This window comes from Glycine soja, chromosome 7, assembly GCF_004193775.1.
Source record: "Glycine soja cultivar W05 chromosome 7, ASM419377v2, whole genome shotgun sequence".
NCBI classification, from domain to species: Eukaryota; Viridiplantae; Streptophyta; class Magnoliopsida; order Fabales; family Fabaceae; genus Glycine; species Glycine soja.
Window position 1 is genome coordinate 1,241,763 of NC_041008.1, and position 138,265 is coordinate 1,380,027.

The following is a 138,265-nucleotide window of genomic DNA, read 5'->3' on the forward strand; positions in this document are numbered from 1 at the left end:
CCAAAAAACTTAAGAGTGGATAAAGAAGGAGGGAGAAAGAGATTGTTGACTTGAATCTCTCCAACTAACATTTTTAAAAAAACTAACAAACTAACATTAACTAATAAAAAAAATTATATATTGATACCTATATAAAAATAATTCCTTAAACTTTTTTAATCTTCGTAACTTAAAATTTTTACTAAAAAAAGTAAGCTCCTTACTACATAAATCAACAAGCATGATGATTAAACCTTTATTAGTTTGAATGTGTTGAGTGTATATGCATAATACATTTGGCTATGAAAGGTTGTTTATCCTTTAAGTGAGGTAATGTAAGGTACTTGTTATTTAGTGAGTTATTTGATAATTGTTATACATATTTAGATTGTGCACTTAATTTACATAACAATTATCTAATTTTTCTTCTTTTGATACTTCTTTTGACTTAAAAAATAAGAATTTATATTCTTTTGAGTATTTATCTTAAAAATGCTAAAGTTAATGATTTGATCATATTTTGTTCTATTTGTAGAGTTTTTGGATACATCAACAAAAGAATTAATGAAAGATGTATGAAGAATTGGAGTAGTGCGCTTAGTGCATCAATGCATGCTCAGTGTGAAAAGCCAGGCTAGTAGCCAGTTGTATCATGCATGTATGCTAAGCATGCATTTGAAGGCTTAACGCGCAGTCACTTAAGCCAAATGTATTATGCATGTACACTCAACACACATGGTGATTTTTTAAGAAAAAAAAACATAATAGTGCAACGGTTGAAGGATATAAAAGAGGCACTAGGCTTTTGGAAGGAGTTCGTTCAAGGCATGCTCTGAAGTAAAAACATCCACTTTGGGAGCTCTTCTTCCATTTTTCTTGTTTCATCTTTTGTTTTTGAGCCTCTCATGACTATGAAAGACTAAATTATCTATTGTTGGGGGCTTGGATACAAAATACTCTTTGATGTAATGATTTTAATTATCCATTTAATGTTATTTCAATATTATTGCTTCCTTTCTAAGTTTATTGTCTTGTTCATGGTTTGATCATCCATTCACATGTATGTTTTATGGTTTTAATCATTGGAAAATGTTTTTACCCTAAGAGCTTGAAGGATATTCTAGGTAATTCATGTCTAGGGATATAATGATGTTATTTAGTCTTATTTATGCATCTTTTTTGTTAAAGCAAATTATTTGGTTTAGCTCTTAAGGGATTAGGAGTGAAATTAAGTGATTTAGTCTCTTTCGCACGAAGAATCATGATTAGAGTAGTTTAGTTGATAAAGATAATAGTTGAAATAACTTTAAATGGTGAAAAATCTTTAACATTGCATAAAAAGTAATTTTGGTAGGGCAAATACTTAACATTTCCACAAAAGCCTAGACTAAATATCATCTTTCACACTCGAGTGTTTGTTTTTATTGTCTGTACTATTTTTATGTCATTTATCATTGTTGTAGTTTACATTTCTGCACTTTAATTATGAAATATATATGCTTTTAGTCATTCCGCTGCTTAAAATTCGGTATATACAAACTCTGAGCATAATCAAAACCCATGTAGACTCACATTCTACCTTATCATTTAATATTACTTTAACAAATTGATACACTTGTCAAGAAATTAAGATTATCTCTAAATCAAAACTTAGGAATGACTGTAGATACGGATCTACATCATGAGAGTAGGGGCAATTGCCCCCACTAAAATTTTATCTTTTCTTATTATCAGTATATTGTTATATTTTAATTAATGAGTAAAAATTATAATTACATTTTAATTGCTATTGTTATATCTAATGTTATTATATATTGGTATTTGTATTCATACTCGTTTTATTTTAGTGGACAGTTTACTTTTTGAAAAATCACCTTTAAATCTTTCTATTATAATAATCTACTGCATTTTTTTTTACTGAAAATTACTTCTATACTTATTAAAGATATTTTACTTTAGTTTGTTTAAAAGCATTTATTTAGTTTTTTGTGTTTTTATTTTAGTTTTGATTTCTTTTAATCTTGTATGTTAGGGTATTTGTATGTCTATTATGTTCAATTTATTGTGAATCCAACCCTTTTATTCCTTTTACATTTTCTATTGAAATATGGAAAAGGTCCATTCAACGCCAGTAAAATGAATTTCCAAATACAACCATAATTGTTCATGCATTTGTTTTCATAATTATTTTATATTTTAGTTACAAAATTGTCAAATTGATACATAACAGTTAACTATTTAAGATATATATTATCTTTATTGGATATATCTTCAAATGTAATAAATATAATAATTAGACAAAAAATAATAATTAAAACATTAAAAAAATATTATTACGAAACTGCATGACCTATGTTTCACTTTTGTTGCCCAATATCTTTTTGATTTTATGCCATGAATACCATCAAGAATTTGATGTGGAACCGTGGTGAAAATATTAAATTTGCAAAGAATAATTGTAATATATGTTTGTACTTGTAATGCTATTATATGATATTATTAACCTTATACCAATTCATGTGTATATATTTTCACTCGCACAAAAATTTCTGAATCTCACTGGATGACTAAGTCAACTTTAATTAGAAGATAAAAGTCTCAAAGGTTTACTTTTTATATAATCTCTGTAAAATATTTGATTTTCTTAGTTAGTGAACAATCATAGTAGGTATGATTATTGATAATAAAAAAGTAAATACAAATTTTAATATAATTATTATAAAATTCTATTAACTTATTATATATGTTAAATAAGGATTAAATAATAATATAAAACTTTTCTCAAGGCTGAAATGCCAAATTATACTTAAAAATACTGAATTTAATATTTCTCAAATCAACAACTTGTTGATAATACAAAAATCTTTACATACAAAAATCTTTACATTGTTAGTGTACTATAGATTATTTTACTCATAGTCTTAAATATTTGTTCTTATTTTTTTAGGCAAAATAATTTATTAATTCAATCTAAAATACAAGGTGCGTACAAAATATTTATTCTTGTAAAAATAAAATAATCACATATTCTACTAAAATATTTAAAATAAAAGAGTAAGATACTTATCTTAACAAATCTTTTACCAACTTTAAGATAAACTCATTTGTGGAACACTTATTATTGAGTGATTATATACCAAATAAAAATGTTGATGCGACTAATTCAAGTTTTACATCCATACAAAAAAAATTCTTAAATAATTTTTTTCTCGTAAAAGTTAAAAGACAGAAGAATCAGATACTCTATCAAAATATTTAAAATACAAGAGTAATGATACTTATTTTTACAGACTTTAAGATAGATTCATTAGAACATTAAAAAAGCTATGGCGAGACTAGAATATTATTATTTTTTATAATGACGTGGATGAGAGTTTATAAAATATTTATTTGTACAAGATCGTTTTTCTAAATTATAAATCTCTGTCAGGACATTAATATGAAAAAAGTTTTTAAATAATAAGGTGCACAGAAAATATCAAACTAAATTTCTCTAATTTTTCAAGAAGTTTAGAGATTAAAGTTGACTTTAAAAGAAATTAATGCACGTGTTTGAATGAATTTATTTTAAAAATTAATAATTTATCAATATCAATTTAAAAATTAAAAAAAAATTATGACTTAGAAATATTTTCCAAAAGATGGAACTGGGGATGTTTCAATTGTTTTTTTACTTACAACCACAAAAAGCAGTGGGTGTACGGAACGGTGGGGGCCATAATTGAGCATCGCATTAACGTTATTATGTTGATAGAGAACATTACTACAGAAAATTGAAATGACGTGATATACGTGGACGCATTTTCAGCCCAAATCCATTGAATCCTAGCTGTTTAATTCTTTTTTCCTTTTTCTTTTAAATGTTATCTGATATATTATATATAATTATTATTCTAACTTAATTAATAGTTTTGTATAAAAAAAATTAGATGAGTTAAGTTTCTAAGAGTTCATTATGAACAAGATAAACCTCAATCCTCAAAAAATGCTTTAAAGATATTTACATAATATACATTAATAAATTCTTCATCTCAATAGCAAGAATTGAACTCACATGTGAAATATGAATTTGTTAAGTTTGTTGATAGCTTAATTAATAGTTGAGTTATCCTAGTGTATAATTATTTTAAATAGTTAAGGAAAGAATTTTATCTAGATAATAATTTTATTTGACTTGAATATGTTTATTTTTTTCTTAAAAGGTATTTGTAACCTCTATAATATATAATGCAAAATTTTCTATTTTATAAAATTAGAGGAGAAAGGTTTATACATTGATTTATTTTCTCAATTTTCATGAAAAAATATTATTAAAATTTATATTTAAAGGACAATTATTATTGTAGAATTTTTTAATATAATTTTTTTATGTGTGAATTTTCAAGTTTATTACAAATTTATAGTATCCAGAATATATAGCATTCAGATTTTTCAGATATTTTACAAATATCTTATATAAGTTAAAATTTAAAAGTGTTTAAGAGTTTATACTTTCTTTTCTTAAAAAAAAAAAAGAGTTTATACTTTATAGCCTTGCAGTATAACCGAAACCAAACAACAGAATCTTGAATTTCTTCTGTCAAAAAAAAATCTTGAATTTCTAACACGTATACCGGCAATTGAAAAAAAAAAGGCAAGAGGATCACATCTCAAGAAAATAAACACACGGCCTGCTATTTTAAAGGATAAAAGTAAGAGATGAATATTAAACCTTTCATAGCTATATTTAGCATAGGATTATGTATGATAATTGAACATGGATATAATGACTACGTACAGTAATAGAATGAGTAGGGTTTGCCCTAAATATGATTTTTATTTTCAAAATATAATTTGATAATAATTACGCTTTTGTTATATTTTATAACTAAGATTTAATAGTTTTCAGATTTTTTTAAATGAATTGGTTTTGCATTTTTATTTTATTATTTTCCATGGTTAGTTTTAATTTTAAAACAATTCATTATTTTATTAGTTTGATATAAACACATTTGTAAAAAGACAGTAAATAATTGATGTAGGTATGAATATATACAGTTACTCATTAAACTTAAAAGTGGACACCAAAATTATTATTTATATTTAAAGGTATAATTTTTTGGTTAAAATTTATATTTGAAGATGAGTTTGAGTGTAGATTTATTTATTTATAGCAGAGTCACGAACATAAATGCTTTAATATCTCATCCCCATTCATATCTCTACTTAGCACTGTCTCGTGTCATCTTCATGTCGAACCACGTCAATGCAAACTGCTCAAAAATCAGAAGGAGAGAGTAGGCTATGAACATTGGACGTGAAAGGAAGAAAGAATAATTAGAACCTCTTCGTCCCCCTCTCCCTTTTTAATATCAGACACATACCAAATTAGCATATACCATGTGCTCTCGACTAGGTCACGTCTGGATAATTTTATTTATTTTTTCACTACAAACAACTTTTGAAGGCAGATACATTAAATTTAATTTACTAAAATCATTTTTTTTTGCATAAAGAATAGTTCTTTATGAACAAAATTTACAGTTTAATAGTCAAAATTATGCTGAAATTTTTCAAACATATTTTTTTATTAAATTTATATTGTAAATTCCTTATTATAATCTAAATATAGTAAGTTTCTTTCATTCCATATCTGTTAATTTGTGGAAGGACAAAAACAGACAAACAAGGATTGGTTGGAAGCAAAAGGAAATTTAATTAAGAAATTTGATTATACCCCTAAAATAATGGGTATCGCATGAGACAAAGAATTTATCCTAAATTAGCCCAGTATTTATGATTCAGGAAAAAAAAAAATTCGGCTTTGTTATTTGTACTACCATGCTTTCATAATTATAGTACTACACATATTAATAAGATTTCTAGAAGGAATAACTTGCGATAAAGAAAAGTGAAGCAAACCGTTGATTCTATGAAAAGACATTGCTAATATTTAAACCCGGTTCTTGTCTGACAGTGACATATTATCCCATTCCTGGACGAAAATATGTATTTCACATCAGATGTGATACAAATCTGGTTAAGAAAGAGAGTAGAAATGTATAGATGTTATAAGTATGGAATGATGAAAAGAGATCATTTCATTTCAAATTTATCAAATATTAATATTCAATTAAGAGCAAATGGTAAGAATTTTTACGACTTCTAATTATCAAGTGGTAAAAATTTAATAATTTTGATTTTTTAATTGAAATCATAAAATTTAAATGATTATTTTTTTTGTTTTTTTAATTGAATTCCTAAAATTGAATAACTTTATTTTTTTTATTTTTTATGAGATTGTAACATGTTTAATGACTTCAAAGTCGTTCTAATTTTTTTAATTATTTATTTAAAGTCCTAAAATATTTAACTATTTCAAAGTCGTGCTAATTTTTTTTAAAAAAATTAAATTAGTTTTGAATGCACTCTAAATTAGTTTTAATTTATATTTATGTATATTATTTTATTTAACATATTTTTTTTATATTTTTGTTATTATGCTTAAGGATTATTATTTGTTTTATAAATTAAAAAAATAATGTAAACATAAAACTTTGTTGACCTTGTATACAAGTTGAAAAATATTTACAAAATTTATTAATATCAGATTCATTTTCTTGGAATAAAAAATAAATGATCTCAATGTTTAAATTCATATTGTATGTGTGATTCTTCAAAGCAATTAGACAAACAAGAATGTCAGCCACTAGTCCCAATTTCAATTAGGCTTAAAAATTGTTCATTTTGTATAATTAAATGATATAATCTTAATAATTGTCCATACAAATAAGTTGACAGTTAATATTGTTTCTACTTTTTAATTTTATGTTTGTATTTAATTTGCATTTTTCATTTTATATTAATATATTATGTTATTTTTATTTTAACAACTACTTTTATTACTAAATTATTTTTTTTAATATTAAAACAATTTCATCAAATAAAATTAATTAATAATACTATATAAAATTATTAGTTTACTTAATGATTAACGTAAAAACTAATTAAAAAATATTTAAAATAATTTAATATTATTTGATAAATTTTAAGTTAATATAATAAAAAATATTTTTTTAAAAATTAACATTATTTGATAAATTTTAAGTTAATATTATTTGTTAATATTAGTAAAAAAATATTAAAAATATTGAAACTAAAACACGTAGAAATTAAAATGACTTTAAAATTGTCAAAAATTATTTTAAAAATAAAAAATTAGAACAACTTTGAAGTCGTTAAACATGTTAGAACTTCATGTTAATTTTTTTTAAAAAAAAAACTAAAGTCATTTAGTTTTTATGACTTCAGTAATAAAAGAAATAGAGTTGTCAATTTTTTACAACTTCACAATGAGACGTCTAAAAATTCCTACAACTTATCGTATTTGAGTATTAATTCAAAATTTGTCCTCATTTGATAAATTCTGATAAATTCTAGATAGGATTATCCCTTTTGGTCATTCGTTGGAAAAATGGCATTATTCATCAAATGAAAATAATGTCATAATAATTTTTTTTATGGTTTTACTATTTTTTATCTTCTAAACTTAAATCTATGCTTTTAGTCTTTAATATAAATTTTGATTGGTCAAATTTTTTTGTTATCATTTTTAGTTTTTACTATTAAATAATAACAACAATAGCATATGATTGACTTGTTATGTTATCAAGAAGTTCGATGAGATAATTATATGTAATTTTATTTTTGTATAAATTGTTTTTTTAATCCCTCATTTATTTATAATAGTTAATAACATCTAACTAGTTGATAAAAGATTAAAAATATATTTTAAAAAAAAATTACACACAATTATTTCATCAAATTTTTTTTATGACATGACAAGTCATTAAACTATCAACATTACAATTATATTATCGGTTAATACTATCACTTGATAATAGAGACTAAAAATAATAATTGAAAAAATGTTCAAGAAACTTTGATTAGTAAAAATTTATGGGAGACTAAAAAAGAAATCCAAAACAATTAGGAATAAAATAGATAGTAAAGACATTTTCTTTTTATCTTGCATTCTTTGCAAATTACTATAATAAGAAAAATGTATATTAGGGTTGGTTTTGGCTGATGCTAATAATGAGAAATTAACACTAATTTTTATTTTAGTACAAGTGAAGTGACAATTTTAAAGTTGTTATTAATGTAATTGATACTAATTTGTTTGTGACGGCGGAAGAAATCAACTATTGTTACAAAAGAGTCAAGGTTAATCTTTTTTGTGTGTGTGCGTGTTTGGTTAGAACCTTAAAAAATCACAAAATCAAACCATTCTAATTCATAAGCTCTACTTAACACATTTAAACTAGCAACTAGAGCCTCACCACCATGCCCTAGTCCACACATCCTCTACCCTTGAGTTGCCCCCTTGTGTCAAGAAACACTACCATTTAAGAATCCACATTATAAACAGTCATTAACAACATATTTTTTTTTTATATCAAAAATGAAAAAAACAAAACAGAAGTGTCGTGTTACCTTTATTTTCATGTGGCATCACACCATCGCCTCTCTAACCGCCACCATCGTAGAAACATTAACAAAAATTATTTTAGCATTGGCGTAGTGTTGATTGATCAATGCTAATTACGTTGTTGTAATAACTAATGGTAAATAAAGAAAATAACGTTAGTTAAACCTATTCTAAATCGATGCTATTAGTGACAATCTTGAGGCCAACACCAGTTTTCCAAAATTAAATAATTGTTTTTTTAGTGTATCATTAAGAATGTGTTTAGTGGAAAAAATGAAAATAGAGAAGATAAAAATAGAAATAAAATATTTAAATTAAAATAAGATGTAAAAAATGTATAACACACCTGAAATTCATCTTATTTCTTCTCTATTTCTCTCTATCCTCCCTTTATCAAACACAAGTTAAGTAATAATTATAATAAAAATCTGAAGAAAATGTATAAATAATACTTTTATAACTTTTCATGCCTTAATTTACTATCATAAGAACATTAATTAACATTCTCATTCTCTTTAAAGAAATTTAAAGCATTTAATAATATACATGTTATGTTTTTATATCATGTGATTGTGGACACATGATTTTTAAAAATTTTTTTTATACTGAAATCATACTCATACCATTTCACTTATAAGCAAAACATTGATACATTCTGGAGGATAATCAAAAGACTATATAAATAAAAACTACAATGATGACATGTGGGAAATATAACCTGTTTATATGTAATTTTAATAACTTCATACTTAATCTTAATCTTTATTTTTATATAAAAGAATCAACATTAATATATAAAATAGTAATTTCTAAAATAGTTTCGGTATTGATCTAGAAAATTAGGTTGCACTAATTGATGGAGATACTTGTCCTGGTATAGAAAGTGACTTTTTAATTAATTATAATTATAATCAATGTAAAAAATATTTTTTTAATTATACCACCACAAACAACTTCCCTAATACATAACATATACCTATCAACCCAATTCAAATATAATTATCATATCACAAAATTATAATTTGACAGACCAATTCGCATGATGAAAACCTTTTTTTTTTATACATTTGCAGTACAGACTTTGTCATTTACACACGTTCTCATGGTGGCCATGGATTGTTACATCTCCTCTGACATCTCCCCCTTCGCCTTCTTGCACTAGAAAATGCTTATACATACATCATCCCCTTCACCTTCTATATATTGACATAGTTAAGTCGTAAAAATTCTCTCATATTAATTTTTTTAAAATTTATTTTTAACTCATGCACAAACTAATTTAATCTTATTGAAAAATTTATTTCATTTTTTATCTTACAAATGCTTATGAAAAAATTTAAGTCCTAAAAAGATGTCAATATATATTTCAGATTGGTTGCTAAAGAACCAATCTTTATCACTATCTCATATACTATGTCATTTCCTCAAATAGTAGAACTAATACAGAGAGTTTATATAAAAAACCCTTTTTATAAGTGTATGATCGTATCTACCTTTATACAGACACTCGTATATACAACAATTTGTAAATTTCTGTAAAAAGAAAAAGTAAAGGGATTTCACTCTTCATTATGAGCAAAGTCAACTCCTTTCACTCTACAGGGGATTTTTATAGGACACGTGCCACATTGTTGATTATTTCCAGTGGAATATTGAAACAAGTTGAATGTGATGGCAGCAGTGGCAGGCAACCCCAAATTTAATTAACAGCGTTCATTTCAACTATTTTTTGTTTTTTGTTGCTTCTGTGCTTCCGTAATCTTTATTTTCTTGCCTTGTTGTCCATGTAATGCAATTAGTGCTTCTTTGTTGAGATCTAATGATCATGGACAATTGCTACATAAAGGTAAGTGATGAAGCATTGTAGAGGCAACCCTCAAGGGCTACATATATATTACATAAAGTACTCCACTTGCTCGATCTCTTGTGCAATATTTTGCCTTTGTGTTTATACATGTAAAATTAGCATGACTTGGACAGAACAAAACCATGTTACTGTGGCAAGGCATGGTGCACAGAGAATAATGAAGAGGGGAATCAGCAAGTGACCAAAAGAGAAGGAAACAAATTAAGAGAGAAAAATTCCCAATGATTGACATGAGAGAATTTTGGCATGCACCTTAGTGGTCCATCATGTCCCTCTCAACAATTTCAGGAAAGCGAAGCGTTTAAAAGGAGAAATAAGTGTTAGAGAAGAGATACTGTCTCTATTCTTTCTTTATTCCTCCGCCACACTGAATTGAAAGGACTAATTCAACCCTCTTCCCCTTCAATAGCATACATGTGTGTGGTCACATCTGTTTCTTTGTAATAAGTTAAAAAGCTTAATGTTTTGAGTGGTGGAAGGAAGGGGATCAGAATCTGGTTTCTCTGTCATTTTCAAGTTTGGCAGATTGTGGCTTATTTTTTCCTTTCTCTCATTACTATCTCCTATCTTGATAAGGATCCCACCGTGGACAATGATCATTCCTACCTATGCTTGCATGAGCAAGATAATAGGAACTAGCAGTGAGGTATTAATCTTTTTTCTTGTTCTGCCAATAATTGGCTCCAATTGTAGAAATACACGTCTAAACTATTTAAAGCCATTCGACTGGGGTACCATGAGAGAAGAAAATATATGCTGATGTTTCTACTACGACCATGCAGAATCATTATTACCAACATAACCTAAAGAATTGAGAAAACATCATATGCAATGCCAATTTTTTCATGTCTTTTAAATCAGGAGATTTATTTATTTTTAAATGGTGTAAGCTAAACTAGAAAGTAGGCGCCAAATGAAAGAATCTTTAATTAATAACCTACCAAGCAAACAAATTAACATGTCGACGTGCCTTCATGTCCATCTTTATACCAGAAAGCATTGATTGCATCTACTACATGCTTCTGACTAGAGAAACATATATATGGTCCTTACCTGACATGCATTTAAGTTTTTTCTAATTTACTAAAAGTAAAATAGTAACGCTTAATAATAATCTTAGACCACCCAATAATTTCTTATAAAACGATAAAGATCCCATAGAAAAAGGGACATATATGTTAATTGGACGATGTTGAAAGCTTATTTTCGTTAACATCGGTTTTAGCTATAACCGATGTTAATTGGGCGATGTTGAAAGTTTTTTTTTTAGTAGTGATATGGTCGAATTGCATTCTACCACATATGAGATGCCACGTCAAAGAATTAGCTTGTGATATGGGTTGCCACGTTGAAGCATCAGCAGCTGAAGGACCTGAAAAAAGGCAATACCTATTCTTTCCTTTCCTCATCAAGAATGTTGTGACACGTCTTAGGGGTATGGAGAGAGGTTAGCAGAAGTTGCTTTCTATGTGACTGTATTGTATTGTATTCGATCTCCTCTGGCAGCATAAATTCTGCTCATCTTCTTCACAACAGAATCCATTGGTAGGAAGACAGACATATTGTTGAAAGCAGCTAGCATGCCCACTAAAGACAACTTTTGATCTGTTCTCCAAGATTTTATCCAACAAAAGATAAGATGAACCAGACATGATCCTCGTAGTAACCTTGAAAAAGGAGGGACCAACACACAACAACATCAAATGCCAACAAAGGACGATAGATAGATAGATAACTGGCCAAATCAATGAAAAGAAGAAACACTGCCTCAAGTGTAATCAGGTACTCTTACTATCACTCAATATGCAGTTGTCAGCATGTCCTACAGACACGAGAGATGTCAATACAAATATCATGGCTTCATATGCTACTATGTTGTCATAAAGTTCATATTCTTATGCAGAAAGAAAATACAACAATGCTAGGTAAAATTCGAGATTCAGAAACCAGAATGAAGCACACTCCAGCCAATCAAGCTTGGGAAACAAGGCTCAATAATTGATTATACTCTATACAGAATCCTCTAAATTATAATCTGCAAGAATACCATATCACCAAGTGTAAAATAGCAAAGAACTTGTATATCATTCAGGCCCCACGAGACTAATGATTGCTGATTGACCCTTTGGATATTTTTTAAACTCAGGTTTAAATTATTCATTTAGTCTTTACCATTGCCCCTTTTAAAGTTTTAGGCTCTACATGAAAAAAATTGTTCAGAGTTTGTAAGAGCTAAGATACGATTTATCCATCGAATCTCTTCTCTTATGACACTGTTATTTATCTATGGTGATAGATTGGCAGATGATTGAGATAGATAAATATAAAGACATTGTGGAACCCCAAGAGGTAAAAGTCCTACCATAATTTCAAGGTAAAAGTATGCATTGTGAAATGGAGCAACCAACATAATTAAGGTTAATAGCACATGCAAGAGGGTAAGGGCAGGCCGCAGTCTCTCCTCTCCTTTTTTTTATATTAAATTTATATGTATAGACTTTAAATTTTCATAAAAAAGATAGTAATCTTACAATATTATTATTTAGTTGAAACTTTTTTGTCACATTTTTTTTTCCATCAGAAATAATCTTATTTCAAAACGGATAGAACTAATATAGACTACAATTTTTTTTTTCGAGTATTTAATATAACTATATATTTAAAATTAAAATTTGAAATTATTAATTATATTAAAATAATCCCTCACCAATTAATCTATACTCTCTAATATTAAAAATAGCTGGCATGTGTTTAACAGAGAATATGATCGAAATGAAAACCAAGAAGGAAAAACTGTAAAAGGCCCCTATATGATGAGGGAACTTTTTTAGTTTTAAATAGTAACTAGTGTCGTCATGTTGATAAGTTGTTCATACTCAACTCTTCCACAGTAAAATCCATAATTTTAAATTTATTAATTTAATGATTAATCTTTCTATATATTAAATTTGAAACTTCATATTAAACATAAAGACTTCTATCAATAGATATTTACTCAATGTACCATGTGACTCATCCTATATTAAACACATTATAATTATTTTTTCAAATATTATTATTTAAATTTTATCAATCTTATCTTAATGTTAATACCAAAATATTTTACATCTATAAATTTGACGTTCATAAATTTTATACTGAGTTATTCTCCCTCTACCTTCCTCTCAAGTCTCTGCCAAAAATATCCTTAAGGTTTCAAGCTGATATAGAAAGGAACATAAATTGTATAGGGAGATTCAATTCAATATTTATGTAAATGAATGAAATATATTTTTGGTCTTTCAAATTTTTGAAATTTGATTTTAATCCCTCTATTTTTTTATTCTATTTTAGTCTCTCTAATTTTTAAATGCACAACTTTTAATCTTCAAGATAACATTTAATAGTCCTTATGCAATATCTTATTTCCATTTTTACTTTCTTCTGTGATGGGATTTTTATTCGTTTAACTTTTGGTCATGTGATTGAGATGGATTGTTCAAAGAATTGGACATAAGAGTTAAAGCCCATGTAATTAGGACAAACTATATGATTGCTCAGAATATATATAAAAAAAACTAAACTGATTACTGGCCTTCTTCGGCCCAACTTCAAGGAGAATTATTTTTTACAATCTAAAATATACTTAATTTTACTATTTTTTTCATAATTATTAATTGAGCTAAGGCAAACCTATTCTCATTAACTGATCCTGCACTCCCGAATGTTTGCAAGTTACTCTCCCCTTATAACCAAAAAAATCCTTAAGATGAGAGATTATGAAAGTTTCTTTTTGATGAAAAAGATTATGAAAGTTGTTTAACAAACTTCATTTTTCTAAGGCACATATATTTAACTGAATTGCTAACTATTAAAATCCTTAATATACTATTTTTTTTAATTTTCTCTTAATTATGTAGTAAAAATACCGAAAAATAATAATTAAAATAAATATTTTTTTCCTTCTAAAATGACATAAAATAATAATAGATATAGATTTATAAAACAAATCTGAAGTGCTCGGATTTAGATGACTCGTCTGTTTTTATTCAAAGATTCCTATGCTCATTCGTACATGTACACTCAGGAGAGTGTGCTCTTGGTAGGAGTACAAGTTTTCTTCAACACTCAACAAGTTACATTTGGTGATACTTTCTTCTGGAGCGTGTAGCACTCAAGCAGCGCAGAATCTAAATGGTTATAATGAATAATTGAAAGGAAAAGAGGCATGCATAATAGTAAACATTTTCTTTTTGGATCCACATTAATCTATCTTATTGTATTTATGCTTGTGGATGCTTACAAATGCTTCATTTACTTATTTAAATTATTGTCACATGAAATTTATATTCAAATACAAAATATTTCAAGCTATACTTGAGTCCATCTACCTATATTAACAACCACCTAAACTTCTATTCCACCAAATACAATAACTTAAAAGAGTAGAAAAGTAAGAAAAAAGCATTTTATAATAAAAAAACCCAAAAATTGAAAAATGGACTATTGTCACTTCACCGGTAGCCTCTATAGACTGGTGAATACACAGAGCTCTCAGCAAATTTCACCAAATCTTTTGGTTGAGGAAGGCGAGTGGCCAAGCCTGAGCAAGAATGTGAACTCAATTTCATTATTGTTATAAAGTTATTTATAATATTTCAAGGAGAAATAGTATTAAAAACATGAAACATAAAAGCCTTTCGATACTGAAAAGGATAAAAGATCTTCAAAACCAAATCATTTGCAACTGTCAAACCAAACCAAAAACCACCAAAACCAAAAACCATTAAAACAAAAAATTTAAAAAATCACATACTTTTAAGGGTTTGATTTCATGTTTGGATCTTGTTATAAAAAATTGAATGAAACCAAATAAATCACATATTATAATTATATTATTTTTTATTATGATAATAAGTAATAAGTATTAAATAATTTATTAATTTTCCTTTATTTTATAATTAAGATGCATATTTTACTTTTATATATTTAAAAAAATATATTAATAGTGTTAAATATCAAGTGATGCACAAGTTACTATTATGTTAAAAAAGAGTTAGTAATATCATTTTATATTAATACTAAATAGAAATAAAAATAATAATTTTCAACTAAAATATTTTAAACAAACATTTAATAAAAAAATAAATTCATTTTTAAAATAATATAGAATATTGTTTATATAAGTTTAGTTGATAGATTTTAAATTATAATAATAGATTAAAAAAATGTTAAACTGAATCAAACCAAATTGTAAAAGATTGATTTGGTGTGGTTTGAATTTGGTGTTATATTAAAATTGAACCAAACCGAATCACATCTTTATTTAAAAATCAAATGAAATCGAATAGCAAATAATCTTACTGTTGAAGGAAAACTCAGGCTCACCAAGTTCATAGGCCTTAGCAGCGACATTGGCAGCAATGTGTGCTGAAATCTTCTTTCTGATGTTGCTGAATGGTGGGTATATGAGCCCCTTGTCATAGTCCTCTTGTGTCACCTGTGAAGCCAAAGCCTCAGCTGTTCCAAGAAATAAGATTTATCATTTAAATTATTAAAAAAAGTATGTTCCAAGTTTAGTATTTGAGTAAATCTTTCAATTTCTAATGCACTTACAAGCTGCCAGAAGCAGGTCATCGTGCACTCGAATGGTCCCAGACATTATTAAACCAAGACCAAATCCAGGAAAAATGTATGCATTAATGCCTGATTAACAAAGAACACATTCAAATTAAATTTCATTTTCATATGATATAACAAATTCTTAACATTTATAAGAACTACATTAAGATCTGGCCAGGCACAAACACTTTTCCATCATATTCAACTGGGGCAAATGGGCTCCCACTAGCAAAAATGGCACGTCCCAGATAGAAATGCAAGTGGATAAGAAACGAGAAAAGAAGAAATGATAATAGTCATTACTCATCCATTCCAACCAAATAATAGCAATCTAATTATATAAACAAACTAGGTAATATTGTAATTATTATATTAGGAAGATAGTAGCTTTGTCTTCATATTACCTGGCTCCAAGTTTAAGCCTCTTCAGCAGTGCATTCCGACTGTGATGTCGGGTTGGAAAGAGAAAGAATAATAGGTTTCTACAAGCATTACAAATGATGGATAGATTAGCTTCTGTGGACATCAAAATGCATAGTAGGTAGGAAATTGTAGATTGACGTATTACCTCATTAATGGAAGCCATAGCTTCAACCACATCTTTAGTAAAAGTTCTCCCTTGTCCTGATGTTCCAATTAACACCGTCGGCTTAATTTGCTGAGAAGAAAACAGTGAAATGTAAGACATTTGAAACTACTGTTCTCTCTGGGTGGGAGTGCGAGAGAGAGACATAGATCATACCTTAACAACATTTACAAGTTCCTTAACAGGTTCATGTTCATGAGCCCATGGCTTCTTAAAATGTTGAAGTGATTCCTTACGGGAACTCACAATCAAACCCTGCCAAAGTATGAACAAAAGATTAATAGAATGGAAAACAAGCAATTACTTTCTATAGGAAGGAAATAAATTGGATTTCAGTACTACCTTTGAGTCCACCAACCAAATGTTCTTGCGCACTTCATCTAGTGGGACATTTGTCTGTAAAGACAATAGTTAGTTTCTGGATAAATCTAAACCATTCATGCAATGCCTCACATCATAAATCTAACCCGTTTTGATGTTTCAAGTGCTATGAGTTCTGCTATTCCAGTGCCAGCCTGCAACCACAAACCATACAATTCATCCACAAGGACATGGATGATATAATAGTTAGTTGTAAGGAAATGTAAGTGAACAATTCAAAGTGATCTGAATATCTGATGATGTTCAATACTCTCTTTTTATTCAACACCTTTTTACTGACAGGAAATGATTGAACTTTCCTATCTCCAAGAAACAATGAAGAAGGACACATGGTATTAACTTACCTCTCCAGCACCAAGGAATAAGAACCTGTGATCAGTCAAGTCTCCCCCAACCAATTTCAGAGCTGCAACTAGTCCTGCAAGGACCACTTGTGCTGTTCCCTGAAACAAAGTGGATAGGATATAAGGGATAATTATCGGTTACCAAATTGAAAACAGGCATTACTTTACTTAACCTGAATATCATCATTAAAGACAAGATGTGTTGACCTATATCTTTCAAGTAGATCAAAAGCATTGTGGTTTGCAAAGTCTTCAAACTAAAATATGGCAAACAGATTCAGAGAACAGGAAAATTTAAATTAGCAAGTGTTGCACTTTCCGTCCAATAAAGCAAGAAATGATAATGTCTTTGCATACTGCTTAGTACCTGAACGAGGATTCTTTCACCATAATTTTGCTTGACTGCATTCATAAATTCATGCAGAAGTTCAGCGTATTCCTGGAAACGGAAAAGGTAGAAGGAAATTTATTATGGTATATAAGATGACAGGATGCCTAAAGCTGAAAATGAGACCAAGTAAATAAAACAAATTATGAACCAACCTGTCCAGTTGCTCGTTTATGCCTGAGCCCAAAATATAATTCATCATTCAACAACTTCTCATTGTTTGTACCAACATCGATGGTAATAAGCAAGCACTGCAACAGTTTGATAATATATAATACAATTGTAATAAGAAGTGGAAGCCACATAGGAGCCACTCTTCATAAACTTCCAAAATTGAATGCTACTCATCAAGCTAACTTTGAATTAGAACATTTCTTTTCTGTATAAAAATCATAACAATCATTGCAAATTGTAATTTTACCCATTGTTGAAATCAAGATTTATTTATTTATTTATTTTTCCAAAGAGGTAAGGATCTAACTAAGGACCAAATGTAGGAATCTCTCAAATAACTTCCTTTTCTTTTTTGTTTTTTTTTTTTCCTTCCATTACTTTAACTTATGCAATATGTTGGGGGCTAGATCCCCAAGACCCAGAATTCGCTCTCCGTCAGTTACAACAATGACTTGAATGTTCATCTCAGGCCAATTCCTTAGTACTTCAAGAATCCTCCCTCTTTAAACTACATCCTAGAGAAAATGAAATAATTGATTTAAGACAAATAATAGACACTGTACATTCAACTAAAAGGTTAAAAGGACAAAGAACTCAAACTTACTTCTCGTTCAAACTTAAATAAAGATCCTGAGGATGCACGAAGATGCTCCCATATTTCTGGCAAGCTTCGCCAGCAGTTGGAGTATACACAACTGGGAGTAACTCCTCAGCATGATCAAGTAGAAGCTTGTAAAACAGCCTTTCATTTCTCTCCTGCAACCTAGCAAATAACGAATGGAAAACATTAAAATCCACTCCCTAAATTTGCAAATCAAATTGCAAATAAAATTCTCCGAAGACATGATTTTATGGTAAAGATGAGATTCCAAGTTCAAGAGAAAATTTATGGAAGCAAACAATTCTTCTGAGATGTCTATGAAAAATGTTTTGGAGTCATTATTCAAGCTTATATCTTATGCACTTGCAATTTTGTCATACTGCATTCTACAAATATTTCAGTTCTATACTATAGCAAAAGGGTCTGGCCAACAACTAATGGCGTGTTTGGAATTGCCTTCGAATGCCAATCCAATAAAAGAAGGATTGGTGTTCAACATGCATTGGAATGGAAGAATGCTCCAGAGCAAACCCACACTAAGGAGTGACATAAGGACGATGGTTAAAGAACATGTAATGCACCTTATTAAATGTTTCTAGTAATTTATAAAAGCTTGTATTGAATTTTTCTTATAAATATTTTCTTTTTCGATAAAAATTTTCTACTTTTTGTCTGCCAAAGTAAAACTAAAATGGAGAAACAGACTGAAAACGGTATTCATTATATAACTCTCTTAAAGAGTAACAAAAGGGATTGTTCACAAGGCCACCTGAAGTATATGGAACTTGATACTGGCGTATATGTCGGATCATTTTCTTCACCTGAACAAATGAAGCATCAATAACTATTGGTCAATGTAGAGTAGCCTCACAGTCATACACAATTTCAGCATTTTTTTTTTAATTAAGGTCAAACTATTCACTTATTCGCTATGTTCTCTTCATTTTAAATTTTAATTCCCACACAAGGTTGTCCTGTTCAAGCCGCCTAGGATCAATATGGACAATAAAGCTCTCTTTCTAAATATTTAACATAACTAAGTAGTCATGATTCAAACAGGACACTTTTATTTAAGTTAGAATAATCTCATCTTAATTGATTCATATGCTCAGTGGTTACATATATAAAGACTAAAACTAACATTTTTTTAAAGGGACTAAAACTTAAAATAAAAACAATTATAGAGATTGGATGAATAATTTAACCTTTTTTAAGGCTTAATTGCAAATTTCATCATCAAATTTTTATTATTTTGTAAATTTTATCACTCAAGTTTTATTTTAATAAATTTTACTATTCAACTTTCATAATTTTACAGATTTTACCCTTCATTTTTTTTTAACAAATTATTTCATCCAATTTTTAACATTTCACAAATTTTGTCATTCAAATTTTTTAATTTTGTGCATTTTATCATCATGTTAATAACAAAACAATATTCTTTTATTTTATCTTTAATTATTTTTCTTTTACACATCTGCATTAGTAAAATGCATAAAAGTTAAAAATTTAGGTGATAAAATTTATAAAAATAAAATTTAAGTATTAAAATTTACAAAATAAAAAAATAAATGATAAAATTTACAATTAAGTCTTTTATTAAAAAAAAGAGGAAATTATCAGGAATTGGGTTTCATGAGAAATAACTGTTGGGGGAAGAAGGCCACGTAAGTAGTGAGCGTCCCTCTCTTTTTTCAGTGAAGGCGAGTCCTTTGTTGTAGTGTGATCTCTCAACAAAGTATATCCACTCACAAATGTCCCATTCATCACACACACAAATAACAAAATCAAAGATCATCGCAACAGAGATACTCCAAGGAGTCACAAACTGATCCTCAGCGCCGCCGTGACTTTTGGTATTGCTTGGAGCACAACACGTCACTCTCGAAGAAGAACCTCTACGCTTCCAATGTGAAGCAGAGAAGTTGCTGCACGAAGATCACCCACCTATGCCTGACTTCCACTGTGCACAAAATAGACACAAAAACGGGAAAATGAGATGATTCTATGAATTCCCAGATGAACAAAAGAACTGATAGCAACAAAATTAGAAGAGAAGTGGAATTTTTCTTGTTGGAATAATACCGAATTGGCAGCAAAAAAAAAACAGCAAGAGTGGAGTTGGTTTTGGTGAATGTGGAATGAGAAGTGTTATAATTTAGCATGACGGAGCATGCATTGAAGGAAAACATGATGACGAAACAAGTGTGTGACAGAGAGAGAGTTGCGGTTGGTTGCACTGGAAACAAGTGTGTGGATCACTGGAAGAGGGAAATTATCACAAAGAGTCTTCAGGGGACCTTTCTTTTCTCTCTCTCTCCTTCTCTTCCTCTTCCTATGAGAACATATGTTATACACTATGTTTAATGCTATTATTACATTTAAATGTGAATTTTCTTTTCTGTGACAACTATTAAATATTTTTATGATATTATTAAATAAGTTTTAATTTAGATAAGTTTATTAAATTTTATAATAAATATTTTAAAAATTATAAAATAGTCATTTTCAATTGATTATGTAAAAGTATTTTCTTACATTAATTGTAAAAATAATTTTTATAGTGTCATTCAATTACTTACGTACCTATCGAGTTTGTTAATTTTCATCACAATCATTTTAAATATCATACCATCTATGGTTTCTAATTACTTACATGGTGTAATTTAATATTGATGGTGCATTAAAAATTAAACTGAACAATATTATATTATTAATTATTAAAATATAAAATCATTAATTTTTATTTAATTACTTTAACCGCAAATTTTAGGCTTTGGAATAGACCATTTTAATTTAAAAGGAGAAAAAACTTAATGTTTTATTAAAAAAATTAATAACAATTTTACTTATTGTTTTTCAGGACAACGATTAAGAAATTAAAAATATTTTTGTTGTTGTTAAAAAGTAGTACTACAAGTGAAGAATCACGATGATGTCTTTGAGATTTACATAGAATAGTGTCTTTTTAGCAGAACCGCGCGAAGACTCAATTCAAGAGATTCTGTAACTGTCATGAGGTTGGGTGTGAGTCAGAACAAAAAATTGCCCTGAATTTTTGGGAGTCTCTTGCATCTGAATATTGTCGTGTATCTCCCTTGTTACATATAAGGAGAGAGTGGAGATACAATAGCAGCACCTTCCAAATAAGGATTAGCCATTAGGGGAACTTTCAAGGATGATGCTATTGCTGTCTTGGCTTCTAACAAAGGTACAAAACCTCTACCTGTTGTCTTGCCCACTTGTTTTTTTTATACACAAAATGACATATTTTTATACCTTAACCACTGTCTTTGGAACATGCTTGTGAATATGGTGCTTGATTGTTTGCCAAGTTGACCTTCAATTTATAAAATATTTTTTCTCAAGTTTAAATTTTTTATTCGACGTTTTGAAAGAAAAAAAATGTGGCAAACCTTAAAATTTATAAGGATTGGTAGTTTGCAAGAAAAGACTAATTTGATGGAGGCTTTGTATTTTAAAAATTTTCATTTTAATAATAAAATATTTAACTAATATAATGACACTAAATTTTGAATTAATATTTTTTTTAAAAAAAGCGTTTAATATTACATATACACGTGCAAATGCACACACTTAGAATTATATTAAAATTTATTACAAAAAATGAAATAACTAAAAATTGAATAACCAAAAAATTTCTACGTCGATGAAAACATTTGAAAAGTTATATTTATTAGTAATGGTGTACGATTTTTTATAGAATAAAATAATTGATAAGACATGGAGAGTATGACAGTAAAACATTAAATAAATAATATAATTATAAAATATTTTAGTAATCTCCGTATTTAATATATTGCAATTAAGTGGTGCTAAGGAGTTGTGTCCCCATGGGAGGTTGATCGTCATAATATTGGTCGTTGAAATAAGGTCACCATGATTGACCCAAAAAATAAAGTTATCGTGTTTATATCGAACAAAAAGGATCAGACTGTGATTTAGGAAATAAAAAATAATGCATCTATCATGGATAAATATTCTAAATTAATGTAAAAGAATAAACTGCTACTTATAAGAAATAATATTGTTGCAAGAATAAGCACCTAACTTCTTCTAAGTAGCAAACCAAACTAATAATAGAACGATTGATGTGGATTTACACTTGCTGAAGAACACTCCGCCAGCAAAACTATCGTGGCCATCTATTAAGCTTATAATGTTGCATAAATCTTGAGCATTGACTCCAGCCTCAGTTATTTACATACACAGGTCATTTAGACCGTTACAACATGCCATAGCATAACTTGTACTTTAACATTGAAGTTCTTTTATCTTGTTTGGAAGTTCAGTGCCCTGATGCAGAAGGAAAATACAAAGGCAAAGAAGACAGTGAAAGCTACCAAAACTGCAGCAACTGGACCCATGAAGTCGGATTTAAACCCGTAGTGGTCTTCAATATATCCTTTGACAGTGAAATTTTGAGTAGTACTCCCAGGCACAAAAAGATGGTCCTCTATATCTCTATATTGAGAGACAATTAATCCATACACTGTCCATGCCACTGGACAAATCCAGTAATACCACACCCACCATTTAGGAATTTTCTGAAAAGCCAAAGTTGGTAGAAGAGTTATGTTAGTAAAGATTATGTAAGATATGTTTGTTTCAATATAATAACGAAATTAGAATGGTACTCACCGGTCTTGGGATAAAGAAACCAGAGAAGAGATTAAAGAGTCCATAGAATGCTGCTGCAAAGATTGATGCCACTTGGTGGTTTGGTGTGATGGACACAGTCATCATTCCATAATATGTGAAGTACAAGAAAGAGAAGAAGCTGACAAAGAAGAACCAAAAGAACTTCTCCACTTTCCATTCAAAGCTCACCATAGCATACACTATGAGTGAGTAATAAACAGTTTGGAAAAACACATATGGTACTTCACAAAAGACCTGCAATTGAAAATGCATTGGCATAAGGATAACGTAACAAGGCAATGACATCATAACAAGCAATGAACACTAGAAAATAAAATTATTCTTTGAAGTAAATCAATCTGCTTACCTGTGCTAAGGCATAAGGCAAAGGAGCATACATTCCGGCAGCTCTTTCTCGATAGAACACTGTTCTTTCAACGGCTACAATTGGTTGAACAGTTTGGCAATTGTTAATTCCAACAAAAATAACAGCAGCATACATGGCTCCTATAATCATTGTCAGGTCAGCTGAGCTCTCCCTAAACAAGAATAACAAGAGAGAAATTAGCTAAAATTTAAAACTGATGATTGAGTAGAGTTAGATTTAATCACAGGAAGCAACTCTCACCTGTTTTTGCCAATTCTCCAAAATACTGTCCCTATCATGAGGGCACAAGCCAATGTGAAAAAATATCTGACAAGATTATAATCTGGACTCCTCCAGTATGTCAGCCATTGCTTCCAAAAACAGGATTTAAATTGCCCCAATGTGGATTGAGAATACTTAGTGGGGAAATACAAATCAGTAGCTCCAGGCGGGGGTGTGCTTAACTCCTTTACAAGAGCTTTGTTTCGCCTGTTTGATAAGCATACGTGTTAGCTCAAACCAACAAAATCATGCAAACCCATTTAACAATGTAGGCATTCTAATTGTTACTTGACTTACTGGAACAAAGATGATGTTTTGTAGTATTCAGCAAAGTCCATTCCAAGACGAACTTCAGCTGCTACAGAACTCACTTCTAGCATCCATGTTGCTGGGTTGTACATCTCTTTAATTTTTGGAACCCCTGGAATTGCCTGTGACCAAGGACATGGGATGAAACTTGATACTAAACCTTATGTTAAAGTACATGATCAAATAAATGTAATCAGTTTGTTTTTAATACCTCAAAGTATTCTACAATCTTGTGGGAATTTCGGCCTAATGGTCCTGAGTAGATCACTTGCCCTCCTCTTTTCATCAACAAAAGCTGCCGGAAAAAGAACATTTCATTAAGCATCAAAGAGGATAGGAGATACAAAGAAAAGAAATACACAACAAACGGTTTGTAGGTTGGTTGGTACCTCATCAAAGGCTTCAAAGATATCAATGCTAGGCTGGTGAATTGTGCAGACAACTGTTCTTCCTGTGTCCACAGTGTTTCTCACAGTCCTCATAACAATAGCTGCTGCTCTTGCATCAAGACCTGAAGTGGGTTCATCCATGAAAATGATTGAAGGATTAGCAACAAGCTCAACAGCGATGGTCAGCCTCTTTCTTTGTTCGGTTGACAACCCTGTAACTCCTGGAAGCCCCACTATAGCATCCTTGAGATTATCTAACTCTACCAAATCCATCACTTGGTCCACAAATTGCTGAAAAGATAAAAAATAATTGAAATTTTAAGTTCACCTTTCTATGAATCCTTATTAAGAGAAGAATCAAAAGATACACTAGTGCTGAGTACTTACTATTTTTTCATCCTTGCTAACTTCTTTTGGTAACCGGAGGTAGGCAGAGTAAAGCAAAGATTCTCTAATAGTAACTTGGGGTGAATGAATATCAGTTTGTTCACAGTAACCAGAGACTCTTGCAAAGGTTTCTTGGTTCTTGGGGAACCCAGAGATTCTAATATCTCCTTCAATGTAGCCACCAGTCTTTCTTCCTGCTAAAACATCCATTAAAGTTGTCTTCCCAGCTCCACTAACTCCCATTAGTGCAGTTAGGACTCCAGGCCTAAAGGAACTAGTTACTCCCCTAAGCAGTTGTAGCCTATCTTCTGTCACTCCTTGATCTCTCATTTCCTGTAAAAGTTATCAGAGTCAGAATTTCCTTTGTAGGTACACCGTGGATTGTTAATGATATAGATTATGAAGTTATACTAAACAAGAAATTGGATTGGATCCTTACTGCAGGCATGTCGACGTAGTAATTAACAGTGTCAAAAGACATTGCAAGTGGTTGGAAAGGTAGAATCATTCCTTTTTTGGGGGTAACTCCAGTAGCTGAATCATTTGCCGAGTCAACTTTTCTTAATCCACTGGTAGCTTGGCTACCCATTCGCTGCATTGCTACTTCTCCTGAAATGATTCACGTATTACATCAATAAGAACATATTTTTAGCCAAACCATCAATGGTTATTAATGTTGTGTTGTATGCTTTAACACTTACTTGAATTATTTCCATCAGCAGTAGATAATGATCGAAGCATTGATTCTCTGTTGGATGGGGGCCTTACTAGTCTGGGTTCTTCGTTGGCATCTCCTCCAGCCTCCATTTCACTCGCATCTTCCTCAGAAATAATTGCTTGTTTCTTTCCAAGAGCTAATGCACCAAACAAGAATAGATAAAAGCTTTAGTAAGATAGAAAATGAAAGTAAGTCACTTGAAAGATTGATCAAGATGTGAGCTCTTACGGTTAAGGTACATAAGCGCAAGGGTGAAGAGAACATTGTACAGAACTGTGAAACCAAGAAGAGCAGCAGCTCCAATCCAGTACCAGTCTTTTTTAGCATAAACATCAAAGTTCCTTAGTATTGATAGACCCAGTGTGGTAGTTTTATCAGAAGAAGTCTGCAGTCAAAGGCATGTTCAAGTTAGAAACTAACAAGTTTTTTCTTAGTGAATTATAGTCATCTTCATTTTTCCAATGAAAAGCTTCTGCTATTTACCTGTGGATGCATCCACCTTGGAGCTAACATTTCATTCACAGCCAAGGCATTGAAGCCGTATGTCAATGGTGACACCCAATAAGCCCACACCCACCAATCAGGAATTTCACCTGTAACCATTGAGCATCTATCTATGTGAGCACATTCTTTGAACAAATTTAAGTTTGAAGTCAGTTTCCAAATGCTTTTGCTTAAAAAGTTTGGATTGTCACTCACGTTTTGGAAGGATGAAGCCTCCAAGTAGAAAAACAAGAAGGAGCATGAGGGCTCCACCAGTGTTAGCTATAATCATTGTCCTGCACACTCCAGAAATTACCCTAAACATCCCAGCTGCCATTTGTTGGATCAGAAACACCAACAACAATTGCTTGAAGAACCTAAAAATTGGAATAGGCAAGAAAGTAATCATAAATACTTCTCATCATAACTTGATACTATCGTTATTATATATCTCAATGATATTATATAAGCCATCTCAATTTAATGAACTACAATTGTTAGGTTGGTAGATAGATGTGAAACACATGCAAATTGTGAAAAAGGAAAAGAAAAAAGTATTCGAGTATACCTGCTGGCATCAGGAGCAAATCCTATGATGTAGTAGGTGACACCAACCCAAACAAGAGACTCAAACACAGAAATGGGAATACGCAACAAGAAATTGGGGAGGGTGTAAGTCCAAGCAGGGTGGAAAAGGTGGTCTCTGTGCTTGTAAAACACGGGAAGCCTTCCAATTGTGAGTGCTAGCTCAGCAAAACCATTAAACATGTTCATGATCATAGTGAACAAAATTGCACCAATGTAAAGTGCAGCATCATCTTCGTTATTCCGGTGCATTTCAGTCCTCAAGAACAGCGTCGCGGCTATGAAGGCAATGAAGATTATTTGAGCTGTCTTGAATATGTAGACGAAGGAGTTCCTCTTGATCAGCAGCCACTCCTTGTCCCAACATGCTTTAAAAAGGTCCATTGTTGGCACAGAGTTTTTACTGTATACAAGAGCTGCTTTGTGTGCACTTGACTTGTCAAATGGCACAGACAACTCGCTCTCAAGCCTTATTCCAACATGGAATCTCTTGAACTTGTTTGCAAATTCTGTCACTGTAACATAACGGTATGGCATGTTTTTGTCTGCCCAGTATTGCTCCTGATCCTTCCTTGAGGTAACCTGTTCAAAATTTCCAAGTAGCATTGTAATTCTAATTCCCCTTACTCCTTTCTTTTATATATAATTAAGACCAACTTATTCCAAAAAGTTACAGTATGAGAAAATAGTTTATAAATTGATATTATACTACTTCATCAACTCCTATATATAAAAAATAACTAATTTTACCCTAATTAAAAAAGTTGATAGACATCATTAAATTTTTTTAATTTCAAAACAAAAAATAAGATTATTTCTAAAAAAAATGATCTTTATTGAAACTTGTTATCATCAATAAAAAAATTATTAAAAATAGAATTGGAATTAAATAAAAAATATTTTAAAAATGATATCATTAAATAGAATAAAATTAATTAAATTTATTTATATTTAAGTTGAACAAATAAAACTATTTTTTATTCATATATGAATCTAGAGAAATTATCATGCTTTAAAAAAAATATTAGAATGTGGCCTTAAGTTAAGAGTGCATAAGTTATGTGGTCTTTAGTAAGGTAGAAACATAAGTTATGTGAAGTTTGATAAGGTATGTGAAGGTGCATGATAAATAAGGTGGTGCTATGATGATCACACACCTCTTGCAAGAAATCAGCGGTTCCCTTTCTTTCGGGACAGCGGAACCCACAGGATTCAAAGAATTCCACAATGTGGTCACGTGGGCCTTGGTACACAATCTGGCCCTCTGATATGAGGATGATGTCATCAAAGAGATTGAAAGTCTCAGGAGCAGGTTGGAGAAGGGACATTAAGATAGTTCCTTCATTAAGGTGCACAATCTGCTGCAAGCACTTCACAATCTGATATGTTGTGGAACTATCAAGACCCGTTGATATTTCATCCATGAATAGTGTTTTTGTGGGCCCAACAATCATCTCTCCTGTATAAAATCAAAAACCATTTCATGTGAGAAATCATTATAATTTGGATAATTATGCATTTCATCCTTGGATTGCCACAATCTAAATTGGGTACACGTAGCTCTAGATATGTGCAACGAATAATACGAATGACAAAAAAGGAGTTTAACTTTAGTATATTCTAAATAATTAATTATTATTAAAAATAAATATTTTTTTATTACATAATAATACGGGATTAAATAAAAGTATTGAGTATAAAAAAAGATAAAATTAATATAAAAAAATATCTCATTTAACAATTTTCTTGGACAAACTAGGTCGCAGATGAAGGAAAACGAATAAGTCAAACAAAAGAGTGTGGTTGGCAAAAGTTCAAGTGGCCACGTTCTCTTAATCTTAAAAAATTGTCGGGTTGAGAATATCTATATGTGCAACTTGTAGCCGCCTTCCAATGCATGATTAAATTGAGCTTCTTCAGACAATGTTGGACTTAAAAATATTAGAGCAGGTACAGATAACCTCAAGATTTTTTTAATAATTTGGAGCCAAGTAATCGATGATATTTTTTTTGGACATTTTGGTCCTTCTAACCTGTAGTGACACGCTTCTTTTGGCCACCGGATACCCCTCTGTGCATTTCATCACCCACTATGGTATCCTTACAAATATCAAGCCCCAATATCTGTATCACATAACAAGGAACAAGAACGATTGATTAGGATATTAAACAAACCGTTAAGCACAGTGACTAGCAATAATTATGTTGATTATAAATTGTAAAATTTCTAAAGTATGGGGGCAGTTATGGTAGTCCACATGGCCACTAGGGATTCTCCAATAGGGTCATACTTGGCAAAAAAAAAAAAAAAAAAAGTTCGTTGACATCAGTCAACATTGCAGGGTAGGTGAGTAGAAATTTTTGACAAGGATTTTTATTTTGTGGGGTAAATACGTGGAAATGTTTAGGGAACATATCTTACTAACCCTGTCTCTATTTTCTACGCGAAACAGAAATTGTTGAAAGAAGAAATGACTTACTTTTAGCGTGTAGTCGGTAATGAGACTGCTTTCTGTCCCTTCCATTGCAGTTGCCTAAAATGCAAGAATTCCATTGATTAAAAAATTGACATAATTATTTACTATTACTCTATTAGTTAGTCCATTAAGTGTTATTTACATAATAGTTATTACTTAAATGGGAAATTAATGAAAATATACCTTCATGAAAAGGTCAACATCTGCCTCTGGGAATATGCCGGCTTCCTTTTCCCTTCTAGCAAGCTCGGTTAATAGGTCTATAATGACATTATTTTAAGACCAAAATTAAACTGTTAATAAACTATTTAAATGGGGGGGAAATGGGTTAAAGAGAAAATGTTGATTAAATTACCATATCGAGTCCCAACTCCCTGGCATCTAGCTGAGAAATCCAGTGTTTCTTTTACAGTCATTTCTCCAACATGAACATCATTTTGGCTAATGTATGCTGAAGTCTTTCTTGGCACAAACTCATTAAGTTTATGCCCATTGTATGTGATTTCTCCTTTTACCTGTTTCATCAAAACCAATTATTTATTTTAATTAACTCTTGTTCATCATCATTTTTCATTATTCTTCATCATCATCATTATTAATTTCTTATGTATGAAGAATAATTTTCTCAGTAAAATGATGGGGTTGGAGCATACCCTCAATTCGGGGTCCAATTTTCCGGCCAATGCTAACAAAAGGGTCGTTTTCCCTGAAGATGGGGGACCTAGTAGAAGGGCCATCCTGTGCAGAACCATAAAACAAAAATCCATATAAAGATCAAGTAGACTACAACTTTTTCTTGTTTTCAAGATTATCCCAATCACACTATATATTTAACAACTTGGTTGTGGTACCTTGCTGGTTTAACAATGCCAGAGGCATTCTTAAGAATTGTGAGCTTTGTTCTCTTAGCTGTACTAATGCCAAAAATGCCAAGAGCTGATTCAAGAAGGTTTAATGCAACATTTGGTAAGGTTGGTAGAGCTCTGCTGCCGACATAGGAATCTGCTTCAACAGTCAAATTTTGGAACCTCACTTCTACTGTTGGAAGTCGGATTCCAACCCTGGAATTGGTAAAACAAAAAAGAAATAAATACCATTCTTCCAATTGGTTAACAACTTGAACAAAATCCTTGTCTACAGAATACGTTAGTTCTAAAATCTGATTTCACCTTCATCAGCGGCAATTTCATCCACTCAAGTATTAGGTATTGACACAAAAAAACACGTATTAGGCGTGCTTTTAATTCGATGTCTATTTTGTTTTGACAATGTCAAGTTTGAAAAATGACGATTGATTTTCAAAGGTTAAGGAAAAAATAGCTTTGACAAAAATCCTAATAAATTAAGGACTGAAGTTTAAACTAAATTTGCAATAATATTCATATGTAGATCTGCCCCCCTCTACTGCGTAGAAGCAACATGAAATTGGTCTTTAACTTGATTTTGTCTTAATCAAATGACAAAAACATATTCAACATGATAATATGGTGGGATAAAATGCAAGAAGGCACAAAGTATAATCATAAGAGTAAGGTTTTCTAAATAGATGAATAGATAAAACCTTTCCTATTCTATTTGAAGAAATTTTTTGTATGTGTGAACGTGTGGGGTAGGTTGGTGAGGAAGGGAGAACACTACATGTGAAAGATCAAAAGACTAGACTCACTTGTCAATTCTGTTTCTGAACTTTTTGAGGAACTTTTCATTATCTTCTTCAGCAACCCTGAAAATTTTGTCAATGATTTGTTGCCTATCATTCACATCTAGCTTCCGAACATCAATTTCCTTGTGCACCCCGGTTTGATCACCCTCGGCAAAGGTTTGGATTATACTTGTCCTTAGCCTATCATAAGTGGGAAGTTTCTCTATGGCAGCCCATTTGAGAGCTTCCTCATCCTCTTCAACATGTGAAGTCCTGCGAGAATACCTTCCACTCGCAAACACTTCCTCCATTTTCCAACTTGATCTGCTTATGCTCCTGCTTATGCTTCTGCTGATATTATTCCCATCCATTTTGCCTCCCCTTGTGCTGAAATAGAATCAAAGTTTAAACATGATATTACTCTTTTCAGAACCAAACCAAAAATGGGTGCTTTACTTATTCAAAATCAAGCCTTGAAGGAAACCAAAAACCGTTTCTTTTAAGAGATTTACATGAACAAAAAAAAAAAAAAAACACCCTCTTGTTCTTTTTTCTTCTATATCTCTAACAAACCAAAGAGAGAAAACATGAAAGAGCATAAACGCTTACATGGCAAAACAAGGAGTAAGAGAATCCTCTACTCAACTGAAGGAAGTTTCACTCTTCTTTTACGTGTATGATTCTTCTCCCTCTTTGTTTGTTTTCTTCTTAATTTGTTATTGCTACTTCATGAGAGTGATTCCGAGATATTGGCCAGCTGACCTGAACTGAGTCTCAGTTCTAGATGGATGATGAAACGAATATATAGGTGTAAGGGTACTCTGTTAACAACTATATATATATATTCTTCACTTGATATATAGTATCTGTAAGTGGGACAGTGTGGCTCTCCAAGTAGTGGAGGAATTGTCGTATTTGATAATCCTATCTTTCCTAAGAAAAATAATGAGTACTCTTTTCTTATTTATTCTTATATAATAATAAAAAGCACGTTCCTTGTATTGAATGCAACCATAGAACAAAAAGTCCATTCAAACATGACCTGCGTTTCGGCTTTCGCACCTGCTTCCTACATATGTGTTGTTTTGAACAGAAAGCGTATATTATTAGCCCCTCTTTTTCTTCTTTTTTTCTTATTGAAAAATATAACAAAATACATCGATCACCCCCTTAAATTTTGTGTAATTACGCTTAATCTTACTCTTTTTTTTTATTTTGTTACGCTAATTTTTTTCAAGCTTAAAAATATTATAATAATATTCCTTATATATTTAAAAATATTATATTAACATCTCCTCAAATCTTATACCAACAATATAAGAGGTGTTCTTATACTTACACGAAAATAAAAATAACGATTAAAAAAATATGAAATATTTGTGTAATTACACTAAATCTTAAAAAGTATTATTATAATTTATCAAAAAAATTATATATATATATATATATATATATATATATATATGAGATTTATTAGTGTATATACTTTTTTACTTTAATATGAATAAGTTAACAAGTTATACTATTAGTATATTTAAAATATTTTTTAGTTATAACTTATTAATGCATTGTTTGTTAATATTTTTCAGTATGTGTGTAAGTAAACTACATCATTATATTTTAAGACAATTGATGGTTATAACTTACTAGCATTCATAAAAAAAAAATGTAAGTTAATATATATATATATATATATATATATATATATATATATATATGGCTTTTTCTTCTCTCTTTTAAAATCTTGCTTCAATGTATCAATGAACAATTATGCCAAGTGACTCAATTGGGAATCCGGGAAAGCGTTACTAGTAGATGGTAATTTGATATTTAATTTGACAGAGACAAATATTAAAAAATAGTTTCCAGCAGCCTGATAACAAAAAAAAAAAAAACATGCCTAGTGGAAACAATATGATTAGAATATATTTATCATTTATTATTAGTTTAATGTTTATGTTAATAATATAAAATAGTTTAGTGTTATAATTTAATCATAAATTATCATTTAAATTATTTTAAGATAATTAGTTTAAAGATTAAAAAATTATCGTGGATGATATGTTATAATTAAATAATTATGTAAAAAAAGTTATACTATTACCATCACTGCATAATAATTTTTCTATTATTATTATTATATGACGATAGTTTCTTATTTTAGAAGAAAAAAGATAGAATTAACACTTAACATCATCATTAGGCTTGAGATTCAAATGGAATTTTTGTCACGTTTTTTTTCTCATCTTTTATTTTTTAAAAGAAACTGTTGAGGATTCAGTGAATCTGTTAGTATGAATAGCATATGTGTGTAGAGGCGGACGGACGTTAATAGTTGAATTGAAGAAATAGAGTCATTAACATGTAAAATATGTTTAAGAGGAAATTATATGTCTTAATTTTCAGGGATTTGACTGAGTTATGCGTATAATACAATTTGCAATAATCGGTGAAAGAGAACAAAAAGTCTTCTCTGGCAGCCGTCCTCTTTTCCACCCACCATTTACCCCACTCTCTCTATATTTTGGAGTAAATCAGTGGTTTAAAAAATTATACATATTTCTTCTTTTAAAAGTATACTTATGTTTTTCTTAAAATTTAAGAAAATTATTTTTAAAAAAAAATTAAAGAAATTATACACATCCTTTTATTTTTAAAATCTATGTAAATTTTTTAAATATCATCTAAGCAATTGATAATAATAAGTCATATACATCAACAATTTTAATTATAAAAAAATAATGTAAAAAAATGAAAAATCTAATACTTTCTACAATAATAAAAACATATAGTTTGGGTGTATCTGAATTTAACCTCACATAAAAAATAACATATTTAAATTTTGTAATTACAAAAAATAGATAATTTTTTTTACAAATTGTAAATATTTTTATATTTATGAGAATGAAAAATATATTTTAATCTTTTTTAATCAAAATTATTAATGCACGTAACTTATTATTATTAAACGTTTACACGATATTTAAAAGATATGCGTAACTTTTAAAAGAGAATGGATGCATATGTAATTTATTCTATATTTTTTTTCTCCTCTTCTCTTATTTCTCAAATATCAAACATTACAGTTTAAAAGAAATTAAAAAAAGAACGACCCCAACTCTTCTTTCACATAAATCATACAATTTCTCTTTTGTTGAATACTTTGTACTGTTGTATATTTAAAGTTTGTTTGTTGTTTTAGAAATGGAGAATGACTAGTTCCACCAGGAATGGAACTTCGTGGGCTTGGAATAGATGGTAGACTCGCTGACAGCATTTAGCGCCCAATATCCTTCGCAAAGACGCCTCAGGAATGCTTCTCTTCCTGATTTCACAAAAAGGAGCTCTACCTTAATTAACATTCTTAAGCTGTTGAGACTTCTCCAAACTTTTACATTTTATAGGATCTGTAGAGTAAAAAAAAATGTTAAAAAAACTATATTAAAATGAAAATTTTGAATTAAAATAGAATGTCAAAATATGGATTTTATATTTTTTTTTTCATTCTCTTTCTCTTCAAATGAATATACCTCCAATTTATTTGTAACATAACAAGTTCGAAATTTAATTAAAATTTTAGTTGAAAAGGAAAATTTCTAATATTTCTGTGTTTATGAAATATCTAAGATAATGTTTTTATAGGTTTAAGTTAACATGTTAGAGTAATAAATATGTATATTAGTGCTTAATTTAGTTTAGGAATGATAGGGATGAAAATGAATAGTGTATATTATTCATTTTCAAGCCCATATTTTAAAAATATATGTATATTGCTTTATATTTATGCAAATAGTAATTTTAATTCTGATATATATATATATATATATATAAAAGATTTATATTCAGTACTCTCACCATCCCTAAAAGTGCAAAGTTGTGACAAAAGAAATATGATTTATATTCAATATTTAATTTAATATAATTTATTAAATCTCATTTTATTTTATTTATTACTTGTGAATTATTGATCAAAGTTTTATAATTAAATATTTCTAACTTTCCATTATCAATATATGAAAAAACAAACTCATTCATTAACTAGTTCAACAAAAAGAATAATTACAAATATTTTTAATAATATTTTAAAAGTGATACATGTATTTGAAAAATAATGTAATATTTTTTTTATATAATTTAGTATATTATGAATTATTTTTTAAATTTAATATATATAAAATTTCAATGAAAAACCTTTTTAACACATGTCTAATAAAATTTGATAGTTTAATTACATTATACTACTCAGTGATATGGTAATTTCATATTGGATATATATGTACAAAAAAGGTTTTAGACTAACAACGGATATAAAATAAACTCTTATGTTTTGTTTGTACTTCTTGCATATATTTTAATTGTATACGTGTGTGTGCATGCGAGGGTTCTATATTATCCCCTTCATTTAAAAAAAATTGACTTTTTAAAAAATTAAGATGACTTGGGTAAAGGAGTGAGACTTAAGTACGCACGTTAAATAACACCTTATTAGTATTTTTTTTAAACAAATAATTTTATTGATCAAATTACCAATATTAATCGAAATGTGTTTATGTCAATTCTTCTGCATTGGAAGAAAAGCACATAAATTTGGGTAAAATGTGTCCCTTCCAAATAAAAATAAAAAGTCTCGTGGCTCCGTCGCTTTTTCATTTGTTTACAGCAAGTCAATCACTAAAAAAATGCCCTACCAAGAAAACTGAACTCCAATAAGAGTGCAATGGATCCAATAACTAGCTAGTTACCTTACGACGAATTCCATCAATGGCATTTTCCGTTTAGCTAACAATAAAATTCTATTAGATAGTCAATTCTTCGCACTTAACCTCTATTTCTCTATTGGAAAAATTGGGAATGATTTAAAGGAGAAAAAGGGTGCAAACTTAGTGTATCTTTTACAATATGTATTCATATATGTATCATTAGAGCAAGAATGATAAGGACATGACTTGGAATTTTGTTTTCCATCATTAGACGATATGTTCTGTAATACTTCTAGTTCGCACATTTTTTGTCACAGAATTGCACACACTTACTATTGGATCTAAAGAAAATCTCAAGTCAACTTTACCAAAACAAAATATCCTTATTCTATCAAAGAAAGAAAGGCAATTCACGTTACTTATGTTTACTAGATCTGATTGACCCTATAAAATTGACAATTAAAATCAAATCAATTGATTTAGTTAGTTTATTCCTTTCACTCCAGATCTGAACCAAATCAATTATAAACCAAATTTGAAAATATAATAAGTTACTTTTTATCATAATTCGATGACCGAAAACAAACCTACTCAATTTTAATTGGATTGTTTGGTTTGAATTGGCTGTAAAATATTTCAAAACCTGAATCAAACTAACCTATTTAAGTTATGGTTTGATCTTCCTTAGATTCGAACTAAAAAGCCTATAAACCCCATTACATGCATAACGTGATATTATTAACGACGCTGATTATGTATAACAATAATTTTATAACAAGCATAAAAGACCAAAAATTGTAGATATATATTGAACTTTCACCGAAAAGTTAAAAATTCAAATTATGATGGCTAAAAGAAATGAAATGTAACATTATGGAATGGTATTCTAGGAGAACGAGCTTTTAGAAGTTTTTTTTTTCTTTTTTTATCCACAAATTAAATGTTAGTTGCTAGTGTAAAATTTGAAATCAAAACTTTTTTTTATTTTTTTTCCTTTATTAAATTTATGGATTATTTTTCTTCCAAGTTAACCTTATATATAATCCTTCTAGAAGAATTTTCGTTACCTTTAAGACGGCCATATGTCATGGATAATTTGCTCAACGTTTTTGTTTTTTGAACCGCGTCAGCCCTGCAACCAAGATAATTAAATTAAAAACCTCAACAAAAAAGAGTACACATAGCATCTCGCAAAATGGGAATCAAAATAATATAGTATAATTGATGTAAAAAAACTAGTGTCTCTATAGTTGAATCTATGCTTTCTTTAAGAATATATATATATGAATGGAAAAGTATTCTGACAACTTAAATGAGTTTGTTGAACAGTTGAGTCCAAGAAACTAAATGGTTAATGTGAAAGTCGTGGGCAAATTCGCAGACGTGGTATCTCTTGTCACACGTAATAAATGTATTTACCTAGTACTGTATAGTAGTTTGTTGACTTCTTTACCTTCCTCATTCAAAAATCATTATTACTATTATGGTTTAGGGCACGTAGCGTTTCACCCACGCCAGTTGTGGTTCCTCCCTTCTAGAACTGGAATAAGAAGCGTATAGAGAAGACTTATCAAGTCAATCTCATGCTTCTCTCGCTAGCTAGAATCACTTTATTTGGATCCCCCCACTGAACACATATTTAATTGCAATTTGCAACAGTATAAGAACTTGGAATTCAAGCTCAACGCTTCCCTTGACTTTGGAATAGTATACATGACGGTGGACCAAGTTAACTAACGTATATTTTGATGATACTAGGAATAACATCTTATTTAATTTATATATGCATGTTAGAGACACTGCACGCAGTGCGCCCTACATGTCTTCAATTCCATGAGGGTGTGTTACAACAAACATGTTGGAGGTGCTTGAAATTCGAGGGAAAAGCAATTTATGGGTTGTATACTGTTATTTAACATATACCTTCAACGATTGACTAGATCAGAGTAACCTTGAGCTACTGATAATTATTCTCAAACCATCCTCCCAAAAGCGAATTAGGATAAGTTCAGTACGCAATATACATTATTTTTTACAAGGCTAGGCAACAAACGGAGGATTTTGAATTTTTACCTTTCTCTGTCTCTCTCAACCAAATAACGAACCGTTGTTGACTATATATTTAACAGTTCACTAACTCTTAAACCACCTTATATATATTAGTACTGAACGAAGTACGTAATCTTATTTTATATATTTTATTTGGTTATGAAAGAACTAGGTGATTGTTGGTAACAACTCAAAAAATTGTACTATCGCCGACTATTACTGCATACGAAGCTGATCCCTTGATCTGTCTTTTTTTATTTAGGTTGACTCGGAGATATGCAAAGTTGAACGAAAATGTTGAAATAAGAAGCAGAATTAATTATCTCATCAATCGTCAATGTATCTATCTTTGTGACATCAACACATACCAAATTACCAACCCACTGTGGACTTATTGTGAGGCAAAGATCATCTCGAGCTTGATGTAGGTAAGGATGATCTGAAAGGAATATTCTTGTGTCCACACTCTAGTATATATATAACATTTTCCAATTTCACACGTAGATTTTCTAACTCCTTTTGCGTTTGTCTGCCCGGAGTGTGGAAATGTGCAATATTTGTTTAGACTTAGTAGAAGAAAGGAAGATTATGGAGTACTCGTAAAATAATATATACTATATATTATACATAGAGTTATAGAACAATAATAGTACAAAATTTTTAATTTCAAGTATGACATGATCAAAATATACGGTCCTTTCGAGTTACGAACTTCTGATAGCCAAGTCCATGTCCTACATATGAAAATCAACACGAATATAAATTCAAGTTTGGCATTGTGGGAAAGGTTCCTTTTTCACGTATATATATCACTATCTCAACATTTATTGTGGCAGGGGATTGGCTTGTTTTTTGTTCAAACGCACAGTAGACACAGGTTTCCAATTGAAGTATATATACAGCATTAAAAAACAATAATATACCAGCAAGACGGCTAATTGTTACGCGCAAGGAAAGTAAAACATACAGAGGCCTAATATTTTTGGCATCATCGAGCTAGGTGGTTCAATTTATATATATATAAACTGTATTTTCAGTTGCTATAAAAATTAAGCTGGCGTGCAGGCAAATGTATTACGAAAAATTATCAATTAATACGTTAAAATCGTATATGTTGCGATCGTCAACATCATAGCCAAAAGCCACTCTCTCTTCATTCCCTTTGTCTCTGTCCTTTAGTCTCTTCTTTTCTCTCTCTCTTTTTTTTATATAATTGAATATCCTTAGGTTCGATTCACTTCATCTAACACAGGGAAAATGACAAAAATCCAATGAAAAATAGAAAATATAGGTATGGAAATTGGTTTGTTGTTCTTGTTAGAGAAGTGCCTTGAATTTTAAAGTTTTGTTTTAGTTCCTAGGGGTGAAAATAGTAATCGTGAGTAATGTTTTAGTTCCTTGAATTATAAAGCCCTAATCCTTATTGACTATGACATAAAAATTATTCTACCAGTGTGCAACAAAGGCACTTAAGATGTATTAATCTATTACTTATATATGGATTTACTATTAAAAAAGACTGATTTTACGACAAATTTTTTATATCTTTGAAGACGGTTTTCAACCATTATTATTGTCAATGTCATCGAATGTCTTTAAACTTATGATGATGGTTTATCAACTGGCTTAAAAGTGTTTCCCTCTAGGATAGTTATAACGTCGAAATCATCTTTAAATAGCAGTTATTTTAAGATGTTTATAACATTGAAACCGTCTTTGAATAGGGCTTATTCTAAGATGATTTTGGCGTTATAACCATCTTAAAAAATTTCACATTCTAAAATGATTTTTCCGATATAATTATCTTAAAATATAAACTTTTCAACTTCGATTTTTTGGGATAACTGATGTGGTTCTTTAATTTTTTTTTCTTTTTCATCTCAAATATTTTGCAAGCCCACTTCAAAAGAACCTCTATATACACAAGGAAGATGTTTTGTATATTGAACTACAATTGCAAACACACCCAATGGTAGGTCCATTTCCAATCATTATCTTTTGACATGTTGGTTATATATTATCTTTTGCTGGAAAAAAACACTATGTTAAAGAGAACATTTACAAGTTAATGCTTGACTAACTAGCTAATGTATATTATAAAATCAGATTTAGAGACTTTTTTAAATTTTATTAAATTTAAGGACTAATATGACAAACGTCAAACTCATACACTAATATGACTAAATAGAGTTTACAATATTTCATATATATAGCCTAAAACTCTATAAAATAATATACTATTTCACATGTGAACTATATAAATAAGAGTTGGATGAACCAACATTAATCCCTCTATTCTCTTTCCACACGCGAAGAACCAAGAAATGGACTTGGAAGTCTTCGTTAATTTTGTTGTGCTTCAAACTTCAAAGCCCATAACTTGTTCAGTTTTTCCCCCACATTGTTGATGTCATTTGTTTTCGTATGCCTTTATATATATATATCAAATTGAGACATAATACTTTTGGCACTTTCTAACCAACATGTAAAATTACAGTTATTTATGATGCTATCTAATATCTTATATTGGTGACAAGAACAAAAAGACTTTACTAGGGTCCCCCTCTCCTTATCCCACTTAGTTAATGTTTTAGGAGATGTTGGACGTTGGTGCCAGAGAGAGATGCTAACAACTCTATAGTTGATACGCTAACTCGCTAAGAGTAAAAGGACATATAAAGATACAACACCTTAAATAATATTCTTTCCATCTTAATCTTTTAAGATAGAATGTTCATTTCTTAAAAATTATTGTAAAGATATAGTTTTTTAATACAAAATTAACTTTAGTAAAAAAAAGGTTAAAATATTATTGAAAATAAATATAATATATATTTTCTTGATTCTTCAGAAGTATATTATATTAAATATTTTAAAGATAAATTAAAGCACCTAAAATTAAAGTACGTGTAATATAAGACAGGTGGAGTATATATAGAGTTAGGAATGGGTATTCACTATTCAGTATTACACTGTGTATCTTGATTACCTTTCTACGTACCCAAACTGTACGTATTGACCGGTTGGCAAGTTGGCATGCTGCTTGCAACTTGCGAATATAGAAATAGAAAGGCTTGAGATTTAAAATTTGACATATTACAGAAGACATTGCTAGTGATGACATCACTTTTCTTCCCTTCATTTTTTATTTTTCCATTTTATGCGCGCAAAAACTTGGTATCTTTTTCAAGTGGTGCCTTCATATTTTTTTAAAAGATCGCTTTCATTCTTGATGATTCATCTTTGATTGAGAGGTCTCAATTACTAAATTATGTCTATCTTGCGGGTGACTAATAAGGTACTTACACATGATACAAATCTTTCTTTCCATAGGGAAGTTGAAACATTACTATCTATACCGAATGCATGTGGTCTTTTTCTAATATTATTTTTTGGGAATTTCTCCTTTATTTCTTTGAAGTTTAGACTTGTTTTGAAAACGATGTACTGATTGGGTCTCCAAGAAGAAGAAAGACAAAAATCCATACCTACAAGCTACCAAAGAAGACCAAGAGTTTTATTAGTATTATTTTTAACGGCATGTGTTAGTATAATTAAACATGCTTACCGTAAATTAATTCGTGAAGAGCCCAATACATTGAATGACCAGATACCGACAGTTGGTTCTCATTAAAAAAAATACATCTATTTGCAAATAATTCGAGCAAGCTGGAGGACAATGCTACTATTACTATAAACCGTTGGTTATAAACAATTCAATTTTATATTTTACTCATGACAGTGATGATGGGAACCTATTGCTGTGACTGCTGCTCAATATAATACATAAAGGAGTTATAGGAAGTGCAAAATTTTATTGGAGACGCAAGATATGGATAAACGAACAAGCACAAATAACACTGTTAGTTAAAAATGGTTCATGTTTACTTCATTTTAAGAAAGATACAAACCATATGCATAGAAAAGTTATGAACAAGCACAGTACGAAACTTTGTTAATCAGTGAGGGAGACTCATATATATATATGGCTTTTGATTTCTAATCCCATTCAATTCCCTCATAACTGTATTTAGCATAAGGGAAAAAAAAAACAGTAGTGCATAAATTTATTAAATTACATATGCATTGGTGTAAAAATAGTAATGTGACTTTGTACAGATAGATATAAAAAAATTCAATTATAAAAAAAACACTTTGTGTAGCTTTTGATTTTATATTCTAATAAACTATTATTTTAAGAATCTAAAAATTACAATAGTTATCTCTTTGTGCATAAAGAAGATATTACAACTTGAAGTTAAGATATGTTCATAAATTCTCCTTCGAACCAAATGTATGAATAAATTGACAAAAGATTATTTTAATTTAATTATTAGTTTTGAGTTTGAATCTTTAAAGAAACATTCTCACTCACACCAAAAGCCTATGCCTTGATCCCTAGCTAGGCAGCCAAAATCTGATAAATTAATAAGTAGATATTAAAACTCAACAACAATTGAAAAAGAATACATAAAAGTTTCTTGCCTCTCCCGCTAAACGCACTAACTTAGGTATAAGCCCACCAAGGAAGCCCAATCTTTGCTTGGGTATAACTTTAAAAAGTACGCAAATTTTTTTGTGGGGTATCAAATGAGCTCTTGCCAGTAACTTGTAAGTAACACAGGTATTTTAGCCCATTAAATATGGACTAAATTCCGGTTGTTGTCGGCTTGTTGATACCAGAACTCGACTAGTCAGTTGTTTCTATGATTTAATTTTGATTTGGGTTTTGCTTAGATTAGATTGTTGGTGCAACATTACTTTTAGCATTGGATTAAGGAGCTTTTGCTTTTTGTTCAACCTTTTTGGTATTCCTTCATTGTCTATCATTCAATTCTAATTTCGAGATTCGTTTAACAATTGCCCGACTATCAACAATTGAATTAACTTTTTTCTTTCTTTCTAAAGTCGACGGTTAAATCATGAATCAACTTAGCTTAAACACCACGATAACAAGCAAATTAAATCATTCCATTTTTTAGCTAATCTACTTCAAAACAATTCTAAAATTGAAAAAAAAAGCATGAATATATATATATATATATATATATATATATAATGATAATTAAATATAAATCACATAAAATTAATTTAAAAAAATTATATATTTTTTTAAATAATTATATCACATTAAATCTTAATCTTTTATGTATAATTATATGATTTAAATTTAATTTTTTTTATTCTAATATAAAATATTTTCTATCACAAAATATGTCATGACTCTAACTCTCTCTATATATATGTCACATTTAACAAAATCTAGCATGATGTGATAAGTTTCCATGGAGTTACATTTATATGTGAGATAACATGCAACATTATAGTATGACGCAAAATAGCCCCCACAAGAAAAGAAGTAATAATATCTGTTATGTTCTGTGTGAAATGAAATGATGAGGAACACTCTGGTAGCAGGGCTGTAAAGGAAGAAGCAGTGAGCAAAAAGCAAAGCGAAAAAAGTGATGATTCCCGGAACCAATGTTGGCGCTACAACGGACACGATGATCATCGCTTCTTTTTTGTTTTTCCCACTTTACTTTGCCAACAAAACCCTTCCCACTCCTCTCCAACTAATTAATGCAATCGCCATTAACGCCAATGCCGGAAATCACCGTCGATTTCCGCGCTCCGCCGCCCTCTCCGGTGGCCTCTGGCCGGAGATCCACCGTCACCAACGACGACGTTTTGACGGAGTTTTTAGAGGCCTCGCTCCGCGTCCCCGATCTCGTCTTGCCTGACAAGATCTTCCCCAAACAGAAGCAGCTCGAAGCGCCTCCCGAGGTTGACTTCGTCTCCCTCTGCTTCCACTGCGACGACGCTCTTCGTGACGTCGTTTCCGACTCGCTCGCCAGACTCGGATGCTTCCAGCTGCTCAACCACGGGATTCCACTACAGCTCATGGCCGCAGTCGCTGAGGCCGCCGGTGGAATCTTTGAAGTGCCGCCGACGAATAGAGCGTCGGCCACAAGGTCGCCAGAGAAGCCCTGGGGATTCGAGGAGTATCACGCGGGAGAGGAAGTTGGAGATGGGAGTGAAGAATTCGTGTGGTGCAATGACAACGAGTTAAACTCAAAAATGGAGGGAATTTGGCCAATTGGATATCCAAATTTCAGGTTACACTAATACTATAATTTATTAACGCATCCTTAGATTTTATGGATAAGCTACTTACAAGTTGTTGATCTTAGGCTGAATTCTCTTAAATAAAATTTCATCATGTAAAAACGTGATTAAAAGAAAAATAAATTATTAAATGTGATCAATTGGATTTTTTGGCATAAATAAATAAAAAAGATTAATTATTTTTTTTAACTGGCAGTGAGAAGATAGAAAAGCTTAAATCACGCATAGAGATGGTGGGTAGGAAAATGTTGCCTGTGATATTGGAAAAGGGGAGGATAGAATTTGTGGGTGGGCATGATGAGGTTGGGACACTTTGCTGCGTTTACAAGCATCGACGAGATAATAGCGTTAGCAGCTCCCTGAAATATGACGTGATTAGAATGCTGATTAGGGGAACTGATTACTCACATTCATTCTGCTTCCATGTTTGTAATGGATCTTCACACTTTCACCTTTACTCCAAGAAAACTTGGCTCTCTTTCTGCCCTCAGCCAGCTGCCCTTATTGTCACCGCTGGAGATCAAACCCAGGTCAGCTTAATTCATACTTTTGCCTTTTTTTTTTTTTTTTTAACCCTATGCAATGGTTATGATTATACATACAATTAGAAAGTGTTTTTATTCTCATTTTTTTGCCCATTTTAAGATATGAACTATTAGATTATATTTTCATTTTTTTTGTGAAAATGTGAAATTTAACACAAATGGTTTAGATATAGTTATATCTCAACACTCAATGTGACACAATTGATACTTGAAGTCATTGTTATATGGCAATTCACTTTGGTATATATATAACACCCATCCTTTAAAAAGTTAGTTAATACGAGGTCCTTATATTCTGGCGATCGCCAGTTTGGGAATTAATCTATGGTAATTTAATTTTGTGGGATTATACATTTCTTTAATAATGTTTTGTCTATGAATAAGAGGAACTTTTAATATGCATGTTAGATAAAATGAGCGGACGGGAACAGCCTTAATTAGGACTTTCCTGTTAACTACAACGTCAACTAAATCCAAACATGTAAAAAGTAGCATGGATGTTGCTACATGCTAGAACCAACGTGTAGCATATATATTTCTATTTGTTAAGGCCAAGAGAATTTTACAGCTAGTTTGGGAGAGGAAAATGTGTTTCCAATTTCTTAAAGTGATACACCGAATATGTATGACCATTTTTCTAAATTTAAATAGTTTTACCACAATAAAATAAAAAAATTACTATTACTATCTGTATATAAAGGAGTAGACAATTACTATTACTATCTGTATATAAAGGAGTAGACATAAAAAGAATAAAAATAAATAAATTGCTCGTTGGGAGAACAGGAGGGCAACTGTGTATTAATGGGTATGTGAATTTGATTTTGCGACCTGTATGTTTTTCATTTTTGGGCTTAGGCCGTACTCTGTAGCCCAGAAGGCAATTTTTTTTACGATAAAAAATTAATACAAAACAAGAGACAGAGCAAAGCAACAAAAGTTTAGGGGGAACAAAAAGCATTAACAGATTCTTCTTGAATTAGTGTTCATAAACAAAACTAACCTAGTTTTTTTTAACAACAAATTAAGTGGTGCACGTATGGTAATGTATACATATATATATATATATATATATATATATATATATATATATATATATGAAAAACTTTCTCCGATAATAAAAAATAAATAAATGTTTCTAACATTGTATAGTTAATATAAAGTATTTTCTTGCATAGTTAAATTGTGAAAAGTTACACTAGTGTATCTTAATTAACTAACGAGGTTGATATTGCTTGGCTACAGATATTGAGTGGTGGACTGTACAAGCACGTGATTGGAAGGCCAATCTTTAAAGGAGAGAAAGAAGAGAGCATTTCAATGGCTTTCCTCTATTCTACTCAAACAACGAAGAACAATTTTCAAACCAGTAGGGGAAGAACTATTTCACTTTGCCAGCAAGCCATCTTGGCTTTAATTCTTCCCCTTGTGTACCATGTCATGATTTTTTTCTACAATAAACTTAATTAATGAAACGCATAATACACATCCATAGTATACCTTGAGTTCACAAACACTTGTACACTTGCCGCCCATAGGGTCCATAATTACATCCCTTATTACTTGTTCACAAACATGGGACACTTGTACACCTTTACCATGTTTGCCCCTTTCCGAGTGTTAATACTTTTGCTTTAATTTTACAAATCGAGGTTATTGTAACCATTTTCACAAAACTACAGTGGAGGGTTTTAGTTTATCTGGCATTTCATTTTGGTTTGGGCAAATTTAATTTTGTGAGTTTTATATATAATGTTTGGATGCATCTTCTCAAAGTAATTAGTTTGCTGAAATTTTCACATCAAAATAGATATCTCTATGGCTTCTGCCGTAACGTGGATTAAATATTTGTAAACATGCATGCATGTAACTAAACGTGTATTTAGAAAAGTCTTGGAGTTGGTTACTGTTAGATCTTGGAAGTGGCTTAAGGCAAAGGCACATGATTTTTCTGTTTCTCTTTATGACTGGACTATATACCCGAGAGGATGCTTGTAATACTTTTGTTTTGTGCAAGGTATACTGTGCTCACCTTCGTAGATTCAGATCCTATTTTTTGAAGGAGGGTTCTGGTTCTGGTTCCTGCTGCAGAGCAGGGGACTTAATTATATTATTGTGCAGTCCTCGGGTCCTTGTTTATTGCTTATTCGTGCATGTGCTGAGTTCTGAATGTTTCTTATTTAGATGCCTTCACTTGAGATAACTTGAGTACAGTGCTTGTTTATATCTCTGGTACTTCTAGTGCCATTTTAATATATTGTCTCATCTTTTGTCTGATAAAAAAAAAACTAAACCTTTATTTAGTCTATGTTTGGATAACATTTGTATGTTCTTTTACATGTTGAAAATTACTAATGCATGATAACGAATTCCAATGCACTAAATGAAGAAAAAATATTGTTGCTTTAAGAATAAAAGTACTTTTGAGCTTTTACAATTTTAATCCAAATATATACTTAATTTCTTGTAGTTTAAGCGTACTTTTGAAAGAGTGTAATATAAGATGAATTTGTTTAAACTTAAAAAAAATAACTTTAAAATAGTTTTTTTTTCATATAAGTGCTTTTGAAAGAAGTAGATAAAATTTGTTTTTTAAAATAAGAAGAAAATCATTTTACAGTTTAGAAAAACACAATAAAAAAATTACTTATTTTATTAAAATAAACACTTGTTTCAATAAATAAATATAAACAAATTCACTCATGACAATTATTCAAACGTACTCTTATTAGTTTAGTTTTACACAATTGATTTTAGTGAAATTGGACTTGTTTATAGATTAATGTATTAGAATTTTGCCGGTCAATTCAAATTGTTGTTGTTTGTGTTTCAAAAACATATCTTCCAACTAGGAAGGTAACGTTAATTAGTTGTATCTTTTATATTGAGAGCTGTTTCAATTAGGGAGGTGTTACACTAGTTGCTCATACGAAGAAGAATTAACTATCAGTCAAGCAGGTATACGTAAGACCAAAGAATCTCTATATATACTTGAATGGTAAACGTAAAACCAAAGCATGCAGTTGATCGGCAGAACAAAATATATATCTGAACATTGTGCATCTAATTAACATCACGCACCTAAGAAGAAGAAAAAACAGCGCTAATAAAATTCAGGCAACAATATTATTTTTTTAAAATCGGCAAAAGAATATATATAGAATGAATGATAATCGGTACCAGAGATGCCAAATTACATGATGGGCAGTATAGCATTGATTTGAACCAGTTTGCTGAAGAATGAAGCCATGACCAGACCAGAAATTTAACCTCTTGAATCAGAACTGCATCGTCTGGCATTGCTCTTGCTTAAAAATAACAGCATTTGGTCCAAATAGAGAAAATGACTGCGCTCCAAATTAAAAACCTTCCAAGCTTGGGATTCAGACTTTGATCTTCCTAAATCCATATGTTGCCAGCAATGTCCCTTATCAAGTTGTTTGATGCCACTGTCACGAAGTCAGGAGATAGCCACAAGTAGCACGCCGACCATGCTTTCCGAGTCACCTCGCATGATAGGAAAAGATGATCCTGGGTCTCATAGCACTGCCGACAAAAAGGACATAACAAATCATCTTGATTTTCATTGATATTTCTCCTTCCAAGGTTGTCTCTTGTTGCCAATGAATCGTCCACGAAAAAACGCTTGAGCTTATGTAGCAGCTCCAAAGTCTTTGAATGATTCAAAAGCTTTGAAAGACAAGTGTAGACGACTCTGGCCTCCGTGTCGGAAGAAAGACACAGATGTTAGGGTTAGGGTTGTTCATGGATTGAATTTTCATATCCAATCCAAATCCAATTAAATGGATTGGATTTAAAATTCATATCCACTTAATTAAGTGGATAAAAGTGATTTGGATTTTTTTAAATCAGTTTATAGTTCAAAATTATCTTGTTTTTAAATCTAGTTTTAAACCATAAATCAATTTTCAATTTACTTCGGCTAGGATCACTTTTAATTAATTTTGGTCACAAATATTTTTTTGTCTTAAGGTTATTTTTTATTGACATTGACCGATTATTTCGATTGATGTGAAACTATTTTTTGGTTGATGTTGACTGGTTTGTTTAGTCAATGTTTATTGGTAATTTTTTCTTCAAAAATCAACTAGGACCATTTTTGGCCAAGTTAGGTAGGACTATTTTTTTTACATAGGCTAGGATTTTTTTTTATCGACATCAGTTGTGACTATTTTTCATTTGATGTTGGCTTGAGTTTTTAGGTCGATATCGATCGGGTTATTTTTTTACTGACGTCGACTAGGTTTTTTCAATCGACGTCATCCAGTGATGTTATTTTGGCCAAAACTATTTTTGGTTGGCGTTAGCTAGGATATTTTCTGATCAATGTCAGTTGATGATCTTTTTTGGTCGACATCAACTAAAGCTATTTTTACGCCGACGTCAGCTAGGGTTATTGACGCCAGTAAAAAAATAGTCTCGATCAAAGTTGGCCAAAATATCATAGTCGATGCCGACCAAAAAAATAGTCATAGCCAATGTAAAAAAAAACATCATCACCCGACTTTAAAATAGTCTTAGCTGAAAAATAATCTCGATCGATGTCGACCAAAAAATAGTTTTGACTAACGTCGATCACAAAAAATTCTAGTTGACATTGATCAAAAAATAGCCTTAATCGATGGCCGAAAAAATTATCGGTTAACATCAGTCAAAAAAACTCTAGACGACATTGATCAAAAAATAATTCCACCAACCTGGGTTGAAAAAAACAAATTGACATCAACTAAAAAACAACCTCAACTAAGAAACATTATCAATCGACGCTAGCTGAAAATACTCCCGGCTGACATCTATCAAAAAATAACTCGTTTGAATATTCATAGTTCCTAAAGATATGTTTGTTACAACCCGTTTGTCACAACCAAGAGATGATGTGATCTATGTACACATAGTAAAATAAAAGTTTTTACAAAGTTGTTATTCTTGATTACGAGCTTATATACAGTTTTAAAGGTTTTGAAGGGAGTATATAGTTTCTAAAAGTGAGTTGTATTTATTTTTCTTTTATTTAATGTCATTTAAATTTTTTTTGAATGTAAAGACTCTAGTTATTTTTGTGCTCTCTTTCCTTTTATGCTCTCACCAAGTTTTCGTGACTTATCATTTTCTTTCATTTTTTTCCCCTTAGATACGCATACACAAGTGGTTGTTGAGTAGCTACTTCATGGGATTTGTTGATTTACCTAGGAATTTGTTTATTTTTTTTGTAGGTCTCTATTGCGTTTGATGGATAATATTTTTTTTTTACTCTAATATAATACAACTATAGGAATAAAGGTAAGAATAGATATAAATTTTTTTCTTATTTTGAGATGTAAATAATCATATTTTATAGATATGTTTATGATGTAATTATGATGTTTTGAGATATTTTGATGATTAATATGTATTACTAATATTACTACTAGTTCATATTTTGGAAATTATGTCAAGGGTCTATGTTGTGACGTATAACCTTAATATCTAATTGATGGATCTTAATATAGAGAGAGATTTATATGGATATATGATATATTTTCACACATTATCTAATATAGGATTTCTCATGTTTTTTAGGAGAAACTATCTCGAATGTTCGATAACTCCTTTTAATTGATTTTTTAACGATGATTTGGAGTGAGATACTCTTAAGCTTAATCAGACTAAGAAAAATTACAATCTTTAAGCGATCATGATCAAAGAGTGGGTCCCCACAATCTTCTTCCCTATCTTAACTTTTTAGGGAAAGATAATGAAAGATTGTGTTGTGTGTGAGTGAGGGATTGAGTTTTTCTTCTGTTTTTTTTTTTTCTGTCTATGATGCATTTGACTGAACTCTGATTCTTTTTTCTTTTTACATCAACTCTTGGCTTCTTAGTGTGTCACAGTGACTTCAGTCCTTTCTACTAAGGGTGCGTTTGACTTAAGAGCAAGCCTAAATTGGAAAAGGGGATTTTTTTTTTCTTTCATTTTGGCCATTCATCTCTCTCTGGGGACATTTTGTTCTCTCTGCAACTATGGAAAAGCTAGGTTTAACTGAATCTCCATTCCCCAAGCTCTCTTCAGATGAGGTAATAACAATATACTTCATTAGAATAATGTTCTGTGTGTTCCTCTTTATTTGTACGTTGTCATTGCATTATTCAACATTTATTGGCTAATAATCCATGCACTATTCCTCTGCTCCACCCCCATTCCTAGATTCTGGAATTGGAAAGAATATACGAAGACATGGGAGGAAAAGTGCTAAATCGGAAGTCATGCCTGGAGATTGCTAAACGTTTTAGGTGAATTAAGTCTTATCTTTACCGTAATTGGGATTTTGTGTTTTGTTTGTAAAGATATTCCATAATTTGATTTGCTTTAATTTTGTAGTTCCTCATCAAATGGTGCTGGTAAAACTTCCTTATCATGGCAACAGGTTGTTTAAATAAATTTCTTCATCCTTTAGGCACATTTGTTATTTATGCTTAGTGTGTTATAAATTATAATTTTGTCTTGGTTTTACTGGGTTTTAGGTGCGGCTGTGGTTCAAAAATAATCAGAGAATGTTACTGGGTAAAGATATCTCATCTTCTGACCTGCTGAAAATATCTGCTGATCTTGCAGAGTCACCTCTTTTAGGAAATGGAAAAGGTTATGCATCTTTCCCTTGGACTTTATTGTTGCTATGAATTCTGAAAAGTAATGAAAAAAGTCCCTGGATGGAATTGGGTAGTTTTTCCTCTGTTTGAATTTTTGGTTTTCTAGAACTAAACCATTGGAAAATGTTCTTTAAATTCACCATGATCTTAAAGCCATTTGCTTGGAGCCTACAAAGTCTTATCACACTGTCATTTCCTCAGGGGACAAAGTGTTCACCTGATTTGGGTTAAAATGCACATAGCTCCGACAACAGAAGCTTAATTTGTCGGGATAAATGCTGCTATTTCTGATGTGGCATGCTGAGTTATTTATTTAGTTTTCATTTCCAGTCTGTGAATATAGCATTCATACTACGCTGTGTGACAACAGAAGCTTAATTAGTGACGGCATTCAGTTTCAGTTCTATATTACATTGAACATGATATTGTTATGCCCCATATTGACTAGCAACAATAACATGCATGTGTGAATAATTACTTTCATCAATATTCTTCCAGTCAACTCATGATTCTTGATTTCGGTTAATGGAAATAAACTTCACAAGCAAGTGCAATAGTTTATCCTTAACCGGGTTGTTGTATGTGGCTGCAGAAATTGTGAGGCCATGGGTCTGTAGCATTCATGTGTCATGTCAGAGTTGTCGACTGTTGAGACAGAATGAAAGAGAAACCTAAAGAAATAATGATAATGATGAGGATGTTGATCCAAGAATAAAAATATTAAAAATAATGGTAATAGTAATAATAACAGTTGTATAATGGTTTGGATTAGTTTCAGCAAGCAATAGAATGCAGTGATAAGCAATGCAGAACTAATAATTGATGATTAGCAGTCATGTCCTAAGTTCAACTTGGCATTTATAATTCTATAGTTTAAATAGAATTTCTGTTCTTAATTTCAGGTAAACAAGCTGCAGCTCTCGATGACTTGGGATTTGAAGCAAGATCTACAAAAGACATTGCATGGTGAGGAATAATCTAATGAGGCTGCAGCTGTGTTTTCTGAGTTTAGCCATAAAATTCATTATATTTATTATATGAGAATAATAAGGTGTGGTCTGATTTTTGTTTGTTTCTTTCCAATCAGAAAAAGACTACCTCTAGATCCCATGTTTCTTCTGTTGAAAGCCTTTATGGTAGATAGCATTAGTAGTAAGTTAGGGGTCTGTTAGTGTCTTTGTGAGGAGTTAGTTGGGCAGGTTGAGATAGTAGAACAAATAAGGCATATTGCCTATAAATAAAGAGGGGAGTTTGAGAGAGAAATCATCTTAACATTTGAGAAGGAATTAGACTCTTAGAGAACGGGAGAGTCCTCATGTCTTGATTATCCAGGGAAATCATTCATTTTGTATCTTCTACCCTAGCCTAAGAGCTGCTGCTGCATTGACACAGCAATAGGGATTTAGAGTTCAACAATAAAATTCTTTTCTATCATTTTATTGTTAGTTTGTTACATACTCTGTGCCGAAGATCTGATTTTTTTTTTTCCAATTACAGGCATGATGTTTCAATGTTCCTTAACTACAGAGTTCTGAGTACAGGCGAACTTGTATGATTCTTTTTTATTCTAATTTACGTATTTTAGGTTGTGAAGAAACTGAAACATTATCTTTAGAATTTGTAATAGGAGTGATAGTTTCTTTCATGCCTGCCTCATTTTACCTAAAATATTTATCTATAAGTTGCTGCAAAATAATTAATTGTTTGAATATATATATATACCACGCCTCTCTCTCTATATATGTATATGCATGATTACTTTTCTAGGTTTGTACCTGCAACAAAATGGTTGACTATGAAATTTTTTTAACCTTTATCTCTCTATCTCTCTCCTCAACTCTTCTCTGTTTCTCTTTAACCAAGCAGCTTTAGTTTCTACTTTATTTCTTACCTATTTTTGCTCATCCATTTTATTTCCATCTACCCTGCTTCTCTCTTCTCTACCAAACATGGCATAAATCTTGTATATAATTGCATTGTATGTTGTTAGGGATAATTTCCTTTGCTTCATTGGGAAAGACTGGAAAAGTCAGAAAACTGACTATGCAAATTAAATTTTTAATTTTATATACCTGTGAACATTGTATGTTATCTTGACATCTTGAAATAGCTGTACTGGCTTAGTGGATGCATTTTTTGGATATTGTGGACAACCAATTAATGGATCTTGACACATTCAATTTTAGGAAGTCCGCGTACGATATGCTGGATTTGGGAAAGAGCAGGATGAGTGGATGAATGTGAAATTGGGGGTGCGGGAGAGATCTATTCCATTAGAACCTTCAGAGTGTCACAAGGTGAAGGATGGAGATCTTGTACTATGTTTCCTGGTAAGGGAACTCTGGTACCTTTTATTCTGCTTCAATTTATCTTCCCAGTGTGTTTGTCCAGTAGCCACACGGTTAAAATATTAGCATAACCTCATTAAACTTGTGAAGGCAGTGATTTATGGTTCATTGATTTGACAATGATTGAATCAGTGATAATTAAATATGTTTAATTTTAGGCTTAAGTACTACTTTGGTCATTCTATTTTCTCAAATTCGTAATTTTGGTTCTCCTATTTGAAATAGAGACATTTAGTCTCTTATTTTAGAAAATCCATAATTTTGGTTCAATCCTCAATTTTGTCTGCATTTATTTCTTTTATTTATTATATTTTAATTAATTAAATTATTTTTTGATGTTACCTTTAAATGAATATGTTAGTTTCAGGATTTAATTGGAAAAAAAAAGTAAAAGGAATAAAACGTAAGCAAAATTGAGGATTTGATCAAAATTGTGATTTTTTAAAATAAGAGAACCAAAATTGTATTTAAGCCTTATTTTTTATATTATCTAATATATGAAGTAATAAACTAGAGTAAAATTATCAGAAATTATTAGATCATAGATGTCTTGGAAGATAAAATAAAATAAAATAATAAGCTCAATAACAATTTATGGGCACACCTCATATGCGAAAGTTTGTAACTGAATATTTAATCCTTGTTTCATTGTTTGACTAGAAAAGGTTTTTTAGTTGAATAAAAAATAAAAACAAGCAGTTTCCACCCGTTTTTTTGGTCTATTCTCTGCCAATTCTAAGATGCCTTTTTGCCGAATGAACTGAATGGCCGACCAGATTAGTCAGTTTTTTCGCTTGAAATCCATTCTGGTAGTTCTTAATCTTTGCATATGACCAAATGGGCATTGACTTATTTTGACTACTTTCCTTATCAATTGGAACTCATTAGGTCTTTATTGCTTTTTCACAGGAAAGAGAAGATTATGCCCTCTATTGTGATGCTCGAATTGTAAAAATCCATAGGAAGATACATGATCCAACAGAGTGTACGTGCACCTTCATTGTTCGATTCGTCCATGACAACACTGAGGTGATCTTTGATTTCTTTTCTTCCTTATCCCTGAAACGATGACCATGTCGTGACCATTTATGCTATCAATTTTAGCTCCTTTTTTTGGTCTTTTGTTAGGTAAAATCTTCGATATTAACACTATCTGATGTTGTTTCATATGCCCATGCCAGGAAGGAGTTTCTTTTGACAGGATATGCTGTAGGCCTACACAAGAGGAATCTGCTTGCTACCCAGATCTTGCCCTTGATCCCACCTCAAGTCCCTCCTTAAATGTCACCTTAAATACCATAGAGTCCTTGTGGGGATAAATGAGCCAACTTTTTGGTATTCCCCTTTATTACTTCTGGGTTAATGCTTAGTGTTTGTTACAGTGTAAGATAGTAAGATTTTGATCTAAAAACGAGCCAGGGAACTTTGAATGGTTTCTATTTTGGTTTATTTTATTTAATAGAGAAATGTTAACATTTCATACAACAGTTTGTACAACATTTTTGTGTCTCTCTTTTCTACTCATAGGGTACATAGTTATTTTATACAATGTCTATAATTATTTTTAAAAAGTACTTCAAATAAAACTTATTCCTAAAATAAGTAAATCACTTCATTTTCTAACTGTAACATCAAATGAAATGACATTTGTTTTATAATGAATTTATAAAATAAATAAATAAAAGTTATTCTTAGAGTAATTTTTTTATGGAAAAGGAGGGCCAAAGGCCATTCTTAGGCTTTGTTTAGTTTAAAAGAGAGAAATAGAGTAAATTGAAATAAAATTGAGATCATTTGAAAAAAGAGAAATAGTATTATAAGAGTTGTTTGGTTTGAAGGATATAGGGAGGAGAGAATTAAATAGAAACACAAAAATATCATTGTGTGTAAAGAAAATCAATTATAAAACCCAATAATTTTTTTATTAAAAAAATCAATTTTTTTAATTGAAATAATTGATTTTCGTGTATGTAAACGGGATTTGATGGACACTTGTTTCACTTATAGGTGGCAAAAAAATAGGTTACCTGTCCTAACACGGACCAGCCCAATGCAGGTTTGCAGACTATAATGGATCAGACCAAAAAAGCCCCTGATTTAATTTGGACCTAAAAATGAAGCCCAAATCTTGTAAAAGTTTAATTTTTGTGGGGATTTTTGCAAGCCTGACCCGTATTGGACCACAATTAAATCAGACTAAAAAACCTACATTTAATTTGGGCTAAATATTAAACTCAAACTCTACATTTCATTGGACAAGTTTGGACCGATCTGCCCATTTTACCACCTTTTCACTCAACTAAAGAGTAAAGTAGGGGTAAAACAGCCCAAGTTTGGACCTGCGGTGAATAAGAGAGAAATTAGTCGTACGGGCCCCACATTTTTAAAACTAATTTCTCACCAAAATCCCATTTTACCAAACCACCGTCACATATTTCTGTCTCCTAGATATATGCATGCCCCCAGTTATTATCGTATATAATCCGCTCCCTCATGTTAGTCGTCTACCAAACATCGAACGAAATTACGTTGTACCTATTAAAAAATTAAAAAGGAGCCTCGTGCGTCTGCATAACTTTAACTAATCATTGACATAAAACAAATTGCACACGAAGGGCACTTCGGTTATTTTAGTTTGTTTCAGTAAAGACTTTCATTCTGCTACATACAAATAATTAAAACTTTTGTCATCAAAATTTCTTTGGGCCTGGATCGTGCTTCTCAGCAGCGGCAACGTTTGCAGGGTTAAGAAACTGTACGTCCGTAGCAAATGGAAGCAATGTAGAGGTTCTTTGCCCACTTCTCCTGTAAAACAAAGTATGACATATTAGCAGAGACCTAATTAACTGCAACAACCAGAAGCATAAGCAACAAGTAGTGTAGTATTGCCCACCTTGACATGTGTGCTAGGAAAAGCAGAAGTCCTAAGCGTTTCCTGGGTTTCATCCAAAGGCTTCCTTCTTGGCACACTCAGGACAAAAGCAGCTTGGTCCCAAGTTGCAGCAGTAGCTGTGATTCGATACCCACAGTCCCAACGCTTGTGAATCCCCTCACTAGGATACAGAAAATCTAGTTCAACCACCTGAAATTCATAAACATGAATGGAGACTCAATATTCATTCTATGAAGTTGCATTATGAACTAAACTACTAACAGATGAAAGTTCAGTCCAATAATTACCTGGTCTGAGAATCCTGCACCACGAGACATGACGACTCCCCATCTGGACCCTGAGGTGGCCATTGAAGTCACGTAAAAGCCCTCCCTCCACTTTTTGTTAATCCACTTGAAAGGAAATGAGTCACTAACTTTATATGATTGCTGCAAATACTGTGTGCCTGGAGTCCAAGATCATAGTCAGCGGAAAACAAAATTGAAATTTGCCAAATTGACATTGCCAATATATACTTTAGAGGTACTAACCCTTAGACATTACTACTAGCGAGCTCCCGTTTACAGCTCCAGCAATTGCACTGATATAGTAATTTTTTTCCCAGTGCTCCATGATCCATTCCTTCAGGTAAACCAAAACCAAAAATCCCTTAATAAGCATGCCTTGAGATTATATATTAACAGATCTACAGACTACAATCATGTAAGCAGAAAACATGAGAATGCTCACTATATACTTTCTGACACACTTACCTCTTCATTATTGGGTGAATTGTATGTTGGTTGGAAAGTGTGTAGCAAGCATGTCTTCTAAACAATACACAAATAGAAAAATAAAAGCAATGGATTGAAATTTACCTTATGGAGAAAGAAGGGTGAGAGCTCGTAAACTTGGGCAGTGAAACCTGTCCCTGCATCCATGATTAACGCCCATAGGTTCTGACATGAAGCAACACCGCTAATATATAAGCCATCCTCATTTCCTTTCTCGATGTGCTGGGATAGCCTTGTATCTGATACGTTGTAGTGATATCTACAAAATAAAACACAATCATTCCAAATGCACAACAACTCCGTTACATTGATAACTTCAAAAAATGGATAATTCTTAAATCCAAAGTCAAACATACAATATGCAACAAATACACACAAAAGGTTGTAAAACAGATTCCACGAGATGGTATGGGAAGAAGAATCACCCTCTCCACCCTTAATCTCAAGGATGGGGAAATGAGCAATTATCATCCCTATGACCCTATGGATCAATTTAAAATGCCTAAAATAGAATCATATATATGACAAAACAAACTTCATGTAACATGGGTCTATACCTTTGTTTCATTGGTCTCCGAGCATTGTAAACACTTATCCACTGGGATGCTGGCAAACCTATACGAATCTTCTTTTTGGGTTGGTCATCGTCCTCTTCTTCCATCGCCAACCGGCCTCTCTTGTGACCAATGAGCTTCAGACAAAACAAAATTAGCAATGTCAAGAACTTTACTACAATCTTTGAACGTATAAAAAAAACACAAGTATAAAGGGATAGCAAAATTGATACCTTTTGTGCCCCTTCTGTATTAATTGGTCTAATATCTGGGTTAGGGCCAACAATCCCATCAAATAGAGAAATGTATTTTGCATAGTTAGGCTCTTCATCAAACTTTAAGTTTACAACATGTTCAACAAACTGCTTAAAAGGTAGGGGACTAAAGCAGCATAGGGTCTCTGGAGATGTTCCCATTTTCTTCTTACAAACCAGAAATCCTTTGTTTTCCCCCTGAGAAAATAATGTTAGAGACCAACAATTCTGAACATAATAATAAAACTTCAATTATTTTAATATGTCCAACCTGGAAACCCTGCCAAGGAAGGCGACCTCGAAGAAGAAAAATCAGTGTATATGCAAGAGATTCCAAGTCATCCCTCCTGCTTGCAGTTCTCCCTAAATGTGCATGCACACTAGCATAGCGGACTGTACCCCTGAAAATATTTTCCATACAAGTTAATATCAATACAAAAAACTGTATAAATAGACATATAAACATTTTCTACATGATCCAAATTCAATTATAAACACCTGAAAACATCTGGCCTTTGGTCATATTCCACATGCGAGCCCGTTGTACTATCCCTCCACTTAGTAGCTGTAAGCCCAAAATAGCAAAGGAAGTGAGTAAATGAGTACTTCCAAAATACGAAAATATAATAAATAAAAAATTAGTTGACAACTAAATCATACCTAATCCCAGATCTACAAGGAACAATTTTTTCTCATCAGGTGTCCCAGGAGCACCAAGCAGAAAATTTTCAGGCTTCACATCCCCATGCACATACCTGCCATATAATGTAGCCATACATATTGAGGAACATAAATTCAAGCATGATGAAACATCATATGTATGTTACTAATGCAGTGAAAGTAAAAGGTATATGAAAATCATATATAGCTTCACAAGAAGTGTCTGGCAAATATTAAATATTCAATGTTTAAAGGAAATAAATGCAAAACTTTATCAAGAGTTTATGTAATTCATGTATTGAAATTAGTGGGTGGTATGAAAATTACCCTCGAGAGTGCATTTTTTCCAATATAGATATTGCTTCAATGGCAATACAAGCAACCATTTCAGTGGTCATGCTGGAATTCAGAAAAACACATTAGCACAGCAACTGAAAGTCAAAATCAACTACAAAGAATACAATTTTATTCATATCTGACATAATTTCAAGGACTTACTGATGATTGCTATTATTCCAAACGTCCCAGAGGCTAGGTCCCAGCATATCCATAACCTGCACAAAGGAAATAGTGAATCATCATTCAAAATAATAGTAGTAATAATGAACATGCACTCAAGAATAAGACTCAACAACATACCATGACATAATAGTCACCCTGCCTGCCCTTGTAGTGTACTTGAGGTACACCGTGACTGCCACCGAGAGTGCTGTATAAATAAGAGGGAGAAAAGAAAAAGATGAATGGCATAGCCTAAAAATAGAGGAAAGGAAATAATGGGAAACTATAAAAAGAGACAGAATAGCACTCACTTGTACACTTGCCACTCGTAGGGTGGTCCATAGGTACATCCTTTACTAGTTCTATGCTCAAGTTTTAATGCAACCTGATCAAATAGTTAAAAAATGTGAATTTCTGAAATTAAAAACTTAAGTATTTAAACGTAAGAAATATGACTTCTCATTCAATACTGAAAGGATTCACATACCTCTACAGCTCCAGATCCAGTTCTCTCATTCAAATTTCCACCAGTACGTCGCCCTACATATACTTGACCAAATCCACCCTTGCCAAGTTTTCTTTCTACTTTATACCAAGGGGAATTACCCACTTGGATCTGTCAGCATAAGAGAACAAAATTAGGATACAAGTATCAGCAGAACAAGTTACCATGCATATATATGCCTCATAATTACAAGGTTCAATTAGAGCAAAAGAACATCTATTGCAAGGAATTACATTTAGTGATATCCACGACCAAAGAGAAATATGAGAAAACTAATACGACAAAAAAAATTTGTAGAACCCTCTGTAGAGACTGCTAAGTGCCAAACAACTTCATTTTCAATATGCATGCTCTTTTTAATTTGTTAGAGTGACTTTTCAATCTGCTAGTGTTACACTGCAAGCCAAACATGTTTTTTGGTTTGCATCCATAATCTCACTCCAACCTTTACTCTAAAATGGAAATACATGTCATTGGACCAAAAGATCATATAATACTATATCTAGTGCCAAAATCATATCTGTGAGGACATGAAATGTTGACTAATTTTAAGTAGTGCCAGCTAAATTTTAGAGAGATAAGTATTGGTTTGGGACATCATCACAAATATGGAGCATAGACAAACACATAACAATTACCAACACACTAAATATTCAATATTCACTTTATACTTGAAATAGGATTGTTTCATATGTATGAATAAATTGTATTGGCAGTGGATTATTTCATAGAAAGATTAGGTGGACATGACAGCATGTAAAAACAAAGCAGACAAGCAATTGTGCCACTATTAGGGTGTTTGTTACTGTGTCGGACTTGAATGTTACACACATTCTACAGAAGTGATAATATACAGCTTCTGCGTATTTGAAGAAAATCGACATGATTATGTGAGTATTGGACATGTGTCAAAACACAGTGTGTTAAAAGAAAACCAAAAGAGAATGTTCAAAACAACACATAAAACCTGTTTTTCAGAAACCAATAAAAGAATAGCATGATATTTCTCATTCCCTGACCAAATTACAGACTAGAAAAAGCAAGGGAAAATATAAGACCGCTACACTGCACAGAAACCAACATTGTCAAACATGATTTCCACTTCTACATGAACGCTTTTACAAAGCCAGATTACCAAAGTTCAAGTCAATTTTCAAGAAACAACTCATGAAGTAATGATCATATGCTATCTGTAACCAAGCAGTCCAGCTCTCAGAGCCAGTGCTCAACAAGCAAGGCACAATCACAGTCACAATCAAGACTTAACAAGAGGGAGGGAAACCCGACCACTAATAAACCCTAAGCAAAGTTTCAATGATCTAACCCAAAAACTGTCAGTGTCAAAGACAATGATTTCCAGATTTTCAAAAATGTCCGTTATAAACCAAAAGACAAAACTTTCATTATGATATCCATCCAATAGTCGCAAATAATACAAAGTGAGAATAGAATAAAAAGGATCATACCTTCTCAGGAACCTGAGGAGCATTGGCGTCATCTTCCCCAGCGGCATTGGCCTTATCATTGCTCGGTCCCCCACTGTCACAGCCACCCATCTCTTTCTCCGCAACCCCTTCCCTCTCTGCTCCACCACCGCCAACAACACCTTCCTCCGCTACCCGATTATTCTCTTCTTCCCTCACCGCAATAGCTACGTTCTCATTTACCACTGCCACCTGCTCCGGCTGTTGCTGCTGGTTATTGGTATTATTATTGTTGTTGTTATTGTTACTCTCCGGCACTGCCGCTGCTGCTGCCGCCGCCGCACGCCGCCGACGAGTCCTCGTCGCAATAGCCTCTCCCTCCACCACGGGACTATGCTGCTGCTGCTGCTGCTTTTGTTGCTGTTGTTGTTGTTCTTGTTGTTGCTGTTTCGCTGCTGCCCGGCCCTTGCGCGCTCCGCTACGCAGTACCGGCATCGTTCATCCTTCAAATCTCATCCTCCTTCGCAAATTCCGACGAAAGAAAAGATATTTGAAATTCTAGAAACGTTTCAGTCAGAGCAGAACGACGCGCGAAATTGGCCAAAAACCTCGAAGAAGTTCTCGGAAGGAACCGCGCTGATTTCCGCCGAACAACGAAAACAGAAGAAGGAGCAAAATGTGACGAGCTGAAAAGCTTCTACAAACGATTTACACTGTCTAGACTGCTAGAAACTGTGTAAAAAGAGAGATCGTCGCGGCCGAATTAGGGTTCCAAAAAACCATAACGATCACGCAGAGAACGAAGAAACCATGGACAAAGATGAGAGAGAGAAATAAAAAAAGAGATGAAGAAAACTTTTGAGTACTTGCTCCGACACAGTACACGAGGTTTATTATTTATAATAATGGGAATGCTAATTTATTTGATTTTCTGTTTTGGAAAAAAATTGGGTCCGGTTTTCCCAGCCGTCGATTGGGGAAGATTGGACGGTTCGATTTGATTGGAAGAATAATAGATTTTTTTATGGAAATTAAAATGTATTTATATGGTAATTAATTATTTGAGAGGCGGGAAATTACTGAAAAGTGCTCAGAGTTTGCAATTGACCTGTGAAGCAAGTTTTGCCTTCTGTGTTGGTGCACTTGTGAAGGAACGCTGCAATTTACGGTCACCCACCGTTCTTGTGGTGGGGATGCTGACATCTCTACCATTGATTTCTTTGATTGTACGGTCTCATGGGCCCCAAGTCAACTAAACAAGAATCAGATGGCTTTATAGTTTGACCATATCATTGGAATTTTCCTTTTTTAATAAATTAATAAATAAATAATATAATCTAGAAAGGTTTGGAGTTATAATCATAATTTTTTTACTGCTATAATCATAATTCTTTAACATATTTTGGACTAGTTTGAATTAATTTTTAAATAATACGGAAAAATTACTTTAAAAAAATGGGTATTCAAAAAATATATTGCAAACAATGGCGACAAAGTAAATCAAACAATCTCGTATCGGCGGCTTACTAAAAATAGGATGGGACTAACCCACCTACTATGAGTAAGTGAATTGGTAAATTAGCGAACTGATCTTTCAAAATATTAAAAAGAAAATAAACTTAACCCAAATTTAGTTAAAGAATCTAAAATGTTAATATTTTTTACTAAATTAGAATATGAAATTTATCATTCAAAGAATTGAATTTATAAAAAAAAATTGATACTAATAATATATGTTTACTTTGAATAACAATAAAAAATTTGAAATAATAAAGAAAATTAGCTTCAGAAAATGCATATTCAAAAAACATATTACAAACCGTAAAGATGTATTTTTGTTATTGATTGTTTAAGTGATTTAATTAAATTATAATAGAAGTTTAATTTAATTTAAATACTTAACGAATAAATTAAAAAAATTGATGATTTAATTTTATATGTGTATGTGATTAGTGAGTTTTTAGTGTTTTGAATTTAAGAGGATGGACTTTAGTCTATGTTTAAATAGATGGATGTGTATAGTAAGGTTTAGGTGTGAAAAGGAGAAATTACAAAAATCATAAATTTTCCTTCAACTCTCAAAAATATGAAACACAAATACAAAAGCTCTTATTCTACTCTCTTCTTTCTCTCCATGAAAACACATTCCTCGAAGAGTTTGAGAACTTGGTTATTTTGCTCAAAGGAGGTCCTTTTCTCCTTTCTTCAATGGTCATTGGTTGTCCCTTTGTGTGGTAAGCACTTCTCCTTCCTCTTTTATATTCCATTTTTGATCATTTTCACTAGGGCACCGATGGGGGTTCCATGGAAAAAAAAAATATAGTTTTTGGATTTGAATTTGACTTTGGGTTAGTTTTGGGTATGGATAATGCTCTTGTAATTTGAATTGCTATTGAAATTGAAGAAAACTTCCACCTTGGATCAAAAGTTCTCTCATTTCTTCCTTTTCTTCATCTCAAAGCAAGTTCCTTGGGCTTGATAAGTAAGGGAAACTTTGTCTTTTTTCTATGCTTAGGTTATGGTGGATTGGTTTCAAGGTTGCTGGAAAATGAATCATGTTGTTAAAAAGTGAAAGTTTGAGCATTTAAAGTCTTGAGTTTGGAAATTTGGATTGTTGATTATTTGATGAATGTTAATCAAAAGTTCCATTTGTGAAGAGTTTTAATGTTATTTATGTATTTGGAATTAATAGGAAAGAGTTTGGATTTGTTTTATGATGATTTGGAAGTCATGAGAGACAATTCTACAAAAATTTTGAAATTCTACAAAATTCACATCCAGTGACCATTTTTGTTTCTAGTGTCCAATGTTGCGTCCAATGATCATTTTCGTGTCAGTGACCATTTTGAGTCCAATGATCAATTTTAAGTTCGATGACCATTTTGAGTCTGATGACTAGTTTTGAGTCCAATGACCATTTTGAATCCAATAACAAGTTTCACATCTAATGACCATTTTGAGTCCAATGATCAGTCTTAAGTCTAGTGACCAGTTTTGAGTCCAATGACCAATTTGATGTAGATGTGATTAATGTTTTGTTTTTCTTGCATAAATTAATTATTTTGAGATCTTAATAAATTTATAATGATATGAGATACAATTGAGTTTATGTTATTTTATTATTAGAAGTTGACTTTATGTTGAGATTATCAAATTCACATTCATATGAGTTTTTGTTGAGTTTTTGCAAGAATTCAATGTGTTGAAAAGTCTTGGTATGCTTATTGGACTATATGGGTTCATGAGTGTAATGAACATATGAATGGTGAATCTATGATATTATAATATCTTATGATGTTGAGATTGGTGAATGTATTTGGGATGGCGTATGTTATTGATTTAATTAATCATAACATGTAAACATTGATGAATGACATTGCATGTGAGTATACACATAAGTTGGGGGTGCAAATAAGGCCATCAACCTAGTGTTGGAGATTGTCGTGGTGGCTTACGTCAAATGGGCCTATAAAATGGATGAGTGGGCGAATCTCGATATAGGTTAAGGTATTTGCAAGCCTTACCAAGCTAAGTTACTACCCACACTTATCCATTTTTTTTTTTATCAAATCACACTTTCTTCATAGGATTAATTCGAGTCTCCTCAAATTGTAAAATCTGAAAGTGCAACTATGTTAAGGAACGTACTTGGGTTAATCGCTTAAAAAGTAAAATCTTTTAAGAGTAAAGAGTCAGTATGACATAACATGATAGTTGGATGTGCAAATTGATAATTGTGACTTGAGAATTATGTGTTACCTGAGGAGTTATATTAGTACATGGCTATTGAAAAAATGGAGAATTTTTATCTCTATTAACATATTGATCTTATATTTCTTTTATATGTCTTATTTTAAAACGAGCTTACCTTTGTGTGTTTCTGTTGAACTATGATGATCATGTCACTTGATACGGGAGCAAATTATGATGCAACTTCTAGGGAGCATGTCACTTGTGGTTGATATGGACTTAGTGGTGGTCTTATGGGCAAGATTCAACCCTTCGTTATTTATTTATGTCTTGTGTTAATGGATACCAACTTAGGGTTTATATATCTTTATTGATTTTGAGTTTTGTTTATAATGTTTGATGATGTAGTGTCTTAGGGTACACATACCTTTATGTGTTACGACTTGAGGACTTTTTATGGGTGAAGTTTATATGACATGCTTGTATTTATGAAAAAAAATTATGCATATTTTCATTAGCTAAATTAATTAAAGAGTTTTAAAGGGACTAACAATGAATTTTTCTACATTCAAGCCTTAGTGTTTCGTGTAATGGCATTTTGGGTTGTTACACGAACAAGGACCATAAAGTAGATTAGATCATTTCGTTTTAGCGGGCTAAAAATAAGATATGGCAAGGTGGTCCACCTATTATGTGCATGTGAGCTAGCAAGTTAGCAAAATGACCTCTCAAAAATTAAAAAAAGCTTAACCCAAATTTAATTAAAGAATCCAAAAAAGTGATAACTTTGTCTAAATTAGAATGCAATTTTCTTCTTAAAATATGACTTAATAAAATAAATTAATAATAATAACATATGTGTACTTTGAATAACAATAAATTTTTGAAATAATAAAGAAAATTAACTTCAAAAAACATAGGACAACAAGGTAAGTTGGATCATATCGTTGCTAAAATTAAGATGGGACACACTGGCCCACCTAGTGTGAGCATGTGAGTTGACATATAACGAGTTAGCGAATTATTTGTCAAAAATAAAAAGCTTAATTCAAACTTAATTAAAGAATCTAAAATATTAATAACTTTGCCTAAATTGGAATATAATTTATCTTATTGAAAGAATTCACATAATAAAATAAATTAATAATAATAATAATAATAATAATAATAATAATAATACATGTGTACTTTGAATATATAAAAAAGTATAATTAGAATAATATTAAAATATTGAAACAATAAGAACATTAACTTAAAAAATGCGTAATAAAAAAACATACTACAAACAAGGGTGATAAAGTATCTCAAACCACTTTGCTTTAGCTTGCTAAACATAGAATGAGATATGCTCACTCACCAATTGTGAGAAGGTGATCTGACAAGTTAATAGACTAAACTATTAAAGATAAAAATAAAAAATCAAACTTAATCCATATTTAATTTTTTATTTGAAAAAATCTAAATTTAATTAAAGAATCTAAAATATTAATAACTTTGCCTAAATTGGAATATAATTTATCTTATTGAAAGAAATCACATAATAATAATAATAATAATAATAATAATAATAATAATAATAATAATAATAATAATACATGTGTACTTTGAATATATAAAAAGGTATAATTAGAATAATATTAAAATATTGAAACAATAAGAACATTAACTTAAAAAATGCGTAATAAAAAAACATACTACAAACAAGGATGATAAAGTATCTCAAACCACTTCGTTTTAATTTGCTAAACATAGAATGCGATATGCTCACTCACCAATTGTGAGAAGGTGATCTGACAAGTTAATAGACTAAACTATTAAAGATAAAAATAAAAAATCAAACTTAATCCATATTTAATTTTTTATTTGAAAAAATCTAAATTTAATTAAAGAATCTAAAATATTAATAAGTTTGCCTATATTAGAATATAAATATTCTTATTCAAGTAGTTGACTTAATAAAATAAATTAAAAAGTAATAACAATAACATACGTTTATTTTGAATATCTAAAAAAAAATGTGTACTTTGAATAACAATAAGAAAATTGAAACAATAAAAATATTAACTTCAAAAAATATATTGCAAACAAGGGTGATAAAGTAGATTGAATGATCTCATTTTAGTTTGCCATAACTAGGATAGGGCAAGCTGACCGACCTACCATGAACGAGTGAGCTTACAAGTTAGTGGGTTGACCCGTTTTCTTTTAAGGAAAAAAAAAACAAAAATTCTTATTTCATAACATTAACTCAAATTTAATTAAAAGACCTAAAATATTAATAACTTTGCCTAAATTAGAATATAAAATTTCCTATTCGAAGAATTGAATTAAAATAATGATGATAATAATAATAAATATATACTTGGAATAACAATAATAACTTAAATAAATAAATTGATGTAAAAAAATATTGACTCATTATGTTTCTCTCCGAAAATAAACATTTTCCTCCTCAAGAAGTGATCTTTAAGGTGATATTACATTTATTAAGTAAATAAAATTTATAACATTCCATTTTTTTTTAGTTTGCAGTTCGGCTAATCAAGCTTAATGGGTTATATGATCCCTAATTACGAAGAATAGGAAAAATAAATAGTAATAATTTTTATGATTAACCATGAAAATTGCTCACAATATAGGTAGAATAATTATTCAAAAAATTATTTATTTAATGGGTGAAGATACAAGTACGTGTGAATACTCACAATATATATATATATATATATTTATATGGGTGCGCGCGCGTGTAATATTAATTATTTTTGTGAGCAAAGGTACAGAAGTCTTTCCTTCATCTTTCTCCTTGAAACCTTAACCCGATTTTCTCCTTTATCTTTAATTACAGAGGAACGTGAACAAAAGTCATTGTCTTGCTTTGATAGAAAAATATATCACTCAATGCATATCTAATTTTCTATATTTTTATTCTTCATTGGTATTGTATTTTTCTAATTATCTTGTGGTGTTTGAGATTTAATTTATTAGATTTTGATATCATACTAAATTACTAATCACTTTGGTAATGGTATTTTATTGTGTGAAACATTTTTTGACCTTGCTCTTAAAAGATTATCAAGGTAAAATATTAGTGTGCCAAACTCATGGGAAGAGAATAAGAGATCCATGTTTGGAACTCACCTTGGGCATAGAGCTTCTTTCTCACCTTAAAGTACCCACCTTGCTTAGTCTAATGCTGGAAACTAGAGTATCTTTCATGGTCATATGCCCATTACAAGAACAAAATATCAACAAAGGGAGTTCTACCACCTCAACACCTTCGACCTAGTTTCGTTTGTATAGTCCCGAACGCAAAAGTTAAAAGGGGAGGACTTTCTCGATGATACTCAAAGCAACTGAAGAAGCTCGAAGCTATATCTCTGGAAAAACTAAAGGGTAGTTATTATTCTTTCAAACCCGAGCATACCCACCTGCTTTATCCGACATACCCGACGACACCAACGACCGATTTCTGCCTGAACCCGCCTGATGCTCACCCCTGATTATTGGAATAGGAGGTTTCACCGCCATGATTCTGTATCACTAATTATAACTTGTTTTCTGTATATCATTCAAAAGTTATTATTTATTGAATGAGTTGAGAGTGATAGTTAGTTATTTATATGTGTGCATACCTTGTAATTATGTTGATTGTGGTTGGAAGAAGCAAGGAGGATTTATCTAAATAAATAATGTATTTTTTTTATATTAAAAATAAATGAAGGTCACTGAATGGGTATAATAGAAATTGGAAAACTAATTTTAGTGGTCGTTCACAATTTTTCTCGACAATAGAAATGGTTTTTACCAACATTCATTATAATGGCCGATAATGGCTTTACTGACCGTAGAAAAGCTGACCATAATATAATTGTCGATATTTTTTTTTGTGGCTATTTTTATTGCTAGTAAAAAGGTACAATACTTGTCGGCAAAAGTGATTTTTGATGTAGTGAACAAACCCATTTTGCTGCGTTTATCTGCTTTTTTCTCTATTTCTTCATTGGCCATGTCCACAACCATCAAGAATAATTACAACTCTTTTTTCAAAAGAACAAGAACAAGAATTGAATTTGAATATTGGAATTTGAAGGAGGAAGTTGACAATGTCAAATGCAACGAACAATAGTGGTTTAACAAAAAGAGAGGGAAGAGAAAAATGCAAGGAGTGAGATAATTTTTTTTCTTCGTGCTTCATGCTTGGGACAAAAAGTTATCCTATAATTTATCCAGCAATAAAATGCCACACAACTTAAGTGTGATTTAAGTGTTTTCTTTTTTGAAATCACCAAATATCACATTATCCATCACTCCATCCATATCTAAATCATATCATGTTTTTCTTGTACAAATATGTATATATGTTTCGAATAGAAGTGAAATAAAAGGGAAAAATAAAAAAAAATGAAAATATAAGAGGAATATGGTAAAAAATTATTCTTTGAATGGATAGTAATAAGAAGGAAAACAAGTAAGGAAATTTCTTTATACTTGTTTAAATTAATTAATTAAAAAAATTATTATACTAATTAAAATTTCTCCATTTTTCTCAACATAAATTATTAATGATTTTTTTATTTTGTGTTATAAAATTAATTATTTTTTAAAGGCTTAAGAACTTGTGAATGAAAATAGTATCCTTTTAAGTATGATGATGGTTTGGCTTTAGTATACTGAAATTGAAAATATTATTTCATTATAAAGGTAAATTGAAAATTACAAATAAAAGCCCGTCTAGCTCAGTTGGTAGAGCGCAAGGCTCTTAACCTTGTGGTCGTGGGTTCGAGCCCCACGGTGGGCGTAGGCGTAGGTTTTTTCATTGACCTTTTATTATTTTAATATTTTTGCCTATGGTATGGGTCTTAATAAACGAATAAGAAAGGCCCATATACGACGAGTCCACGACAAGCTCATATTTCTGACGATCATTGAGAGCCCAGCAATAATTAAGGACCGTCACTAAGTTAAAAGATATTACTGCCTTCATTCTAAAATGTGTTAGTGTTGTTATCAGTATTTATTGATATTAAATCTTTTTTTATATAAATTAGAATAATTATCATAAATAAAAATTATTTTAGGACCTATTTTTCAATGAGAACATTTTTGTAAGTTTTTCTTTAATAAGATTGTTTTAATTTCTTCTTCTTCTTAACATTTTATATCTCTTTCCATCTATCTTTTTCATCTTTATTCTATATTAAATTTTAATATTTTTAAAATAAATTATCAATAACTAAAAATGACCTTATATCACAATTTAATTTAATTTTTATGATACATGCAAAATGTAATTTACATGTTAAAAATATTTATTGATTATAATTTTTATTATAATATATTCAAAATATTTATTTATTATAAACTTTAGTTATATAAAATAAACATTTATTTTGTGCATTTCACGTACTAATACTAGATAGTTATACAAAAGTCACACATATTGACTTGCTTGTTTAATTTATTTTAAATAAATTCAAGTTAATTCTAGAGGGAACCTGAATTTCATAGGCAAATGGTGCGTGGATATGATAAAGAAGTATTACTATTAGAGAATTCAATAATCTAGAGAAAAAAATATATTTGGAAACGTAAAGGATCACTCATGTTGCCACTAAGAACTTGATCTATCGCCTTTGGAAGTTGAAGAAGGGCTTGATTGAGACAGCAAAAATAAGAAGAAACAACACTACAAACCCAGAAACCATAATTGCACAAACTCCTATGAAGTCATGCTTGAAACCAAAATAACTTCTTATGAACTCTTGCACTGACTCATTTTCTGATTTCATCACATTGGTTATATCTCCAAACTGTGAGGCAACCAACCCGTATATGGTCCAAGCCACGGGACATATCCGATAAAACCACCTCCACCACACAGGAATGCTCTATTATAAAAAAGGTACAAAATGGGAAATAACAGTGAAAATCCACATAAAGACAAACATTGAATCCATTCATAGAAATAATGTATTCAAAGGTTGGCAATACTAACAGGTTGTGCAATGACAAATCCTGAGAAGAGGTTCCCAATTATATAAAATGCATAAGCCACAATTTAAGCAATATGTTGATTTGGTGTAACTGCCACAACCATCATGCCATAGAAGGTGAAGTAGCACAATGAGAAGTACATGAAGAACATGTACCAAAAGAACTTCTCTAAAGTCCATTCAAATCCCACATGGCATAAACTATGACAAAATATGATGTAGCTTGCATAAGAACCTAAGGTAGCTCTATTATAACCTATGACAAAAAAGGAGTGAGATGTGTTAAAATGGGTATGTAGATTGTAGTACAGTTATGTTTCCTTTCCATAAAATGATCTTATTACTTGTGCAATTGCATAAGGCAAGGCAGAATACATTCCAGCAGCTCTTTCTCTATAAAAGACAGTTCTTTCAGTGGCTACTATTGGTTGTATAGAGCCAGAAATTTGGGGTCCAATAAAGACAACAGCAGTATACATTGAACCTATGGCATTAAACAGGTCTTGTCTGCTTGAGCTGGAAGCGATCAAAAGGAATCAAAATTAAAATTTCTTTTGGCTAAATTAAATTTGTTATTTATAAGTTACTGAATTTTGGCTTACTATTTGCCTCCGAGGCCCCAGAACATTGTTCCAAACATCAAGGCTACCACAATAGTTGCAAGAAATCTCACAGCAGTGTATAGCGGATTGCGCCAATAGGACCAATGTTGTTTCCATAAGCAAGCCAAGCATTGGACCAAAAGTGACTGAGCGTATTGAGTAGGAAAATGAAGATCCTTCTGAACCAGGAATGGGGTTTCCCAGTTTTGCTATAAGTAACTTATTTCTCCTGAAGAATAATCATTCGTGTATAATATTCTAAGCCTTTGTGAAATATAAGTAAAAGTTAATATAAATTCATATCCATGCATATTACCTTACCTGCATAGCTCAGAATTTTTGTATATCTCATGAAAATCAACACCTAAGGTAAGTTCTTGGGCTGAAGTTGTGACTTCCAACATCCAAGTTGCCGGGTTGTAACAATCTTTGATTTTACTAACCCCTTCAATGCTCTGGCCAATAGAAAAGAATGAAAAAGAAGTAAATACAAGCAAAAACCATGGCTACCTACTTTAAATAAAATAAATTTCAAGTTGCACCTAACCTCAAAATACTTGACCAATTGACTAGAATGAGGTCCCAATGGCACAACATACATTTCTTGTCCTCCATGCTTCATTAAGAATAACTAGAATCACATGTAGCATATATTAGATTCAAGCGTAATGGACAGAACTATAAAAAACATATTCAAATATATTTTCATGTCATTTCTTACCTCATCAAAAGCTTCAAATATATCAATGCTTGGTTGATGGATGGTGCAAACAACTGTTCTTCCTGTGTCAACTGTGTTCCTAACAGTTCTCATAACAATTGCAGCAGCTCTCGCATCTAACCCAGAAGTAGGCTCATCCATGAAAATTATGGATGGATTAGCCACTAATTCAACTGCTATTGTTAGCCTTTTGCGTTGTTCTGTCAAGAGACCATTCACAGGCAAACCAACCAGTGAGTTCTTCAATGGGTTCTACTCCACGAGTTCCATATGACTTCCTCAATGAACAACTAAAACCATATTTCTTTCAGATCCAAAAGTGATAACAATAACTTTCTGTTTGGTTACATGTTCGTTATGTACACGTTTATGTTAAATTTCAGGTCACAATGCAGAAGCTAAATCCTATTGCATCAAAAGGGATGCATGTCAGTTGGCAATGAGATGGGAAACCAAACAGGATCATTGATCGGTCTCTTAAGTTCAAAAAGCCAATTCAGTTTATTAATGTACTACGGAACATTAACTTTGTAAATTGCTTTGGACCATATAACTTTAAGTAAGAAGAGAAAAACAAAGGGTGTTATGTTTTGGCTCTTAAGTCTTTTAAGCTATAAGTGCTAACTAACCTTTCTAGTGTTGGATTCAACTTGTGCTGGTAAACAAAGCCATGCAGAGTAGACCAGGGACTCATAGACGGTAACATGGGGAGAATGGATATCGTTCTGCTCACAATAACCAGAAATACGAGCAAATGTTTCTTGCCTTTTGGGGTAGCCAGAAACTTTTATGTTTCCCTCAATATTCCCACCAGTTTTCCTTCCAGCTAAAACATCCAACAATGTAGTTTTACCAGCACCACTTACACCCATCAAGGCTGTGAGAACACCAAGGCTAAATGCACCACTAACAATCCCTTTATTATTGACCGTAATCTATTGAAAATACCAAAATTTGGTGGGTCCTATTTCTAAATTAGGAGAGAGAGAGTCATTACATAAGTAGTATGACCCACTAAAATTTATAGTTTCTAATACTACATTTTAACCAATAAAAAAGGGAGGGTTAAAGAGAGTGTTGCTGGCATTCCTTGAAAAGTAAAATCACTATTAGAAACCTCAATGAAATTGACTTACCTGTGGCATATCAACAGAGTATACTATTTGATCAAATGTGATACAATATGGTTCAAAAGGAAGAACCATTCCTCTTTTCTTTTCGCGGCTAGAACTCACAACTTCAATAGTTATTTCCGAATTTTCTGTATGACAGAAAAAACTGTTCACCTAAGCACATACTTGAAATTGAAATATCGTACATTCATTGGGTGTTCATGAGAGATATAGATAATATAGATCACCTAAGCGTGTTAATTCATCTTCTCGGGCTCTCCCATTTGGCATATCGCCCTCTGATTCTTCAATTATTATTGTCTGTGGCTTGCCAAATGCTGTAAAAGTAACGTATGCTTGTTAATCAAGTTTTGCTTCACTATAAGAATCTTAAATAACCAAATGTGAAATTACTTATGACTTAGGTAAGTGAGAGCCAAAGTGTATATAATGTTGAAAAGGAACATAAATCCAATCAATGCCCCAATTCCTATCCAATACCAATATTCATGTGTGAAGTACCCACGAGACTCCAAAATTTGAATTCCCAAGGTCTTATTTGAATTTGGAGTGAACTGTAATTGTAAAGAAAAATAAATAAATTACGCCTACACGTTTTTGAATAAAAAATAAATTATCTCTAAAGTTGCTAGTTAAAGAAATTACACGATTCCAATTATTCCCAAGGAATTCATTCACCATTATCGTATTCTGTTCATACATTAAAGGTGAAATCCAGTAACCCCAAATCCACCAGCTCTTCATATCCTCTGTATCATTGCCAATAAAACAAAGAAGCATTAATATCAACTGCCATTATCTGATGAATGCAACAATTTCCTTACATTCTTTAACTAAACTTACTTATTGACAGAACGAAGCCACCCAATGCAAAAAGGACAACAAGTGCAAAGTACCCACATGTGCTAGCCACCACTAAGTTCCTACCAAGTGCTGCAATAACTCGGAATAATGCAGAAGCCATTTGGTTTATCAGTAATAGCATAAGGTACTGCTTTAACAACCTGCATAAAAAATGAGACTTCACACCAGAAGTAAGATTACTAGTAAAAGGGTAGAACTAGCCCTTACTCATTGAAAATAGATAAAGGAAACTTGTTTACCTCCCAACATTTGGATCAAATCCAATTACATAGTAGGTGAGAAATACCCAAACAGTAGCTTCTATAAATGCAATAGGGATCTTAAGGATCCATGAGGGAATGGCGTATGCCCACGAAGGATAGAATAGAAGGTCTCGTTACTTGTAGAAAATACGAAGCTTTACAATTGTCATTGACATCTCAGCCAATCCATTAAACGTATGCACTATTACTGCGAAAAATAGTGCACCAGCATAAACACCTCCATCATCCAAGGAATCCCGATGCATCTCAGTTCGCAGAAAGACTGTCATGGTAAATATTGCCAGGATCATAAGCTACAAAAAACATATGAAAAAAAAACCAAAAGTAGAAACCATGTATTCAAAATAGTTATAATTTCAAATATAGTATCAAAGGATCAAACAATTGTAAATAAAAAACATTTATGCATACTGACCCAAAGAGAGACATGACAGGTGAGGTGAATGAGAACTATTAATTTATAAGTAATTACAATGCATAAATTGCAGTTAAAGGGTAAAATATACCAAAAAATGTACAGTAAAAATTGTTAGTCTTTATATATTGTTATAGATAAAGCAAACTAGAACTCATTTGGCATATGTTGAAGATGTAAACAATGAATTCCTTTTCGTAAGTAAATACCCTCTTGAGAAGTTAGCCTTTAACAATTCCTTCTTGTCAACACCATACCTTTTAGTGGTTAATGGAGCTGGGTGGTTCTTGGACTTGTCAAATGGAGTTGCAAGCTCTTCTCTAATTATCCTCCCAAAATGGAATGACTGAAATGCCTCAGCAAATTGAGTAACAGTTACAAACCTGTGTGGTTCATCTCTGTGCGCCCAATACTGCTCTTGATCCTTTCTTGAAGTTGCCTGGCAGTAAGAGATATAAATTTTATGTATATAGTTTTCACTTTTCAGCAAAAAAAAACTTCAATCAAGGAATACAAATAGTAAACCTTGACTTACTTCTTGAAGAAAGTCAGCAACACCTTTTCTCTCACGACATTTAAAACCCACAGATTCAAAAGGTTCAAGAACATATTCACGGAGTCCTTGGTAGACAATTTGACCCTCAGTTATAAAAATAATATCATCAAAAAGTTCATAAGTCTTTGGTGCTGGTTGGACTAGAGAGATAACTGCAGTTCCATTAAGAATGTGAACATATTGCCTGAGAGACCTCACAATTTGAAAAGTTGTGGAGCTGTCTAAGACAGTGGATATTTCATCCACGAATAGAGCATTTGTTGGTCCAACCAGCATCTCCCCTGTAGTTACCCGCTTCCTTTGTCCTCCAGATATACTGCCTAGCATTTCGTTCCCCACCATTGTATCGGCACATATATCCAACCCCAAAATCTGCAAAATATTAACGTAAATACCTTGTGTGTTCATTTCATAATAATCTTTATGATAAAACATGTTTTGATCTTTCAAAATATCTCAAAATTTGGTTTGAATTCCTACCTTATATTTTAACAGAAACACGTGTTTTTAGTCCTTGATGGGGAACTAGAACCACTCTAAAACCACATGTCATTAAATTTTTATTTGGACAAAATCCAAGTTTTGAGGAAAAAAAACATATTTTATCCAAATCTTAAAAGCATGAGAAAACCTTATTCAAGTGTTACCTTTAGTACATAATCCGTTACCACACTTGCCTCCTGGCCTCTGGTTGCAGCTGCCTGATGTATCACAAGCCAAATTGATGCACAAATATTATACCCATAACAACAAAATTGACTAAATTAATACAATAAAAATTGATGATATAGCTTCTTTTTTTTAATCAAAATAAAAAACAGCTTCTTTTTACCTTCATGTAGACATCAATATCTGGGTCTGGCTTGATCTTTGCGCTTTTTTCTCTTCTAGCCAACTCAGACAGCAAGTCTTGATCATAACAAATAATAAAAAGTAACCTTACATTAGAAATAGGCATGGCCATGATTAGAAAGAAATGAAAAAAAAAAAAACAATAGCTAACCGTAACGTGTTCCAACCCCTTGGCACCTTGCTTAGAATGCCAAGGTTTCCCTAACTATCATTTCTCCAATATGAACATTATGCTGGCTAATATATGCAGCTGTTCTCTGAGGAACAAACTCGTTCATTCCATGCCCATTATAAGTCACTTTCCCTGATACCTAGAGGACACAAGGCCATCTAAATTAAACCAAAACTACCACTTTCTAAAAGACAAGAGTGGAAACAACACAAATATTAAGGAAAATTGCTTTTCACATTTAGATTGGGAGTAAGTCTTCCTGACAGGACCAAAAGGAATGTGGTTTTTCCTGAACTTGGAGGACCCAAAAGTAGTGTCATTCTGTGAGGTTTGATGATTCCACTAACATCTTTAAGGATAGTCACATGTTTCTTTTTTCCTTTGAGAATATGGAGAGAAGTAAAGAGACTCTAGAAGACCAAATAGAATAATATTGTAAGAGTGTGAAATTAACTCCCGAACAAAAGAAACACAAAATTCTGAGCTAGAATATATATACCAAACGTACCTACACTTTATTAGTAAGGAAGTTTAGAAAAGTTGGCAAAGCTCTACTTCCCACGTAAGCCTCTGCCTCAACGTTTAGGTGCTCATATCGAACTTCAATTGTTGGCATATCAATCCCAAATCTGAAAAAGTAAATTAGTAATTACAACATGATAGAGAGCTTATAATCACACTATGATATTGTTAGCTAGTAAGTGAATTAGAATATTACAAAAACAAAACTATAAAAAATTTAATAAGAACATAGGAGAGATGGAAAAAGCAAAGAAGCAAGAGCAATGAATGCTTATTAATTATTCCTTACCTATCAATTCGTTCCTTGAGCTTCAACAGAAACTTTTCATTGTCCTCTTCAACAACGTTGATCATGACCAACCTGTTCAGCAGCTTCTGTCTTTCTTGAAATCCAAGATCAGCTATATCAATCTCATTGGCGACTCCACGAGAAGTGGTCAACAACCCTTTCCTCAAACGGTTGTAAGTGGGGAGTTTCTCAAGTGCAGCCCATTTCAGATCTTCCATCATCTTCTTCACGCCGCTGCGAAGACCTTGTAATATCCTCCATTATACCGTTTCTCTAAACTGTAGAACTGCTCGCACGTAAACTATTACTTGCTCTCTCTCTCTCTCTCTCTCTCTCTCTCTCTCTCTCTCTCTCTCTCTCTCAATATATATATATCACTTATTCCCTCATGTCCTCCATCCAAGGTAATTATAGCTATACAACCTTTGCAACATCCACAAGCCTTTTTTATTCGTTAAAGCTAATGCAGTGTTATGGTGAGGTGAACACCATAGAACAATCTTATTTCTTGGAGTGATCATATATATACTCATATATATCATACACTTATAGTTTTTCTCTCTTCCTATTTCATCTCATCATCTATTATACTTAATTAGTTACTTACACTTTTTTTTTTTTTTTGTTTATGTGCCATTTTAGTGTTGGATATCTATGAATTATTTTCTTATTTCTAGCTACTAGAAATGTACAACTAAGAGAAAGGGCTAAAAGAATTAGCGTACTGAAGAAGATGAAAAAAGAACATATAGGTTATTTCAGATGTATATTAAGCTTTCCTTATTACAATGGAAATGGGGTGGGAAAGCATGTCTTTATATACCTTGGATAGGGCATGCACAAACTGGTGTGTTCCGATTACTGTGTATCTGAAAACCAATTTTCGTTTTTAATTTTAAATTCCTTTTGCTTATTCTATTCTCAGATGTAACTTACATAAGGTCAAAATTAGTTTGATAAATAAGGCACGTGGAAGGCATATGCTATAGAGTTGTGTTATTTATACAACAAATCATACAAAATTTATAAAACAATTCTTTTTTCTTCTTATTTTATCACATTATTTATTAAAAGTCATATTATTCTCCATTCTTTGTCTTGTTGTATAGATTATTGTAAAAAAAAAATCTCTTTGTTTCCATTATTTTTTTTTGGGTGCGTATTTAGAATTAGAGTATTACTATATATGCGGGTTTTTTAATCTATGTAATTGATGCAGGAAGTTGAAATAGAATTGTTGAAATAGAATTGTGGTGTGTGACTTAAAATTATAAATGGCACAAGTGGAAAGGTTTTATGTGGAGGTACCATAACTGTTTTCAATTATTATAATTGAATTGGTTTTGACATCAAAATATGTCTTTGTTCCTAAAACTAGCTTTTAGAAGGTATATATATTCTTGATCATGTAATGCAAAGATAATTTTTGAGAGACCGAAAAACAGTTTTTCTTGTAGAAAAACAGAGAGTTAGGAGATTGAGAGAAATTTTGAAAAGAGAAACCAAGAGAGATATGCAATTAATAGTAATTAAAGGATAAAAAAGACTAAAAAAATGGAGAACAAATGAAGCTATTATTATTACTATAGAATATAGATGCATGCTATTGTTGTCCTGTTAACAGCGTTTTAATGGACGGGTACCATACGCTACCTAATTTATTAACGACGCTGAAACTAGAGATTGGATGCTGCTTAGGGTTGAAAATTGAATCTTAATAAATATTAATCTCATTTAAGATAATACTCTCCCAACATATAGCCCTAGCAATGAATAGAAAGTAAAACTCTAGCTTGTGAGTTTCATTGCTATACTCAGAGAAAAAAAAATTATATCACCAACCAATTATGAATAATTCTTAATCTTCCTAATCTATCTTCTACTATCTTTTATGGTAAGTTTTAAATATGTTTAATACTTCTAAGACAATAAATACTTTTACTTTTCATTCAATACTTATCATAAAATATCATATTATGATTTGCAGAAGGATATAGTAGGAGGATTTAGCATTACTCACCAATTATATATTTAATAAATGTAAGGTAACTAAGACAGGAATTAACTTTTTAAAGATGTGATTGATAGAAATTAAATTCAAAGAGAAATTTTAAGGGATTAAACCTCTTAAAAAAAGGATTAAATTTATGTAGTTGAAAAAAGAACTATAGTGCTCCAATGTAAGAAGGGCATCAACAGTACGTGTAGAAAATTAGGTAAAATAACCTAAATATAATAAGTCTCACGAGGTGGTCCATTTGCATTATGTTAGCCATATTATACCTATTGTTGGCTTGTTTATTCTTTAGATGTAATTCATTTTGAAATTATTAATTTTAGAAACCAACATAGTGACTGCATAAGTTCAGCAACCGAATTGGATATTGATTTGCATAAATAAAGTATTTTAACATTTTAAATTTATTTTAGTTTAGCAACCGAATTTGCCACTTATACTTTTAATTGCTAAGTTAGCCCCAATTGATAGGTGCAACCAATATCAACAGACTCATTTATGCCAGATACCAAAAATACCAGTCACTATATGGTGACGCAAAAATAATCGGTTGCTAAATGCTTAGTGACTTGGATTGCAACCGATTTTATTTTGTTACTATTGCAGTTGCTAATAAGGATAGAGACCGTATATAATATGCGTTTTCTGGTAGGTGTATATTGAAGAAAGAGGAATTGTTACCACCTAAAAACAAACAATAATACACACTTTTGTATCTTCTAAAAGTCACAAACAGAAAATTATTTTGATCTTTACTCACAATTGTAAGCATTATTGGTAATAATTTATGAGTTTACTATAAAAAAATAGTATGGAAGTAATATTTTCCATTTGGTCCCATTTTGGTCCAACACTAATTTTGGATTTGGTCTCTCAATAGTCAGCTTGGCTCCCTGTACATATTTTCAGTCAAGGATTTCTAAATTGCAAAATATAATTGATGATGTATATTAGATAGTGCAGTGTAATAATTAATATGATTACTTATTTTCTCGTGAGCGTGAAAGAATAGGATAGAATTAGAAACTTACGCATGCATGCCACTATCTAAGTTTTAGCCAATACACGGAAGCTGCCTCAACTTCTACTTTTTATTGTTTTTCTTAGATTGGCAAGTATTTAAAATAATTAGTAAGTAATTCAGCAATTGAGAATTGACATATTGAAATATAATTTTCACACATTCATTCACAAACTTGAATTTGCTCTTCTGAAACATATAATACGTACCGAGGTTAGAATTGCTATCTACACTATTGAAATCCACATAATCTATTACCCTGTACATTTTCACAGGCCTCTTTAACCATCACCCCATGGCATTTTTACATTTTTTTTTTCTAAGTATATAAGATGAAGCAGTTGATTAATAATTTATATTATATGCATGACATCCTTAAATTAGGAGTATTTATGGGTCGGATTGGATCAAATTTGACTAAACTCGTTATTCATTCCCATTAAGATTCTACAGGTTGGGTTGGGTTAGATTTGTGTAATTTTTTTTCAAGATCCGACCTGATCATAAACGGGTTGGGTCGGATTGAGTTAATTGAATTTAAATATTTTGAAAATATTTTTTTAGAACAATAATTTATTTTTGTAAAAAAATTTAAATATATAATGACTAAATGTACTCAAAAGATTAAATTGTAAAAATATTTAACTAATAAAACTAATAATTTCAATGATGATAAGATATTTTTATTTTAGATAGAAATGCACTGTGATATTAGCATGCTAACATATAAATAAATTCAAAACAAAAATAAAAACAACTTAAAAAACAAAAAAATCATGAGTGATTTAATTTAATAATTTAATAAACTTTATGGGCTAAAAATTACTAATATATTTTATATTTAATAATTAATTTTTATATATGATAAATTAAATTATATGGTATGTGTTGAGTTGAGTTCAAAAAAATAGAACCCATTACCTAGCTAATTCATTAATGATTAAATCTTAATCAAGTTAGATTAAATTCGAACCAAACACTTTTAGAACTTTAATATAATATAATAGAACTAAGTCAAATTGAATCACAGGTGAATATGCCTACCTCAAATAGTTTATCAAATCCTTGGTGATAGGCTTTTATATATTGTTTTTGGAGTAGCTTTGACTTTTGATGCTTGCAGCTGCTCAAGTTCAATTGTACAACATCATGCTAGCAACTTCTTGATCAATTGGTGACTTGGTGTATTTAGTATTTGGTTCTTATTGAAAATAAGCTTCTTACAAGTATTTAGTAAAATGTCTATTTTTGATACACACTAAATTAATTTTAAAATAATTTTTTAACTTAATTAATTAGATAAATTATTCTTTTGAAATATCATATAAAATGCATGAATTGCCAAATAAAACGCGTCCCAAGCTGAAATATTGCCTCATCCTAGGTTATCGCAAGAAAAATTATAATCACAATCTTTTTTATCTGATATTAACTTAGAACCACGTGCATCCAAAGCATCCTTTACTACGATCAATGCAGTTGTATGTAAATCAAGACATAATCACTAAATTAAAGATATACGAAATCAATAAAATTACTTATGAATGAAAAATAGAAATTGTAAATACAAGTATCATACTTCAAGAACGCGGTATTGCTTGTATTTATGGTCATGATGAAATAATGACCGTAAATTAGTGGGATTTGAAAAAGATAATCAAGATACTACAAGCATTGCTAACAATTTATTGACCATCTCTCAACAAAATTTATTTTATACTTAAGGATTAATTAAGATATTTGAATCCTGAATTATTTAAGTCACAAAAATCATTATTATTTATCTTGATTAATAATTTATCCTATTAATTAAACATATGTATGCGAGAATGTGACACATTCTAAATATGTTTTTCATCGTGTGCTGTTCAATTACTTACATGGATGGATATTTGAATATTCTAATTGGGCACGTGAAAGGTTCACGAACACGCGCAGACATGCTGTTTATTTTAGGGATTTGAAAAGTGGGCAGATAGGAGAAAGCTTAGCATGAAAGAAAATGAGTTCTTCCTATAATTGGGCCCTCATCTTTTTCCACAGCTTCTCCACTTTCTACCACCCTTCAAGTCCCATAGATTTTGACCCAATCTTGCGTATAAATCACAGCCTCTTACGTATTAAATGTCTATTAATGTTATATTAGAGTAAGACAAACAAATTAAATAATAATCATATGCTTATAAGAAATACTACAAATTTATTCTCTAACACATTTTTATAAATACACTCTTTATTATTAATTAAAGCTTATTAAAAAATATTAAATTTTGTAGATTTTACTGTTTATTTAACAAAATCTACTCATGATTTGATAGTTTCAAATAAATTTTAATCAACAATATTAGAAAACGTGTTATATGCTGAGTTCACATGTTGTAGGAAATAAGAATTTATCCTCCGTGTTTGAATCTCATTGATACATGCAACAAAGGTTTTTTCTTCAAGTTATGATCTTATTAATTGTTTGATCGATCTAGAGAACTCAAGTACTCAACCGATCCTCTTGAATCATTCAATATAGTATGTCTTTTTGTTAATTAGCATATTTTAAATTTTTAACAGCTTTTTTTTAAAAATAAAATATGATCAAATATGCTACTACTAATTAATTTGTAATATATATACTTTTTCAAAGTCATATTTAGAATTGGACAATACATATAAAACACCTTCAATTATAAGCTTTTAGGAAAAAAATATTTATTTTAATACCCTTGTTAGTTCAATCATTAAAATTTTGTTTGACAATATTTTATGTTCAATCCAATAATATATATGATTTTGGAAAAAACATGTATTGTCGTTAGTATAAGTAGAATACAGAGCAGTACTTTTAGGATATATAATTTTTTTTAATACTTGAACATATTCTTAGATGATAAATAATCAACTCTTGTAAGTCTGAGTTTTTGTTTTAAACATGAGAAATATTATATATTTTTTTGGGTGAAAGAATAGCTTTACTAATATTTAACATTTATTTTTACTTTTTTAAACAACAAGTTATGATTCATTTTGAAATTTTTACACTAAAGTTTGTTTTCAAAGCTTAAATTTAGTTACTTTAAAAATATTATTTTTTCTCTGTTTCATATAAGTATAACTTATACTTTTTTTTAATTTGTTTCAGTTTTTATATTTTATTCTTTTACCTTAAATCTTATCTAATTATATTATTTTATTTTTATTTAAATTAATTGATAGTATTTTCTTATAATTTATTTTTTAATTGTATTTAACAAAAACTACCCACAGATATTTACTACTAACATGATTTTAAATCACAGGTTTAATAAATTAATGTCAATTTCAATATCTAACCAACTAACCGATCTATTAAAAATTTATTCGTGAATTCTCAATTATGAATGTTTTGGTAATTCATGTGGATGTGTATACGTTAAGATGACTTAGACCAATCTCACTTTCGATTAGAAGACAAAACATTCCAAAAAGAACATGAGTGCATGAGTGATAGGCTCAATGTTTCGAAAGGAAATAATAATAAGAGTAAACAATATTTTCCTTATTTGAAAGGTGTAAGTATTGTACTGTTTTTTTAATGTTAAAATATATACTTAAATTTATTTAATTTAGCATCGTTATAGAAAAGTATTGAATAAATTACATTCTACTTTCCTAAAAGATGAGTGTTGCGTTTCGTTTTCTTTTACGTTGAAATCTATAGTTAAGTCCATTTAATTTAATATTGTTAGTATTTATATTTTTTGTTTACACATTTAAATTATATATAATATTTTTTTTTATACATATGCTAAATAAATTTAGCGTTCTAGTGGTTCTTATAGATGGTGGTATAAATGCATATATATGCTAATGAGTTTAAACTCTACTTTTAATGTTATTTTTTTAAAATTTTTAAATCTTATTTTTGAGCGTTACGTTACGATACTAGCATGTACAATGGCACATATTCTCTAACATATCACAATTTTATTTTATGGGCTTGCTTAACACAAATAAATATATGTTAAACAACTTTATTACATCTTATTGGTGATTTGAGTTAAGTAATTAAAATTACATAAATTAAAATTAAGATTAATCAAGTTTTTAGTTAGTTGATTTTTTTTAAAATTTAGTTTTTAATTCCTACATTTGACCGAATAAGATCCTTCAATTTTTTTTATTAAGAATTTTAATTCTTAAACTTTTGTTTAAGTGATCGAGATTCTTAAACTTTTAGAAATTTTAATTTTTTTAGTTTCTAAATAAAATTTTGAACCTATTATTTTTATTTATTTAATGAGATTTTCAAGACTAAAAACTGAATTTTTTAAAAGTTTAGGGATTAAAATCTTAATTAATCAATTTTGATGAGTCAAACTTTTATCTAAAGACTAAAAATTGAAATTTGAAAAAGTTGAAGGACCTTCACCAATAAACTTTTATTTAAGAACTAAAAATTAAATTTTAAAAAATTTTAGAGACTAAAAACATAATTAACCCCTAAAATTATATTATTGGTAAACTATGAGAACTAAAAATATTTATCTTATTTTTTTCACAAATTTTATATCACGAGAAAAATTTGCAATTACATAAAACGTCCAAACTTACAATCATATGTCATCAGATTATTTAGGAAAAAATAAATAAATAGAGGCTCCATAAACACGACTTATCCCATTTTATGTACATTAATTTGGTAAATTTAAAACCAAATTACACAAATTTGGTGAGTAAATAACCTTCAGAAGGACAACTAATCCCGTTGTCCCTTCTGATTATTTTTTAATTTTTTCTTACTTGAATGTTTTAGTTTAAAGTAATTGGTGTTTCTTTGTTTGGAGTCTCCTCTAGAACATCAAATCATCATTATTCATTACGCTAGCCTGTTAACATAATTAACATTTTGTGTTGAACTTGAACCTAGCTAAACGAATTAAGTTTCAATTAATGCAAGCAAAATTTGAGCACCCAGAAGAACATAATCAAATCAGCTTTAACAAAGGTGCGTAGATGTATAAAGCATGGCTGCGTTAAGCCTTTAAGAAGTAAAGCGGGTGCTTCGTTTTCCGTCATGTGGAATATAATTTTATTCACGGTCAATTAACTTCATAAACTTTAATGTCATCCCATGCTTTTTCGGTAGTTCTAATAAAGGGAGTAATCACGTTTGAAACAGAACAACCAAGTCAAGCGACCCCTAAATATATAGAGATGAATAAGACTATGCATATGCTATGGTTAATTAATCATTTTCATTAGGTTCTTAACAAACTAGTGACCAATTTCACTTTGATTTTTTAGTTTAATTTCTTTTTTTAAGGGAATTTAATTTCTATGCACGTCATATGTTATACACTATTATTTAATTTATTAATAAAAATTACTATTAATATAATTATTATAAAAATTAATAAATTTATCATATAAATTACTACCTAGACTGTTTATTTTAAATAAAAAAACACCAAACCGCCTTTTAAATTCTCACATCCTCTATGAAATGTAGTACTATTGAAAATTAGTAAGATAAAAGTTTCATGAGAAGTCTTTTTTCAAAAACTCATACCAATTATTGGTATTCTCAACTTCAAGTTTCTGGAAATCTTTAAAAAATGACCCTGCCAATAAATATCCTTTAAAGTGTTTTATATGGCTTTAAACTTTTGAAATGTGAAAGCTAATTGATAGACGAGTTAATTGAAAACTTACTAATTAATAAACTTTTAAAAACTTACTAAATGACTATACCTAGCTAACAACCCTTGTTTGTTTGTTTTTAAAAGCTGAAGTGCACAACTTAATAAAGTTCTAAATCAAGAAGTCATGGAAATACAAATGATTTGGTAGCCTAACTGAAATGTGATTTTTTTTTTTTTTTGAAATGTGAATTGATTATACGTGAAATAAAAAGTCAAAGGTAATCCCTTCTGAAAGCGACACAAATGTTTCCGAATCCCGGATATCCGTATTTACGCAGTTCAAAAATAATAAAATTAGTTTTCTATTTAGCTTTTTCAGTTTTCACTTACTTTTTAATTTTTATACGAAAATAAGAATCATCTACTTTTTCTGTTTTATGTATTTTTCATTCATTAATAAATATAATTAAAAAGGTAAAAAAAAAAGCCCATTGTATGAATAATATTATATATCATTTGCGAGTTTTACTTTTACCAACGATTCACCTAGCTAAACTAAACATTAGGCTTTACAAGTCTTTCCTTGCTGACAGCTTTCATAGTGAATAAACTAATTAGTTGAAACAATACTAGCTTGCTAGTTTTGAATGTTTCATCTTCGCCCGCAATAAACAGCAACTCAGGTATCCAGCTTTCATCTATAGTTATTATTGACTGAAATCAACATTTTTATTTGGACTTTTTTTTCTAATATTAATAATATAATGCATGCATGAAAATAATTCTTAATTAACTAGATCTAATAATTAATATATAGTCTGACACTGCTCTTTAATTTCAAATCATTAACTAATGTTCTACTATACACGTTAATTCTTTCACTGATGATGATCAATTAATCATATATATCTCAGTCCTCCCTGAGAATTATTATTTGTCAAAAGATGACAAGGTCTACTGATTAAAGTAATTGATAGAGCACTAATGGTCAGAACTCAGAATGTAAAATACAACAATGATTATTTCTGCAACTTTTTTGCTCAAAATACAACAATGATTATTTCGTGTCATTTCTGATCGCAAATTAAAGAACTTTTATTTGCATAATTTGTTTGAATAGCCGTATACATACATTATACACGTGCAACCCAGAAGCCAGAACCCTACCAATCTCATCCAGTTGGTAAACGGTTAATCATATATATATATATATAAGATGAAAATTAACTTCTTTCAGATGATACTATATATTATGATATTTAATTAACTCGTTCTTTCTAACTGCTATGGCTTAATTAATTAATCACTTCTAAATCAAAGGATTGATTTTAATCCCTTTTATATCATAACTACATGACTTGTATCTTATCTGTTATATCACGGGTATATACGGTACAGAGATGGAAAGATGAAAATAATTATTTGGTAACAGCGCCAATGTTGACACTTGCGCTATATAGAAATAACCAGCTTAATTAAGCAGCATAGAAAAGTGATGTCTTATAAAACTTAAAAAGTCGTTAAATGCCAAAAACAAAAGCAAAAGCAAAAGAGGGAGCAAAAGAAGGGCAAAAGTTGTGAAAGGCAGAAATATTTTGGAGAGGGGGCCAGTTATAGTTTCACTTTGACATTAGTGGAATCATATGAAGACAATGTAGTGGTGGTCTCGCTGTTAAAGCCAATTTAACTTTAAACCAAATCAGGCTCACCAATTGCATACACAATCAAATTAATACCTATCTAGGGTAGTCCAGATATGTAGTTTTTGGCACAAATACACACCACAATAATTTGTCACCAAATGTGGTCATTATACATTTGGAGTACTGTGCTGTATATAGTACGACAGGCAAATAATTAATTCTATTAATTTTAAAACAATAAATACTAACTTGTTGAAAAGTCTAAAAGCAAAGTGGGAGACAATACAAAACAAAGATCCAAACGAATGATAATTAATGTGTAAGGAGAAGGAGAGGAAATAAAAAAAAAGCTTGATTATATATAAACAATCTTGCGAGCTAGGATATGCTAATGCTACACTATCATTTGCAAATGCGAAGATTCATTATTCTTTGAGTTTGAGTACAAGAGGGTGTACGTTGATCAACAGAGTACCTCCATAAGGAAGATTCCATTAATGATTAATCGCTCCCCAGCAAATTAGGGATAGTGTAATTTCTATTAACAATGAAAGATAAACACATGCCCATGACCATGTTTAAAGCCATTAATTAGAAACCTCCGAATTTTATTTTTTCAATTCTTTAAGTTGTTAACATATGCTATAAGCTAGCTCCTTCAAAAATGTCGACACATAATTTTAAAAACAAAATAATTAAATTAAATTGAAGAAAAACAGACGCCGAGTTAATTAATTGCTCGTTGAATTCTTTTTTTATTGTTCATATATAAGAAACAACCACTACTAGACTTACAAAATTCCTGAATGCAACTAAATAACATGCATCCTGTCCTAAGTCCACACGCATTATCATCAAAAGACAAAAATACATCCAAAACTGCTCATTAGGTTAATTACGTTAATAATGATCATAATTAACGTTATGAAGAAAGAAACTCAAGTCTGCTTCCTCAACTCTTTGTAGAATCTCTTTATGAACTCTTCCGCAGCCTTGTCCACTTGGTTGTCCTTGTCATCCTCAGACTCACCAAGTGGGAACGGAGAGTCCGTCACCCTGATCAACTTCCTCACCATAGGGCTACGTCCGAACCCGGAAAGCGCGGTGGCCACAGCCGGCGATGCCTCCTCGAAGGCCTCATTGTTCAGCATCTCCAACACGCCCTTAACGGCATTAACGGTCACCGTGTCGTCGTCAAGGGTTGGCGGCGCGTGAGCGCACGTGAAGAAGGGGTTGTGGCGGTGCCGTTTGTTGTTGCTGGCAAGGGCTGCCGCGAAGAAGTTGTTGGGTGTGTTGCTGCAGCTGAACTCGTACTCCCTGGCGGTGGAGAATTGGAGGTTGTTGCCGGAGACACCGTGGTTGTGGTGGTGGTGGAACATGAGGTTGGCGATGGCTTTGCCGGGGCGTTTGAGCATCATGTTGTTGAGGTGCATCATTAGCTTACCCTTTGATATGCCTTTCCTCAGCATGAAGAAGGCCACACGTATTATGCTCAACACTTTCTTTGCTATTACTGGTGTATTGCTTTCCATTTCTATTTGTTTTAGGTTATTTCGAATTTTAGAGAGAGAGAGAGATTTTTCTGATTTGAGAGAGATTTTTGAGAGAGAGAGAGAGTTAGAGAGAAGATGGAATGGGTTGAAGGGAAAGAGAGGGCAAGGGGGCATATATATATATATATATATGTGATAGTAGTGAAGAAAAGGAGGGGATGACAAATGTGTTGGTTTTGCATTTGAATCAACCTACCCTAGAATATAAACAGTGGGTGCATAGATATTTTTCATTTATTATTATTATTTAATTTGGTTCTACTTTTTATTGTGTATGTTTTCCTTAACCGACCATTATTGGTGGGAGGCTGCCTTAAGGTAGTGAGTTGAACCACGCGTGAGACTGTAAATTTCTCACGTGAGTTTGAAAAATTGTGGTTTAGAGAACTACGGATAATGAAGTGAAATCTAAAAGGACTCCTTGTGTTTGAATCAATCAATTAATTGAAATGAAAATTTGTTATAATTTTTTAAGTCCTTAATTAATTAGTATCCTAAAGATACTTTTTAATATTTCTCATAAATACGTCGTTGAATAAAAAAAATTCTATTTTCCTTAGCGTTAGTGCTAATGAATGCTGTGGATCCTTTTCACCAAATTATAAGAAGGATGCGAATTACAACAACCTTAGTCCTTGTTTAGTATAATGGAAAAAGAAAAGGAAAATAAGAGAAGGAGGATGTGAGTGGAAATTAATACTATTTTCCACTTGTTTGGTAAAGTTAAAATTGATGTGAACATTTTAAAATTAATTAACGAGAGCTTACTATACTGGATTTCTCCTCAAATATATGAAGAAAATAAGATAAATGAACAGGAAACTTATGTTCTTATCTATATTTCTCGTTAATAAAAATGGTTTCTCTTCTTTTATTTTTTTATCTACTAAATAAATTTATTTTAAATATTTTTATTCTATTTCACTTCAACTAAATAATTTTAACTTCATTCTATTTCTCCATTATTATCGGTGAAAATTTATTTAAATTTGTCACAATTTAAATAGAGACGAGTTGTGACGATGATTTAAACATCATCACAAAATTGTCATAATGACAACTTTGACAGCTTATATAATGGCAATTATATATTATTCTCATTGTTTATAAAAAAAAAAAAATTGTTACTGAGATAAGTTAAAGACGTCGATAAAACTTGATCACTGATATATGAGATGACCCACATATTTATGCAAGGCATGTACATATGTAGAAGGTAAGAGAGGAGGTCTCCGCCCCTGTACAATAGCGAAAATGTTTTTAGAATATTAAGAGTGGGATGATAAAAGGTTGTTGTATACTTGTATTTAATTTTAGAATGTAGTTTGTTGATGTACGTATATGAAAAAATAATTGTTTAACAAGTCAATTTTTTATGTTCAAATAATGAAACTGAACAACAATTAGCTTGTAAACTGCAGACACAAAGAATTGCAAGAGGAAGTTGATTATAGCAAGTGGTGATGACTGATGATGCTTATAAGCTGTTCTTAGCCTTTATAAACTCGATTCATGCCTCCGTTGTTTTGGTGCTTCCGAAGTTCCACCAATTAATGCGGTCTAAGTTGCTTCATGAGCTGTGGCTCACCCCCGTGTTTCTCGCCCAAATGGAACTCTAATTCTATCATATAATTTTATAATTAAGTTTCGTGAAGGATAACCTTCTTATTTTAAATAATGTTGAGCATTCTTTTACATATTGAGGTTATCTCCCTACTGATTAAGCAATACATGTTACATGTTGAATAAACAAATTACAAAAATATGTTTAAGACCTGCCTCTTGCGTTTGGTAATTAATATATAGTTAATAATACTAAAAATGGAAGAAAAAACTAGTTAAAACGATACATCATTCATTTCAGATAAAGCATCAAGTAAACTTCATTCAACTTTATGATTAATAATATGTAGAATACATATATCTCACAAAAATTACAGAAAAAACCACTGAACAAAAACAAAGAAGCTGAACCCTCTCTAGTTAAGGAAATGCAAACAAGATCCCAGAAGAAACCACCCTTGAAAAAGGAGTGGAAAGGCTACTAACCAAAAAAACCTCAGAAGTGAACTTGGGTCTTCTTTGACATAAGGCCATCATTATTTTATCCCGAAAGACAGCAATGGAAGCATTTGTAAATTAGCAGATGAACAAGATGCATGTGGGGTTCTTAATACTTACAGTAGAATATTCAATGGATCCAAGTCCTAGCTAGTGTAGTCAGCCGATAAAAATTAAGGAAACAGCTAACTATTTAAAGATACAAAAACCATGTTCTTAATTTACATTAGTTAAATTAAACACGAAAAAAGTTTGCATGACTTGTAGTACTAAAGTAACATTATTAATTGGCTATTTTGATATCATTGATCTCTCTTGTGATTGCTGGAATGCAACTTGAGCTACGAGCAATTCCTCCTTTCTTTGCCCCTCCTTTGTCCCTAGGGCTAATAGACTTAGCCCTTCTACCATCTAGGGTGTTCTTTTTCAGCATCTCTTTCATAGCTTGTGCTTGGAACAGAACCGGGAAAGCCCTACCATATTTGTTGAACCTAACACATGCACTCATGTGTGCACTTACGGCTTCTTCCTTTTTCCCTCCATTTTTCTCCAACTCTTCCTTCACAGCCTCAGCACACAATCCACACACCCACTTCCCGTTGAACTTCTCACGCACACGGTCTATGTACTCCGGTGTGCACTCCTCGCACATGCCACAGCACTCACACTTTGCATTCTCAACCTCAGATATTGTTGGCAGCTTCAAATCATCGATCTCTTCCTTGGTCAGCTCGAAAGAGATGTCTGAGACCGTTCGTTGAAGGTTCTCAGATGAAAGCTTTTGTGGCTTTGACATGTTGCTTTTCCTAGAGAAAGACTCTCCATGTGGTGCCATATCTAGATCAATAAGAAAGCTATATATATGTGTTAGAACACTAACTTGATTCTTGCAAAATGGGGTTTGAGTTAATTATTAAGAGTGTTGTGTTGGAAACAGCAATACACTATATGGAAAGACTTGAAGAAGGAAGGAGCAAAGCTATTTATAATGTATAGTTCTGCTTGATTGGTTCTAAGCGTTGTGAACATGGGTGGATCTACGAAACTCATGTGTCGGTTTTCCATAGTCGTGACTTGCTAGATTTTTCACGAAATATTTAATGAGAAAGAAATGGCTTGTGTAGTTTTTCGAAATTTTGAAATAAATGTGGATCTAATATGAAAGATTTGTGTCCTAGCTTCTTTTGTTGTTATCTATATATTACTTACTTGTGTACTTCCGTGTTTGGTAGTTGTGTTTTTTTAAAAAAAGGAGGTTAAGACACATGCTGCATCGCAAGGTTCACCTGCTGCATGCATGTTTTCTTTAGAGAAAGAGATTGGAAAATAATTAACCACCAACCCGTTTTTGGGTGGAAGAGATATCATCTTGATTTAATAAAGTTATATAGGAATTTATATACTACTTTTTATGTCAATTTCTTTCTGTTGCATCGTCATTTAGTTTATTTCACATTTCATTTTCTTCTCTTCATATTTAGAGTTGATAATCAAACCTAAATCGTATTACTATTCATATATAAAAATTATTTACAACGGGCAAGATATATTTGCCCATTAATTAAACGAGTTTGAGTCAGTTATATATGCACAGTAGTTACTCATAAAATTTAAATGTAATTAAGTATGGGAATGGACATTATACAGTACCTTTCTCAAACCTTAAAATCTCTCTTTTATGTGCATTATAATTTGTTATGCATGTGTGTTGTATTTTTATTTATTTATACATTGTTTGTAATTATTATAATGTTGCAAGGCAACAACATACTTTATTTTCCCTTCTCTAAATAATGTTTCTTTCTCCTTTCTAGTAATTTCATAACAAGTTATATGCATGTACTGTACGTACACGCATTGAGGGAGTAAGAGATAAATATAGAAGAGGGATTTAACTTACACCAATGTGAATTACATTTCCTCTTATACTATTCAGTAACTTTTATTGGATATCATCTCAAAATTAATCATTGGATTAAAAGTCCCTATACCAGGTAGATTATATACACACAGTTTTAATTTGACTAATCCAAAAATATTTGAAACTCTATTTATTTATGTATAGAAAAATTAACATAATATATACTTTTAAAATATATGTATCATTTTTTTTATCTTTATATATATATATATATATATACAATGACACATTTAAGAATTTTCTTTTATAAAAATGAAAATTTTCCTTCCAGTGTTGAATAATTTCACTCCTATTTTAGATGATTTGTTTGTGGATATATAATCTAGTAATATATATTTACTCATATTAAAAAAAACATTTCTTATTTCAAAATAAAGCAATGTGGTTAATTTAATTTTAAAATTGTATGAAATTTTATTACACGTCCATTTTATGAGAGTTTTAAATCTAATGGTTAAATTCATAATTATTATTTTTTTGTTAAAAGTTGTTAAAGGTGACACATGTGATCAATTGATCTAGGAATAAATATAATCTTAGACATTCACTCTGCTTAAAAACATTTTACAGATCGAATATATATGGAGTAACAAATATAATTATTAAAATTATATATATGATATTGTCATATTGAACATACATACTAAACTTTAGATAAATTAAGCATTCATATATAACTTTTTAATTAATATTTACTTATATTTTAGTGAGGTTGGTAAACTATTAACCAATTTAATTTTAAATTCTATGGATGTCTAGACTTTTTCCCTATTTATTTTTGTGTTAGAAAATCTATTCTTACGTTTTCAATGAAAAACACTCGTTTCAATGTAATTTTATGTCTGCGAATAAGACATGCATCCTAATTATGTTAAACAATTTAAATAAATTCTACATACCTTTAAAACAAACAAACCCTGCCCTACTTAACAAAGCTTTGAATTTAACTAATGGCCAAGCTTCACAATGTTGAGAAGATTTAACTAAAATTTAATATTAATAAAAAATAGTTTAAAAATAATTTAATATACCTAGCTACTCCTCAATTATATATATATATATATATATATATATATATATATATATATATATTCTTTATGTTACCCCTCACATGTTACATCCCACCTTTTTATAATAAAGAAGAGGAAAGAGAAACTTATATTAGGGTAAGAGTGAGAACCAATCATACAAGCAAGTATGTATATGTATAAGGTAAAATGAGCTGTGAAAAAAAGAAATACTGTAGACTGTTGATAAAGTGTATACGAGAATATTGTTGCTCGTGATGGACAGTTTTCTTTTCTACGATATTTATATTTCTAATTATATTGGTCATTCGTTAGGTAAAAAGTACAAAATTGAATACTTTATTGATGGCATGTAATTGGTTTGAGTCAATGAATCTTAAAAGTTAAGTTTGACATAATTAGAGCAAAATCGTAATATTCATGTTCGGTTTACATACGAATGTGGTAAACTATACACAAATTTTTTTTTGAGAAAATTCCCTTATGGTTAGAATGATAATTAGCTAGGTATCGGTATATTCATTCATCTATAATATAATTCATGGTAGTGAATAAGTTTTTTTACATTTCTAAAAAGTTCTTCCTTTTAGCAATCAATGAGATGTGGTCCAATACCTAGTGAGTAGTGAGCACCAATACAACTTGGGGGGTATTCACATGCTAGCATAGTGAAACCATATGTATATATACTTTGCTTCGGCTTTCTTCTTTTGTGGGTAAAGTTATTTACTCGAAAAAAAAAGCTAGGAAAGGAACGAGCTGGATATACGAGACCTTTCCTCCACATACATGAACTTTTATTTCACGAAGAGTGAAGAACCATAAAAAGGTAGAAGGAAAGTAGTTGAAGTTAGTTGCATGAAAGATACTAATTAAATAAAGTTGAAGCCTCTTTCATACGGGTATCTCTTGCTATAAAGGATACTGAATTGCGGGAAGGACCTGCAAATAAAGAGGACAAAGATATGTAACGTATAAATCTGTCAGTGCTAAAGCAATGAATAATATATATATATATATATATATATATATATATATATATATATATATATATATATATATATATATATATATATTAAGCATTGATTATGTGAATGACATTAAGCCCAAGTGTAATTAATACATGTGACGAAGAGAATCATCCATCCACACATTGTTAATAATGAGTTTATTATTATTATTATACCTAAGTAGATAAATAATTCTACATAAATTCAGTCATGTTAAAGATGTGTTTGGGAGTTATGTTTCAGTGAGAAACAGAAAAGAGCAGATTTAAAAAAATATATATTTATAAAAAATGAATAAAAGACGAGAACTATGACAATCTATTATTTTATTTCTTTCATTTTAAAACATTAAAAAATTAGAGAATATCTATTAGAAATGAAAAAAAAATTATTCACTCTTCCTTTTCTTTCTAAAATTTAACTTCCAATGACACCCTTAAGAAACAAAAGGTAAATACATGAGTTTTGGCCAAGAGGAACAGGTGTAGTTTAATAGCCTCTCATTTTATATAATAATTAAATAAAGATTTGATTTCGGGGAAATGATGTGTGCTTTTCCTTTTCTACGGTGCTGTGAGGCATATCATTTTCATTTTTCATCTCTATATAGTATATTGGTCCACGCAGAAGTAAATCCCATTCATGACAACAGTTATTACGAGATGTCGACACAATCGCATTCATAAATCCTCTCATTGTCACACGACATAAATATATGACAACGCTTTGGAAATTAAGGTTGATCGACCAATTTTCTACCTTCAGGGCATTATAAAAAATTCATCCCACATTAAAAGGTGCAACACTTCTTAAGATTGCATTAAATATTAGCTGGAGGTTGAATAAGGAAACAAGTTACATAAGCTAATAATAACACAAATAGTCATTTAAAGTGCAATCCAAGTATTTAGTGCAAATACAGTAAAACACCAACCAACAAAGCACACAAGAGTCTTAGAGTATAACTTTATCTAACACTTGGATACAATGAGCCCAAGTGTACTCAGAACAAGATGTCAAACAAAAGACCAGTTCACAAACATAAAGCAAATACAATGAGCATTCTCTTCTTCATTCAGCACCTTCCAAGCAACAACTCTTTCATATGAGACAGGTCGCCCCATGCTTGAAAGACAAATGCCACCTTGAAGACATGCAAAACCCTACCAAAAGAGGAGAAATTAATAGAAATCATTAGTTCTGTTGACAGCATACCCCAATACAGAGGGGGAAAAAGAACAAGTTCAGCCTCTGCAAAAATAATGTATCACATGAAGCATAGTCCGAGATGCAGAATAATTATACAACACATACAAGAAATGTGTATGCCACACATAAAGTAAAAAAAAATAAGGTGTAAGTTTTTAGTTCCTCAACTATTTCATATTATAATTTTTGGTCCCTCAAAACATTTTTGGTAACTTTTAGTCCTTCATTAATTTTTTGTCATCATTTTTAGTCTCTAAAACTTTTTACTCATTTTTAGTACCTCATTTATTTTTATTGCTAAAAAATAGTCTCAAATATAAAATAAACAAGGGACTAAAAATTGGCAAAACAATGAGTAATTTTGAGCAATAAAAATAAACAAGGGACTAAAATTGTTGACAGAAAATTAACAAAGAACTAAAAGTTGTATAAAATATTTAGAAGGACTAAAAATTGAAATCTAGAAAAGTTGAAGGAGTAAAAACTTAATTAACCCAAAAAAAATAACATTCAATAGCAAGCCTTATGGAAGTGGAATACATGCTTTAATACAAAAAAAAAAGTAGACCTGTTGGATAATCTGTGGAAACTCTGAAAAGAGAATTTTTCGTCCATGATCATCAAATATTTTCTCTAAAGTTATATCTTGTAATGCAACTAGGGTGGTCTCAAGCATGTCAAGCCCAGCCTGGTTCGAGAAAGTGAACACTGGCAATGCCTGCATAAACAAAAGTTAAAAAAATGTGCCCTCAAACAAGATAGAATACCATGATTATAGTTAGAGTTGAAACTGTTTTCAAGCCATTTCCACTGTTAAAACAAAATAATACGAGTATAGAATAACATGCCGTCCATCTTGTGTTATAAAACTTATATTGCACTGTAGTTTGAAAAAGAATAAATAATAGTCTTGAAACACTGACAAGTGACAAGTAAAGCTCCTTGCAGAATACTAGATAGAAATGCATCTATAGTTGCGGTTGGGGCAAATTTTGCTTGGACCAGGTCAGGGAAAATTTAACTTGGGCCAGCATAATACAAATTCATCTCACATATTTTACTAGGCTACTCAGGCTATGGCCCATGCTGATACAATGATAGATATAGATACCCTCTATTTCAGAGTGCAACCTTTTGTTAAAACCATTTTGGGTTAGAGAATTTGAATTGCACTATGGACAGAGAAAGTACACGAAATAGATACATGTGCTATGAAATTCAATTAAATTTCAAGCATACCTTTAGAGTGCAGCACAATATTGCATCTGAGTGATGCCACAAGGACTTGAGCAAAGATTCATTCCCCTCGTTGTTAGATTTAAGTAGCTCCACACCCAAGTAGCACCTACAAAACTAAAATAGTCAGACCATAGCTCTGCATTTAAAATATCAGTTTCGGCAACCTATCCATGGCATTGAAAAAGAGTAGGTACATAACAATCACAGTAACTTCTTTGAGTTCTCCACTGGAACTTACAAATTAGAAGTAAGAAGTAGTTGCACAAAACTGATCTGCTTATGCCTCCATAAAACTGTATTTGCTAACATTGGGTCCAAGTCATTATTTTTTAAGCATCTCTTCTCTTTAAAGGTAAAAATCCTCCAATTAGCTTTCTATTGAAGGTCTGTTTTTTTTTTTGGATTCTTTACTTGCTAAAAAAATATATTTTTATTTTCAAGACCTTAAAAAATTGTTTGGGCTAATTTTTCCTTTTAAGGAGAAGACAAGCCCAAAAAGGCTGAAGTGAACACTACATTAGAAATAAACCCTATGTTCCATTATAGGTTGAACCAAAGCAACAATCCATGATTTTCTTAACAGCATTTAAAAAATATATATATATAAAAATAGGGAGGGAACTTCTGGATCACAAATTTGTGAGTACTGTGAATTCATGAAAGACAAAAAAAATATCAATCTAATTCATATACAGGTCTTGAATTTTAGATTGAAGTCTGTCGGTTAATCCTTGTCAGAGTATTTGATGAATGATGACACAAGATTTTACAAGATATGAGCATTTGCATGACTTCCAGTGGCAACCAGTTCTACTTAGAACTAATAAACTACTTCAAAACTTGATGCCATGCTGCCTATGCATCTATTTAAAGAACTCAGCACCTTTGCTGGTAAGATTATTCTCTGCTAATATGAAAAACATAAAGGAGGTGGAATTTGTTTGGAAGACAAGAACTGACAATCGAGAAAGAGGAAATTTCACTCTACATGCAACTCACCAAACCTATCATTAACTTAGTTTCTTTATTTAATGAGATAACATATTAAATTTGGCTCCCATATAAAAATCAAGAATAACATTGGTATCACACGGTAAAATACATTGCATGAGCCTGGGTCTGAGCCTCAGTATGTGAAGACAGTAAATTTTACAAACCTATAACTGTTGCAGATCCAATGAGCAAGGGTTTGCGCTTCAGGAGTACCCAATGGTGACCTAAGCCCTGCATGTGAACTCAAATGAGAAGGAGAAAGTGCTAATGCTACCCTTTGGACTGAAGATATAATGCTCCGAACATATTGGCGTGCCATAGATGCTACATGCTCTTGCATATGGCTTTCAAATGCAAATTCAAATGCTATTGTCATCACAGATCTCATACAGCTGGAATTAGCACATCCATTTGAAGCTCGGTTTCCACTGGGACCAACGTCAAGGGCAGATGCAAGGTCAAGTGTGCGATTGGGGCTGGAAGCTTCCTGCAAAAATTGCATAGCAATAATTAAAAGATTCTTGTCGGAAAAAATACAAACAAATAAGCTGGTTCAACAATGTATGACGCAAACCTTTCCAGATTCAAGAGGAATGATGCGAAATCCAGAAGGTAGGAGGGGGGCATCATCAGCAAACGAAGCATCAATTGGAGCAGATATAAGTTCAGCACAGGTGCCAACAGCATTCTCATCCATTCCACTGCAGAGCTACCAAAACAGCAACAAATGAATTATAAGAAAGAAAGTCACAAAGGTGTCGTAGAAACCATTAGAATGTTCTGAACAGAAAGTTCGCCATTCTAACAGCAAGAGTCCAATGAATAATGAAGTATACTAGCAAGCTATGCATTCAAGAGGCTTGAGGATATAATATTTTTTCCCTCATCATAGATCAAAGAAAGAAGAAAGTGAGCATCGCTAATTCTGATAAGTATTCCACGTTTCAAGCAAGCATATTTTTTTATCAGTAGTATAAGTTCTTCATGATAAACCCCTTAACTAGTTCAAAACAGAGATAGGCCAAAAAAGTAAGAACGCTAAGACCTGAACCAAATTCCATGTAAGTGTTATGACTCAGTGTATCAAAACATGCTTTCTACATATTAGTGCTATATACATAAATCAGAACATGGAAACTGGGTAACTGGCCTCTATGAAAGAGTGAAGCATAGAACAAGCAACAAGAGGGAAAAAATAACTTACTTGCAAAAGAAACATTTCTCTAGGCATTATTGTGTCTTCAGGAGAATGAGCTATTCCTTCCAATTTAATGACTTCCAAAAACTAGCACGAAGAAGATAAAAATTAGTAAATGTCGAATTGCAAAATTAAGAGTAGCTCTATTGCATAATTAGTACCGATTTATCACCTCCTCATGCTCAATTGTGTGTGCTAGGGGGAGTATAACTTGACCTCCATAGTTTCCAACACGAGATCCTGATAGGCTGCAAGGGCCGACTTTAATAGCAGCAGCTGTGTAAGCATCCATATTGTTGTCTGCCCATTCTGATCTATGCTCCCTCAGGAACCTTAGGAGAATGGCAGGGGGCACATTCTGGACAAGAGAAATGGCACATGGCAACAGTCAAATATCAGGATAATGTTAAGACCTAAAAATCGATATAAACAATTGGATATCTGCAACTGAAACCATTTTTCAGTTTGACAAATTCTCTAGGAGATGCTTTGTTTTAGGAGAACAGCAGAACAAGCAAAGGGCATTAACAATAATAATATAGCAAATAGATCATTGTTAGGATCTAATTGCAAGGTATGGGACTTGAGTCCCACATTGGAAGTATGGGATTCTAGTATGGGGTTTATAAGGCCTTTGAGCTATCCAACTACACCAGCTAGCTTTTGTTGTGTGGTTCTCCCAAGGTTCTTATCAGGTATGTTCATCAATATTTTATTTACAAGGCATTTGGTGATCACCACTCACTATTAGTGAAAATTTGGATGACAAGATTTTGTTTTATTCAATAGAACATGTGCTCAACTACTAATGCAAAGAAAAAACAATGCAGCAAAAATTATGTACTGGATATTTACAGTATAATAATATGAGCTTGACCTGTGTCCTTGTACAAAAAATTTGTACAGCAACAAAATAAACATATTTGATTATCCAGAATTTTATTTTATTTTATAAATTTAAAGGAAATTAATAGAAATTTCTTAGCATCCTCACCTGTAATAGCATCGATGCTTTGGCACATAGCACTGCATTACTAACAGACGGAAATCCATTGGCAAAGGAAAGATTCAGACCCATTAACTTGTCAGGGGATGAATTCACTAGAATAGTAACATCATCTACACCATCATTGCCAATTGTTGTCCATCCCTCATCAGTAAACCCATTGAGTGCCTCATTAAAACCCCTGGCATATCATAAAATAGATGTGAGATTCTAAATTTATTTGCAAAGAATTTGAACAAAATCACACCCCTTTAGTAGAATATATTAACCTGCTCAATCTTTGGCTAAGAGCTCGTAGTGCTGCCGGTCGTCTACCCCACCCAGTGACGTTGGACTGAGAAACTTCATGTGAAATCTGCCTTAGATGACGTAGGGCCTACGAGGAAAAGAAAAAGACTTACACATGCCATGGTCCATTTAAATCAGTTAAATATAATAGAAAGAAGCTTTAGATGGAAAGCTAGAGTGTCTTCACCAAACACTCAGCTGGTTCAATTATAAATACACAAAACCGTAGCTTACAAGAGAAGCACAAAGAAGTGAAATGAGTATACCTAGCCAGTCGCCTACTAATCAACAGAGTAGATACACCAAAAGTCAAAAACAGAACAGTAGCTGATACAATAGATAGAAGGATAACCTATTTTTCTAACAAAATCCACTAATCAATATTGTTACTATAGAATTAAATAATACAATCATATGGGCATAAACAGGGACAAAAATAAACACATTATAGATGAAGTTGTATCACCAGGAAAAGCGGCAAAATAACCATACCGCCATAGTTGTCTTCTGAGCCAGTACTGTTGATGATTCGTACAGTGGACGTAGCACCTCTGGCACACTCCATGGCTAACAATAGTATAAACACGCTTAATTTTGAAGTTAAATACAAAAACAAAAAATATTATATATTTTGATGCAACAATTCAAATTAATGTACCTCTAAATCCATATGATCAACAATGTGGATGATCGAACCACCTCCTTCACAAGGTCTGATCAGGTACCCACTAGGCAGCATCTCAGCTCTAACAAAATGCTGCACGGGAGGCATGCTTGGACCATTTTGAGTATTTTTAAGAGACCTCTCGCAGATCTAAGGCACACATTAAGAATGATTTAGACACATGTGCATAGAAGAACTTAACAGTGGGACTAGACCATTGTTATTAACTACAATATCTAATCAAATACAAATTTTTGGATAAGAATTTTTAGAGTCATTTACCACTAGGCTTCCATCTTCTAAAACAGAAGTGTAGCGCAACAACCAGAAGTCTCGAGCAGGAGCCAATGTGGTTGGTGCATATAGCTGATCATCAAAGGCAACAAGTAAGCATACAAATAAGTGATTTGGTTCCAATTCATTAAGATAAAGTCTTCATCATTGCACTATAATTTTTTAATTTACCTGCATATAAAGCAGCTCAATGGTTCCACCATTTGCTGTGGGCAGCACATTGAGAACATCAACAGCTCGGCAATCGCGAAACCACAAAGGCTGATCTTTGAGGATTTCTGCAACCTGGAAAGAGTATGTTTGACCGTGTGACAGATAAACTCAAGCCCAACAATCAGTAATATAAATAATTGTAAATCTCAATGCTTACCCTAGTGGGTTCTAGTCCCACTAGACCACAGGCTCTAGCTGCCACACCAGTGCAACCATGAGAAATAGCAACGATTCCAATGGAATCCGGACCAGGCTGTGCACATTCAACAAGAATTAGTGAAGAAACTTGATTTTATAAATGTTTATAGAAACATGTATGCCACTAATTTATTCAAAAGAATGGAAATCATTGCAAAAGAAGATTATCAAAACATGGGGTGGTAAGTTATTCCAAGATGACAATTTTACAATTCCTTTACCATTCGGTTTATGGTTTATCCCTATGAAATAAATGAAGAGAAAATAATTAATTGGTCAACCAAAGGAAAGAGTTACTAGGATACCTTCATTCCAGGCATTTGGACCCACTCAACAGCAGTCCCAGTAGCCTTAGAAAGAAATTCTGCTAAAGTCTCTTCTGCAATGGACAAAAGCCTGGGAAAAATAATAAGACATGATTTCATAAGCCATGAATACATAACCAAGTTGTCTCAGACCACAGTGACAGAAAGGGACCCAATAATCATACTCCCACTAACCCTGCAGGACTTGCATCCCGTGGGGGATGTTGAGTTATCAAATTGTGCTGCTGACCACTCGTCACAACTGATTCACAGTTTGTGTCTTTGGTTGCCTGCGTAGTCTGCAAATAAAGCACCATTCTAACTCAATTCTAAAGCACTCACACAGAAAAACTATAAAAGGGTAGATGAACAATTAAGCGCGCAATTTGCTAAAACTACACAAATAAAGATTCAAATTTGGAGTCTTTCAAATTGGGCATCATTAATAACAAAATTACAAAATCCAATAAAAAACAGTGTAACAAGAATTACAAACAAAATTCTTACAATCTGGGTGTGTTGACGAAAATAGCCATTTTCATAGACGAGTTGAGACACCTGCTTCTGCAACCTATCATTCTCTTCCATCAGCAGCTTGTTCATAGCAGTCAGCTTCCTATTGACAGCTTGGAGCCGCGACGACTCCTTTCTCTGCTTCTCTCTACATCTGGACAAGTCAAGTCAACATAACAAGGTCAAAAATGAAAAGGTAAAGTAATCGTAAAAAGGGTGAGTTGGGTTTAGGGTAGGTACCTTCTGTTCTGGAACCAAACCTTGATTTGCTTGGGTTCGATGTTGGAGAGAATGGGGCACTCGCGAATGAGCTGCTGGCGGCGAATGGAACTAGGTTTGGGGCAATCGTGATAGAGCCTTTCTAGGGCTTCAACCTGCTCAGGCGTGTAACGGACATACTTCCCGTTATCCATTCCGATTCCGTTTCTGCTACCATCCTTGCAGGACATTATTTCCACATCCAAATCAAACCTTCAAAAGAACCAAGTAGCTTCTGCTTTCTAGCACTAGTCCTAACTAAGATCGAGTGTCACGTGACGAATCTCGTGCAACGATCTGGTTCGCCGTATCAGCGATCTCCGTCCATGGGCTTGCGCGAATTGGAATCGACTATGCTTGATCTGCGAAGCATCGTTTCAAGACATGGATGGATGTGTGAAAGTGAGAAGACGAGGGAGAGAGGAAACCCTAGCTAGCTCAGCTCAGAACTGGTGCGCTGTTTTCAGCTTTTCTTTTGCTCACTGCTTCCTCACTCTGTACCCAAATCCGCCACTGTTACTTCTCTTTCTTTTTCTTTTTCTTTTTTTAATTGAAAATTAATACTCATATTTATCGAAATTGAACTGCACCATACAACAGACAGTTTGGACTAATAGACCGAATTACCCTTCTCCAGCGGCGCCACTTTTGCCACTTCTCATAATTTATTTATTTAACCGCTAATGCATTTATTTTCATGTTTGTACAATGTACATTTGTCTCATGTCCTTCATTATCTTTGTGGATATTTTTATTCAATCATTTATTTAATTTTTTTAAGTATTATAGTAGATTTTATTGCATAATTTTTTTTTGTACATCTGCAAAGAGAAGAAAGTCCACCTGATATGGTGCTTCTTCAACCAGCATTTTTCCTGAAAATCATAAGCTAAATTTGCTAACTAATTATCTGCTACTATATTCCCCGTCCTCTTTATAAACACTATATCAAAACTTGAAAATTGCTCACTCAACACTCTACAATCCTCCAAAAATGTCGTAAAAATAAGATCTGGGATCAGTCCTTTTCCCCTGCTGACATATTTGTAAGCAATCTGTCTCAATTATAATATTAATAAAAGAAAAATGTATGTTTTCACGGAGTACAAGCCATCATTTGTATGTTTTCAGGTGAGTTGGTCTATAGATGAGCTGATCCTCTAAGGAATATCAAGAATATTGGCAGTAATAGATTGTGGGCATAAGTTCTACATTTTATGTTCATCCCATGATCGAGATTCATTGTGAATGAGTTCAAAACTCAGATTTAGGTCAACCTCATTAGGTATTTTATTGGTCATGCCACACCCTTATCTAAACCACATTTCCCACCTTCCACAATGTGCCTTCATCTAGAATATCCTAAGCTGAGTGAATAATTGTCCATGTAAAACTTGGCCAGGGTCCATGTTTTGCCTCCATATTATTAAGACTTAGGCCATTAGAGAGTTGTTGCAATTGGCCAATCTCTGGTACTGCTTAGCCAAAAAAGCTCTATTGAATGCTTCTGTAATTCTGAAGCCTAATCCTCCTCTCTTTTTGGATGTTGACAATTTCTCCCAGCCCAACCAATAAATCTTCTTCTCTTGAGTATCCCCCCAGTGAATTAATCTTCATTCTTGTGAGGCTCTCAATCTAATTGCAAACAACATTAGGAAGCTTAAAGCACCCCATAACATAAGAGGGGATAACTTGTACAACATACTTCATAAAAAAAATCTCCCTTTTGCCTTAGGATAAAACCCTTTCCTATAACCCTTTTAGCTTCTTCCAGACCTTCTCTCAATCAAATTGAAAAACCTGAGTTTTTGACCTACAAATAAAAGTACAAAGTTAAACTTTGTTTTATTTCCATAATAACCAATTCAATTATTACTGTATGTGTTACTTCTTTTATTTCTTTTTATCTATTTACGTAAGAAAGAAATATATAATCAATGTATTTATTTATATTAAAATCATTTATTATTTTAATATGAATTTATTATTACATTGTTATTTATGATAAGTCTATAAAATATTTAAGAGAAATGAATTAACAAACTAGTAATTAATATCATCTTAAACTTTTAAATAAATATAACCAAAACATTATTTCAAAAACGAATTAATAAAATGATGCATAATTATTTTTAAATGTTATCTCTCACTATTTGTTTTTATTTCAAATATATAAGAAGAAAAAATGAGTCTCCTTTTATGTTAGTCACATATATTATCCATTTCATGACAATCTAAATAAAATTCTATTGTGCTGTATATACGGAATCGCGGATGGATAATAAATTGCAAAAGAATTATTTTTCTGTAATTTCTTATGAAAAAAAGAATTATATACTAATGATAATGTAAAATTTTACTGTTATTTAATTACAATTTATTATATATGATAAGTTTATTAATTTTAATAATAATTATTTGAAAGATAATATTAACAATTGATGATTAAAGTCATTTCTTATTGTTACATTGACAGTAGTAGTATTTATTTACTCCACTAGTGCATTGATCGGCTGCTAAATTTTGCATAATTATTTAACTTATTCGTATACTTGAAATGGGGGCAAAAGCGTCATTACAGGAGTGGGGCATGATTTAGTGTTTGTGAGTGAAACAGGAGCAGTGGATATGGCAAAAAGAATAGAAAATGAGGGAAGATAATGCGCGGATCAGTGTCTTAAAATACACAAAAGGTTACTAGGACACAATCATGACCTCTTCGCATGCGTACTTTCTCTATTAAATTACCTTTTTAATAAAAACAAAAGAGTGAGTAGACAGCTATACTTTATAAAATTTAAATAAATGTTACTCCAATTTCTTAAAATGAAGTCCACAAAGTATTAACCAATTTAATTTTAAATTTTATGAATGTGTAGAATTTTTTTTCCCGGTTTATTTTTGTGTTAGAAAATCAATTCTCACGGTTTCAGTGGAAAACACTCGTTTCGATGGATAGGGTAATTCAATTTTCAGCATATGAAAATTTTTATTTTTTAATGTATTTTTAAATGTTAAAATTTTAATATTAAACTTTATTAAAAATAAACTATTTTTGTATTTGAATAGATAGAAAAGGGAGAGAAGAAACAGAGTAAAAATTAGTATGAAAAATTTTAAATCCATACTTTTTTTGAGATTTGAAATTCTATCATTTTAAATGATTAAAATACTTTAATAAATTACTGGAATTTCAAATATTTTTTAAATATACTATCCAAACAACATAATACAGAGGATTTCAAATTTTCACTTAAATTTTCATATCCAAACTAATCATATATAAGAATGAATTTGGTAGAGTGAAAGAAAAAGGAAAAAAATATTTAAATTAAAGTAAAATAATAAAGGTGTAAGATTTATATTAATTTGTTTTAAAAAAAAATGTTCTATTTCTTCTCTCCCAAACCCATCCTAAGAGTTTTGATGGTGTAATAAACGTGTTCGGATGTCATTAAAATCCATGGCTATTAGCAAAGCACATCAAGTCAATATTGATACATAGCTTAGTAATAGCCCTTTGTATTAGATTTGTTTCTCCTACTAACCTAGTGTTTCAAGAAAGATAGAAATTAGAAAGACTATGTTTCATCTTTATAAAATGTACAAGTTTTAATGAATAAAGTGCAAGTAATTGAAGGTTTTCTTCCATTTGGATTAATTCATCTTTGTCCATCTAAGTTATATTCTCCTGAGAAGAAAAGGACCTGACAGGAACTGCCTCACATCCAATCATCTTTCTATTTAACAAACAAAATGCTTCTTAATCAAGTCTACCTTCTCAGTAGAACGGTCAACTTGATAATCAAAAGTTAAATCTCATTTTTTGTTTTCACCTTTTACATTTATTTTGTTTTGATTGATTAAATTTAAAAAAAAAATATTTTAATTTTTTATGTTTTTAAAAATATATCATTTTGATTATTTTTTAAAAAATTTCATTGTTTACAACGAGTATTTTATTAACATTTAAATTTTGAAATAATAAATTTAACGTAATAATACTAAAAATTATCATTAAAATTTTTAAAATAATACAAAAAAAAGTGGATATGTCCTCCATCTTTTTTCAGATCTGGGTTTTGTTTTCCCTCTTCCAGATCATAGTTTCATGCTCCTCACTCCACTCAACTTTCACGCATGCACAAATTAAAGTCACCAACATTCCATTTAAAAACTTGATAACATAAGACAAATTTTTAGCACCAATATATCTATAATCAAGCAAGATCCGACAATACCCAAACTAAAAAATAAAAAATCAAACAGAGAAAATTTTCTTTCCAACAATAGTGTTCATTAAATAATCATTTAAAACAAATTAATTGAATTTCCAAAAAAAAAAAATAGAACTTGATCTTTCAAGCACAAATACGAAACAAACTCGTTGCACACACACACATATCCTCCTTCACAAAAAATCCAGATCCAGAAACAAAAATCAGATCCGCTTCGCTCCAAATCCAGAAACGAAAACGATGTCTGATCATGGATGTCATAAATCTGAGCCTAGTGTTCGTTGATGTCGCAATTTTGTTCATGTTCCGTCACGTGCCACCAAGCTCAAAGAACCCAGAGAAAAATGTCTTTTTCGTTGTTGTAACTCTCCGTAAACCTCTTGGGCAAGTTGAGGATGATGGGTATTGCCCCAAACTAGATATTGTTGGAAGGGTCGGCACTGTCGTCACAGATGCACCGTAGAATGGAGGAGATAGTGACAGTACGCAAGAAAATTGCTAAAGGTAGCTTATGTAGAGATGGTGAAGTCGAAGCTCAGAGAGACTCGAAAAAACTGCATGACATTGGGAGATGTTGTATTTCTCATGCCACACCAAGTTAATTTTCGATTTGAAATCTAGATTGGAAGAGATGATTATTTTTTTTTATTGTTTCATAATTTTTAAAATAAAATAAAAATATTGATTACTTTTAGTCATTATTATGTTAAATTTATTATTTCAAAATTTAAATGTTAACGGAATATTAATGTTGTAAACCGAAAATTGATTAATGAACCTAAATAATACAACATAAAGAATCAAAATAAAATTTTTAAAACTTTAACAAAACGAAACAATGAACCAAAAATAAAATTATACCTAATCAAAACAATCATTCGTGTGCTTAAGTTAATAGTTATCTTTTTTTTTTTATTGCGAGAACTCAGTTTGTTTGACAATTGTAAATTATGCATAGCCAAACATTATAGAAAGAAATAAATCCTCTCATTGTCACACCACTTAAAGATATGACAACGCTTTGGAAATTAAGGTTGATCAACCAATTTTCTACCTTCAGGGCATTATAAAAAAATTATCCCACATTCAAAGGTGCAACACTTCTTAAGATTGCATTAAATATTAGCTGGAGGTTGAATAAGGAAACAAGTTACATACTAAGCTAATAACACATAAATAGTCATAAAATGTGCAATCCAATTATTTAGCGCAAATACAGTGAAGTCCAACCAACAAAGCTCAAGTGTCGAGTAAATCTTTATCTAACACTTTAGATTACAATAAGCACTACTGTACTCAGAACAAAATGTCAAACAAAAGACCAGTTCATAAACATAAAGCACATACAATGAGCATTCTCTTCTTCATTCAGCACCTTCCAAGCAACAACTCTTTCGTACGAGACAGGTCGCCCCATGCTTGAAAGACAAATACCACCTTGAAGACATACAAAACCCTACCCAAAAAAAGGAGAAATTAATAAAAAGCATCAGTTCTGTTGACAGCATACCCCAATTCAGAGGGGGAAAGAAAGAGAGGGAAAAAAAAGCAAGTTCACTTTCTGCAAAAATAATTTATCAAGTGAAGCATAATCTGGTAATGCAAAATAACTATACAACACATACAAGAAATATGTAGCCATACATATAGGGGGGAAAAACATCCAATAGCAAGCCATATGGAAGTGGAATCAATGCTTTTATTACAACAAAATTGTAGACCTGTTGAATAATCTGGGGAAACTCTGAAAAAAGTATTTTTCGTCCATGATCATCAAATATTTTCTCTAAAGGTGTATCTTGTAATGCAACAAGGGTGGTCTCCAGCATGTCAAGCCCAGCCTGGTTCGAGAAAGTGAACACTGGCAATGCCTGCATAAACAGAAGTTTAATGAATATGCCCTCAAACAAAATAAGACGAGTACAGAATAGCATGCCATCCATCTTGTGTTATACGACTTATATGCACTATAGTTTGAAGAAGAATAAATAATAGTCTTGAAACACTGACAAGTGACAAGTAAAGCTCCTTGCAGAATACTACATAGAAATGGGTCTATAATTGAGGTTGGGGCAAATTTTGCTTGGACCAGGTCAGGGCAAATTTAACTTGGGCCAGCAAAATACAAATCCATCTCACATATTTTACTAGGCTACTCAGGCTATGGCCCATGTTGATACAATGATAGGTATCCTCTATTTCAGAGTACAACCTTTTGTTAAAACCTTTTTGGGTTAGAGAATTTGAATTGCACTATGGACAGAGAAGGTACACGAAATAGATACATGAGCTATGAAATTGAATTAAATTTCAAGCATACCTTTAGAGTGCAGCACAATATTGCATCTGAGTGATGCCACAAGGACTTGAGCAAAGATTCATTCCCCTCGTTATTAGATTTAAGTAGCTCCACACCCAAGTAGCACCTACAAAACTAAAATAGTCAGACCATAGCTCTGCATTTAAAATATCAGTTTCGGCAACCTATCCATGGCATTGAAAAGACGAGGTACATAACAATTACAGTAACTTTGAGTTCTCGCTGGAACTTACAAATTAGAAGTAAGAAGTAGTTGAACAAAACTGATCTGCTTATGCCTCCATACAACTGTATTTGCTACTTAAGAAACATTGGGTCCAATTTTTTTTAGCTTATGTTCCCTTTAAAGGTAAAAACTCCTCCAATTAGCTTCTATTGAAGATCTGGTTTTTTTTTTTTTTGCTTTTTTACTTGTTAAAAAAATATTTTTATTTTCAAGAGCTTAAAAAATTGGGGTTGGGCTAATTTGTCCTTTTAAGCAGACAAACCCTAAAAGGCAGAAGTGAACACTACATTAGAAAATAAACCATATGTTCCATTTAGCTAGAACCAAGCAATAATCCATGATTTTTTTTAACACCATTTTAAAAATAGGCTTAAATATGTTTTTCATACCAGTAATATAGCTTATTGAATGAGATAGCATATTAAATTTGGCTCTCCTGGTAAAAATCAAGAATAACACAGGTCTCACACAGGGTAAAATACTAGCATGAGCCTCAGCCTCAATATGTGAAGACAGCAAAGTTTACAAACCTATAACTGTTGCAAATCCAATGAGCAAGGGTTTGCGCTTCAGGAGTACCCAATGGTGACCTAAGCCCTGCATGTGAACTCAAATGAGAAGGAGAAAGTGCTAATGCTACCCTTTGGACCGATGATATAATGCTCCGAACATATTGACGTGCCATAGATGCTACATGCTCTTGCATATGGCTTTCAAATGCAAATTCAAAAGCTATTGTCATCACAGATCTCATATAGCTGGAATTTCCAGCACATTCATTTGAAGCTCGGTTTCCACTGGAACCAATGTCTAGAGCAGATGCAAGGTCAAGGGTGCGATTGGGGCTGGAAGCTTCCTGCAAAAATTTCATAGCAATAATTAAGAGATTCTTGTTGGAAATAAATACAAACAAATAAATTGATTTAACAATGTATGGGGCAAACCTTTCCAGATTCAAGAGGAATGATGCGAAATCCAGAAGGTAAAAGGGGGGCATCATCAGCAAAGGAAGCATCAATTGGAGCAGATATAAGTTCAGCACAAGTGCCAACAGCATTCTCATCCATTCCACTGCAAAGCTATCAAAACAACAACAAATGAATTATAAGAAAGAAAGTTACAAAGGTATCCTAGAAAACATTAGAAGGTTATGAACAGAAAGTTTCCCCATTCTAACGGGAAGAGTCCAACAAATACTGATGTAAACTAGCAAGTTATGCATTCATGAGGCTTTGAGGATATAATATTTTTTTCCCTTCATCATACATCAAAGAAAGAAGAAGTGACCACCGTGAATTCTGATCTGTATTCTAAGTTTCCAAGCATATTTTCGATCAGGAGTATTTCATGACGACTAAACTTCTTAACTAGTTCAAAACATATAGATAGCACAACTTCTAGGACAAAAAAATACGAATGCTAAGACCTGAACCAAATTCCACGTAAGTGTTAAGACCAAGTGTATCAACACATGCTTTATACACATTAGTGCCATATACATACATAAATCAGAACAAGGAAACTGGGTAACTGGCATCTATGAAGAGTGAAGCATAGAGCAAGCAACATGAGACAAAAATAACTTACTTGCAAAAGAAACATTTCTCTGGGCATTATTGTGTCTTCAGGAGAATGAGCAATTCCTTCCAATTTAATGACCTCCAAAAACTAACATGATTAACATAGAAATTAGTAAATGTCGAATTGCAAAATTATTACAACATCTATTGCATAATTAGTACCAACTTATCACCTCCTCATGTTCAATTGTGTGTGCAAGGGGGAGTATAACTTGACCTCCATAGTTTCCAACACGAGATCCTGATAAGCTGCAAGGGCCAACTTTAATAGCAGCAGCTGTGTAAGCATCCATATTATTGTCTGCCCATTCTGATCTATGCTCCCGCAGAAACCTAAGGAGAATGGCAGGGGGCACATTCTGGACAAGTGAAGTCGCACATGGCAACATTCTAATATCAGGATAATGTTAAGGCCCAAAAATAGATATAAACAATTCGATATCTGCGACTGAAACCATTTTTCAGTTAGACAAATTCTCTGGGAGATGCTTTGGTTTAGGAGAACATCATGAAAAGCAAAGGGCATTAATAATTATATTATAATAATATAACAAATAGATCATTTTGAGGATCCAATTGCAAGGTACGGGACTTGAGTCCCACAGCAGAAGTATGGGGTTTATAAGGCCTTGGACTCTCCAACTAAACCAGCCAACTTTTGTCATGTGGTTCTCCCAAGGTTCTTATCAGGCATGTTCACCAATAATTGATAATTGACTAGGAAGGTTGGTTACTTGATCAAACAAGTCCTTATCCCATCTGAGCAATATTTTATTAACTAGGCATTCGGGGGTCACCACTCTCTATTGATGATAATTTGAATGACATGATTTTTTTTTCGATAGAACATGTGCTCAACTACTAATGCAAAAAAAAGACGATGCAGGAAACATTATGTACTGGATATTTACAATATAATAATATGAGCTTGACCTGTGTCCTTGTACAGAAATTGTGTACAGCAACAAAATAAACATATTTGATTATCCAGAATTTTATTTTATTTTATTTTATAAATTTAAAGGAAATTAATTGAAATTTCTTAGCATCCTAACCTGTAATAGCATCGATGCTTTGGCACATAGCACTGCATTACTGACAGACGGAAATCCATTGGCAAAGGAAAGATTCAGACCCATTAACTTGTCAGGGGATGAGTTCACTAGAATAGTAACATCATCTACACCATCATTGCCAATCGTTGTCCATCCCTCATCAGTAAACCCATTGAGTGCCTCATTGAAACCCCTGGCATAACATAAAATAGATGTGAGATTCTAAATTTATTTGCAAAGAATTTAAACAAAAACACACCCCTTTAGTAGAATATATTAACCGGCTCAATCTTTGGCTAAGAGCTCGTAGTGCTGCTGGTCTCCTACCCCACCCAGTGACGTTGGACTGAGAAACTTCATGTGAAATCTGCCTTAGATGACGTAGGGCCTACGTAAAAAAGAAAAAGAATTAAGCAAGCCATAGTCCTTTGAAATCCAATAATCAATACTATTGATACTATAAAACTAAATATTATCATATAGACATAAATAGGACAAAAAGAAACACATTATACATGCAGTTGTATCACAAGGAAAAGAGACATAACAACCATACCACGATAGATGTCTTCTGAGCCAGTACCGTTGATGACTCGTACAGTGGACGTAGCACTTCTGGCACACTCCATGGCTAACAATAGAATGAACATGCTTAATTAAAAAGTTAAATACAAATAAATAAATATTGATGAAACAAATAAAATTAACGTACCTCTAAATTCATATGATCAACAATGTGGATGATGGAACCGCCTCCTTCACATGGTCTGATCAGGTACCCACTAGGCAGCATCTCTGCTCTAACAAAATGCTGCACAGGAGGCATGCTTGGACCATTTTGAGTATTTTTAAGTGACCTCTCACAGATCTGAGGCACACATTAAGAATGATTTAGACATATATGCATAGAAGGAGAACTTAATAGTGGGAGTAGACCATTGCATGGGTGAGGTCTGTTGCTAACTACAATATTTAATCAAATAAAAAAATTTGGATAAGAATTTTTAGAGTCATTTACCACTAAGCTGCCATCTTCTAAAACAGAAGTGTAGCGCAACAACCAGAAGTCTCGAGCAGGAGCCAATGTGGTTGGTGCATATAGCTGATCATCAAAGGCAACAAGTAAGCATACAAATAAGTGATCTGGTTCCAATCCATTGAGATAAAAGTCTTCATCCATGCACAATTTTTTTTACTTTACCTGCATATAAAGCAGCTCAATGGTTCCACCATTTGCTGTGGGCAGCACATTGAGAACATCAACAGCTCGGCAATCGTGAAACCACAAAGGCCGATCTTTGAGGATTTCTGCAACCTGGAAAGAGTATGTTTGATCATGTGAATGATAAACTCAAGCCAAACAATCAGTAAACATAAATAATAGTTCAATCACTTACCCTAGTGGGTTCTAGTCCCACTAAACCACAAGCTCTTGCTGCTACTCCAGTGCAACTGTGAGAAATAGCAACGATTCCAATGGAATCCGGACCAGGCTGTACACATTCAACAAGAATTAGTGAAGAAACACGATTTTATAAATATTTATAGAAACATGTATGACCCTTTTTTTTAATAGGCAAATGTTATCTCTCCCTCCACTCTAAACACGTATGGCCCTAATCACTGAGAAAGAAGATTATCAGAACATCGGGTTGTATGTTATTCCAAGATTGTCATGTTACAATTATTTTACCATTCTGCTTATTGGTCTATCCCTATGGAATAAGTGAAGAGTAAAAAATTAACTAATGGGTCAACGAATGAGAAGAAGAGTTGGTGGGATACCTTCATTCCAGGCATTTGGACCCACTCAACAGCAGTTCCAGTAGCCTTAGAAAGAAATTCTGCTAAAGTCTCTTCTGCAATGGACAAAAGCCTGGGAAAAAGAATAAGACATGATTCCATAAGCCATAAATACAGAACCATGTTGTGACAGAAAGGGAGCCAATAATGATAGTCCCACTAACCCTGCAGGACTTGCATCCCGTGGGGGATGTTGAGTTGTCAAATTGTGCTGCTGACCACTCGTCACAGCTGATTCACAGCTTGTGTCTTTGGTTGGCTGCTGCTTAGTCTGCAGAGAAAGCGCCATTCTATAATTTTCACATAGAAAAATCTATGAAAGCGTAGAAGAACAATTTACCAAAACTATACAAATAAAAGATTGAATATTTGGATTGGGCATCATTAATTACAAACCCAATAAAAAAACAGAGTAGTAGATTCTTACATTTTGGGTGGTGTGTTGACGAAAATAGCCATTTTCATAGACGAGTTGAGACACCTGCTTCTGCAACCTATCATTCTCTTCCATCAGCAGCTTGTTCATAGCAGTCAGCTTCCTATTGACAGCTTGGAGCCGCGACGACTCCTTTCTCTGCTTCTCTCTACATCTGGACAAGTCAAGTCAACATAACAAGGTCAAAAATGAAAAGGTAAAGTAATCGTAAAAAGGGTGAGTTGGGTTTAGGGTAGGTACCTTCTGTTCTGGAACCAAACCTTGATTTGCTTGGGTTCGATGTTGGAGAGAATGGGGCACTCGCGAATGAGCTGCTGGCGGCGAATGGAACTAGGTTTGGGGCAATCGTGATAGAGCCTTTCTAGGGCTTCAACCTGCTCAGGCGTGTAACGGACATACTTCCCGTTATCCATTCCGATTCCGTTTCTGCTACCATCCTTGCAGGACATACTTTACTCTTTCTAGCACTAAACTAGGATGGAGGAATCTGTGCAACGATCTGCCAAGCATGATGGATGGATGTGTCAAATTATTATTATTATTATATCAGAGTCTCAAAATACACATAAAAAGGTTACTTACTAGGACACAATCATTACCTCTTCGCATGCGTTTCTCTCCTTCTCTTTTTATTTTAATAAAAAACAGCTATACATACATACATACATGATGCATGAGAGATATGGATGGGAATGGCATATCCATATGCTGTGATGACATGACCCCGAATAGTACTGAGTGATGGGACATGTGTATGACATGGGAAATTTTGAGAGCAAAAGAGGATGTGACATGATGGAATGGAACGGTAGGTATGTACTACAGCAGTTGGATTTGTCGGCTTAAAAATTCAATTGCTTCTGTCCCAAATTTGGCATTCCGTATTTCTACTTCCACATGTGCCTTTAAATTGTTTTCATTTTAATTGTAGCTATTGATACCATCATTAAGATCCTATGCGTTGATATAATAAAGGAAAGATTTAACGTAAATTCCCAAGGACGCATACATCTTATGCACAGGTATGAACACAAATATGGCGTGATTAAAAGACACAGAAGCCATGCGGAAATTGGTGAAAACGTTGGAGTTTTTTATGCTCTGCTTACTCATTTTGTTTTGTTATACTGCTACCTTGTATGCTACGTTGATGTTTTTGGGTGGTCATAGGATTTTTGTTTTGTCTGGCATGGAGGAATGCACAATGCAATTCATACGTGGCAAGTTTTTAATTCTGGAGAGGATTTTGGTTTGACAAATGTAATAAGCTCCCTTGAGCAACTTTTTAAAGGTTTTTGCTAGCTTGTGCGCAAAGCACCAATATTCGAGTCCCAACTTCCTCGTTTTATTTAAACTTTCTAAAAGTTTGGATGAATAATCGTGTTTAATCTACTATGTTTTATACTGTATGTATATTTCTTTTTTTTTTACACCAAGAAAATATCATATTGGAAATTCCATTCATCCGAATGCCATCAGTATATTCAGAAATAGACTAAAAACCATGGTGACTAACATGAAATCTAGATGTTCTTATTGGATAATGAGTAACTTGATTGATTGTCTCCTAATAAAATGCATTGTGCCATTTGAGAAGAAAGTAATTATCTACAATGTTGGAAAATACAACCAAATTCTGATACATTAGATGCAATTCCAGATAAATTATCAACAACCAATTTATAATTGTAACAACCCAATCCATGACACTAAAATCAGAAAGATTGAGAGGTTGTGCTAGTACGGTGCTGTAAAATTGAAGATGATTTAAAAAGATTAATTGATATTACCTACATAAACAAAATATATTTATTTTTGGTAGTTTATCACTTAAGAACTGAACTGATAGTTAAATATGTTTGATTTAGTACGATTACGAGATGAGTGATCTTTAGAAAAGTTTTACAAAAAATATGTGATTGAAGAAAAATTTCATATTGATTTGTGAAGATAATCATTAATCCTAGAAGTAGTTACAGTTGATTATCAAAATCTCAAAAAAAATTATATACATAAAGTTTTGATCAATAAAAAGCCTTAACCAATAAAAATATTGAATAAGGTGTTACTATATAAAATATCATAATATTTGAACGGTAAAAAAATCTACAATCAAATATGTTACAACACTCAACAAGAAATTTACAATCAGCTAAGAACCCCCGTGATGGCCTCCAAGAAAGAGAATGTTTTTTCTTCATGTATTGGAGGTGCACCGTACTTAAGAATTGTTTTGGCTACAAAAAATCCCCATTATTGTCATGAATACATATGCCAATGCCATAAAAATTCTTATCAACAAAATTTATAGCGACCAAGTTACAATTCAGATACCCTACATATGGTTTGTACCATTTAAAATTACTGACATTATTCTGTGTACCACTGTGGTCATTTTTCTCTTGAGCCTGCTTCCCTTCATGCATATAATTAGGGGCTAGATGTATGGAGGTTTGAGGAGGTTGAACTATATCATTCCATACCTTGTCATCCTGACTCTACTCTGTCAAAGGTCCCATAGCATGATAGCAAATTTATACTTCTCATTAGTTGTAAGCATTTGTAAATTATTATTAAGATAATTTTTTATTAACTAAAGCAATTTTTGATATTTTAAAATTACTGTTTTAAATACTATTTTCATTTTTATATATTTTATTATTATTAAAGTAATTTTATGTAAGTTAAATCAATTTTACACAATATTTTTTATTGGACAAGATAACTAACTTGAAATAAAACTAAAGTTTATACCAAACAACTTTTAATTTAAAAGGAGTTTGTAAGTTAAAAAATAAAAATTGACGAATAAATTTTACTTTTTTTTTTAGTTTTTATTTTTAACTTTAATTTAAAAGTAAATTTTAACTAGAAAAATAGTCTGGCCGAACATACACTAAGAATTGATTTTGAGTATAAAACTTACAAAATATATGACTCAACAAGGTAAAAAAATTCACAGTTGAACTTACCTTGTCTAACCAGGTAACATTGTCTAGTTGCACGTGATGAGTTGATGACATTTTGTCTTCGTCTATATGACTTCCAACGATGAGATAGAAATAAAGTCATTTTCGTTGCTTACACTTTTCTGACATATGAACAATTCAAAGAATATAACATGGCATGAAAAGAGCTTTCTATTTTTTAGTTTGTAGCCTGCTAGACTGTAAATAAGCAAGGGTAACTACTAATAATTATAGTTCTTAATGTACTGCATGCTTGAATACTCGTTTAAGAGTAGTATAGGTGACTCAGGATAGAAGTATGTCATCCTAATTTTTTGCATCTTTTTCTGACTTTGACGTGAATTTGAGATAAAAATGTGGGTACTTGACACCGATCCAAACAGAGTAATGCAATATTTTACTACGTGCTGCACTTAACTTATATTTTTTATTTTTTCTTCAGTTTTTGCTAAAAAATAGTTGAGCATTTATTGTAGTATCAAACAATTCCTTAGATTAGAGGTGTAAAAACCTTTTTTGGGCTTTAGGGTATGTGCAAGCACCCCATTGCACCGTTCCATTTTTTCTTGTTTTTTTTCTGTAATCATTGCACCGTTTTGTTGGGACAATTATTCGGACAATAATGCTTTGGATTGCAAAAGTCCTAAAAGTCTACAAGAAACTAGGCTAAAAGAGAAGCCCAACACCAACAATGTTCTTGCCACGTTCAAGTTTCTAGGAAATATTTGATATTAAAACTCAAACATCACTTGGCCCATTATTCTTATTGCTTATCACCCATTTGGGCATAAAGGCACATTCAATGTATATCGATCCGCCTACAACCCAAAGGACAATTGTGGTTCAACATATAATTTGGATTTTGTTTTCATGGCTCTTTTGTATTCTCAATGTTAAGTTCTAATGAACAAGAGTTTTTTTATTTTTAAATGAAATCAACACAATTAAATGATAATTTTTTTTCTTAGTTAGCATAAACTATTTTTTTCTTATATTTCAGGTTGCAAGGAGTACATAAATGTTGCTCTTCAAAATAAAATGTTCAAATATTTGTTAAACTCATAATAAGAGAAACAAATGCAAACTCAATGTAGTCCATCTTATTTCATTAATTGGCTATGTGAAGGGAGGGGGGGGGGGGGGTGCAATTAATTGTGTACGGTGCACGTGGTAGCACGTTTGCAATAGAACATGTGTGAGCCACACACGTGTGGGAGGAAGGATGAAAATCATGAAATGAAAATAAATTAAAAATCATAAAACTTAAGTATCTCCTTGGAACCAACCCAAGCTTGATTGAGAAGCCTCATCCTCATACTCAACCTCACAATCACATGATCGCTGACACACACACACACACATCTTGTCTTCCTTTCTGCGTGCTCCCTGCATACCTCTCTATTTTTCTAATTCAAAACCACACCAATAAAGAGAAGCCACTCCAACAACAAATTTTCCCCCCACTTTAGAGATGATACTATTTCCCCCCCTTATTCTTACTTAAAATATACAACAAGCGAACACTAAATAATAATAGTTAAAAATGAATGTTATTATTAAATTTTAAAAAGATGTGAGGTAGTAGTAATTGTGTAAGCAAACCTTATCCATGAGTTACCGAGGGGGTTGATTAGTAACCTGGGGATCAGAGTCCAGGCCATCTGACTCAATCCTTGTTTGTTTTATCTCAATGTATATAAAATGCGAATAATAAGGTAAAATGCTCTCTCAAACACCAGCAGCCACATGATTTTATATCAAGATGTTTTTGAATTTGGAGAAGTCGGTACAGTTATACAACTTTGATGGACCCAAACAAAATACTTATTAAACATTTTCCTTCCTTCTTCATAACTAAGTTTCACTTGTCACATGAAAATTTAATTTTTTTTTTATTTGTGAAAATCGAATATAGGTATATATTAAGAATTTGCAACAATATTTACTTATCATATTCAATCAATGAAAACCTAATCTAATTGCCCAAAGCTTTTCTATTTCGAATTTATATTATTAAGCTTCACTTGATGAGACGTTATATATATAACTATATTCGCTTCTTCAGATTAATCATGCTGCAGAGGCTAGCCGTTATCAATTCTACACAAAAGATTCTTCCAAATTTATGCTGATATAAATAAAAATACTCCAGCTGCCTCCTATTATGTTACAGTCACACACACAAAAAAAGATCCTTGGTAATATAATGGCTACTATGTTGTTAATAGCGAAGCTAGCTAAGAAAGGTTAGGGTTAAAAGAAAAAAGAGTAATCATATAATGAGCACCCATTTAGCTAAGGTAGCAGGTGAGATTAAAGTAAAAATGATCGTAAACAAGGCACGTGGATGAGATCATGGCCATTTTTGGATTAAGTTGAGCTGTAAGCGTCGTGCTGAAACGTGAGAAGGGGAATATAAAAAGAGGCCATGATAGGGCAAGAGAGGTAGAAAGTACAATTAATTGAACTAAACTAATGTAATAAATCAGAATGAATGAAATAAATTAAAACTTCGCACACCTCCCCAAGTAATTAAATTATTAGCAGCAGAGGAACCCGGCTGTAAACTTGGACACTATTGGAGGAGTCACAGCGACAAAACCTGCAAGAGATCGATTCTTTCAGATTAAATTCTACCCCTTTTAATCATTGTTAATTAATACATTAATTATCCAATTATTTACGCTGTAAATGGAGTACAGTATCATTAAACTGAGATTAGTTAAGCTGGATTTTGATTAAAAAAATTTAAAAAATATATTTATTATATAAAAACCTTAAGTCATAATTTTTGTATCTCAATAAAAATATTTAATTTTAATTTTTTTTTAACTGATATCCTTAAAACACGGATTAATAGTTGCCTTTCGAGTGGTTTTACTTTATGGCCAAATTTAGTTTCTAAACTGACATGTTGAGGAAAGTGAGTAGTGTGTGTCCGTGGCCATAGCTGTTTTCTTTCCAAAGTGACAGCCCACCATTGTGCTGCTGCTTAACACTTGATTCCTGTTCAAACCACATGATCATTATTCATTGCATCAACTAATCCTTCTTCTTTTTCCTCTGCTCATTTTTACTTTACATACAATAGACTTATTGTGAACACATTCCTAACATACCAATCCTTCAAATATACTACTAATTATACAAAGAATCTCAATCAAAAGTAATCAGTACCATGTCAGTGTCTGGTGTTACTTCATTAGCATGAAACTTCAATAGTTTAACTAAGTTTTCTTCTATCTGCAAGTTGACAATTTCATAGGTTAAGCAACCAATTAATGACATGCCAAAAATGACGTTTGTTAATAAAAAAAATGAGGCATTGATCATATATAAAAGACACTTGAATATTTGAAAAAAAAATGATTTTTGAAGTTTATCAAGTATAAATTAAAAACACATATTTCTGTAATTAAGGGTACTGATCATAAAAGATTCTAGCATTAAGGATATTGGTATAAATTGCCTTTTAAAAAAGACATGATTATATTTAATTGAATTTACAATTTATTCTATTAATTATCTTTCTAATTACACTTGATAAAAATACAAGAAATAAAATAAATTATAATAAAAAATAATATTTTTCTCTTAATAAATAAATAAAATTTTCAAATAACAGTTATCTTCAAACAAAGAAATCAGACTTTACTATTTTTCCAGTATTTGCAATTCATTTACTACCTATATTATGACTAGGTTGGTGATGTAGTTATTCATTAATGAAAAAAAAACTAGTACTGTTAACTCATGATCATCGTTGTCTTCCAAGTTAAAGAGAAGGAGGGCACACAATACACATGCCAACTACTTAACTCCATGGAAGATTTTGAAAGGAAGAAGCTGCAAGGGCAACAATAATTTGGAGTTGGTTTTTAAAGAATATTTAAACCATTACTAGAAAGTAAAAAAAGAGGGAAACAGAAAAGAAAATCTGGAATGCAAAATGAAAGTGGTTTAATTAACTTTACAGAACTTGCAAGTCACCTCCCCTATTATTATTAAAAAATGTTTTGTATGTGTGTGCATGAAAAAAGATGCTCCAATGCGTGAGAAATTTCACTTGTGCCACTCCTTTACTCCTCAAAACCCCACCATCAGTGTCTCACACAGCAAACCAAAGCAAAGGAATCCTCATTCCTTCCATCAAAACGGTGCGCTTCGCTCCCTCTCTCTAAAACCAACACATACTACTTCTCTTCAGCTTCTCCCACTAAAACACACTATCTATATGGAAGTGCCGGAATACTTCGTCGGAAGCTTTTTTGGCACCGGAGGAGCCGAACAGTTCTGCCCTCCGGAGAAGCGCCACTCCGACCAGAAAACCGGCGAGCCTTTCGCCATTGACGACCTCCTCGACTTCTCCCACGCCGACGCCATTATGTCCGACGGTTTCTTCGACAATGTCGCCGGAAACTCCACCGACTCCTCCACCGTCACCGCCGTCGACAGCTGCAACTCCTCAATTTCGGGCAGCGACAACCGCTTCGCCACCACCATTGTCCCTCGCGGCTTCCCCAGTGATCCTCAATTCTCCGGAGAACTCTGCGTTCCGGTAAGTAATTCTCAGAACTCAAACACGGAATGACGAAATAAACAGATGATTGTAATAATTCGAATAAATTAAATTTATTAATTAATTTTGAAATTGAGTTTTCTCCGCGCGTGATTTTTAACAGTATGATGAAATGGCGGAACTGGAATGGCTCTCTAACTTCGTGGAAGACTCGTTCTCCGCCGAGGAGGAGCTGAAGACGCTGCAGCTACTCTCCGGCGCCGCCGCCGCGTCCACCGCCATTGGCGCGAAACCGCAGACGCCGGAGTCCTCCTCCTCCACCGACACGCTTCCGCCGTTCGCCTCCGACGACACCTTGCGAAACGCACCGTTTCTCCACTCGGAAACGCCTCTCCCGGGGAAGGCGCGCAGCAAGCGCTCACGGGCGGCGCCGGGGGACTGGTCCACGCGCCTGCTCCACCTGGTCGCGACGGAGCAGGAGAAGCTGCCGCAGCTAAAGGCGGAGCCGGCGAAGAAGAGAGAAGGAACGAATGCGGAGTGTTCCGGACGCAAATGCCTGCACTGCGGTACGGAGAAGACGCCGCAGTGGAGAACGGGACCGATGGGACCGAAGACGCTGTGCAACGCGTGCGGCGTAAGGTTCAAGTCCGGGAGGCTGGTGCCGGAGTACCGACCGGCAGCGAGTCCAACGTTCATGTCAACGAAGCATTCGAATTCGCATCGGAAGGTTTTGGAGCTGAGGCGGCAGAAGGAGCTGCAGCGACAGCAGCACCAGCAATTGATGAGTCAAAGTTCAATTTTCGGCGTATCCAACGGTGAGGATGAGTTCTTGATCCATCATCATCACCAGCATTGTGGGCCAGACTTTAGACACGTTATTTAGAGTACCTAGTTTAAATTTTTTAATTTTAATTAAGGGTGCAGGTCTAAGTTTAAACTTTAAACTATCGTCAGCTTCGGCACTCCTTTTTTTCTTTCTTATCTGAAAAATTTTGAATTCTTAGCTTTTTCTAATTTTCTCTTCTTCCTTTATGGCAGAAAGTCAGAAAAGAAAAGGAAAAAAAAAGGGCAATAGAATCATGGGGAAGGGTTAAAAATAGGGAGGGAGAGCTTCATTCGGTTGTAGAATCTACTCTTGATTGTTTTCTCTTTTTTATTTTATATTTTTGCCCTATTTGGAAAATTCGGAATCAAAATCTTAGTTTTATTGGAAATAAAAATAAATGAATAGAAATAATTTGCTGAGTAGCGGGAAAAAAAATTAACTGGTGTGGTCAACGTAAATGTAGTACACTCGTTTATTATTTTTATTTAATTACTGAAAAAATAGTTAAAGTAATAATAATCATTTATAAAAAAATATTGAAAAAATATCAGTGCAAAGCTTTTTTCATTAATTGTGCATATAAACTAACAAATTACATGAAAGGATGTGATAAAAAAATATCTATTTATATAGAAGATAATTATTATGCGTAAAAGGAAAAAAAAACACGGTTTCACTTTTCTAAAATCCACTGGTTCATGGCAAACTATATATGGAACCTGGATTTCTTACATACCATGGAATTTTCAGCTTTATTCAATAAAAATAATAAATTGGCAAGCAATAGATGGTTGCTTGATACATAATTTGGTCAATTGGCAATCATGAAACAATGTGTTCATCTTTTGCCTTATAAAAAAAGGTGGGTTACTCCTCTTCATTTCTATAAACTCGTGAATGGTGTAATTCATCTAAATTTTCTTTCTCGTCACAAAAGAATATACAACAACAACGCCTTATCCCACTAGGTGAGATATATTCAGGCGAATTGAAATGCATCGTGAGAGGGTACCGAGGACCCAAATTGGTGGGGATTAGAGAAGAAGTGTGAAATACTAAATATAAATATATAAATATAAGGATTGCATGGATTTCAGTGAAATTATGAAATTGAAAGATTTTCATGGTTAGCCACTGGCCAGTTGTGCATCGTCCTCTGTACGTAGTAGCATCTATACATGGAAGTGCGTTAAAGGAAAGGGAAAGAATGAAATTATGAAACCAACGTGGGAGGGATTAAGAGGAATATAATTAAAAGAATAAATGGCTGCTTAGCTTGCAAAATGGTGCAACAAGGTCATGTGAGTTGAGTTGTGAGGGATTGTTAAATAAAGAAAGAATTAGGTACACATTGAGGGCTGATATAACTGTCCACCTGATCCAAGACATTTCCCCTTCCTATGGGCTCCACTCTTTCACTGTGATATATTCATATTCCTAGGTTGCCATTAAGCATGGTGGTCATCAAAGTCATTTTTTAACTAATTCAAGCTTCAGCATATCGTGTTACTACGCTTACTAGGTTCCACTCTATGATTATTATTTTCTTAATTTCCCTCTTAAAAAATTTAAAGTGCCAAAACTTAGAAGATAAAGTAACTAATCATGAACCAATAATAGATTCCCTTATGGCGTGTATGCATGTGTAGTAGAAAACTAGAAATAGAACATTTGAGATATGAGAAGCAACACACATATATATATATATACTCCTAATTGATTAATGGGTCAACCAAAAACATTAATATGAAAAATAATAAAATATTTTCTTTGAACTTTTGACGTTATGCGTCACCTTCATCTTCCTAATTGATATAGATTTTAGCTAGTTATACTTACTGACAACTGGTGATTTCCCGCGAGTAAACCAAAGTTGAAAAGTAACAACTAATTACCACCTAAAGAATGTGAAAAATCAAAAAATAAAATAAAATAGAAGGATAAGTTTATTTGAACTGCCTTGATCCACTCGATCGGCATCAGCTCTTAAACGTAACTATGTAAAAATGAACTACACCTCAATTTCAACCTTTCATTGTCATTCTGTTTTACCGTCCAAGATAGGTAAACATAAATATATATATTTATTATATGAAATCAATCATATGTATATAAAATTAAAAAAATGATGAGAAAAATGCATAAATTTAAAATTATTAACATTAACTTAATATTTAAAATCATGGAATTACAATTAAATTCATTAATTAAAAAATGAGAATTATATCATTCTGAGTTTCAATGAATTTCATTTAATAATAAAAATTGTGTGAAAAATGTGTTAAAATGTCTTGCTAGATATTTGTTATATCCTTGGAACACGTGATTTTCACTTTTGATATTCAAACCTGAAAAAAGAAACAGTATTAATTGTTAGTATTTACCAAAGCCTTTTGTAAGAGAACGGTTATGAATGTTTTCCAGTCAATAGTTGAAAAGTAAATAGGTAACAGACAAAAGCTAACCATTTTTTTTATTACACTATTAAGCATCAAAGGAGTTACTTTTAAAAAGAAAAGAAAAAGAGAATTAAAGGCTTATGAGTTATGAGGCTTTTCATGCAACATTGAAAACTGCATGGCTAGCTAGGACATCCGTTATATATATACATTATACAGACTATATACACAGACTTAGTTACCTTAAGAGCCGATTTATTTTGAAGAAAGAGTACACAGAAAGTACAGTGTATGTACACATTGGTGTGTAGCCAATGTCGGTATATATATATATATATATATATTAATCGAAAACATTTTTTAGGTTCTATAGGATAGGATGGTGGAGAGGTTGAAGTTATGATGATATACGAAACGAAGGAAGAAGCAAGGCGACACATGAAGGGAAATTGTAGTGAAGATATATAATAGATGCATGTGGGTGATGAAACCAAGCACATGCGGTACGTGACGTGCATGACTGTTACTTTGTTGCTGATAGATAATGTATCCAAAAAATTCACGATATGGCTTTGCTGCTGCATGCCCCATTGTCAAGGGGGATCTTTTCATGTTGATCATGAGTTCTTGTCCCCTCACACCACCCACCCCCACTCCTCTCACCTTTTGGGGCCTTTTAAATTATTGCTATGTTTACTTCTTCTTTTTTTTCTAGCCTTAATTATTATTAATATGAAATTATTCCCATTAAAAATATTCATTAATTTTTATTAGAAATTGTGAGTGCATAAAAGATAAACATTTTTCTTTTAACATAATTTATTTCATATCTAAAAATCAATCAATATTTGAACCCTAGACGATTTAATTAAGGGATATAGGTCGCTTCTAATTTGATTTTCTTTGTTGGTGTTTACTTAGTTAACAGTTTTGGTAAAATGGCACGCCCAGGGGTTTGCTCGTAATTTTGCAAGCACGCTCATTGCGTTTTTTGTCATTATGCAAAGGGAAGAAAGCGGGGTAGAATTAGTAGTAGAAACTTGGAGAAGCTCACACATGGAAAAATATATTGCAGGAGTTCAAACTTCCAAGCTTTTGTTACCCCACAATTTTATATTGCTTTCTTGCAATTTAAGTGTTTCTTTCTTTGTACTTTCTGTATTAGCATATGAGGAACTAGGGTGTACGACTCGAACCCAGTGACGGACCTGTATATATATATATATATATATATATATATATATATATATATATATATATAAGGGATGCAGGTGCACCTCCTGATTTTGATAAAATTATTATTAAGTATTTAAAATTTTTTTTATTTTGCTCCCCCTAATCTTATATATTTGAATCCATTGTTGTATAAATTTGTATGTAGTTAAAATTGTACAAATACACCACTTAACTTGAATAAAATTATATAATTTATTTGTTTTTCTTTCTTTATTATTATTTTTCTCTAACTAAAGTAAATTTTTATCCTTTTCTATCCTTTTATTTTTTCTCACACACATTTTCTTTTCATTCCATAAAAGTCTTTTTTATTTTTTTTCTTTCTCTTTCATTACTTAAGTTACTTACCTCTTTCATTTCTACTCTTCACATTTTCTGGTGATGGTTATTTCGCTTCTACTTTAAACTCTCCCACATGCTTGCATAGAGAAGTTAGAAAAATAAAGATCTCATGGGTGTTATATGAGACTGCAAGTCTACAAGAGCAAGGAAAATCAAAGCAAGCAAAGAAAGATTTAGGTACCAAATTACCAATAACAGTTATAACTTATAAACATGTCTTTGGTTATGTGCTTTTTCACAAATCTTTTTCTTTTTTTCCCCTTAAGTTTGATATATAAATAATATAATTACATATTAATTATGTTTGATGAATTTATAGATTTTTAATTTTTATGGATATTTTAAATTTAGAATTATTAATTTCTTTTAAATTGTAAATAGATCATGGATAGTTTTTGAAGAGGAAATTACCATCAAATGAGCAACAATCTTAATCAAAATCTTGTGAATCAAGTCTCCAACAACTACGAATTGAAATTAATTTGGAAGACTTGCCATTAGATCCAGGAAAACGAATTAAAATTTCAGCATGTTATCCTAATGATCAAGATAAGATATGGAGAGCATATTTACAAAGAGGACCATGCCAACCTACTTAACATAATTTTTCCCAAAGAAAAATTGGAAACTCTTTAAGAAGATTTTGTCCTTCTTGGTTTAATGAATTTGGCAACTGGTTGGAGTATAGCATAGAAAAAGATGTTGCATTTTTCTTGTGTTGTTATCTTTTTAGGCATGATTTTGGAAAGCAATCAGGTGGTGATACATTTGTGATAGAACAATTAACAAATTGAAATAAGAAAGAAAGACTTTCATCTCATGTTGGAGGTCCTAATAGTGCTCATAACATTGCTTGGAGGAAGTGTCAAGATTTAATGAATCAAAATCAATATATTGAAGTTGCTATATCTAAACAATCTGAACAAGTTCATGACTTGTATCGAAGGCGTTTGACAGCGTCAATTGATTGTATTCGTTTTCTATTAAAACTAAGATTAACTTTCCGTGGTCATGATGAATCAACCAATTCTGCTAACCAAGGTAATTTCCTGGAACTTCTTAAATTTCTTGCTGAACACAATGAATCAATAAATCATATTGTCTCGGAAAATGCTCCAAAAAATCATCAATTAATTGCTCCAAAAGTCCAAAAAGATATTGTTAATGTTGCTACATTGGAAACCACTAATGCTATTATTACTGATCTTGGAGATGAATTATTTGTTATCATTGTTGATGAAGCACGTGACATATCAAACAAGGAGCAAATGGCTATTGCTTTGCGTTATGTTAACAAAAATGGGAGTATCGTTGAGTGTTTTTTTGGTATGATTCATGTTAAAGATACTACAACTTTATCATTGAAAATGACAATTGATGAATTGTTTTGTAAACATGGGCTTAGTATATCAAGAATTCGTGAACAAGGTTATGATGGTGCTAGCAACATGCAAGGGGAATTTTGTGGTCTCAAAAGTTTGATCTTAAAGGAGAATTCATTTGTTTTTTATGTACATTGTTTTGCTCATAAGTTACAACTCACATTAGTTGCTATTGCAAAAAATCACATTCAAGTTACCTCTCTTTTTAATTTGGTGTCCACTTTATTAAATGTTATTGGGAGATCTTGCAAACGACGTGACATGCTTCGTGAAAAACAAATAAATTATGTTAGAGAGGCATTGGGAAAAGGAGAAATTCCTAATGGATAAGGTTTGAATCAAGAAACTAGTCTTAAACGAGCTCTTGATACTCGTTGGGGTTCACATTATGCAACTTTGATCAATTTGACATTGATGTATTCTTCTATAATTGATGTTTTTGAAATTATAAAAGAAGATGGATCAAATGCAAATCAAATAGCTGAAGCAAATGGTCTTTTACATTTGCTAGAGGATTATGATTTTGGTACTTATGTCTTTATCTTCATATGCATAATGATAATTATTATTAATTTATATTATTTGAAAAGTAAATTTTCCCTATTAACTCAGGGTCTTAGATCTGCAACTGATCGAACCTAATTTCGTGGGCAGGAGTCTATACTGGTAATATAGGGGTGTGCAAAAAAATCATTACATTCTAACTGGTTTGTAATCAAATTAGAACTGAATCAATTTTCATCCGAACCAATTTTTTTAAAAAAAGTGCATTATTATATAAAAGAGATTCGGTTAAATGAACTATTTAAAAAAAAGGTTTGATTTAACTTAACCTCCTTTAAAAAATAGACAATTTGAAAAACAGTTTAAAATCGATTTGATTTTAAAAATTAATTTAAAACTGGTTTAGAACTCATTCAATCGAGATTTTTTTTTAAAATCATTTCTCATATATTGGTTTAAAAACCAAACCAGTTAGAAATCAATTTAATTAGATTTTTTTTTCTGAACTGATTTTTTATACCCCTAACTAGCATGTTACAAAGAGATTCTATATATATATATATATATATATATATATATATATATATATATATATATATATGTCATCTGCCTCAGAAAAGCAGATGCCGATTGGTTTTAGAGTTTGAAAACTGTCATAAACATGGTAGAAGGAAAAATAAAGAGGTGAGATTAATTTTAGCACAAATCTTGAACGCATTTAATGGGAGTAAAATTTTTCACCTATCAGCCAACTCACATTTGAAGTAAGTAAACTGTAAAAGTAAGCTAAAGGGAAAAATAAATATTACCATATAACGATTGCGATGTACTGTATAATAGCCTTTCAATTGGTTAAGTATTATCTTGCGTGTAGAAATTGTTTATAATTAATTTCAAGGCTTCATGTTGTTATTAAGTTTATAATTTTTTTTTTATTGTGTAAAATATTGAGATCATTTTCTGTCTTATAAAACACTACGAAGAAAAGGATCCAAATTAAAGTAAAATTGTTTTTTATCACATAAGTATACTTGATAAATATTCATATAAAATTATGTTATATATTGACAGTATATATAAATAAAATTTCTTTATAATTTGTATGAAGATATTTAATTCTAGACTTTTTGTTTGAATTGAATAAGGATTTTAATTTGTTACAGCACAATACACGGGTTTATATATAGGGTCATTGGTGAGTCATTGTCGTCATCAGGTGATAAACAAAGCTAGCAAGAAACATTATGGCTTCTTGGAAAAGTTGTGCGGTGTGTGTAAACTTCTTTCATTGTACGTGATTTGGCTCCAACCTTTCATGGATATGGTAGATAAAAACTAGTTCAAATTTCTATCTCTTATTTTCATATTTAGGGCGTGAATGTTTTTTTATGATGTATTAAAAAAATCAATAAGCGGAACTTAATTTATGGTTTCTTACTTCTTCCATGTGCTGTTCTCTCCATATATAGAGAGAGAGAAAGTTAAACACATTTATTTCACAGAACAGGAGCAGTGATAGAAACATCGAAAATATGAAACACTTTTTTCATGAAATACACATGAAAGTACGGACTTTTCTTTTCTAGCTAATTCATTGTTACAACCGCAGAATAATTTCTAAGGGTATACACGAATTAGTTTTTTTTTTTTTTTTGGAACAGCATACATGAATTAGTTTGCTTTGGGTTCTATTAAAGTCATTACTCCAACTAACAAAAATACTTAAAGGTTAGTTTTAGGTTGTCTTGGAGTCATGACCGATGCTAAATTTGTCGAAGCTAATCTTTAGCGTCGGCTTCTTTGAAGTTGACACCAAAGTGGGAGTTATGACAAATTATAAAAATAAAATTCACACTAACGTCAAAATCTATTTTGGCCGACACAAACAGATGAAGAAGGGGAAAATTATATAAAAAAAATTAAAATATGATTTTCGTCATCATAAATATAAAAAATATTTAGAATTCGTTCTCGAAAAATTTTTGGTCAATTTTTCATCCTCATAAAATTGAAACGTGTCAAAATTTGGTTCGGAGTTAGATTTAGATATATTCAAACCTACATGTCTGAAAAATGCGCACATAAGTAGTCTAATAGCCAATTGGACATTGCCACATGTTAAACACTAACCCTATCTCTCTTTTGAATGGACCATTCGGCTCCAAATCCCTCTCCTCACTTCCTACGGCCCCCTCCCTCTAACAACATAGATCTGGGTGAACAAGCCTCTGGTTGTTGCGGAGGATGGCAACATTGAGGGTCTCAATTTGGAGCGAGTTTGACTTGGGCTTTGGAGTTGAAGTAGAAGCAACAGAGGAACCCATTTGACGTCGTCATCTTTGTTTACCACAAGGCCATCGAGTGCTTCACCAAGCACAGGCCGTCGAGAGCTTCACTAGCACAGGCTTAGGACAGTGTACACTGAGGTAAACAAATTTTGGGATTAAAATGAGGGAAGAGACTAGTATTTCATCAAATTCAATAAACAAGCATAGTGTTTCAAATTCAACCTCATCTACCTCATCTTCCCCTTTTTCATGTTGTTCTTCCTTTTATTAATTTAGTTTAATTTAATTATTTTGTTGCTTAATTGTTGAGTTGTGTGGTTTGGTTGATGTTCTTATGGGATTGCGAAGCTTGATTGTTAGTTCTTTGTTTCAATTTGTCAATTCTTTATTTGAGCTGAGTTTGGGTATTTCAACTAGGGTGTATATAGTAGGATTCATACTTTGTTGGTTTAAGAGATAATTTTACAATGGTTATAATTTTAATGGATGTAAAAAGTTGAAAATTTTGACTTTTTCCACATTAGCATTCATGTAGATTTGGTTATATGAACCTAGCTTTAGGTCAAATTTTGACATATTTTAATTTTACAATAACAAAAAACATACTAAAAATTTTACAGATCAAATTCTGAATATTTTCATATTTATAAAGAAGAAAAACATATTTTAACCTTAAAAAATTGTTAGTATTATCGAAAGTTTAACTTTATTGCCATCTCAAAGCCTCTATTGTTGCTTAAGTGACATCTTTTTCCTCTTATTTTCTCCCCCTTTTTTTTCTCTTGTCTGTGCTCTTTCTGTTTACTAGTTCTTATTTTCATTTATCTCCATCACCACGCTTTGTCATCGTTGCTATTGGAAGCAATTTTCAGTACCCTGCTTGGCATTAACACAAACTAGAATTCGTGTTGACTACCCATCAACACAGAACATTGTCGTTGAAATTTACTGTTAATTGATTGACAAGTGTACCAAATGTCCAAGTAATAAAGACTCAAAAGTTCGAGTGTCGATTTTCACAGGAACTTTGTTTTGTACTTGTGTTGAATAATTTCCAATTTATAAGAGAAAAAGATAAGATGAGGTATAAAAGATAAATATAGAAGAACAAAGTATAAAATAATAACTATTAATAGAAAACAAAAGAAATAATAGGGAATTCAATTAGATGAGAATGTTAGGACCTAACATGCCTTATTTGTCTAAGATGTATTATTTGTGATTTTTCTATCAATCAGGTGAATTTATCCTACCCACATCTGTTAGAACACTTGCCCCTAATGTCTCACGATGACAAGTCTATTTTACCTATCTATCTCCCAAATGTCTTTGTAAAGAGTCAATAGATAAAATGTATGAAGTTATAATTCTAGATGTTTGCTTTGATGCATGGACATAATGCAATCAGTCTATGTCTAACAATGATTTTATTAAGATATCCCTTCCTTTTCGTTCTATTAGAAATTATCCTCTGTCGAGCGACTAATTCCTAAAATAGATGCATGCAAAACCTTCCTTGTTTTTTCTATTAAGGATTACCCTCTCTCAAGAACCTAACCCCAAAGATAATACAAAGATGAATAATGCATGAAATTAAAACTAAGAAATGATAATAGGAAAAAAAACACCTGTTTGCATTGATAAATATGAAGTGTACAATACATCTTTTGGCTTTTTAGGCTTGTTAAGTCCTAACTAAGGGTTTAGCCTCTTATAGCCATAAGGGGCCTTACAATAGAAAAAATGTATAGAAAAGAGATGGAAAAAAGGAATAAAAGATGATGGAAAAAAGGAAGAATTTCCTAAGGAAGAGTTTTCAGGCTTTAGGTGTGTATTAGAGTGCTCTGAGACTCAGTGTGTCTTTGGTGGAGTGGACTTGGGCTTGACTCTCATCTTATAGTTGTTGGAGTGGACTTGAGCTTGATGTCAAAAAATCTTTCTTATTTATATTTTTGATATCTTCTGAATTTTTTATTGCTTTTAATCTCTCATTTTCATATCTACAAGTCATAAATAAGAAAAATATCAATTCCTATTATTTAAGCCAAAAATAACTACTAAATAAATATTTTTAAATATATTTTTATCATAAAAAATAACTCATATTTAACCGTTATCATTTATCTTGCCCAAAACCTACAATCTAATGAATCCCACAACCAAAACTTGCGACCAATAGAAATAGGAGAGAAAAATATTAGAGAAAAATAGCACTAGAGAAAAAGAAGAGAGTGAAAGAAATGAGAGATAAGGGAGGGAAAAATATTGAGGTAGAGATGAGAGATTGAGAGAAGAAGAAAGAGAGGGTTTAAAATTAGTAGGAGGAGGAGGCAAGGGAGGTTTTGGTTATTCATGCTCAAATTTCCGATATTTTTTAAACATTATATTAATTAGCGTCTAACAAACTCTTTGGTCAACACTCACTACAACATTTATTACCATTTGATATGCCCTTTATTTTATTATTATTAAAGTTATCGTTTACCTTATCGATGCTAACTTAAATATCTTGATTAATGTTAGTTTCTTCTTCTTGACTTAAATAAACCAAAAGTAATTTTTAAACTTAAATATAAATAAATTTAAACAATTTTCACCCTATTTAATGATATTATTTTAAAAATATATTTCAATTAATTGAAATTCTATTTTTAATTATTCTTTTTTATTTTTAAAATTAATTTCAAACAAAATATACTTTAAGAAAATGTTTTTTTTTTCTTCAGAATCTGTTTGGATGGAGTATTTAAAGCAAAGAAAGTAATTTTTTAGAGGATTTAAAATTTCTAAGTCTAAAATTTTCTTTTGGATGTCTTGTTCACTGAAATTTGAAATTTCAGTATTTTAATAGATAATTTTTAATTAACTAAAATTTTGGAATTCTAAATTCTGTTTATAGAGAGGAAATTCTAAGATGCATTGCCTGCAACAAGTGAATCTTCTCGAATGCGCTCTTTGAAACATAGAGCTTCATTATCGCCTCTTGAATCCTTGGTGTTCCCTTGAGATCCACCTACACCTCCAATATCTCTGGCACCTTGTGCCTCAGATCTCTACATATCTTCATCAGTTCAACCAACTCCTTCGACCTAAAACAGAACGAAATCATTTTTGAGGTTTTCACCGAGAGCTGATTCTTCAGCCTCTGCAAGAAGCTTCCAGATCATTTCCACGACGTAGTAGTCCTCCGCCACCTTCTCGAAGGTTCTGGAGAGGACTGCATTTGCGATCCTCTCTAGAACCTTCCGAGACGCATGGATCCATGACTCAGCGATCTGGTGCGTCGCGTACAACACATGGTTCTCGTGATTCTCCATGCGCTCATCGTACGACGTCATCTTCAACACGTGGATCTCGTTCAGCTTGCAGAGGTCGTAGAGCAGGCTTGATTTCCCGCTTGGTTCGGCTCGCCCAAACCTAGCGTGTAGGAATACCTCTTCATTTGACATTCAACCAAGAGAAGGATCCTTTGCGCTACATCCTTGGATTTGTATCAAATATAAAATTTTGAAAATGAAAAAAATTATTTTTTTTTATCCAAACACACAATTTTAAAAATGAAGGAATTTCAATTGAAGCATTTGAAATTCTTAGAATTTAAAATTCTTTAGAATTTTAAATTATCTCATCCAAATACACTCTAAATGCAAATAAAAAATAAATTATATTAATTAACTAATTTTATTAATTAGTGGAAAAGTTTGTTAATTTTGCTTATGTTTAAGTTAGGAGGAAGTACTTTCAAATTTAGTGTAGGTCAAGTTGATGCTATTTAATAAAAAAATCAAAATGAAATGAAAATTTTCAAGGTTGTGTCCATGCTAGCGTTGATATCGTGGTTAATGTAACCTTTCAACTCTAATACTTACATTTCTTGTAGAATTTTCCTTAACGATAATATAAACAGTAACTATACTACTAATTGATCATTAACATTTTGTATTATATTTGACAAGATTTTAAAAGAAAATTTAATTTATTTGTGTAATTTAAAAGATTATTTAACTAATTTAAGCCACAACTCTCGTAAATAGCTTTACATCGTAGAAAAGGAAAAAAAAAAAAAGTAAAGAAGGAATGACAAATTTTCTACACTGTTTCATACTTCTTCCATGTGCTGTTCTCTCCATGTATAGAAAGTGAAACACATTTATTTCACAGAACAATAGTAGTGAATTGTGTCCATGTAACATTAATTGGCAACGCTGGTAGCGCTGATATCGTGGGCAATGCTAACCTTTCAACTCTAATACTTACATTTCTTGTAGTAGTTATGAAGAATTTTCCTTAACAATAACATAAGCAGTAACTATACTACTAATTGATCATCAACATTTTGTTTGACAAGATTTTTAAACATAATTTAATTTAATTATTTGTGTAATTTAAAATATTATTTAACTAATTATTTAAGCCGCAACTCTCAGAAATATTTTTTCATCGTAGAAGAGGAAAATATAAGTTAGGAAGGAATGGCAAATTTTCTACACTGTTTCATCAATGGGCAGTGGCATTATAATATGGAAATATGCCAAGGTCAAAATTAAGAGAGAGAGAAGGAACCAATTCTTTTGTAAATTGAACCTTCCCCTCACGTGCCAAAGATTTACTATATATTTCCTTGAAATATATGGAATTAGGTTCTGACTCGAGTGGGTGAGCTTTCTAACTGGCAAAATTTATTATAATACGCAGTTCACATAAATCAAAGGTGGACAACAAAGACATATGCGCGATCGGTGCCGTATATTACATAAAATAAATAGCATCTATGTCTAATTTAAAAAGGAGATATAGAGAGTAGGATCATAAACCTTAGTTTTCAACTATTTAGTGCTATCACCTACTGTATATTTTCCGATACATTTCCACAAGAAAAAATAAATGAACATGTATCTATTTGACCTGCTTTTATGCCAAGGAATAGGGAGCCTGTTTGGTTCTCACTGTATCCATTTCTGTTGCTAAAAAAAATAAATTACAAAATGACTATTCCCTAGCTATGGCATGTTTGACTAAATACTTTTTAGAAGTTCTGTTGGAATTTTTAGAGTGATAATATCTGAAGATTCATATAGCATTAAATACTGATTAACAAAAATAAATTCTTTATAAAACATTACTTCTCTCTAGTTGTCATCTAGAAATTATAGGTTTCGATAAATAATAATTCGTATGATAAACTTTTATATATATATATATATATATATATATATATATATATATATTAATTGTACAGTGTCGTGCATAATTACTTTGTTAAACTTGTATCAATAGCATGATATGTTTAATGATTTACAGTAAAGAAGGGAGAAAAATACATCCCGTTCAGAAAGAGATTAACGAGAAATGCCAGCTCGATTCTGTTATGGCAAAGTTTTGCGATAGTATTTTTTGACTTTTTGACCAAATGAAAGATAATATATTTTTCTTTAGCCCAAAGAAGGCTCCAAATTTTAGGCTATTTAGAAAAATAAGGATGAGAATTGTTAGGGACACCCAACGTTTTTATGATACACCTAGCATGATGTGCAATTCCAATTTTATCATTTTATAAGTCTAATACGGATTGCTAATTTATACGTGACCCATGGAAATTTTTTAATTTTTTTTCAAAAATATAATTTACGATTTAATTTAAAATTAATAATTCAAGCAAGAATCAAACTTGTGTCTCCCGCATTATTAATAGAACACTCAAACCAACTAAACTAATAAACACATTATGTTATAAATAAATAGTATTGATATATATAACATTAAAATTTTTAATTTATATTTAATGTACATGTAAATTTACATAATAAATTTGTGATGATTATTTTTTATCTAATAATTAATTTGTTTACATATATAAATTATAAATAAAAATCATAGGTTTAATAAATATTTACATATGTAAAAAAATATCAAATTTCTTTAATTATCAATTGCTATAAAAAACATCTAAATACATCATTAAATTAAACATCATATTTATTTAATTTTTAATCATTATAATAAATATCTAAATACATCATTCAATTAAATATCAAATTTATTTAATTATCAAATTTTGTAAATAAATTAAATGAATAAAAAATTTCTAAAAAAATAACTTTTAAAAAATTAAAATATACAGATTAACCATCCATATGAGTTTAAAAAAACTCATACGGATTAACAATTTGTATGAGTTTTTTTAAAATTTCATTTTAAATTTTATTATTTTATAAAAAAAAAACTCATACGGATTGTTGATCTGTATGAGTTATATGGATTGACACAATCCATATAACTCATACAGATCAAGAATCCGTATGAGTTAAAATATAATTTCATATGGATCATCAATCCATATGAGTCATTCGGATCGTCAATCCGTATAAGCATACGGATCATCAATCCGTATGAGTCATACGGATCGTCAATACATATTTAAAAAAAGGTGAAAGCCATTTCAACCCTTTCACTATGTTGCTATGTGTCCCAGCAAAAATATCGGATGTCCAGAGCAACTGCCAATAAGGTTTCATAGGGTCCTAGTCCCAGTCAGTCCTAGGCCCAAATCTTATTTATTGTTTGGTCAGCTATATGATACAAATCAACCTGCAGCTCTCTTTGGGCCTAGTCTAACTATTTGACATCATTATTTTAGTCAAAATCACTAGTTATTCTCACACTTTGCTTCTTGGAATTAGAGTCAGCTTTGTAACTCAGTGGTTCAATCTATTATGTCAAAATCACCAAATTAACATCCGCATACTTTTCATTCAGAAAAAAAACAACCATCCACATACTTTACAGTAAAGTCATGAATCCTAGAACATCCAATTAAATACAGTTGCTAAATATTAGTCTAATTTATTTTCTCCAAGATCTGGAACTTTGATCTAATCTTATAGTGCCTATTTTATGTACTGTGCTTTTTGTTAGAAATGTTTTCTGAACCCATTTTGTTGTCATTTGAGAACAAGAAAAACAATGCTTGAACTGAGAGAAAATATAACCAACACTAGGCTTACTGCAATTCCAAAGTTTAATTTTGCAAACGTTATTTATCCATATGGATCCTAAGGGTTGTGTCTCCCAATATATTGATTTCGGACTCTTGAAATACAAATTCAAACCTCAATACTCAATAGTAATAAGTAATGACCCTTTATTTCTTGC

The 138,265-nt window shown here is 31.6% G+C and overlaps 9 protein-coding genes, 1 long non-coding RNA gene, 1 other non-coding gene and 3 pseudogenes across 12 annotated transcripts; 5 read left to right on the forward strand and 9 right to left on the reverse strand.

Annotated features, from left to right (window-relative positions):
* Nucleotides 1–11,729: 11,729 nt before the first annotated feature.
* On the forward strand, nt 11,730–12,483 carry LOC114417726. The gene is made up of 2 exons (XR_003667897.1): nt 11,730–12,098; nt 12,220–12,483. It is a non-coding gene; the product is annotated as an uncharacterized LOC114417726 (long non-coding RNA).
* Nucleotides 12,484–14,567: 2,084 nt separating this feature from the next.
* Nucleotides 14,568–21,552, reverse strand: LOC114419218 (annotated as a pseudogene).
* Nucleotides 21,553–22,377: 825 nt separating this feature from the next.
* On the reverse strand, nt 22,378–31,521 carry LOC114417986 (ABC transporter G family member 36-like). Its single transcript, XM_028383094.1, has 23 exons — nt 31,302–31,521; nt 30,717–31,079; nt 29,902–30,111; nt 29,704–29,788; nt 29,406–29,565; nt 29,234–29,310; nt 29,054–29,107; nt 28,607–28,697; nt 27,731–28,032; nt 26,557–27,155; nt 26,205–26,365; nt 25,989–26,098; nt 25,734–25,890; nt 25,489–25,641; nt 25,227–25,396; nt 24,788–25,120; nt 24,401–24,691; nt 24,223–24,306; nt 24,000–24,133; nt 23,682–23,909; nt 23,421–23,592; nt 23,054–23,308; nt 22,378–22,959 (listed from the first exon to the last, which is right to left on the reverse strand). The coding sequence occupies exons 2-23, from the start codon at nt 31,061–31,063 to the stop codon at nt 22,684–22,686; spliced, it is 4,449 nt and encodes a 1,482-aa protein (XP_028238895.1). The 5' UTR covers nt 31,064–31,079; nt 31,302–31,521; the 3' UTR covers nt 22,378–22,683.
* An 11,214-nt stretch (nt 31,522–42,735) lies between these two features.
* On the forward strand, nt 42,736–45,877 carry LOC114417987 (1-aminocyclopropane-1-carboxylate oxidase-like). Its single transcript, XM_028383095.1, has 3 exons — nt 42,736–43,557; nt 43,764–44,097; nt 45,358–45,877. Exons 1-3 carry the CDS (start codon nt 43,022–43,024, stop codon nt 45,580–45,582), a joined length of 1,095 nt encoding a protein of 364 aa, XP_028238896.1. The 5' UTR covers nt 42,736–43,021; the 3' UTR covers nt 45,583–45,877.
* A 3,929-nt stretch (nt 45,878–49,806) lies between these two features.
* LOC114417988 (protein SAWADEE HOMEODOMAIN HOMOLOG 1-like) lies at nt 49,807–54,606 on the forward strand. Of its 2 annotated transcripts, XM_028383097.1 has the most exons (10): nt 49,807–49,886; nt 49,994–50,186; nt 50,317–50,402; nt 50,491–50,536; nt 50,634–50,751; nt 51,662–51,725; nt 52,257–52,308; nt 52,946–53,089; nt 54,017–54,136; nt 54,289–54,606. In XM_028383097.1, the coding sequence occupies exons 2-10, from the start codon at nt 50,133–50,135 to the stop codon at nt 54,424–54,426; spliced, it is 822 nt and encodes a 273-aa protein (XP_028238898.1). In that variant the 5' UTR covers nt 49,807–49,886; nt 49,994–50,132; the 3' UTR covers nt 54,427–54,606. The 2 variants fall into 2 exon arrangements, with proteins under 2 accessions (XP_028238898.1, XP_028238897.1); XM_028383096.1 differs by lacking the exon at nt 49,807–49,886 and having other exon boundaries at nt 49,893–50,186.
* A 1,067-nt stretch (nt 54,607–55,673) lies between these two features.
* LOC114417989 (casein kinase 1-like protein HD16) lies at nt 55,674–61,534 on the reverse strand. The gene is made up of 16 exons (XM_028383098.1): nt 60,714–61,534; nt 59,230–59,358; nt 59,054–59,127; nt 58,881–58,950; nt 58,740–58,795; nt 58,569–58,640; nt 58,242–58,336; nt 58,080–58,146; nt 57,853–57,982; nt 57,561–57,779; nt 57,331–57,464; nt 56,858–57,032; nt 56,531–56,621; nt 56,288–56,445; nt 56,001–56,189; nt 55,674–55,912 (listed from the first exon to the last, which is right to left on the reverse strand). Exons 1-16 carry the CDS (start codon nt 61,164–61,166, stop codon nt 55,853–55,855), a joined length of 2,172 nt encoding a protein of 723 aa, XP_028238899.1. The 5' UTR covers nt 61,167–61,534; the 3' UTR covers nt 55,674–55,852.
* A 7,552-nt stretch (nt 61,535–69,086) lies between these two features.
* Nucleotides 69,087–69,159, forward strand: TRNAK-CUU. Its single transcript has one exon. It is a non-coding gene; the product is annotated as a tRNA-Lys (tRNA).
* An 806-nt stretch (nt 69,160–69,965) lies between these two features.
* Nucleotides 69,966–77,004, reverse strand: LOC114419219 (annotated as a pseudogene).
* Nucleotides 77,005–87,766: 10,762 nt separating this feature from the next.
* On the reverse strand, nt 87,767–88,691 carry LOC114418678. The gene has a single exon (XM_028384146.1). The coding sequence runs from the start codon at nt 88,569–88,571 to the stop codon at nt 87,978–87,980; it is 594 nt and encodes a 197-aa protein (XP_028239947.1). The 5' UTR covers nt 88,572–88,691; the 3' UTR covers nt 87,767–87,977.
* A 1,759-nt stretch (nt 88,692–90,450) lies between these two features.
* Nucleotides 90,451–91,680, reverse strand: LOC114419102. Its single transcript, XM_028384703.1, has one exon. It carries the CDS (start codon nt 91,486–91,488, stop codon nt 90,937–90,939), a length of 552 nt encoding a protein of 183 aa, XP_028240504.1. The 5' UTR covers nt 91,489–91,680; the 3' UTR covers nt 90,451–90,936.
* A 3,770-nt stretch (nt 91,681–95,450) lies between these two features.
* Nucleotides 95,451–115,157, reverse strand: LOC114417990 (homeobox-leucine zipper protein ATHB-15-like). Its single transcript, XM_028383099.1, has 19 exons — nt 115,082–115,157; nt 102,973–103,165; nt 102,727–102,886; nt 102,415–102,518; nt 102,220–102,310; nt 101,874–101,969; nt 101,675–101,788; nt 101,492–101,575; nt 101,204–101,359; nt 101,038–101,112; nt 100,527–100,633; nt 100,246–100,438; nt 99,424–99,609; nt 99,258–99,338; nt 98,628–98,762; nt 98,218–98,540; nt 97,061–97,166; nt 96,390–96,539; nt 95,451–95,775 (listed from the first exon to the last, which is right to left on the reverse strand). The coding sequence occupies exons 1-19, from the start codon at nt 115,095–115,097 to the stop codon at nt 95,629–95,631; spliced, it is 2,517 nt and encodes an 838-aa protein (XP_028238900.1). The 5' UTR covers nt 115,098–115,157; the 3' UTR covers nt 95,451–95,628.
* On the reverse strand, nt 108,367–112,766 carry LOC114417991 (homeobox-leucine zipper protein ATHB-15-like). The gene is made up of 9 exons (XM_028383100.1): nt 112,669–112,766; nt 112,410–112,602; nt 111,528–111,713; nt 111,362–111,442; nt 110,719–110,853; nt 110,305–110,630; nt 109,549–109,654; nt 108,950–109,099; nt 108,367–108,684 (listed from the first exon to the last, which is right to left on the reverse strand). Exons 2-9 carry the CDS (start codon nt 112,491–112,493, stop codon nt 108,538–108,540), a joined length of 1,215 nt encoding a protein of 404 aa, XP_028238901.1. The 5' UTR covers nt 112,494–112,602; nt 112,669–112,766; the 3' UTR covers nt 108,367–108,537.
* Nucleotides 115,158–121,651: 6,494 nt separating the features above from the next.
* On the forward strand, nt 121,652–123,319 carry LOC114417993 (GATA transcription factor 9-like). The gene is made up of 2 exons (XM_028383101.1): nt 121,652–122,175; nt 122,300–123,319. The coding sequence occupies exons 1-2, from the start codon at nt 121,666–121,668 to the stop codon at nt 123,017–123,019; spliced, it is 1,230 nt and encodes a 409-aa protein (XP_028238902.1). The 5' UTR covers nt 121,652–121,665; the 3' UTR covers nt 123,020–123,319.
* Nucleotides 123,320–134,006: 10,687 nt separating this feature from the next.
* Nucleotides 134,007–134,623, reverse strand: LOC114419220 (annotated as a pseudogene).
* Between the last annotated feature and the right edge of the window lie 3,642 nt (nt 134,624–138,265).

Coding starts and splice junctions, on each gene's coding strand:
- LOC114417986 (XM_028383094.1), bottom strand. CDS start 31,063: ATGGATGGGAATAATATCAGCAGAAGCATAAGCAGGAGCATAAGCAGA. Junction 29,566..29,703: donor AATTGGACCCCGAATTGAGG/GTATGCTCCAAC, acceptor TTGATGAAACAG/GTAAAAGGAGAAATCACATA. Junction 23,910..23,999: donor AAAACATCATCTTTGTTCCA/GTAAGTCAAGTA, acceptor CTTATCAAACAG/GCGAAACAAAGCTCTTGTAA.
- LOC114417987 (XM_028383095.1), top strand. CDS start 43,022: ATGCAATCGCCATTAACGCCAATGCCGGAAATCACCGTCGATTTCCGC. Junction 43,558..43,763: donor ATTGGATATCCAAATTTCAG/GTTACACTAATA, acceptor TTTAACTGGCAG/TGAGAAGATAGAAAAGCTTA. Junction 44,098..45,357: donor CCGCTGGAGATCAAACCCAG/GTCAGCTTAATT, acceptor GCTTGGCTACAG/ATATTGAGTGGTGGACTGTA.
- LOC114417988 (XM_028383097.1), top strand. CDS start 50,133: ATGGAAAAGCTAGGTTTAACTGAATCTCCATTCCCCAAGCTCTCTTCA. Junction 50,537..50,633: donor CTTCCTTATCATGGCAACAG/GTTGTTTAAATA, acceptor ACTGGGTTTTAG/GTGCGGCTGTGGTTCAAAAA. Junction 52,309..52,945: donor TTCTGAGTACAGGCGAACTT/GTATGATTCTTT, acceptor ATTCAATTTTAG/GAAGTCCGCGTACGATATGC.
- LOC114417989 (XM_028383098.1), bottom strand. CDS start 61,166: ATGCCGGTACTGCGTAGCGGAGCGCGCAAGGGCCGGGCAGCAGCGAAA. Junction 58,641..58,739: donor TGGAATAATAGCAATCATCA/GTAAGTCCTTGA, acceptor TCTGAATTCCAG/CATGACCACTGAAATGGTTG. Junction 57,033..57,330: donor CGGAGACCAATGAAACAAAG/GTATAGACCCAT, acceptor TTTATTTTGTAG/ATATCACTACAACGTATCAG.
- LOC114418678 (XM_028384146.1), bottom strand. CDS start 88,571: ATGGAAAGCAATACACCAGTAATAGCAAAGAAAGTGTTGAGCATAATA.
- LOC114419102 (XM_028384703.1), bottom strand. CDS start 91,488: ATGGCACCACATGGAGAGTCTTTCTCTAGGAAAAGCAACATGTCAAAG.
- LOC114417991 (XM_028383100.1), bottom strand. CDS start 112,493: ATGGGTCTGAATCTTTCCTTTGCCAATGGATTTCCGTCTGTCAGTAAT. Junction 109,655..110,304: donor TGGATTTGCAACAGTTATAG/GTTTGTAAACTT, acceptor TTAGTTTTGTAG/GTGCTACTTGGGTGTGGAGC. Junction 108,685..108,949: donor TTCCCCAGATTATTCAACAG/GTCTACAATTTT, acceptor TTTTTTGGGTAG/GGTTTTGTATGTCTTCAAGG.
- LOC114417990 (XM_028383099.1), bottom strand. Junction 100,634..101,037: donor CTCAGAAGACAACTATGGCG/GTATGGTTATTT, acceptor TTTTCCTCGTAG/GCCCTACGTCATCTAAGGCA. Junction 98,541..98,627: donor TTCCTCTTGAATCTGGAAAG/GTTTGCGTCATA, acceptor CAATTTTTGCAG/GAAGCTTCCAGCCCCAATCG.
- LOC114417993 (XM_028383101.1), top strand. CDS start 121,666: ATGCGTGAGAAATTTCACTTGTGCCACTCCTTTACTCCTCAAAACCCC. Junction 122,176..122,299: donor CCGGAGAACTCTGCGTTCCG/GTAAGTAATTCT, acceptor GATTTTTAACAG/TATGATGAAATGGCGGAACT.